Genomic DNA, 140018 nt, shown 5'->3' with positions numbered 1-140018 from the left:
TTCTGAATGACTACCACTGGGAATGTATATACCATTATATTTGCAAATCTAGTTGTGCAATTCTGCAATCTGGTTACAAATAATCAAGTACAAAAAAAAAACTGTGGAAAATTATAAGCCCTCTGCATAATGTCCTCCAGTGTATGTACCTTCTATGTACCAATTGCAGCAAATGTCATAGCCATCATAGGCATAGCCACTCACATACTACAGTCGTGCGAAAACTGATTAACAGTCATGCCCATTGCAGAACGTCCATTGTCCATACTGTGAACTCCAATAAGGGCTGAAGCTGAAACTAATGTCTCAGCAGTGCTGTATTCATTGGAATGAATTCACTGATCATGACTCAACAACAGTGTAAGTACCATCTGGCAGGCAGTATATTTTCTGACTTGAGAGGCGCGGGTTAACAACCATCAGCACACCTGCATCTTCATTCTTCACTATGTTTCTCACATATACAGTCAGGCAAGGGATTCGCAAAGAAAGACTCTTCTAGCTTTGGGAATTCTCCAGGCTCCCTAAAATATGGAGCACCTATTCTATCTTTGTGTAATCTTTTCACTTCTGAGCTGAATGTATCCCAGGGCACTCTTCCTTCATCAAATTCATCTATCAGGTTCACAAAACTCATCCTGCAGGACAAAGAATCAGATATTCAGAAAAAGAAAAGGAGGAACAAGTGGATGACCACATGTCTACAACACAAATCACAAGGCTTCATGTTCATTCGGCGGAAAATGAAATTGACCATAACAAGTTATCCATCTAACAGTTTAATACTTTAATGTATTACCTGTCTGGGTTAATAGTCTTTCTGAAGTTCTCAAAACGACGATGGCCTTGTACAGCTTTTGCCATATTTCCATCATAAGTGTACATAAAGACATCACTCTGAAGAGCCACGATGTAATCAAGACCAGCAAGCATATTCTGATGGTTTTTGAAGGGTGCAAGTTCCTCTTCTGTTGCCAGTGTAGAATGAGAATAAATGTTGGGAAAATCGTCCTTCAGAGCATTCATACTTCCATTGCCAAAAGTTTCACCAGCAACCAAGTAAATTCTGGTGTTACGAGTGAAACCCAATCCTTTGAGTAAAAATGAAGTTTCCCTTGGTGTCAAAGGACAGCCACCAAGGCTTCTTCTCTCAGTAGCATTGATTTCTTTCTCTTTCCAGTGACTGACTTCATAACGCATTTTACGCAGTTCCTCCTCTTCTTCTGATGTCAAGTTATGGCTGCAACCAGTAAAAGCTAACATATCCTTCTCGTACCTGAAAGACATCAAAACTGACACAAATTAATCAAATGAGCAAAGCCTGAAATGTGTCTGCAGATTACTTTGTGCAAGATTACAACAATATGTTAATGCATGATTTAGCTTAATGTACTAGAAGGTGCAGCTAGAGAGTTCAGTGATAAGATGTTAGTATGGTTACTTAAGGATTTCAAGTAAGAATTCTGCTTTGCTAGACTAGCTAAACAAACTTTGGATATTTGGTACCATAGTTTTGTAGATTTATTCCTGCTGTAGTTCCAAGAACTTATGGCTAAAATTTCAAAACAATTTTTTAGACTAATTTAATGATTCATGAAATTCAACTTTGCTTGAGAAGACGATTTCATAAAATATCTGTCGAGCATCAGGCCTGTTTAAGATCATCCATCATATACTCTATAGGCAATTCACTTTATCTATAAAAAGATTACAATGAGATCCACATCATCTTTTGATTCCAATTCCAACCTCAGTTGTCTTCTCTTTAAAGAGACAAGATAATAATTCTATTTGTGCTATCTTTGATATAGTAAAACGATTTATGTAGTCCTGTCCATGCAATGCAAGATTTATCGTTTAATATTTTGGAGATAGAGAAACTAATATTTCAATCCTCATATTGTTACAAATATAAAACAACAGCTAAATGGAGATTCACAATTAAGAAATAAAACAAACTGACTGCACTAATCAGGCACAAAAATAACCCAAAAAAAAAACAGACAGAAGCATCCTTAGATAAAGGATCTTGCCTTAGATGGAGAGCAAGATATGGGCTTCCATCCTGACGCATCCTTGAAACTAGGGTATTACCAAGATCTTCAATTGTATGAGAATATTTCAAAGATCTGTAGTTAACTCGGCATCTTAATTTCTGAATATAACTAGGAAGGCCATTGTTAGCAAGGCGAGAATCTGTATGTGTAAAGTAAATGACTTTGTGTTTCTTCAGAAGGGGGAGGATTTCATCTCTGTAATAATGCACCTGCCCATAAAAAAAATACTGAGTGCTTGCATCATATATCAATGTAAACTATTCACAGATATCGAGTTTCAGACTTCAACCTTGGACCAAGATATCGGAGCTTTAGCCAAAGGTTCAATGTCGCTGTATTCAGGGGGAAGTGTTTCAACAATATCAATGTCTTCTTTCAGTGACTCAATGAAGTGCCTCCAGTTGAAAAGGTCCTTAAATTCACTAGTGAAATGAAGAACCGAGAATGAGTGCAATGATTGCATTGATTGACAAGTCTATAGTGGATTTGAGATTTAGAGATAAGAAGGTTGCTGCTGAAGATCCCAACCTGTCATCTCCCCAGTAGGATGTATGATCGAGTGAAGGAAGAACCAGAGTTGCCTTCAGGATCTTAGCAACAGCAACCATATCACATATCTACAATGTGAAAAGCAGTGCCATCAGATATCAGCCATCAAATACAGATAGTAACCTAAAACTGATCTATACAATAGTAGTCGCACCCCAAATCTCATTTGATTCAAACCTCCATTTGCGTTTATGATAATGTAACCATTCGTATGAGAATCTTGCTCTACAAAATTAAGACCAAGAGACTAAATTATGTTAAGACTTAAGAAAGGCCAGAAGAAAGACTAGATATATTACTGACATACAAACTAACTTACTTTTATGAGAGTTTGAAACAATGCATTGTCTGAAATTTGTACTGTTTGGCTGAGACCAGACATCAGAGGCCTACATGAAGCACCAACCAAAAAAAAAAGTTAACTTCCATAAATCATGGCCAACGAAAGCATAGGTCTAGGAAGAGGTATACTACTAGCCTCAGCCACAGTGTCTTCTCTTCCATCGATGTTAGATTCCAGAGTCATCAAAGTCCTGTCACTTTCTTTTCCTCCCATGTATACGAAGTGATGATCAACTTGATGCACTTTCTCACCAGAGAAGGAGACAGAGAGATCCTAGAAACATGTACAGATGCAGCCAATTTGCATTATAATAGTATAGTATCAAACCTTCTGATTCTTAAATTCATTATCGAGACCATACAGTAGTTTTGGATTAACTATAAAAAAAAATCCAGGCTACATAAACTTCATGAAATGCTGAAACAATGTGATAAGCTCAGCCTGCTCAGGGCATACACAAAAATAAAACATGATTGGAAAGAAACTATTGCTAAAAAAGCTCAACCAAGGGGCAAAGACACCCTGAAGGCATTGCTTCAAAGGTCGAGACAGGAGAAAAGGCACCTGAAAGCTTGCTCTTACCAGTACTGGGACGTTGTTGCCACAAACACACGCTTTTGGGGAACATAGCAAAGAGCCTTTTTGTGTGAACCAGGGTTTGAGCCCAGGTTGGTAGCCTCACAATTGGAGGACTTGTCCTCATGCTACAAGCATGTTCTCTGCCTAGACCAAACAATCTTTGTATAACTTTAGCCATAACAGAGGCGACTCTAGAAAAACTCGGAAGAGAAATTTCTGAAAATGGTCATTGATCAAATCCTGTGTAGGGAAGTCAAGCCTCAGCTAATTGGTATATTAAATAAAGAGATAAGGGCACTGCTCTAGTCAATGGTGAGAAGCAATAAGAAGGTTGCAGTTTTGATATAGCAGTACACAGTAAGGAGTTCTTATGTATAAGCCCCAGCAATAAGCACAGAGATTAATCGTATTAACTAGGGGTGCAAATGGTACGGATATTTCCGACCATATCCAAGTTCAAATCCGTTTAGAGTTCAGATTCATCCATATCTGAGTTCTGATATTCAGTATCCGGTACCGTATCTGTATCCGGATACTCAAATCGCATATATGATATCGATATCAATTTGTATCCTATCCGACACAGCTGACACTATCCGTATTTGAATCCGAAGCCGAGAATCACGGTAGCTATCTTACGACAATTTGCACCCCTAGTATTAACTACCATATGCACACCTATGGCTAGTAAAGACAAAGACCATTGACATATAAAAGGTGTGTACATGAGACCATAGAAATATCCGGGAGAAGAAAGCGAAGGTGCACAAACAGCCTACAGAAACCAACTGCCAATAGCCAGTAACGTAACACCAGAGCTAGCGTCTCTTTGTAAGCCAACTGCCAAACCTGTCGTGTAAGTTTCTCATTGATACCTATCTAATGAAGTTCCATAGGACAGTATAAATAACTCAAACGGTCCAACCTAACAGATCCAAAACCGGATTATTTTTGCTAGGCCAGTCTCTTATATTTCTCAGCTAGCTCATACACTAATTTATTATAGTATCCAAACTAAAAGGATCAAAACAGAATGCAGGTCCCATCAGATATCTGTTAAACCGTAGCGGTTCTAATCCCACCAAGTCAAGTTACAGTTGGAAGTTACTAGGCTCGAAAAATGCATTGCTACAATTGGGAATGCCAATGATCATAAATTCTATGAAAAGTGGCATCTGATAAATGAATTCAGAAATCTTGACGCTTTCTGTAACGAGACCACCGAGCTTGCAAGGAAACAAGTAGGCTGAGACCTGAGAGCATGTTTATTCATCATGACAAGTTCGGATAAGACATTTAAGTGACTCTCCTACGCCTGGACTGGAGCTGTTGATCAGGACTCAGGAGGGTGGAAAACATGCCAAATAATAACAGCTACTATTGCAGAAAAAATTCATAAGTTTGTACCTTCAAATCGGCGTCTTTGTCATTGCCAGGGAGGGCGAACCAGCCGCCCGCCAAGATCTTGGCGACGCCGAGGAGCAAGCACACGCAGCAGAAGGCGAGGAACAGCATGTTCCCGAGCTTCCTCCTCTCCCGGATCCCCAGGCCGAGCCCGACCTCGACCGCGCTGCCGCCGGAGCCGACCGGCGGCTTGAAGAGCCGGAACCGGAGGTGCTGGTTCTGCTGGCCCTGGTGGTGGTGGTGGTGGAGGAGGCCGCCACCGGACGGCTCCACGGAGTCCGAGGGCGGGCTCCCCAGCCCGTCGCACCTCGGCGAGCGCGGGGAGCCGATCTGGAGCTCGATCTCGCCGCTCGCGCCGCGCTTGAACGAGCTGGCCCGGCGCGTCATGGAGCCCCCGCCGGCGGCCATGCGGGGGCTGTGCAGGCGCTGGTGGTGGTGGTGCAAGTGGTCTCCTCCTCCTCCGCCGCCGCCGCCTCCGGAGCCGGATGTCCCGGCACCGGCTGTCCCGCCGTTGCCGTGCATGGGCTGGTACCCCATGTGGATGCGGAGCAGGGATGCCTCCGAGGCCAACCCACCCCTGAAGTGGCAGTAGCTTTTCCTTCGTTCCCAGAGCCCACGTGGTCTCGGCACTTATGGCAAAATTAGGGGAGGCGCCATTAATGGAGCTCGGCTCGGTGGGGAAGTGAGGAGGAGGACTGGAGGACTAGCGAGGAGTGGAGACCGACGGGAGAGCCCGCGTAGTGGAAAACCGGGACGGGAGGAGGGAGGGAGGAGACGCACAAGGAAACAAACGGCCAGACGTGGCGCTGCAATTACGGCCTTGCCATTTGGACGCGTCGGCGGCGCTCGTTCTCGTTCGCATGCAGAAATCTCAGAAATTTCCATTTCCTTTTTGATGAGATCTGCTCATCTCTCAGCTGGTGGACATGGAACTGAGGCCCTGCTTATTTCGTGAACATTTTTAGATTTAGCTATTTTCGTTTTATTTGATAACTAATATTTAATTATAGACTAATTAATCTTAAAAAATTCGTCTAGTAAATTATTTATAAATTATCTAATTAGTTATTATATATATATTTAATGTTACGATAAAAACATTTTTAAAACTAAACAAGGCCTCAAACGCTGGCGGCGTAGGTTCGCCGCTGGGCCGCCGTCGTGTCGCACGAGAATTTTTCTCTTGTCGACCAACCAACGGCAGCAACCAGTTTTCATCCAAAAAAAAAAAGGCAGCCACCAGTAGCAACTGTTTGTCCGGACTCCGGAGAAAGGAAAAGATCAGCTCAGCTGCGCCCCCATGTAAATGTAACCGCTGCATGAGACGAGCACCCAGATTTGGGGCAGTTCTTACTAGCTGCCGTACAAAGGAGACGAGATCTAGCGGGCGTCACGTGGATCAGTGTTATGGATCCGAACTCGTGAACTGTGACTGATCAAGAGTCCGGCACGGCACTGCCCATTACTCCCTATGTTTTTTAAATATGGTTATATTAATTTTATTCTAAATCAAATATTACTATCTTTAATCATCTATCTCGAAAACTCTTTATAGTCTTACAAACAATCAATTATATTATATATATAAGATTTTTTTTAATAGAATCTAAAAATATAAGTTTTATGTCATAAACTTATATAATTTCTTTAAAATTGATGGCCAAACATATAAACAACGGAGGGAGGAAGTATGTATTATTGTTTGACGAAGCCCTTTTTTTTATCCATTTTGTACTATATAAACGAAAAAACCCCTTTCCCTTTAAACTCTTACGGCCTTGTTTAGTTCCAAAAAATTTTGCAAAATCGACACTGTAGCATTTTCGTTTGTATTTGACAAAAATTGTCCAATCATGGAGTAACTAGGCTCAAAAGATTCGTCTCGTCAATTTCGACCAAATTGTGCAATTAGTTTTTATTTTCATCTATATTTAATACTCCATGCATGCGTCTAAAGATTCGATGTGACGAGGAATCTGAAAAATTTTGCAAAATTTTTTGAACTCAACAAGGCCGCGACTCACGAGTCGCCACTGGGAGTAAGGATGAAAACGGTCGGAAACGGTCGAAAAACTTCTAAATTGTTTTCTAATTTTACATTTGAAATACGAAAACGAAAACGGTAAAGTCGGACACGAAAACGAACACGAACTTACGAAATATCGAGAATTTTGAAAACGACTAATTCGATTGGATTTATATCGAACACGGTCGATATACGAAAACTCAATACAAAATACCGATATATAGTACCAAGTGTATGACTAAAAGTATATATAGGATCAAGTTCAAGTGCATATAATAATTAAAAAGTGCATGCTCCTTAGTCTTAGGTATTTAATACAATAGCCCACACACAAATACAAAGTCTAGAATAAGCAATTAATAGCTAACATGAACACAACTAGCCACTAGTAGAAAGAACGCAAATGCATGGTAAGTAGTCTGTAATTGGGCTGTGTGACCCTACAGTTAACTAAATTCGGTTTAAACCAAATTTTGAATTCGAAATATTTCATATTAAAAGTAGAAAACGGTCGAAAAATGTCAAAACCGCTTTCTACTTCTATATTTGAAATACGAAACATCTAAAACACGAAAGCGAAAACGATAAAATCGGATAAAAAAATACGAATTCGATCGAATCAAATATAAAAAGCGGTTCGGTTCGGTTCGGGATATTTCCGTTCCGTTTTTATCCTAACCGGGAGACAATGTACTGGCGTTTGCGTACTTCAGGGAGAGAATGTGTAGGCGTCCACAGAAATCGTGTGCTGGTACGGCTGCGCACACGTTCCTGGCGCAAATCCATCGTGCGATCTGCTTCCCGCGTTTGACGAAGTCAGAGTTGGCTGCGACTCCTGCGAGGCAGACAGGCAGCGGCTCCGCGGCACGCGCTTGCCTGCACACTGCACCGGGACAGCCACGCCGTGCTCGCCGCCAGCGGCCAGCGGGAGGGCAGCAAGCCGCCAGGTCAACGCATGCCTGGCTGGCTGCCTCGACGACGTTCGGCGGTGGAGCCACAGAGGGAGGTTCCATGAACAGAGTAGTATGTAAATGCCCACGATTAATTGAAGGACGTCGACCAGACTTGAGTGAATGGGATCCGATGAAAATTCTTCAATAGAACTTGGCCTGTATTCCAGTTTTAACTCGACACATCTCTCTTCTAATTATCAAAGTCATACGACAACTCGCGACATGTTGACCCTAGGAATAATTAGGACTTGCTTAGGTCTTGTTTAGCTCATGAGAAATTTTGCAAAATATTTCGGATTCTTCGTCACATCAAATCTTACAGCACATGTATGGAGCATTAAATATAGATTAAAAAATAACTAATTGTACAGTTTACCTGTCAAATACAAACAAAATTGCTACCATGTCTATTTTGAAAAAAAAATTGCAACTAAACAACACCTTAGAACACCGCGGCAGCAAAACAAAAATGATAGAAAGCCCTCGCTGAACTGAACCGAGAAAACTACTTTGAACCAAGGTTATGATGTTGAGCTGTAAAATTCAGAACCATTTAACAACTGAAAGAACTAGCACTGAATATAATAGAAACCAAAGGAGTACTAGATATCAGCCAATTGGAATGCAGGAAGGAAGCCTTAATGATTGGGTACTCAATTAAACAGGAACAAGATGCTGCACCTAGTCTGAATGTGAATTGTCAACTTTGTTAGCTGACGGTCAGCTACTGTGCTCCAGTTGCTGTTGCCTGCTGAAATGAGTTGCTGAAAAAATTATCCTGCTGCAGCCTGCAGGGAACAGAACAACTGCTGCAAGACGAAAACATAAAGCTATATTGACACTGATGTTGATTTGATTTGTTGTGAGAGAAAAACACTGGGGTGAAGCAAGCTGCTATTTTGCTGTTTTTAAACTTAACGAAGGACTGAAAATCAATGCAGCTGAACAACAGTTGATCTGTATTCTGTAGCTGCTCTCAATCTGCAGGATTGAGTTCAGAACAGAGAAACAGCATCGCCGGTTCAACATACAACAGTGAGGAGCGCAACAAGCTGCTTCTAATGCTGACAATCTGAGTAGCTGCACAGAAAAGCAAATAGCAAGGTTGTTGTTGAAGAAGCACAAAAAACGAAAGGAACCTTTGCAAACTGGAATAGCAGTATGTGCCAGACTGCTACAGGACAAACAGAGCAGCTCGAACTACACAAAAATTTTCCAAAGGAGATTCAAATCAACACCGATTGCGAGGAAATTTGTACAGCATCCTCACCTTATCCAAGAGAGTGCATTCCCATGAGATCCACCAAAAAGACTCAAGATTAACCTCGACTTTCAGAAATTCGAGAAATCCGATGAATGAAAAATCTCAAAAAAAAAAAACCCTCCGAAAATCACAGAAAAAGAAAAACTTCAGATTTGGGGAGGAGATCAAGTGGAGCTCGAAATCGATCTTTGGATTAGCTCAATATGTAATATTACAAGTTACTCCTAGCAGATCTCAAAGCTTGGATTGAAAAATTCCACTAGCAAACATGTTTTGTTTTGCAAAATTTCTCATGACTGCACACGGTCCAACAGGACCTTACAGGGATACGTATACTCAAGATGTTTGCAATCACTAACTAACAATGAAGATACATATTCATGCAGGCTATGAACAACCACACTGAAATATTAGGTGAGGTTTTTTAGTAGAGTGTGATCACTGCATTACTGATTGGAGTAAGGTTCTATTCCACAGCATCTCTTCATGATTCCTAACTATGCGTAAGGAAAGCAGATGCTCTATGCCCAAAGTATTGTTAATCCAAAGAACATGAGAGCAGCAACTGCAAAGCACAACCCTACAATCACCGCAAAAGCCTGCATAGTAGCAAGAGTAAAGACAAATAAGAAGGTTTATACCCACTCTGGCTCAAATATGAACAGATACACATTAGGAAAAATAAACAAAGCTTTAGTATTTTACCTTCCCTTCTGACTTGAAGTTGAACTTGACTGTGAACCATCTCAGCCCTTTCTCAACAAAAGGAGCCAGAGCAAGGGCCCTGGCATCCACCATAACAGACAACGGTAACATTTCAGAATAGAAATCAATGGATTTGTACTGGTAATCCACAATTTTTTGAAATACGAATATATATACTTCAGGATGTTCCTCAATGTACCAGCAAAAGAAAAGTTGTTTCTAGCTAGACTTACTATGCTGATAAGAGAAACAAATTACAAACCAGCAAATGAGTTTATAGGTTGGGTACTTGGGTATTTGACTCACCCTCCAGCTCGAAAAATCTTAGTAACTTGACTGCCAGCCCAGACCATTGCCATTAGTTTAACGAATCTGCTCTAGTACATAAAAAGATGTTACAGTATAAACAGGTAATGTGCAAAAAGAAAAAATAACTTACAGCCATTACCTCTCAACAGCTGCACCATAACCCATCCTACCAGGAGCAGGCGCAAAATAAAACCTGAAAAGCCGATCATTGTGATATACATTATCCACCTAAATGTTCATAATGCTTGTTCAATTGTTTTGTTTAGTGGAACTTCACCACCTGAACAGCTGCTTAAGTGAATCCAGCAGCCTGTTTATCATTATCAAAGCACTAACCATTTTACAGTTTGAAGTTATAAACAGAAAATGTTTCTTCTGTAGATAAATATTACAGACAAGGTAGTATTAAGCCTAAGATTTCGCAGATACATACATTTCTTACCAGACTAATAAAAATGCAGTCACATAGTAGACAGTGTTAAGTAGTCCATATGACAGAACCCCAGCAACACCATATCTCTTTAGTTTTTCTAGCAACCTGGCAGTTGTAGAAATATATGATCAATAATGTCACTTGTAGTACAGAATTGAAAAGGCGAAGCTAATGTCATTCCAAGGACAAATGTAACTATTCATGAGAATGGCTTGCAAATTTCCTAGTGGTCAGTATAAACAAGATAGATCTAGAACCATACAGAGTGGTCATTTAACTAATAATTCTTATTTTCAGATTACAACTTTGATCTTAACTCCAACCTTCCATCTAAAGCAATAGCTCTCTCGGCCAACTTTATTTCAATATAATAAGTTGACAAAAACATCGATAATATTTATTTCAAACATGATAAATTAATAATTCCAAGAGGATTGACTTCTGTGAGGTCTTCTGCCTCTTCAAGCAAGATCTACTTCCACTCAACAAAATTTCCAATTCAAAAAATAAGCTTCTACATTCATGACCTTATTAAATTATACCATGACATCTAGATAGGATATGGCAGATTTCATCATTGGTGTTTGGGTTTACAGTTAGTGAATACTCTTTAGTTGAGAAACTTTTGGCCATCTCTTTTCCATCTTTTCTTGGACCTGTGCAGAACCAAAAGGAAATATCAAATCTGATCTATGAAGAAATACAAACTGATGAAGAAAGCTATCATGTCTCACAACAACTATACCAGTGGAGCCTCCAGGTGTCTGCTCAGTTCCTTCACCACTAACCACACCGATCTAGCCACAAAACGCAGAGCAGCTAAGTTTGAGATAACATCACTCAGATGTACAAAGACCAATATCTTATTGTCAAGTTTTTTTAATCGTTAATTAAGCTCTTACAGGTGAGATGGTTTACAGTTTATTAAACTCGCATACAGGTTTACACAAACACAAGCATGTACTCCATCAACTTTGCTTTTACCAAGGATGCCATAAATGTATAAAGAACAAAAGAAACACACATTCCAGACGTGCCTGCAAATATTTGGTTAGTGTCATGTTGCGACACACTTTTCCCTACATAGAATGATCCTTGGCAATCAAGCACCAGGGTGACTCAACTCCCGTCACACTGCAAAATCCTTTTATAGCTTCACTACATGCATGTCCATATTACTAGTAAGGGCGTGTTTAGATCCAAAAAACTTTTTGGATTTTGACACTGGCAAACAGTGTCCAATCATGGACTAACTAGGTTCAAAAGATTCGTCTCAGGATTTACAGGCAAACTGTGCAATTAGTTATTTTTTACTATATTTAATGCTCCATGCATGTGCCGCAAGATTTGATGTGATTGGAAATCTTGTAAAACCTTTGGAATTTTGAAGGGATCTAAACAGGCCCTAAGTCCACACCAACTATTAGCTACCACATTTTTAGTAGCACAACTCTAATGAGTAATGATCCCTATCTTTTCACACTATATGAGCGCAGGTATAGAACATAGGGCATACTGATAAATCTCGCATAAATCAGCTCCAATGATTAGCAAGTAGCAACCGGGAGTATTATGTGCTCATTGCTGTCTGAACCTAAAGGCATCAGCTGTCAATTCCTGAACTGACAAACAGGGGAGACCGTACTGTCCAAATCCACATCCCACAAAAGGCACAACCTATACTATGATTGTTCGCCACATCAATACTAACAGCTTCAGCCTAGAATGGATTCGCCACATCCAATCGAGTGAATCAACCTATCCTAGACACAGATACAAACGCACAGCACGTATGTTCTTCAGTTCATCGGGAAATTCAAAGAAGAGTTTGTGAACAATGTCCCCCAATCAAGGCAACCAAAAACAAAATCCGTAAACCCTCGTTGATTAAAATTCAGTGAAAGCAGAATATACCACTTCTCCAGGGTCTCCGGAGCTCCGCACAGCCGTCAGCAGGAGCGGCCTTCCAGCGAAGGTCGACGCCAGCGGCCGTTGATGCCGGAAGGAGACAGAGAGAACCCTAGAGGCGCTGGAGAGCGAGAGGAGGCCGCGCAGGGAGACAACCGGAAAGGAGCAGGACGCGGGGGAGGCCGGAGGACTCCGGAGCCTGGATGTGGGGCGCGGGGACGGTGACAACGCCATGTTTTCGCGCCCGGTCACAGAAGGTTGGCTCTGCCTCTGTTGGCTAAAGGCTAGGCTTGGTATGGCTGAGGGACTGCAGTTTGTTGGTCTGTTTGGTGGATGTCCGGATGCCGCTGCTGCTGCCTTTTCATTTTCCGTCGGTTGTCACCGACTCGTGTCGCTTTCGAGCATTCACATCTCGTTCCACCTCCGGTTCGTGTTCTTCATTTGTGTCAGTTCCTTGGCAAAAAAAATTTGATTGCAGGTCAATAGGCATTTTGTAGTTTGCCCTTTACAGTCTAAAAATGCTGCCAACAAATTCCTATCGTGGACATACACATGCAAGTACACAGTAAAGAGTAAACTGGTGCAAACCAAGAGTAAACGGGTGCAAACCAATAACATGGGTGTAAGGTGAATTGAAGTAGAACTGAACTAAATTCCAACCAATTCACCCAAAATATGTGGATTGAGGTGAATCCAATAACATCAAAAAAAAAAAAGGCCTAATGGAGGAAACAGTCATCGGCATTGGAGAACAAGTGCATTCTTGGCTCTGCAGACTATATATGGTGAAAATGTGAATAGAAATATCGCTTACGTCGCAAGCAGAACAGATCATAAATCTGCACTAAGCAATCTGGTATAAACCCAGAAAGTAACTGTGCTAATCAACATGATTTTCTCAATTAGATATAAGAAAAGACACACAAAAAAACGGCATATAATGTATTCCCTGTCACTGTTGTACTTCTGTCAATTCTAAATCCCCGATTCCACGACTCTCTATACAGATGTGAATGAGCATGTCCTGGCCTAAGCAAAATTCAGTACCTTACATACACTCTTTCTAGCCAAAGTAACAAGAAATTTGCTCTCATACAAACTGTCAGCTCAGCAATGGTTGGGATCTGGTGTTACACAAGAAAAACACGGTATATGTCACAAGGCATGCTGTTTCATTCTCAAAAATCACTGCAAAAAGAACTGGTTTTCCGATTCCATTCCAGTAAAAGATCATGCTTATCACATCAGTCATGTTTGCCAAGCAAGATACGGGTTAACAGAGACATACAATAGCATATGGTATACAAAGAAAGGGAGGAAAGGAAGAAACAGCTCTGATGTTAGTGAAGCGCAATATCTTTGCAACTATGAGTACCATAAAACAAAATAGAAAATGATCAACAATTCCAATACTATAGCCCCCAAGCAATTCAAACACTTATGGTTCAACAGTCGTCACTTGCTGCCACTCACCATCAACAGCTTCCTTCCACAAGGTCACATTGTTATTACCATCAGAAGCAGCCAGAATATTCCCAGTAAGCGACCATGACAGCCTCCACACGGGGGTTTTGAAGTCATGCAAAACCCTGCCTACCCATTGCTCACCTTCCTTCGCCTCAGTCCAGATCACAACAGTTCCATCCTGAGATGCACTAGCAATGGTAGACTTTGGAAGGCCGAGGTTTGGAGCCCAGGCCACATCCCTCACCCAGTCCTTGTGCATCTGAAGGGCAGGGAAGCAATCCATCCTCCAACTTCCATTCTGCAGCTTCCATACTTTAACAGTGTTGTCACAGCCACCAGATGCGAGTTTCTGGACATACTCAAACTGACCAGAAGGTCCAGCAGTGATCAGAGCGCCAGGGGCCATTGCTGGAGCCCAAGACACCGAAGTCACCCCCACTGGATGCGCCTGATCAATGCGTGTAGTGTCCCAAATTCCATCAGCACGCGCAGTAAACACCGAAATGTTCCCGTCAGAAGAACCACACGCCAAGCATAGCCCAAGCTCATGGGGCGCCCAAGCAATGGAGTTGACGGAGGACTTGTGCTCGGTGAATGTATGAGCCTGAACCCACTCGTCAGGCCTGCCCCCTTCCTTCCATATGATCACACAGCCATCGTAGCCGCAGGACGCGAGCATGGAGCCAAACTTGGGGTGTGCCCACACAACCTGCCAGACCGGCCCCTGGTGCCCGCTCAGGGTGGCCAGCTGCTGGTGCGAGGTGCCACTGACGCCGACGATCTTTATGGTGTTGTCCGAGGAGGCCGTCGCGATGCGCTTCCCGTAGTAATCCATGGCGACATCGTGCACCACGTCCTGGTGCCCGGTTTCAATGTTGTGGGGAGGCATCTAGCAAATGGGCTGAAACTGGGACGCCCAAATCTTACGACCTTAGGCTAGGCTCTCCTTCCTGCCTGGTAGGGGAAAAAACATAAGCAAAATATAAATTTCCATTCGTGTTTCCTGAAAAAACAGGAATCAGTAGAGAACAAATACGACTAGAATCCATCTCTACAAGAACTGAAATTGGCAAAAACTTCTAACGCAGTAATGCCAATAAGAAAAATGCTTAGCTATTTTTATGAGCGATGCTATGGTACCACGCCATTAGGTTTAAGCTGCAGACCCTAAATGTGGAAACTTTCTACTGTTACAGAAAAGTGAAAAGTAAGATGCCACTACCAAATCTCAGATCTGAATATCCGCATCTGGCGGGTCTGATTAGAGAATTTCGTAGAACCACAGGGAACAAATCAGATCTCGTACGAGAGAGATCGAGAGAGAGAGCAGAGCAGAGCAGAGGAGGTTCACCTCGAGGTCGCGCGGCGCCGCGGCTAGATGCAAGAGATGGGACGAGCACGAGGTGGAGCGGCTCAGGAATCAGGAGAGCGAAGTGGGAAGAGAGGATCACTTCTCCGGTGCGTAGACAGGGGGTTTGGGGAGGATCAAATATCGCCCAGTTCCAGTTCCAATTCCAAGGACTGGGCTCCGCCCGGCCCAGGCCTGGTTAGTTTTGGGACCATTGCACAGTCCCGAGGCTCAGCCCAAAATACTCAAGAGGGCTGCGACTATTTAGCCAGCTTAGTTCAGGCAGAGGTGCAGAGCCCATTTAGCTCACGTTCAATCAAATAATCTTCGTATTATTTTTATCTCACTAGCAATGTTTTGCTCAAGAAAAAAAGATAATAACAATAACAATGTCAGCACATTATGGGTTCTCAAAGCACCAAATTCTACAATCCAGCACCCGTAATCCAGAGATCCAAACAACCCAGGGTTAGTTAATCCATATTGTAGATTATTATAATTTCACTCACACTCTATATTAATTCATAGGTGATCCAAATAGGTCCAAGGTGACGAGTAGAAAATATTTCTATTGCTAATGTCCAAATACCACAAGTCTTAACTCCCAAGGCCCAGCTGACATCATTTCAATTTGCAGCTCCTTGCTCACTTTGTTGCAACTGCAACACGCAAGGAGTCATATTTCTTCTTTTTTTTTTCTTTTGTTTGCACTAGAAGAAGTACTTGAATTATGATACTGGGTCAGGATGCCTCCATTTCAGACTTGTACCTCCTTTTTTTTTCTCTGATATACGAGACCTTTAAGACACTAGGATACAGTTTTGAGTTCAAGAGTGGTAGGTTCAGCGTCCTACCCTGCACGTTCCCAGAAAAAAACTAGTAAAGTACATGTGTTGTGATAGTGCCTCCGCTGACCTTAACTTGAAAACCTTCCATGTACCCCTCTGGCTTTCTGCACCGTGTAGGAATAGGAAGGAGTACGGAGCCTTTTCCATCGGGGACATTCGGACTTGCAAAAGCGCAACAGCCGATCGAGACGGCGAGCTTGGCACTTGGCGGGCGCGGCACGCGACGAACCCGCGCAAATCCTTTTCGGCGTCCACGTCGCTCCAGCGCGGGCCGGCGAACGTGGCCACGATCGCGCGCCGAGTTCGCGATCCCGCCCTGTTGGCTGTTGCCCGTTCTCTGCACCCCCCCCCCCCCCCCCCACGTGGACGTGGAGGAGACGTAGGCGAGCGTACAAGCTAGACGTTCACGCTTCAACTGTAGCCTGTTTTTTGATCAATTCAAACTGTACGTAGGCGAGCGTAGAAGCTAGCCGGCATGGCAACTTGGCAAGCGGCCGACTGCTTCCGTTCTTATCCGCTGACTTGTAATTCATCTTCATACGGAGGATACTAGCTTTCGGAACAGGTTAAGGTCCCGTACATTGGGCATCACCGCACGACGGAAAAAGATTCAGAGAAAATCGGATCACTGAATCGCTGATGGAGTGCTTGATGTTCAGTTAGTGACGAGCTGGCTGAGAGTGATTACTTTAGCATAACACCACATAAAACGAGCGTAACCGTCACTTAAATTTCCAGAACGTCACGTGCCACGAGTCCACGCTGCCGGTAGGATTCGGCAGAGAGAGAGAGAGTCGTGAGCAACAGCGCGAGCGGCGCCATCGCCCGTTCAATGCAGGACCAGGACGTCGCTGCCGCCCGCCCGCCCGCCTGCCGCCACCAACCGTTCGCGGCAGACGGGCACAAACCACGCGTACAGTACAGCGGTGGCTCTGGCTCCAACGGCCGGAGATTCAGGCACTGGGACGGGACCGCCAAAAGCGAGAGATCCCAATCATACGGAGGATCCTCCTGCCTTCCTCTCCGTCCTCCCGCCCCGACTAGAAGATTCTTCAGAAACTTACACCGACGCGGACACCGGTAGATTCTGGTCCGCACAGCCCGTGCCTGGACGCCGTGGAGACACCACCGGCAAAGCCTGATGTCACGGCTTCGCTCAAACAAGCCACCCATTTGGCGTAGCATCAGTGTCACACCACAAGGTGTAATCATCCAACAAGGACAGCAGGTGATGCAGAATTGCAGATCCAGCTACAGCTCTTTCTTTCTCCAAAAATCTTGGGAGAAGCTGAAACGAACTTGAACAGCTTATTTACACCAGCGTTCTAATTTTACACATTGCATGCAGCCCAGCCTCTGGGGTTCAGGACAGGGTGCAGCAACACGCACCCAGGCCAACAACAGATTTCGCCAGAACCCACCCGGCTGCAAGACCTAACTGCTATATATATTTACAACGAATTGAATGGTAGTACAATGGTAGAAAAAAAGGGTTAACATCGTCTTGCTACTACTGTCAGCAGCGTCTCGAGCCGCCACCCCGGGTTGAGAGCGCAAAGCCACCACGGTCATACATGCGCTGGATCTCTTCCCGGTACCCGCTGAGGGACTTGCGAGGAAGGGCCGGCGTCAGCTCCACCACGTCCCCCATGCTGAGCTTCCGGTTTGGGTCGCATATGGGCTCGTGGTTCACCCTCGGCCGCAGATCTTCCTTCACGGGAATGCTGTAGGGGCTCCATCTTGAGCTGTTGGCGCCCACACGGTCCATGAGATCCATTACAGTTGAGTTTGCCGGGAATTCTTGGACAGACATCTGAAGTGACACCACAAGCTTTATCAGATAACTGAATCGAACAAATAGCATCGTCATTGCAATGAGCCATGCGTGTAATTAATCAGAACTGGGCTAACCTTGTCATGCTCCAGGAGGATGACAAATAGTGGTCCATCATGGTTGCATTGGCGGGTATACGAGTAAGGGCACTCCTCTGAATGCAAGGGAAACGGGCATGGTGGCCTCACAGTGTCGTCATTGCCTAGGGAGGCAGTCCGTTCTTTGTTCATCGCTTCGCATTGCCATGTAAGGACCCATCTTGCCCATTCCACCATTTGGAGCACGAATGAGTGCCTACAAGTGCCTTCCTTGTACCTCCAGTGTGCAGCAAATCCATACTCAGCCTGAAGATGCATCTCCTTTGTGCGGATCTGAACTTCGAATGGGTGGACGCCTTCACTCATGACAACAGTGTGCAGTGATCGATACCTACAGCAAGCAAATAGAAATAAGTGCAAGGTCTTACAGGAGCAACGAATGGGTGTACTGAATTGCATCTTCGCTTACCCATTTAGTTTTGGACGTGATATGTAATCCTTGAATCGACCAGTAACTCGAGGCCACAATTTATGAACCACACAAAGGGCTTCATAACAATCTTCTACGGTGTCAACCACGAGACGCAGGCCATGTATATCATGGATCTCCTCCATTGTCAAGTTCTTCCTGATGATTTTACCAAATTGAGTTAGCAGAGATGCATAAAAAAATGTTTTACTATCAGTCATTGCAAAAAGGATGGTTATGACATACTTTAGCATCTTGGAATGGATACTGTATAGGCTCTTGTGCCTCCCAGAAAGATTGTGATATGAGACACCAGCATCCCTCAGACCTTTATCTAGTTTACCCACAGCAGATGTAATTAGCTCTTCATCAAAGGATTCTGTCAGTTTGGATGACAACTCCTTGTACTCTTCTGGATTCAAATACTTGAAACAAAGATTCTCCAGCTGGTCTTTCCAGCTAGCAATCCCTAGTCGGTTAGCTAAAGGCACAAAAATCTCCTTTGTCTCCTTAGCGAATCTTTGTTGTTTGACCAAAGACAAAGCTTCTAAGGTCTTCATGTTATGCAGGCGATCTGCAAGCTTTATTAGAACAGCGCGTGCATCTGCCATTGCAAGAAGCATCGTATGCAAGCGATCTGCTTCAACTGTCCTGCTTGCTGTGTTGTTATCACGAGCAAGTTTGCTAAGGTGGCTCAACTTGGATACCTGAACAGATCAGACAAAAAAACTTAAGGACAATGGAGCTAGCAACAGAATGGAGCAACTTTAGAACCATGATGATGGATACCATCAAATAAAAGTGAATTTTCAAAGTAGACATGTCAAACAGAAGAATGCAGGCAACTCAGAACATATTGGCAAAATGGTTGCAAGTTGTGGTTGTGGAAACAAATAAAGAACTATTAAGAAAGAGACTAAACAATGTGATACAATTGTCAGCTAAACAACTCATACAATATCGCAGAAGTCACACATTGGGTTGATCCAAATGGACAATTTTTCATTAGGTGATTATAAGATAGTACAAGTCAAATGAAAGCGCCACATGATTATTGACTTGAAGATAAAGGGAGTAGATCATCATAATTGGATCAAATAATTGCAACTGATTCAACCAACAACTTGATGATACACAGAGGAAATATCAATATTTTCCAACTGCAACAAATAATCAAGATCCAAGGGAAAAGGAACACATACCCCTTCCACGAGATCAGCAACCCCAGCACCAAACATATGGAAGATGTGATCATAGTCAATGAATGAATCATCAATGGTGTCATGCAGAAGCCCAGCCGAGACAACTGTTGCATTTGCGCCGATCTTGGCGAGTAGCACAGCAGTCTCCACACAATGTTGCAAGTATGGTTCACCACTCGCCCGTGTCTAATCACAGAACAAAAGCAGAGACAAGGTTCAGTAACTAATGCACAGATTCAGGAACGGACAATTCAGCTAGAGGTTGCAATTTGTAATATTACCTGGCCACGGTGAGCCTTCTCGGCCTCCAAGAAGGCCTTCACGACCAGCTCCTCGTGGAAGATGCGGTGGCGATCCTGGGCACTGGCGAGCAGCTCCCGGGCGTACGGCTCGCAGGCAGGGCCAGCCTCCGCGAGGTTCTCGTCGAGCTCGAACGCGAGCTCGCCGGCGCCGACCTCCGGGCGAGGGCTGGAGGGCGGCGCGTAGTCAACGCAGGAGCCGAGCGCGTTGCGCACGAAGCCAGCGAAGAGGCGGTCGCGGTCGCGGGCGGCGAGCCAAGAAGCCGGCGGGCTCCGGGAGGGTGAAGAGGAGGACGGCCCCTGGAACACCGACACGGGGCTGTGGTGGTTGTGGTGCAGGTCCCGCCGCTTGAGCGGTGAAGACGAGTGGGAGTGCGAGTAGGAGTACCCGCCGCCGACGACGCTCAGGTCGTCGGATCTGTCGTGCCACAGCGCGCCGAGGTCGTCGTGAGCCGGGGCGCGGGGCGGCGCGGCCGCAGCTGCCGGCGAGGAGAAGAGGCAAGACAGGCCGCCGCCGCCGCCGCCAGAGGGCAAGCGGTGCGAGGCTGCGGGCGGCGGGGGCGCAGCGGTAGTGGACGGCGACGAGCCACGGGAGGTTGGGTCGAACTCCGAAGAGTAGACCGCGCCCGGCGGACTGGTGTACAGGGAAATCGCGGGCAACGACATCGCCGGAATCGGGGATGCTGCCTCTGATGCGCTCGAACTGAAAGCCGCCGCTTAGAGCTACAACAACGAATCTGCTGACGGTTCGGCGTTGGAACTGGATTCCGCGCCGGAAACAGACGGGGATTGACGTCGAAGGCAGCACGGAATCCGATGCCAAGATTTGATGATCTCAGTGAGGTGGGAGTCGGCGAATGAAATCGGGCAAAAAGAAGCGTACTGACTCGGCGGTGCAAACAGCTGAAATCGGGTGAAATCAAAGCTGCAGAGTACTACACGAATTCAACGCGGAAAATGAGCTCGGCGCGATCAAGCAGGGGAATTTGGTGGGCGCGGTCTCGTGGGGAGAGCGAGAGGAGAAGGCAGGGAAATGGGGAAATCTCTTCTCCTCGCGTATTAAATTGGGTTGTTGCTGCGTGTGCGTGAAGCGAAGAATCTGGGACCCTCTTCGCTAATTATAGGAAGGCGGCTGGCTTCAGTTATGCCGAAACTGCCCCTCCTCAGGAATCTTCTATCGTGTTGCCGGAGTTTTGGCCGTTAACCAGTTTTGGTTTTGCTGGTTCTATGCCTCAGCCATGTTTGGATTCCCTCCATTCAGTTTGACCATCTGTCTTATTTAAAAAGTTTGTATAAATATAGTTAAATTTAAATCATTTTTGAAGAACTTTTATTAATAAACCAATACACAACAAAAAAGTGATATTTTATACAAAACTTTGAATAAGACGAGTAATCAAACTTGATATTAAAAAAGTCAAATGACTTACAATTTGGGATGAATTGAGTACTAGTTAGGCCCTGTTTAGATTGGAGATGAAAAATTTTTGGGTGTCACATCGGATATGTCGGAAGGATGTCGGGAGAGTTTTTAGAAACTAATAAAAAAACAAATTACATAACTCGTCTGGAAACTGCAAGACAAATCTATTAAGCATAATTAATCTATCATTAGCACATGTGGGTTATTGTAGCACTTAAGGCTAATCATGGACTAATTATGCTTAAAAGATTCGTCTCGCGATTTTTAACCAAGCTGTGTAATTAGTTTATTTTTTTTATCTACATTTAATGTTCCATTTATGTGTTCAAAGATTCGATGCGATGGATGAAAATTTTTTGGGTGGGAAACTAAACAGGACCTTAGTATCTGTTAATAATTATTTTTATCTAAACAGATATAGATAATAAATTAGCTTTGTTAGCTAGATCTATAGATAGCAAATATCTCACTATCTAGATCAAATCAGATAAAAGTATTAGCCAACTAATTATTATCTGATAGTGAATACATGTGGGCCGATTCAAGTATTTGGGTTGAGAGAAGTATAAACTTAATTTTGCTCGAGTAGACATTGCAATATAAAATTCATTCTGCAGTCTGCTGGCTGTTCTAAGCCTTTGCTTTCCTCTGCTGTGCTTGAGCTAGCTCTTTTTTGTCTCTTTTGTACTTTGTTTTACTTTGTATTTTTTTTTCTGATCTTTTAATATATTCAATACGGGCCTCAAACCCTTCCTATTCCTTCAAGAAAATATATAAAACTAACTCTATAAATAAATGTATTATTATAAACTCAAAACATAAAGTACGTGTAAGCTCGAGTTCACAAAAGTGCTTTAGTTGGACGAGCTTTGGTCCTGGCTCATCTGTAAATTAACATTGAATCATTGCAATTGAAGTTTTGCCACCTGCTAATATTTCGCTGATTTTGTGACCTATATGTGTACTCACGAGTGGACGTCATATATAGCAGTATTTTTTTCTCATTATAAATCAGCAAACAGTATTTTTAATTATGATTTTTCTGTCAAACGGACAAGATTAAACCTTACCGGTGGTGAAATTGCAAGGTATGGTAGTAGGATTGTCAGCTAGACATCTAGTCGGCTAAACGGCCATTTTTATCCAAACGAACTGGGTAAGGACGACATCCATGGTGGTGTTACTGTGACTGCTTTACGCCTAAAGTCATTGGACAAACCGAGACATGTCTTTTCTTAAATAAAGTTTGCCCTATCCAAAACCTTCTTCATTCACGTCCCCTGGCCAGAGGCCACAGCTAATGACACTCGATGTGATGCTAATACGCCATTATCGTACCGACAAAAGCAATGCAAAAGCGAATTAGAATAAAAAGACTTTCTAGAAGGTGCTATAGCTCCTCCACTAGCTCTAGCAAAACCCCTAGGATAGTGTGGAGTGGCGTGGCGGCCATTTCCTAATCCGCTGCTGTTCCCGCACTCCGGAAAGCTCCTATAGGCAGTTGCAGAAGCCCTGGAGATTCGGCCGGCAAAATTCTCCATCACGTAGGGATTAGGTTCTGTTTTACACATTGATAGTGGCCACACCAACCTGTTGTGGTCGACTCAATTGTCAATTATATGTGTCCCTCTTTTTTTTTAAAAAAAAATGTCCTGTTTGTCCTGTTTATCTGAAAAACAGAAGGTCAAATAACGAATGATTGTCACCTACCGATCCCAATCATCACAAACCACGGTTTTAAATTACTCTATGCTAATTAATTGTTGGTGGATATTGCTGTCTGACGTGTGAATAGAAGGTTCCTGCAAGATTTTTTTCTATGACGAGGACGGAGACCTAAATCTCAAAGCAAAGAGTATAGTACTTCCTTTGCTCTAAAAAGGATAAATGCAGATTTAGTCAAAGTGAAACTATTATAATTTCAATAAGCTATATATAAAAAACACTATTTGTGATTCTTCATAGTCACGGATGAAGCCATTTTTTTTCGATTTTCACCATTTTTAGCGTGAGTCGTGAGCCGATATTTTTCATGTAAATGTGTTTTTTCATTTAAAAATCTGGAAGTGTATACAAAATAAATTTGAAACCTAGAGGAGTATCAACGTAGGAACGGGGAAGCGTATGTTTTTCTTTTCTTTTTTTTTTTAACTCAAAACCTGGAGGAGTCCAGGAGGACAGGAGCAGCTCAGCAGCAACGAAATCCTCAGGACCACACTGCCTGGAGCAATGGAAACATTGCGTCGCGTGCGCGGCCGTTGCCCTCCGCGCTCGAGGGCTCCGCCCCTTCGCTAGGACACGCGTCGCGCGCGCTCCAGGAGCGGCCGCGCCCGGCGGCACCACGTGGCCAGGGGTCTGGGGGGCTGGGGGACGGGGGACCAGGCGCGAGGTGGCGGCCGCCGACTGGCGAGGGGCGAGCAGCTGCCCGTGCCGTCTCGTCCACGTCTCCCGCCAGCAAGGCAGCAACGCGAGACGTGCACGTATACGTACGTACTGATAAAGGTGGTATACGGGGAAAACGTGTGGGAAATACCAGCGTACGATGGGGGAGTAGTGTGATGGCTCAGTGCCTCAGTTCTTCAGTTCAGCTTTGCAGTTGGTGTGTGTGTGGGTCAGCTTTTTTGACCAGTTAAGTTGAATTTTTCAGTCGGCAACAGCAGCGGTAACTTTGTTTCTGTTTTACTCGATTACAATGGCAAAGACGGCTTTGTTTAGTTGCGCAAACTTTTTGGATTTTGATACTGTAGCAGTTTCGTTTGTTTGTGGTAAATATTGTCTAATCATGGACTGATTAGGATTAAAAGATTCGTCTCGCAATTTATAGGTAAACTGTTCAATTAGTTTTTGTTTTCATCTAAGTGCTTTATGCATGTGTCGCAAGATTCGATGTGATGGAGAATCTTAAAAACTTTTTGGTTTTTGGGTAAACTAAGGCCGTAGTATATACTACTCAATTACTCGTACTTGTACTCTATATTTTTTTTAAAGACTAGTGTACTAAGTAGGCCGCTCTAGGGGAAAAAAACTAGCAAACAGGCCCAGATGAATGGACCGCCCCTTCGGGGCCTTTTCACTTTCCGGCCATTCCAACAAGCTGGGCTTCATCAGGTACCCGAAAAGATATTGGTCCGGGCCTTTCTTGGGCGTATATTTTCCATTCTGAGAAGGAATTTGCAGCGACGGGGAATGAAGATGGACACAATGTGTTGCCCATGGCGAAGATTAGATGAAGATGGCGAGCACTTGTTTCTGGGCCTTCCAAATTTTTTTTTGCAAAATATGAATAGTGACACTTTTGTTTGTATTTGACAAATATTATCCAATCACGAGTAACTAGGGTCAAAAGATTCGTCTCGTCAATTTCGACCAAACTGCGCAATTAGTTTTTATTTTCGTCTATATTTAATATTCTATACATGCGTCTAAAGATTTGATGTGACGGAGAATCTAAAAATTTTACAAAATTTTTTGGGAACTAAACAAGGCCCAAGATGCAAGGAGGTGACGAGAGTATGGAGGGAGTTAAATTTGAAAGACGTGCGCTGCAAAATGGCTGACTGTGTGCATCAGCAAAAGACATGATGGAACAGGAGATCGGCAGTGGAAGACTGTGACTGCTGCACTGGCGGACAGGTTCCAGGAAAGGTGTGCCCAACCCCTATTGTCGGAATCTCGTCAGACAATGAGATGTGTCAAGCCACAGTATATATGGATAATTCAAAGTTAATTCAGATGGAGCCTTTGATTACAAAACTGGATCAGGCGGCTGGGGCTATTTCATCCGCGATGATCAGGGCTCAATGGTGAAGGCGGCGGGGGCAGGCAGAGAACCGTTTCTACAAAATCCATTCCATGCCGAACTGCTCTGTTGTCTTGCTGGACTGAAGGCAGCAGTAAATTTTGGAATACAGAGGGTAGCTCTGGAGACGGGTGCTGTTCTGGTCAAAACTGCTTTGGAGGATGATGCTTATCGTCTCAGCTATGAGCGGGATTGCCACTGAACTTCGATTACTACTAATGATGGATTTTGGAAGCTATAAAGTGGGTCTGCGTCCTAGAACCTGTAATAAGATTGTGAATGCTTTTGCACCATTTGGGTGTAAGTTGTCCAGTGATAAAAGATATTCCTATCACTTGGGAGTCTGTATCTCAGTTTGGTTGAGGAATTGATGACCAGCGATCCTGCATTTCTACTGTGTGATAAGTAATGAATTTCTCTTTTTCGGCCCGAAACCTTTGGTTCACGGCGTTGAGGCTTCTTTGTATTTGGTTGGTTGTTATCTACTTCTCTCTTAATGAAATACGTGTTTATGCACGTTCGCGAAAAAAAGTAATGAATTTCTGAGTTTCGAAATAAAAATAAAAATAAAAAAGAGAATTACTGAAGCCCTTGGATAGAACAGGAAAATTTGCAAAATGCTGAACATCATACAAGATTTCTGAAGCGTAATTTTATTTCACAACCGTAGCTTCCATGAAAATGTGCTAGAACATCGTGTAAATAAAATTTTCATCAACATTGATGCGACACACAATTAAAATAGCTGCTTCCTCCGAACTAAAAAACCAGACCGCTGTGCCTATTTCCGTGGCCGCAGATTGTACTTCCGGGAGACCGACGTCGTGATGGAGTTCTCGCCGATCTCCTCCGCCATGACGACCTGGTTGCGCCTTCGAATCAGAGGCGATCTCTCCGGCGGCAGCACGTATGTTGGGTCCATCTCGCTGTCCGCCTCGTCCGCCAACTCGTCGAAGACCCACGAGTAGTCTCTCAAGCTCTCCTCCTCCGACTCCGAGCCATACGACAGCGCCCTCCCGCCGGCGTTTTCCTCCAGCGCCTGGACCTTCTCGACCAGCGTCTGGAGCAGCCCATGGTTCAGCACCTCGTAGTCCCTGAAGGATGAACAAAGTTAAAATTGCAGCGAAGGCCAATAACTGAGCGTGTAGATGTGCATTGTGTAATACTAGTAATGTAGCAGAGGCCTTTGTTTACTACCTACCTGTAGGTGTATATGGAGTGCAGGATCTGAACAGTGGAAGCGCCGAGGAACACCATTCGGACCAAGAACACCTTGGACATGACCCAGAACTGCTTGTCGAAGTCGTCGGCACCGATTTTTATCAACCCAATCTCCAACAGAAGCGTAATGCACAGACCTGCCAGGGCAAAAATGTAAGCCAAATGGGCATTCAAATTTAATTGATGATAAGTTTCAGTTTCTGTAGTGAAATAATACCAAAGTAGAGCTGGCCCCTGATGCCGAACGTTTGCTTTGCGCTGGTGAGCATGTAGATGAGGAACACAATGCAGCAATAGAAGAAGAAGGCCTTGATGAAGCGAGACTCGGCTAGAATGGCATTGTGCAGGATGTACAGCTTGTCCAGAGCAGCAAAAATGTTAGCCTGCTTTGCTCTGAACTCTTCCTGTGTATATGAAAAAAAACCCAGTAAATATAAAAGAACATGTTAATTTAGTCATATTTTCAATATGACATATAAGAACGAACCTGTGCTTCTAGTATGGAGTGAGAATTTAGGATGAGATGCTCATGAGCTTTCCGGATTTCTTCTTGCCGGGATAGTAGCTCTTCCTGCTGACGCTGGCCAAACTGTGCAAGTTTCTGAATTGTTTCCCTGCCAGTGATAACTTAGTCAATATCTTTTTTTTTTCTATTATACGTGCAGCAAGCATTTGTCAATATTCAAGAACGATACAAAATAAACTGTACATATGAATATAACAATACCTGCTTTCTTCAAGAGCTTTTGCTTGAGAGCTGTGGAGCTTATTCAGTCCATCCATGGCGCGAGTCTGTCCATGCAGTAGCTGCTTTTGGTTCTCCACTGACTTGCTAGCAACACTCCCAATGTCATCAGCAGTCCTCTGCAAATCCAGCATCTTGGAAGACATAGACTCACCAACACTTTTAATTTCCCTTTGCATATGTCCGGTCTCTTCTTTTATCTTTTCCATCCCGTTTCCCAGTCTTTCATATGATTCCTCAACGCGCGTCATACCGGCCTCAATCTTCTCCCTGAGCTCCGTTTGCCCTTTACTCAGTTCTTTCTGAGTGGTAGCAATCTCCTTGGACTGCTCAAAGATGGTCTTCGAGTGAATCAGCACATCGTTGATCTGCTCATCGACGTGCTTTGACGTCTCTGACAGTTTGTCGGCTTGCATCTCGATCGATGACAGTGTGTCCTTAACTTGACTAGACTCTTTGATGATTTGATCCGACCTTTCCTCGATCACCTCGAGCTTCTCCTCAGCCAACTTGGAAGACCTTGTGAGGTCATTGACAAGTCTCTCAGTGTTGTGCTTGAAAGCTTCAGCCCTGACGAATAAAAAAAAGGTACGAAGTTCAGTATAGAAAATTGCGTCAAACAAAGTTCAGTACAGAAAACATATCTGCAATTGAATGCCAGGTGAGAAAACCAAACTTACTGCAATTGGTGGCACAGGGTGTTGGTCTCCAAAAAGAACTCGAGGAAGACCTTGCCTTCGGATTCGCTGAGCCGCTTGCGGCAGTGCACCATCTTGGATCCCTCTGCGCAGGACGCGAATGGCGGCCGCCCTGAGTCCTCTTGGAAGCAGCTGCTGAGGTGCCACGCCAGGCGCGACTGCCTCTCCTTGTCGGCCATGATCTCGCTGCAGCTGGCGAACAGCTTCCGGTACGCCTCCTGCCAGCAGTTCCTCGGCCCGGCGAGCTTGTTCCGCGCGTTCTCCAGCAGCTTCAGCCCTCTAGGGTCGTTGGTTCCATCCAGGGCGAAGTCAGCCACCGCGCCCTCGAGCTCCATCACCAGAGCGCCGTCGCCGTCCTTGGGCGCAGACGAGGAGGAGAAGATGTTCCATGAGAATCCATGGATCCTCACAGGACAAAACAAGAAGCAGATCGAAATCAGCAGCACGGGCCACAGGTTTCTTGACATGATTCTACTGGTAACTGATCCTGGCGCCAGCAATAAGTGATCTTTATATCTTGGCAGCTTAAAATCAGGAGGTCAGCAACCCCTGCCAGGAAAACAGAGAAGGGTATCATCAAAAACCGTCGATTTCATACAGATTGTTATGTTCATATTGTTCTGGATTAAAACACCCAATCGGGTCATCAAGAGAGTTCTCTTGATATCGGTTTATTTGTGATGTTCCTCAAAGAACAAGTCAATTCAAACAAAAAAGTATGATGAAACGAGTGACAACCTAAACTGAGCCGTCGTTGCTGCAAAATTCAGACAAGAATGGACAAGAACTAGACGAAATTCTCCAATCAAGATTCAAGAACGAAAGGTAATTGCGTTGCGGCGCAAGCAATAAGTTGTTGCTAACTTTGGAGGGCCTGCGGCGTGAATCGCTTCCTCTTAAGTAGTCGCGGTCACAGCTTTGTTTCTTCGCCGGCAAGGCAGAGGGAGATCAAGAGGTGGCTGTCACATCACATGTTCACATTCATTGGGGGAGAGCCAATCAAATGTTTCCAAGAAAACAGAGTCGGTCGGTTTGGACCCTTTTGAATTTGACGCCGCAGGTGAAAGAGACCCACTCTCACTGACGACACGCACAAATGAACAACGAAGCGATTAGCAGCAAGGTAGTAATGGGAATTATGGGATGGATGCCATGCCGATCAGGCTTTGTAGATCTCCTGCCGTCGTCTTTGTTAGGTGCCGTTCCCGGCAAGGAAGCTACAGTTAAGCAACCGGTTAATTGCAGTTAAGTCGGCGCGAGCGTGAGGCGGTGGCGCTGGCTTCCGCCGCAAGCCCCGGGGGATCGACAGCCTAGCAACGGACTGGGACCAAACTGCCGCAATTCCTATTCTCGATTCTTTCCTACGGGCTCATATGTCAGTCAGGCACATGGTGGGCATCGAGGATACTGTGATCGGATTAATCCGACCAAGCACGCATAAACCAACCAACATTTCAAGATTTACAAATGCTAATGGAATTTATATGGAAAAAAACTGAATGAATGTGGATGAGCGAATGTTTCAAGAACTTGATTGGCAGAATCTAGTTTCGTTTTCTAATCCTAATTGTTTAAACAGGGCTCCACAGAATGCAGTTTCAGAGCAAGGGAACTTCTTAGGACTTTTAAACAAACAAACAAAAAAAGTGAAAGAAGCTCAGAGATTTACCGCGGGTAAGTTCGTCTGCGTCGTCGATGTTGATGTTAGGCCGCTGCCACTGCGGTGCCAAGACGAAGAAATGATGCAGCGCAGAATGGGGTTTGAGGGATTGTCGTATATATATAGAAGACGCTGGAGTGGTTCAGTGGGGAAAAAATCGCAGTGAAAAAAAAATGCGATGGTTCACACGCGAAGAGGCACCTTAGCAATGAGAACGAGAACCTATCGAACAGCCGGAGACGAAGAGGCACCCGTTCTTGGGGCTTGCTACGTGTGACGCGTCTACACAGTGGGCTGCAAAATTTGGTCACTCGTAATGCTCGTTAGGTGGACACACGTAAATAAATAATGTATTGCCAAAATAGTTCAAGGCTACTCGTATGTGCAAACCCGTCAATTTTACAACTCAATGCAAAAAGTCACCGTGGTAGTTGGTTCACATTCCTGCTTGTTTTTTTTTAAGTTCTTACCTTCTGTCTTTGAGAGAAGACACTGAAAAGAGTGTCTCAATTCTGATATAGATCAAGTAAAACAAATGATAGTATAAAAGATGAATAATATGACACAAAAATACTTCTAAAAATATTAAATAATGGCAATATCATTATAAATAGAAATATAAAAAGTAAATAGTTTGATTTCCAATGAATGCAGAGTAGAATACCAAAATAATTAGTCTATACGAAATATAAATATTAAATAGAAAATTATTTTTATAGAAAATTCTTTTAAAGTAATTAATTTTTTTTGTGCGTTTGATTGAAGAAGCGTTCAAATAAAAAATTATGAATAAATAAAAAGTCAGTACATATCAATATACTAGTAATTACTCTCTATCTCAAAAATACCTTTAGCTATAAGTCCTTATTTAGTTCACCCTGAAAACCAAAAAGTTTTCAAGATTCTCTGTCACATCGAATCTTGCGGCACATGCATGAAGTATTAAATATAAACAAAATAAAAACTAATCACACAGTTTGCCTGTAAATCGCGAGACGAATCTTCTGACCCTAGTTAGTCTATGATTGGACAATATTTACCACAAACAAACAAAAGTGCTACAGTAGTGAAATCCAAAAAATTTTCACATCTAAACGAGGCCTAAATCCGGATAAACATTTATGTAGATTCATAACTAAACGACATTTTTTTTGAAACGGAAGGCGTATGAGTTAAAGAAAACTTATTTTCTTTCACTTTGTGTATGACTAGGGTCTTGTTTAGTTTACTCCAAAAACAAAAAACTTTTCAAGATTTTCTGTCACATCAAATCTTGCGGCACATGCATAAAACACTAAATATAGATGAAAGTTATAAATCGCGAGATGGATCTTTTGAGTCTAGTTAGTCCATGTTTGGATAATAACTCTCAAATAAAAACGAAAGTGCTACAATCCTAGAACTAAACAAGGCCTAGGAACTACTACATTGAACCTATATATCTAGCTAGGCTGTAATGGTTTAGACCTATCAAATGACATAGTAATGTCCGCTCGCCGAGTTGCTCTTTCCTCATATTTCTACATAAGGAGTTTTGTATCACCATTGACATTGATAAAGAGGAAAAGCCCAAACAGAAAGTGTTAATTCCCATAATTTTAGTTTAAATCCGATGCCTTTCCGCCTGGTAGTGACCTGGAAAGGAATTCGGCAGCCAGTATTATGACCAAATCACGAAAGCATGTTGTGCTTTGGTTTAAACATTTGTTTCTTCGCAACAATATCTTTCCCTTGACACTCGAATATAAACTCTAGAATTGTGAAATTTGTTTCGAAACATCGTGGGCTAGTAGAGACTTGATCAAAATCGGTCAGGCCCTTTCTTTGGATTTTTCTATGTTAATTTTTTTTTTGTTGGTCAAATTATGGATCGAAAATTATAGCCAAATCCACACAATGCACTGATCGGGTCAGGTTAGTTTTGAATAGGACGTGTCCTATGATTAGATCTACAAACTGCTCCCTCCATTCTAAATTATAAATCATTCAGAGAATCTTGAAGATTCAGAGGATGTCAAATTTGACCCAAAAAAAAAAGAAAAGAAGTTTAAAACCAAAACAAGATTGTGTTCAGTGTTCTTGAGCCTCCGATCATCAACGGATGGCACGCTGAGTCGCAACGAGGAGGAGCCAGAGGACGAGCATGTTGCCGCGCACGCAGCCTGCAGCAGGAGGCCAAGCTCGACGCGCACATCACCGCCGCAGGCCAAGCTCACCGTGTGCGTCGTCGACGGATGCCGAGCTCACCGCTTGGTTCGTCGCCGGAGGCCGAGCTCGCACGCCGTGGCACGCACAACTGACCAGCGTCGTCGTCGAGAGCTCAGCTCGCCACTGCGCCGATCATCGCCGATCTCCAGCTGTGCTGGTGCGGGTCCGCAGGTGACGCTGACGCATACAGGAGGTGAAGGGATTCAATTCCGCGTGTGGCCTGAGCTCCACTGGGGCGTGGGCTGGCAAATTTGAGTGCCCGGGTTGATTTCAGACTTTCAGGGAGACCCATTGGAGAAAGCTGCACATCTAATCACTACATAAACCAACTAAGGGCTCGTTCGGTTAGCCATTCCTGGCCTAGAACAGTCCAGAACATTTCCACATCTAATCACTATATGAACCAACTAAGAGCCCGTTCGGTTAGCCATTCCTGGCCTGGAACGGCTCAGAACATTTCTAGCCCAATACAAAATATTAAATGATTCCAGATCTGAAATAGTTCCAAGCCCAGAAACGAACGGGTCCTAAAGGCTTGTTCGTTTCACCTTGATTCTACTAGGAATCATTCCAGGTGATCAAAGATAGTTTAAATTAGCACTACATCCTTGTTGGAATGGTTGCAGGGATGCATTCCTTGCCAACCGAACAGCCCCTAAAGCAATGGCGGATCTAGGGGTATTCCCCAGTATTCCCGGGAATACCCAACTATTTTGGTACACTTTTATGTAAATATGTGTATATACTTGTATATATAAATGTATAATGCTATAATATATAGTATTTTGCACATTTGAGCTCAAAACATGTAAAAAAACTAGCATTTCAATTAGAAGTCTATATTCTACAAAGCAAATATTAGTTTAAATGCAGTACAATTGACTATATTTTCAACCTATAGATTAACTTTGTGGAAGTAGGAATACCCAAATTTAAAATTCTGGCTCCGCCACTACCCTAAAGATAACTTTGAGACATGAACATGAGAACACTAGCCATTTCTGGGCTACATTAACATATCTACTAGGTGGGAACACTACATAATAATGTGCAATCTGCAAATGGTACATTATTTTATTATAAAATGTCCCAAGCTGCACCATCATGATTAATGGGTATTTTGTTTCACAAATAAAATGTCATACACACGTATGACTAATTTGGAACCCCAACTGACAATCTACCTACACAACCATACGGGGGAGACGTACAAGCAGGGGCGAATTCCCTTCCCTTCACGATTTTCTATTCACAGCAGACTTTCCGTTCTGTATAACCCATCACCGAGCTCAGGTTAAACATGCATTATTGATGCCAGACTGTAACATTTCGTAGGGGCCTCATGCGACAATAGGGTATGATGCACACGTAGCAACACCTGCATCGTTGAGAGTCCAAGTCAGTCGCCAAAAGTTTGGCTAGTGCACCATATCCTGAAACACAAGATCTATTCTCGTTCTTTTGTAGCGAGGAAATGTATGGAATACTCACCGCACATGTTCTTGCCCATTTCCATCTTGAAGTAACCCTTATCACCCCAGTCGGCGCCCCATGAGTTCTTGATGAGCCAGTAGGGGACACCATTTTCGACGCCATAGCCAACAGCCAGAACAGCATGGTTCACATCCTAGTAGCGAAAGAATTCATAATTTAACAACAGGATAACAATAAGTCCTAGCATGATAGGGTTAGGGTCGGAGCAATTCATAGATAAACGACTCTACATCAGCAGACTATAGATAAATTGTAGGTTGATACAAGGCTGCTGTAACTGACCATGGGAGTATTTCCACAGCTGTCACTAGTGTAAACTCCGCTCTTGTACTGCCTGAAACCATTGACCACCTGAAAGGCAACACTAACTGGGCGAACCAAAGCAACAGCATCCTTCAGTTCATCCTCAGCACCCTAACCACCACAACAGAAATAATATAAACTATTAACTCAGACTAGTTAAAATGTAGATAACACACTGTCCAAATTTAGGATGAGGTTCTCCTCACCAGGGTGATGTTAACCGAGTCCAAAACCTTGACTCCAACATTCTCAGCCTTGAAGTCGCAGATTCCATTGACACCTTTGTATGGGTAAGATTCCTCAGTGTCAAGGCCACCATTGTATTTGATGTATTCAAAGGCCTGGGATGGAAGGCCTCCGTTACATCCGAAATTGTTGAATGGTTTTCCGCAGTCAACAAGCTGTTGCTCAGAAAGAGAGATGGGCTTGCCAGTTGCCTGGGTATATGCAGCCTCAAGTGCACCAGTAGTGCTGTCATAATAAGCATCAAAGGAATTTAATTATTTTGTCTGCATGACCCCCTTTTCCTACTTTCAGAACATGCTATGATGGTCATTTCTATGCACAGCAGATAAGAAAAGAGTGAAAAGAGCATGTAAAAGGATACTTATAAGAACGACTAATAATTGGCTGCTAAAAAAGTATTTGTGTACGAATATTCAAATGCTTAACTTCTCAAGTCCTGTAACATGACCATATAATGTCACCAAAAGCTACCAATATAACTTTGTGGTATCTCCCTGAAATATTGATTTAAGTTTTTTTTGTAGTTTAGGAGAAGTTAGCACTAGAGTGCCTCAATATTCCATGAAAGTTTTCCTACATAGGTTTGCCCTTTGCCTCTTTATTTGTGAGGCATATATGATAATACAAATGTGTGCTACTTCAGAATTGATGTAGAAGTGCTAACTAACGCCTTCTTAGGATCATTTTCTTTTCACCACGAAGCTGTTGCCCAATCTCATTTTGGCTACAGCCTACAATTTGGAACTGGATACCAGTGAAAGAATCCAATGACAGAAATGATATTTATTCAGATTCACTGATTCAGGAAGAGCAGAAGGGAAATACAGCCAAAACTGCATGCAAACCCTCCGAATAAAACTTTATTAGCCCTGCAGCCTGAATTTGTTGTCATATAGATTGACATGAATAAAAGGAAGTAACCGTGAAGTTTGCAATGCTCTGACAATTAAGAATGGCTTCTTATCTCTGGAGTAACTTGTAGTGACTTCTGTTTATCTATGTATCAAATCTGCTTCTCCCATATTTGCATTGTGATTTTTTTAAAAAAAAATGTTGGGCTCAAAAGCATAGTAGACACAAAATGTTTAAAATCACAAAATTGGATGGATATTAGCTTAACTTTTCACTATGAATAAACACTGTCTCAAGGATATCATCTAATAACCAACTTTTACAAGGGATCAGAGTGACACCTTTATTAGAGGTTCTGGTCACTATCACGGCTCTCACTGATTTGCTAATTTGTTACTTGGACCAACTGGGCAATTAGACTTGCATTGCTTTACATATTAATTGATTTTTTTAAAATTCATGATGAAGTTTTCCACAGACATCTGCATTTACACTATTGAATAGTAATGTGTGTCATATGACATAGTAGTTCGTGTGCATATAAAAGCATAGCCCACGGTTGGTTGGTTGATCGTGATCCAATTATTTAATTGCTTGCATGTCTCACGAGTGCAGTAGGATCTGAACATGATCCCATTATTTAATTGCTTGCATGTCTCACGAGTGCAGTAGTTTTATCCCTCGCTGAACATTTTTAAAATCTCTTTCATTCAAAAAACCTTTCTGCGATGAAAGATCTGAACTACTACTTCTGCTAGCAAAAATTAGCTTCACCAACAGATATATATATAATAACCCATCTTGGACCACACCTAAAGTAGTTTTAAATTATTTACCAGCATGGTTCGAAAGTGCGCGACCCTGATTACTTTCAAGACCATGATTGAATTAAAGGCCATGAAGCCCATGCAAGTAATTTGGATGCAGACTCAATCCGTACTTCCTGTCGGATGCCATATGCACTTTTTACTGATAAAGTAAGCATGCCGCAAACACAACTATCATTGACATGATTCCTATATATTATTACTTTTTAGTACATAGGTGGTAAACCAGTAAGAGTGATATATATAAGAAATGAGAGAACAAGAAAGAGGATGCTGATTTTTCAGTAGTTACCTGAAGGTCCAGCATGATCCACAGTGACCCTGGTTTTTAACTGGGCTCACGATCCCATCCTCCCTCCAGTCTTTCTGCAGTAGCCGCAACATCACATACACATTTCACGGCATAAAGTCCAAAACAATTTTATAGCATCCAAAACTAGTTGAAATTGTTAAATTCGTAACCACCTCATATGGCTCAGAACTAATAACACGACACCGCCGTGCTAAACCGTGAGAACAACTACTGGGCATGTTAAAAATATACAATTGCCAATGAGGTACCAATTAGTTAGAGCCTCTTTAGATGCACTCAAAAACCCAAAAGTTTACAAAATTCTCCATCACAATATAGATAAAAAAAATAACCTGTAAATCGCGAGACGAATCTTTTAAGACTAGTTAGCCCATGATTAGACAATGTTTGTCAAATACAAACGGAAGTGCTACAGTGTAAAAATCCAAAAAAACATCTAAACAAGACCTAATTAACCACTAAACAGTTCTGCAGTTTTGTTGGAAACATGAACCAGTTGTTGGAAGTTCCACTGGTACTGCATAGAAAGAGGGGTCATCTGAGCAGTAACTGCATCATGTGCTGGGGCCAAGGAAGAAAGTGGCTGAAAAACATTGCTTGTGGTGGTGGAGCCGGATGCGCAAATTGGCAAAAAAGCTAGAGACCACATAGCATGAAAAACAATGAGAAAATACTGCAGCCACACGCAAGCTGCATACCAGAAACTCCCTTGTAAAGCCTAAATAAAACTGAACCCACACAGGGCCTGTCTCATGTGACTGATGCTGTTACAAATGAAATCACATTACCAACATGGCTGCAACCTACTCGCCTCCCCGCTTGGGAGTCAAAACGTTACGTTGCCCACAATTACAAGACATAGAGGATTATCTGTGACGACCAACGAGCAGCTTTGGTAACTCACCGTCTTCGGCAGCGCGACGGCGGCGGCGCGCATCCGGTGGTTGCCGGCGAGCGTGGCGGAGCAGTTCTGCGCCGCGCCGAGCCGGGTCGCACGGAACTCCTCCCAGCTCATGTCGGAGAAGCCTGTACACCAGCCACACATATCAGACACAGATATGTGAATCCGACTTTCAAAAAAAAAAAAGTCAATCCGGGACGCGCTGATGAGCACGTTGCATGTTGGGACGAGGACTGAGAAGATCATGGTCATACGGTTGATGCCGAGGCGGTAGGAGAGGCCTTTCCGGTTGGTGGAGCGGACGAGCTGGAGGCTCTCGGAGAAGATCCTGAACCGCTTCTGGACCTCCGCCGCGCTCTCGTAGCTCTTGCCGTACCTGCATCGCGCGCCGGCGGGCGGCCCATCAGGGAAAACAGAAACGGGAGGGAGCGAGGGGCGAGGGCGGACGGAAAGGCGGGGTTTCAGGTTTGGACCGCTGGTCGCTGGATTCGTTGACCGGCGGGTGCTCACCTGACGGCGAAGCGTGCGAAGCGGAGCGCGTCGCGGGTGCGGCCGAGCGCGCCGAAGACGGTGGACTCGAGCGCGGAGGCCGCGCGGTCGGTGACGGAGCGGATCGTGTTGGAGTCGGCGAAGTCGGAGTTGTCCGCGGCGGCGGTGCCCGCGAGGGCGAGGGCGAGGACGGCGGCGAGGGCGAGCAGGCGGCGTTGGGCCATCTCGTCGGCCGGACTGGCAATATTTTACTGGGTCTGTTGAGGGAGTGAGGCGAGAATGGGATGTCCGGCACTCTGGCCGCTATATACTGCTTTGGGCCCCTCACTTCTTCTTTTTTTTATTTTTTACTAGTATAAATTTGTCTACTTATGCAAGTTTTAGAATGATTAGAAAAATATGCACCGTTCGTTGGTTCAAATCAGACAGTATAAAATAAAAATATTATATTAAAAAAAGTATCGGCAAGTGAACATGCGGGATCATGTCAATATTTAAATACTCTTTTTTGAAAATATCTGTATAAATTATTATTCGCTAATTTGTGCCAAAATCTAAATAAGTAAATGATGGTCAACCGTTAAAAAGTCGTCGGAAACGAGTTGAATTTCAACTTTGAGAAACAAATCAGCGGGTTTGGAACGAAACCAAAGGTCTTGGTTCCAAAATTTTTTGGGAAATCGATATTGTAGCACTTTTATTTGTATTTGATAAATATTGTCTAATCATAGACTAACTAGGCTCAAAAGATTCGTCTCGTCAATTCCGACAAAACTGTGCAATTACTTTTTATTTTCGTCTATATTTAATACTTCATGCATACGTCTAAAGATTCGATGTGACGGAGAATCTGAAAAATTTTGCAAATTTTTTTGGGAACTAAAAAGGACTTAGTTGGGAAAATTTTTTGTCTTTAGCTACTATATCATTTTCGTTTGTACTCCGTATTTGGCAATTATTGTCCAATCATAGACTAACTAGGCTCAAAACATTCGTCTCGTAAATTACAGATAAACTGTGTAATTAGTTATTTCTTTTATCTATATTTAATGCTCTATACATGCGTTTAAAGATTCGATGTGATGAGATTCTTAAAATTTTTGGAAACTGACCTTGGTCGTGTTTAGTTGGTGAGGAGAAAAATTTTGCGACATTGTAACACTTTCGTTTATTTGTGGTAATTATTGTCCAACCATGGACTAACTAGGCTCAAAAGATTCGTCTCGTACATTTCGACCAAACTGTGCAATTAGTTTTTATTTTCGTCTACATTTAATACTTCATGCATGCGTCTAAAGATTCGATGTGACAGGGAATCTTGATAAAATTTTGGGTTTTTGGGTGGAAGTAAACAAGGCCCTTGTTTAGGCCTTGTTTAGTTCCCACCGAAATCCAAAAAGTTTTCAAGATTTCCCGTCACATCGAATCTTACGGCACATGCATGAAGCATTAAACATAGACAAAAACAAAAACTAATTATACAGTTTGCTATGAGACGAATCTTTTGCCCTTGTTTACCTTGTTTACTTCCATTTTTTTTTTGCAAAATATGAATAGTGATACTTTCGTTTGTATTTGACAAATATTGTCCAATCATGGAATAACTAGGGTCAAAAGATTAGTCTTGTCAATTTCGACCAAACTGTGCAATCAGTTTTTATTTTCGTCTATATTTAATACTCCATGCATGCGTCTAAAGATTTAATGTGACGGAGAATCGGAAAAATTTTGCAAAATTTGTTGGGAAGGCCTTGTTTAGTCCCATGCAAAATTTTTTGATATTTTGCATTTTGGAAGTAAACATGCCCAAAATATTTTGGCTCTAAACTTTTTGCAAAATTAAATAGGGACATTAAGACCTTGTTTAGTTCCATTTTTTTTGCAAAATGAACATTGTATCACTTTCGTTTGTATTGACAAATATTGTCTAATAATGGAATAATTAGACTCAAAAGATTCGTCTCATAAAATACATATAAACTGTGCAATTAGTTTTTTATCTATATTTAATGCTTTATACATGTGCCGTAAGATTCAATGTGGCAGGGAATCTGAAAAATTTTACAAAATTTTTTGAGAAGTAAACGCCAAAACTAAAAAATTTTGGTGTTAGAATTTTAATGGGCTACTCAAAGTTTTAGGTTTTTGGGGTTTTTTGTAAAATAGTTCAGAAACTATATTCGGTTTCCATAACTGCTGGTGCATTTTTGGTTTTTGGGAAAACTCGACCTACCCTTGCAGTGAACGGATCCCTTGCAGTGAACAAGACCAACGGTACTGACGCCATTGGTGACGCCTGGAGTGAGAAGGGACCTCCTACATGATTGGGCCAGTGAGGAAGAGGAAGCAGACAATATGACGCGGCAGTGAATCTAGAGAATCTATTCCAATTTCCAAGGCATGGGAAGATATTTTTGGTGCTGGGACTGGGAGGCCAGGAGGAGGGGCCGCTTGCGATTGAGCCACTGGTTGCGGTTGCGGATGGCGTCGCCAGATTGAATGGGAGCGGACGGACACAAGCAAGACGACGGCGACGGCGACGGCGACGGCGATGGAGCAAGAGCAACGTCTCGGACACTTCAACTGTATAAGTATGCTGGTGTGCCTTTTTTTTTTGTTCAAGTGCAGGAACGTGACGAACGTCCTGCTCATGACAATTGACAGCATCGAAATCGATTGCGTCCCAAAAATATGTGGGAAAAAACAGGGTATTTCAGAGCCTATTCGTGGCCTTTTTTCTAGACTACTACTAGTAGAGAGTACTTTATATATAGCCTGATTTCGTTCATCCGTTGCACCTTGTCATGAACAGAACAGTTTTAGGCTGGATGTGAGAGATAAGATAAGATACCTCGCGTGAGGGTGCTCGCTCAAAACACGGCATAGTTCGTTCTTGAAAAAGTCAGTAGGATATGTTCGGAAATTTTGCACCCTGAGATCGGCGGTATCGGCGAGTTACTCGAGCGCTACGGTAAATTCCGTAGCCATGACATAGATATTTTTGTTAACGGATGACAATTGTATGTATCTCTTAGAGTTACAAGATCATCATCCAAGTGTCGGCATCTCGTGCCATTTGTTTGGATAGCTATTTTAAAAAAAATCTTTTGAAAAGGAAAAGAAGGTACCTAAAAATCATATCTGGGCCCACCGATAATGCTTTCTCTACTCACGCCCAAGATTGGCTGATGCTACGTAGAAGCTATCATTTTTCCAAGGCTGGTGGTTCTATCATTGTTCATCTTTTTTTTTCAAGAGATAGTCTATAAAAAAAATCATCTCTAAAACAGTGGCGGATCTCTTCTAATTTCACGTCCAAGGTCACTATCGGTTCTCAAAGTGTGAATACTATTCGCACCAGGTTTAATACAAATAGATAACAAACCTAGTTCATGAATATAAGTTTATGTGACACCTCAACTCCATATTTAAATCCACGTTATAACTAATGGAAACATGAAAGTGGTGAAATACCTAACGAATGGTGGTTTGGTTCGCCGTCGTCACTTGTGTCTTCATCAATAATAGCATGTGTGGGTCTGTTTGGTAGAGCTCTATCTAATTATAATTCTGTATGGAAGTTGATTCCCTAATAGAAGTGATTTTATGGCTAAAAGTTATTCTCTTTGATTTTTTAGCATAAACTCTTAAAATCATGATAGAGAATCACTTCAAAGAACCAGAAAAAAGCTATTTTTTTCAGCTCCCACCCTCTTAGTTCATTTTACAGAATCAGTTCACAAAAACAACAGAGAATCACTTCTCTATGAAGAACTGTTGATAGAGCTCCTGCTCAACAGAGAATCAACTCTAGGAGCTCTGCAAAACAAGACTTAAACCTATACATAAGTTTGGTATTTAAAAGTATTAGTAATGTAGTCCATAAAATACAACTTATTAATCGATAAAAATGGTAGAAACACTTCAGTGTAACATATTGCTTGCTCTAGTTTGAGATAATGGAGGTAACTTGTTTACCCGGAGAAGCCAATACTTCATTTTTTGAAAATGGTGTAAAATATCTTAATTTATATGCTTACAAGGATATCTATCAAATATAAAAAATCATCCTATGAGGCTATGATACAACAAATCACCCCCATACTATTCTTGGACTCAATCTTGATAAAGTTCATAGCTGAGAAGGCTCTCTCAACCATAGTGGTTGCAACTGACAAAGCCAAGGCTAGCACAACGATGTGATAAACCAATTGGAAACTATGTATCTTTTAGTTTGAACCATCTTAATGTAAGATCTCCAAGGTCGTGACAACCAACAAAACTAGGATCATTTCTCACTTTTCCTTGTATTTCTAAAGTACTCATAAGCCCTTCTAGACTTATTTTTATCTATACCATTAGAACCAACATCAATCAATTCACGCCCATCCTTCCATCCATGAAACCCATTATTAATTTAGATAGGACATTACTAAGGGCACATGATCATGTGAGGAACTAAGGGCACATTGTGGTTGCTCTCTTGTATTGAGTAGGCCATTTATAACAGAGAAGTTGAGTGGTTAAATGGACCTTGATGTCGCCTAGAGAGGGTTAAATAGGCGTATCTGAGAACTTAAAACAAACTAAAATAGTGGATTAGTACATTGCTAGAAGTTCTGGCACTAGAAACAAGTAGAGAGCAATACAAATAGCAAGAACACAAAAGACAAGATGTTTATCCCATGGTTCAGCTCACCACCAAGGCTTTCCTACATTCATGTTGTTGAGAAAGCCACAAAGGCTTAGATCTCTTTCAATCTTATCCTTGTTCTGAAGTCAAGAGAGCAAATCTCTTGAGATGAGGGGTTCTTACTAGATGTAGAGGGTGCTAACACGCATCCCAGAGGTGCCACAAAGAGTTGGAAGCTTCCGGGAGATGCCTAGCTAGCTAGAAGCCTTGCTCCAAGAGTAACAAACACAAATCTAACTGGCTTGACAAAGAAATCAAGTGCTCAAGCTTGCTCTGATGTTTCTCTCACCAAATCTCTTTTCTCAACTCAATCTCTTCCAAGATTTGAAGCTAGGAGCAAAGAGGAGAAGAGAGAGAAGCTTTTGAGAGCAAGAAGGGGCTTCTCTAAGGTTTGGGGTGTGAGAGAGTGAGTAGGTTAACGGTTGGAAATGAGGAGAGCGATAGTTTTACCCAAGGTAAAAATGACCATTCATATCTATGCTAGAACTTTTAATACGGATCGTCAGAACTTTTGACACCCAAAACTTCTCACACAGATTGTTGAAACTTCTGACACCTGAAATTTCTAACAATCGTTGGAACTTCTGATAGTTTGAACTTTCGATAGCTGTTGGAACTTCTGACAGTTAAAGATCAGGAAACTAACCCTAAGTGATTGCGTCATGCTATAGTGTCTCTCAATTGATTTTAGTTAAATACTTAAGCACTCTATCTTCTTCAGACCATCTAGATTTGTATCCCTCTTTATAGTGTATATCTTAAACTCAAGATTAAAAGAATGTAACCATTTATTTTTAACCACTTGAGTCTTCATACGTCACTTCGTCTCTATATCACTTCATAAGGGGTTGTAATTAACTTTATCTCCCCTCTTGGAGTGAACATAGCTTGAGAATGTGACTTGAACCATTTCAATACATATGAGTTCAATCTATGGCTTTAAGTCACTTTGAGTAATGATTTGATCCTTAATACAATATGACTCCTCATGGCTCAACTAGTACCTAGACTCAATGTAAGTACTCTCTTCTTCACCTTAGCCATGATATCTTGATCTATAAGCCATTGCTTGCCCTTTAACTTTAGTTAGTCCCTCAAAGCTCTTTCCTCTCTGAAAGCCCTAGTTTGGTTTTGGATAATTGATGAAACCCTAGTACTAACCTCTATACTAAGTGTGTGTAGACTTAATGAGGTTGGTACATACCATGTGATGGAGCAAGTAATGATCATGGTGATGATGGTGATGACCACAAGATGATCAAGTGCTCTACTTGGAAAAGAAGAAAGAGAAAAACAAAACCCTTTGGAGATCAAGGCAAAGGTATTGCTTAGGGTTTTGGTTTTGGTGATCAAGACACCATAGAGGGTGTGATCACATTTAGGATAGATAGCCGTACTATAAAGAGGGGAATTCTTTGGCTAAGCGGTTATCAAGTGCCACTAGGTGTCATTGTTCATGTGCATGCATTTGGAACCTAGTGAGCTAACTTAACTCCTTCAAAGAAAATGATTGTGAAAATGCTAACACACGTGCACGCTCGTTTCGTACACACGTTGTGGTGTTGGCACAATTTGATAAGGAGGTGGAGTTTCAAGAGTAGAGAGGGGATGGGTTCCTCTCTCCCTCCCGCCGAGCTTGCGAGGCGGGATTCGGCGCTTTTCGAGAAAATGAAGTGCATATTTTCTATTGCGCCGGTGGGAAATTTGGAGAAGTCGCGGGAGTGTTTCTCGCTGAGAAAACACTCACCGGACGCTGGCTCAGAGGCACCGGACGCTGTGTCTGAGCGTCCGGTGTGCAGGCTGCCTGACTCGGTTAGGGTTAGGCACCGGACGATAGGCACCGGACGCTGGCTTGAGCGTCCGGTGGTTAGCGTCCGGTGTGCGGGCGTTTTGCGACCCTCTCTGCGCATGGGTCCGGTGAGCACCGGACGCTGAGGGTGCGTCCGGTGGCTCGCGTCCGGTGAACATGCAAGTTTGCGGAGCTCTCTGCGCATGAGTCCGGTGTGCACCGGACCGTCCGGTGCTCACTTGCTCAGCGTCCGGTGCACTGCAGGTGACCGTTAGATTCTGACACGAGCATGACACGTGGCTGACGTTGGAGCACCGGACGCTGGTGTTGAGCGTCCGGTGCCCCTTTAAGATCGTCCGGTGACCCCGTATTTCGCCCAGTGAAAGAGCCAACGGCTCTATTTGTTTGAGGGGCTATAAATACGTGTTTGGCTGGCTTGGGGCTCAGACTCTTGGCATTCTAGCATACATAACATCCTTGTGAGCCTAAGCAAACACCTCCCACTCATCTCCTTCATAGATTAAACATCTTTGTGAGATTGGGAGTGATTCCAAGTGCATTTGCTTGAGTGATTGCATCTAGTGGCACTTGGGGATCGATTTGGCTGCGGTTTTCTTGTTACTCTTGGTGGTTGCCGCCACCTAGACGGCTTGGAGCAGCGGAGGAGGATTGGCACGAGTTGGTGATTGTTCGTGGCCATCTCCCGTGATTGTGAGGGGTCTTGTACCTTCCCCGGCGGAGAGCCGAAAGGTAACTCTAGTGGATTGCTCGTGTCATTGAGTTACCTCACTTGTGGGTAGGTTCTTGTGGTGTCCTAGTGAGGACGAGGTTCGTGCTACACCTCTTAGCCACCGAACCACCAAGTGTTGGTCGACACAACGGGGACGTAGCGTGCCGGCAAGCACGTGAACCTCGGGAGAAAAATTGTGTGTCTCCATTGTGATTGTTCATTGGATTTCTCCCGGTGATTGGACTTCATATTATTGATTGGTTCATCCCCCCTGCGCGGCGGTATAAAGTTCAAACCATCTCTTTTACATTCCCGCAAACTAGAGTAGCTTACTTACTTGTATAGAAACTTTAGGTAGCTTTCTAGTGTAAGTAGTGACATAGCTCTTAGTGACATAGCTCTTGTGTGCCTAGTGATTATATCAACTAGAATTGTTGGATAGGTGGCTTGCAAACACCCCATTAGAGCTAGAGCAAAAAGCTTCGCTTTGTTATTTACTAACCTCTTGCTCTAGTGGGTTTGTAGAATTTTTAAATAGGCTATTCACCCCCCCTCTAGCCATATTAGGACCTTTCAAGTGGTATCGGAGCCGTGGTCACCGTTTGTGAAGGCTTAACAACCTCGGTGCTCAAATTATGGCTCAAATAGTGTTCAACCATGTTGGGGGCAAACCACCGTTCTTTGATGGCACAAGCTCTTTTGACTATTGGAAGAGAAAGATGAAAATGTATCTTGGATCAATAAATGATAGAGTGTGGGAAGTCACCGAAAATGACTTTGTGATTCTTGATCCGGCTAACCCCACCGACAATGAGAGAGCAAACAAGCAATGCAATACTATGGCTCTCAACACAATATACAATGGCATTGATTCAAAGGTATTTGAACAAGTCAAAGATCTTGAGAAGGCTAGTGAAGTGTGGACAAGGCTTGAAGAAACATATGAGGGCACTACAACGGTAAAAAGTGCCAAGTTGTATATGCTCAAGGACAAGCTTTCAAACTTTAAGATGAAGGATGATGAGTCCATACCGGAGATGTTCTATAGGCTCCAAGTCATCATAAATGATCTCAAGGGCCTTGGTGAGAAAGTGAAGGATGAGGACTTCATTCACAAGTTCTTGATGTGCTTGCCCAAGAGGTTCAAGACATTGAGAACAATCATCTTTAGAGGTGGATTGACCGGTGTATCTCGAAATGAGGTACTTGGAGATGTCATGACCGAATATCAATACAATGACAATGATGATGATGAGGTCATGAAGAAGGATGATGATGACAAGAAGAAGAAGAGTGTAGCATTCAAAGCTAGCTCTTCATCCAAGAGCAAGAACAAGGGCAAGGCCAAGAAGGAAGAATCAAGTGATGAGGAGTGCTCTAATGATGATAGTGATGATGAAGCACTAGCACTCTTCGTCCGCAAGTTTGGCAAGATGATGAAGAAGAAGGGCTACCATACAAGAAAGAGAAGGGACAACTCCAAGAACAAGGAATATGTGAGGCTATGCTACAAGTGCAAGAGTCCCGATCATATTGTGGCGGATTGTCCATACAATAGTGATCATGATGAGCATGAGAAGAAGAACAAGAAGGAGAAGAAAGAAAAGAAAGAAAAGAAGATGGTCTTCAAGAAGAAGAAGAAGGGTGGATCCTATGTTGTGACATGGGATAGTGATGCTTCTTCGGATGATGATTTTAGTGATGATGACAAGGCATCCAAGAAGAAGGCGCTTGCAAGCATTGCTATCAACAACAAGCCATCACTCTTCGACACTCCTTCATGCTTCATGGCCAAGGGCCACAAGGTACAATATGATGAGAGTGAAAGTGAAAGTGAACATGAACATGATAGTGATAGTGATGATGAAAATGAATTCACTAATGAACAACTCATGGACATGTTAGAACAAGCAAATTCTCTCATTCAATCTAAAAACAAGAAGTGCAAAGAATTGGCCAAGAAGTTAAAAGCTCTTGAGCAATCCTTTGATGAGCTCAATGCTAATCATGAGAGGCTAGTGGAAGCCCATGAGAAGCTTGGCAAGGCTCACACCAAGCTTGAAAAAGCTCACTCCTTGTTGTTAGAAGAGAACAAGGAAAAGGTTGTTGTATCATGTGATGTGGGCACAACATGTGACTTAATTAAAGAATCACCCAACCTACCTATTGTTGTTGCCACTAACTCTTCTTGTAGGTCTTCATCCACCACCACCAACTCTATCTCTACTTCTAGTGTTAGTGTCATTTGTGATACCTCACTAAAGGTTGAGAATGAGACTCTCAAGAGAGAGGTGGATGAGCTCACTCACGCCCTAGGCAAAGCCTATGGTGGTGAGGCCCGCTTGCTAAAGTGCTTGGGTAGCCAAAGGTTTTCTCTCAACAAAGAGGGATTAGGCTATACCCCCAAGAAGGGCAAGAAAGCCTTTGCAACTCACAAGCCTAGCTTTGTGAAGAGCAATGGTCGGTATTGCAACAAATGCAAGCTAGTTGGGCACCTAGAGCATAATTGCAACAAAATTAACAAGAACAAGAAAAATGCTAATGTGTCTTACATTCCTTTTGATTCTTGTTATGTGCTTACCAAGGGTGAGAAGGGTGTGCATGCTAAGTTTATTGGTACACCAATTGTGGGTCCAAAGAAGAAGGCCATTTGGGTACCAAAGAGCTTAGTCACTAACCTCCAAGGACCCAAACAAGTATGGGTACCTAAGAAACATTGATTTGTTTTGTAGGTAAACTATAAAGCCGGAGGAAGGCATTGGGTGCTTGATAGTGGGTGCACACAACATATGACCGGTGATTCAAGAATGTTCAATTCAATCAATCCAAATGATGACAATGGTGTTGATAGTATCACATTTGGTGACAATGGCAAAGGCAAGGTCAAAGGGCTTGGTAAAATTGCTATATCCAATGACTTGAGCATTTCCAGTGTGCTACTAGTAGAGAGCTTGAACTTCAACTTGCTATCCGTAGCTCAACTTTGTGATCTTGGTTTCAAATGCATATTTGGAGTTGATGATGTAGAGATCATAAGTGTAGATGGCTCCAACTTGATATTCAAAGGCTTTAGATATGAGAATCTATACTTGGTTGATTTCAATGCTAGTGAAGCTCAATTGTCAACATGCTTGCTCACTAAATCTAGCATGGGTTGGTTATGGCATAGAAGGCTTGGTCATGTTGGAATGAAACAATTAAACAAGTTAGTCAAGCATGATCTTGTTAGAGGATTGAAAGATGTCACATTTGAGAAAGACAAGCTCTGTAGTGCATGTCAAGCCGGAAAACAAGTTGGCAACACTCATCCAAAGAAGAGCATCATGAGTACATGCAAGGCATTTGAGTTGTTGCACATGGACTTATTTGGACCAACCACTTACACAAGCATTGGTGGAAATAAATATGGATTTGTGATAGTGGATGATTTCACAAGATATACATGGGTATTCTTTCTTAGTGACAAGAGTGATGCTTTTGCAACCTTCAAATCATTTGTCAAGAGAATACACAATGAGTTTGAAACAACCATCAAGAAAGTAAGAAGTGACAATGGGAGTGAATTCAAGAATACTAGAGTTGATGAGCTTTGTGATGAATTTGGCATTAGGCATCAATTCTCGGCCAAGTACACTCCACAATCAAATGGTCTTGTTGAGAGGAAGAATAGAACCTTGATTGACATGGCAAGATCAATGTTGAGTGAATACAATGTGAGTCATTCTTTTTGGGCCGAAGCAATCAACACGGCTTGCTACTATAGCAACCGACTCTATTGTCACCCAATGATGGAGAAGACACCATATGAGCTCTTGAATGGAAGAAAGCCCAACATTGCATACTTTCGGGTTTTTGGTTGCAAATGCTACATATTGAAGAAAGGCACTAGATTAAGCAAATTTGAAAAGAAATGTGATGAAGGCTTCCTGCTTGGTTACTCCACTACTAGCAAAGCTTATAGAGTGTGGAATTTGGCTAGTGGTACTCTTGAGGAGGTGCATGATGTTGAGTTTGATGAAACCAATGGCTCTCAAGAGGAAGAAGAAAATCTAGATGATGTGAGAGGCACTCAATTGGCCGATGCAATGAAGAATATGGACATTGGTGATTTAAGGCCTAGAGAGGTGATTGATGTTGAAGATGATAAAGATCAAGTGCTTCCTACCTATAATGTGCAAGCTAGTGGTTCTCATGATCAAAATCAAGCTAGTACAAGTGGTACTCAAGTGCAAGATCAACAAGCCAGTACATCATCTCATGATCAACCAAGTGCAAGCAATCAAGTGCAAATACTCCAACCAACAAATATTGCAAGAGATCATCCATTGGACCATATCATAGGTGATATTCAAAGAGGAGTGCAAACTAGATCAAGACTAGCATCATTTTGTGAGCATTTCTCCTTTGTGTCTCACATTGAGCCAAAGAAGATTGATGAAGCATTGAGAGATGTTGATTGGGTTAATGCTATGCATGAAGAGCTTAACAACTTCAAGAGAAATCAAGTATGGGAATTAGTTGAGAGGCCTAGTGATCATAATGTCATTGGTACTAGATGGGTCTTTCGCAACAAACAAGATCAAGATGGGATAGTTGTAAGGAACAAAGCAAGATTGGTAGCACAAGGCTATACTCAAGTTGAAGGTCTTGACTTTGGTGAAACATATGCCCCGGTTGCAAGATTGGAAGCAATTAGGATCTTGTTGGCCTATGCTTGTGCTCATAACATCAAGCTATATCAAATGGATGTGAAAAGTGCATTTCTCAATGGATATATCAATGAAGAAGTTTATGTTGAGCAACCTCCCGGTTTTGAAGATGACAAGAAACCCAACCATGTTTACAAGCTAAGAAAGGCATTGTATGGTTTGAAGCAAGCACCTAGAGCATGGTATGAGAGATTGAGAGATTTCTTACTCTCTAAAGGTTTCAAGATGGGCAAGGTTGACACCACTCTCTTCACCAAGAAGATTGGCAAGGACTTGTTTGTGTTGCAAATCTATGTTGATGATATTATATTTGGATCAACCAATCAAGAATTTTGTGAGGAGTTTGGCAACATGATGGCTAATGAATTTGAGATGTCAATGATTGGAGAGCTTAGTTACTTCCTTGGTCTTCAAATCAAGCAATTGAAGAATGGCACATTTGTTAGTCAAGGCAAGTATATAAAAGACATGCTCAAGAAGTTTGGTATGGATGATGCAAAATCAATTAGCACTCCAATGGGAACAAATGGAAGCCTAGATAATGATACAAGTGGAAATATGGTGGATCAAAAGTTGTATCGGTCTATGATTGGAAGCCTACTCTATGTGACCGCATCAAGACCGGATGTCATGTTTAGTGTATGCATGTGTGCAAGATTCCAAGCCTCACCAAGAGAAAGTCATTTGAAAGCAACAAAGAGAATATTGAGGTACTTGAAGCATACACAAAATGTTGGTTTGTGGTATCCTAAAGGTGCAAAGTTTGAACTTGTTGGATATTCCGATTCGGACTATGCGGGATGCAAAGTTGAAAGAAGAAGCACATCGGGCACATGTCAACTATTGGGAAGATCACTTGTCTCATGGTCATCCAAGAAGCAAAATAGTGTTGCATTATCAACCGCCGAAGCGGAGTACATTGCGGCCGGTAGTTGTTGTGCACAAATCTTATGGATGAAGGCAACATTGAAGGACTTTGGAATCAACTTCAAACAAGTGCCCTTGCTATGTGACAATGAAAGTGCCGTGAAGCTCACTAACAATCCGGTTCAACACTCAAGAACAAAGCACATAGATGTCCGCCATCACTTCATAAGAGATCACCAACAAAAAGGGGACATTTGCATTGAGAGTATAGGCACCGATGATCAACTTGCCGACATCTTCACCAAGCCACTTGATGAGAAGAGGTTTTGCAAGCTAAGGAATGAATTGAACATACTTGACTTCTCAAATATGTGTTGATGCACCCCCATTACATGACATGCCTCTCCTTCGAGCAAAGCAAGGTAAAATTGATTGACATGTCATCCATCTTTGCTAAGGGCTTGGTTAGTGCATTTAGTCATTCCTTACATGTCTTAGGATCATTCATGAAAATCAAATGAATTTTATGCTTGTATGGTACCACTATTGCTTTTTTGCTTGACTTGATCTAGTGGTAGCATATGACATGTTTGTGGGCTTGCAATCCTAGTGTTTGATCTAGAATATGAGCTATAAGTGTTTAACTCAACATGGTACAAGATAACCCTTATTTGGAGGTGTGAAGAAGCTTGTCCTTGGATCAAACCGAGTTAAATATCTTAGGCAAGTAATCTAGATTGGACCAATTTGGTAAAATGATCTCACTTCACATGGTTTCACACTAACCTTTCTAAAATTTGAGCTCACCTTTTGTGGTCTTTGATGACAAAGGGGGAGAAAATTTCCCAAAGATTTAAGATAGGGGAGTAACATGATAAAAGAAGGGGGAGTAACATGATAAAAGAAGGGGATCAATTAAAATTTTGAAGCACACAAGTAGGGGGAGCAAGCTCATAAACTTGTATGTTGCATTTGTATGTGCATCACATATGGTTGCTTGCATTTGCATTTAGCTTTAGAAGCTTTCTCTCTGATACCTTGCTTGTGTGGTGTATGCTAGTTATAGGTTTGCTTGATAAAATGAAGAACTAGCATACATAGGTAGTGTAACTAGACCTTTATTTGCTTCACAAGTAGTATTAGAACCTTGTTTATAATGTTGATCTCACGGGGTGTTCTAGTTTCGTGAATGTCTAGTTACTAATGGTGCTAAGGATGGTGTAAATTGGCAACTCCGATTGGTATCACGCTTCAAAGGTCCATTCTCTACACCTTAGCATCATTTGGTAGAAATTGACTCCTATATTTCCTATTCAAGCATATGTGCAAGCTTTCAAATCCAAACTCTTAGCACATATGTAGGGGGAGCAATTGCTACCAATTTGGGTTTATGAAACTTGTCCATAACCTTTGCACATGGTAAAATGCTTGGGCAAGCAACATGAATCCTAGAAAATTTTATTGAAAAACTTTGTAAAAAGGGTTGTCATCAATTACCAAAAAGGGGGAGATTGAAAGCCCTAGTTTGGTTTTGGATAATTGATGAAACCCTAGTACTAACCTCTATACTAAGTGTGTGTAGACTTAATGAGGTTGGTACATACCATGTGATGGAGCAAGTAATGATCATGGTGATGATGGTGATGACCACAAGATGATCAAGTGCTCTACTTGGAAAAGAAGAAAGAGAAAAACAAAACCCTTTGGAGATCAAGGCAAAGGTATTGCTTAGGGTTTTGGTTTTGGTGATCAAGACACCATAGAGGGTGTGATCACATTTAGGATAGATAGCCGTACTATAAAGAGGGGAATTCTTTGGCTAAGCGGTTATCAAGTGCCACTAGGTGTCATTGTTCATGTGCATGCATTTGGAACCTAGTGAGCTAACTTAACTCCTTCAAAGAAAATGATTGTGAAAATGCTAACACACGTGCACGCTCGTTTCGTACACACGTTGTGGTGTTGGCACAATTTGATAAGGAGGTGGAGTTTCAAGAGTAGAGAGGGGATGGGTTCCTCTCTCCCTCCCGCCGAGCTTGCGAGGCGGGATTCGGCGCTTTTCGAGAAAATGAAGTGCATATTTTCTATTGCGCCGGTGGGAAATTTGGAGAAGTCGCGGGAGTGTTTCTCGCTGAGAAAACACTCACCGGACGCTGGCTCAGAGGCACCGGACGCTGTGTCTGAGCGTCCGGTGTGCAGGCTGCCTGACTCGGTTAGGGTTAGGCACCGGACGATAGGCACCGGACGCTGGCTTGAGCGTCCGGTGGTTAGCGTCCGGTGTGCGGGCGTTTTGCGACCCTCTCTGCGCATGGGTCCGGTGAGCACCGGACGCTGAGGGTGCGTCCGGTGGCTCGCGTCCGGTGAACATGCAAGTTTGCGGAGCTCTCTGCGCATGAGTCCGGTGTGCACCGGACCGTCCGGTGCTCACTTGCTCAGCGTCCGGTGCACTGCAGGTGACCGTTAGATTCTGACACGAGCATGACACGTGGCTGACGTTGGAGCACCGGACGCTGGTGTTGAGCGTCCGGTGCCCCTTTAAGATCGTCCGGTGACCCCGTATTTCGCCCAGTGAAAGAGCCAACGGCTCTATTTGTTTGAGGGGCTATAAATACGTGTTTGGCTGGCTTGGGGCTCAGACTCTTGGCATTCTAGCATACATAACATCCTTGTGAGCCTAAGCAAACACCTCCCACTCATCTCCTTCATAGATTAAACATCTTTGTGAGATTGGGAGTGATTCCAAGTGCATTTGCTTGAGTGATTGCATCTAGTGGCACTTGGGGATCGATTTGGCTGCGGTTTTCTTGTTACTCTTGGTGGTTGCCGCCACCTAGACGGCTTGGAGCAGCGGAGGAGGATTGGCACGAGTTGGTGATTGTTCGTGGCCATCTCCCGTGATTGTGAGGGGTCTTGTACCTTCCCCGGCGGAGAGCCGAAAGGTAACTCTAGTGGATTGCTCGTGTCATTGAGTTACCTCACTTGTGGGTAGGTTCTTGTGGTGTCCTAGTGAGGACGAGGTTCGTGCTACACCTCTTAGCCACCGAACCACCAAGTGTTGGTCGACACAACGGGGACGTAGCGTGCCGGCAAGCACGTGAACCTCGGGAGAAAAATTGTGTGTCTCCATTGTGATTGTTCATTGGATTTCTCCCGGTGATTGGACTTCATATTATTGATTGGTTCATCCCCCCTGCGCGGCGGTATAAAGTTCAAACCATCTCTTTTACATTCCCGCAAACTAGAGTAGCTTACTTACTTGTATAGAAACTTTAGGTAGCTTTCTAGTGTAAGTAGTGACATAGCTCTTAGTGACATAGCTCTTGTGTGCCTAGTGATTATATCAACTAGAATTGTTGGATAGGTGGCTTGCAAACACCCCATTAGAGCTAGAGCAAAAAGCTTCGCTTTGTTATTTACTAACCTCTTGCTCTAGTGGGTTTGTAGAATTTTTAAATAGGCTATTCACCCCCCCTCTAGCCATATTAGGACCTTTCACTCTCTTTACTCTATCGAGCCATACTCAAATCATATTGTATTAAGAATCCATTGAAAAAATATTTCTTCAATATTATGATCCTTGCTTGAATATCTTATTGATATGAGTGTTGATATCAGTTAAGTTTCAGTTTATAACAATACATAGCTTTGGCATTCATTTGAACATTATGGGGAATGTCACCAAGTTTGTCTTCTTGTTGAACCTTTATACACTTCTTATTCCATAATCCACAGGTGTATGCAATAAACTCAATTCCTATTCAACACTTAACAAACTTATTAGACCTTTAATTATGTTAACATTTAATTCACCAAAACCCAGTAAAGGGCTAGATGCACTTACAATGGTTGAAGTTTTTATGATTTGGAATCCAAGCAACATACTTATTGGTGGATAGAGAAGCTGAATGATCCAACAATTAGATCGGATAAACGTCTGATAATATTGGATTGTATGAATGACATAGTATAGTGTACGAGCATTAGTGGAGGGATTGTGGGTTAGGGAAGTGGAAGGGATAGTAGGGAGGAGATTAGATGGAAGCAGGAAAGCAGAAGGCAGTGATGCACAAGACTTCTTGCATTCATGAGAGGACCACGAGAGTTACTGCATTCGTGCGGGAAGAACCATGAGAGCTGCTGTGAGAAGGAGATAAGATTGACCTTTGGTGTTTTGTTGGTGTGAACCAATGTTGACGGTGACTTCTTGACAACACATGAAAAATATTCTAACGGGTATATTCTATTTAGGTATAGGAGATAGGAGGCACTTGGAAAGGTGCAATGATGCATGATTGTGTGAGAAATTAAGGGTAGGTTATGGTTGCTCTCTTGTACTAAGCAAGCTATTTGTAGCAGAGAAGTTGAGTGGTTGAATTTTCCATGGTGGGAATCCAAGCAATAGGCTTATTTGTGGACGGGGAAGGTGAATGATCCAACGATTGGATTAGATAAATGCTGGCATGATGAGATTGGATTGTATGAATGTGGAGCAGTACGGTGTAGGAGCATTACTGAACTGATTGTGGGTCAGGGAAGTGGAAGGGATACTGGGGAGGAGATTAGATGGAGCAGGAAAGCAAAAGGGGGAGAGGCATGGTACTTCTTGCCTTCTTATGGGGAGGACCACGAGAATTACTGCATTCATGCAGGAAGGACCATGAGAGCTCCTACGAGAATGAGATAAGGTTGGTGTGGACCAATGATGATGTGGCTTCCTAACAACATAGGAAAATATGTTAATGGGGATATTCTATTTAGGTATAGGAGATAGAAAATGAGTGAGGAAAGGATGTCTGAAACGTTTCCCTTATGCACAAATGGAATTGCTGAAATTGCATGTATGAGACTCTCCAGATTCCCCAACGTGGTGATGTGCTGTCTGTGAATGTGCATGTGAGATTGTGTACAACTCACTATTTGTGACTGGTTTGCAATGTTGATGTATCTCTATATGTGATGCATGTGTCTTGTTCGGGTGAAACCATGAGACTGAAAACCGAGAGATCGAACTGTTTATCTATGCTAAACCGAGCACAAGTTTGGTTTGTGATCTTCGAAGACCAAAGTAAAAAACATAATAATTGACATGATATTTTGGTTAAAGCTGAGCAAGAGAACACCCACCCCTAATGGTGGGAAGCACAAAGTTTGGAGATCTACTTGTCCCAGTTAAAAGTATATTTTAAGTTGGTCACCCTTTTTAAAAAATCTGATAGACATGTGACAAGGGTTTTAAATCACCAAACATATCTCTAAGCTTCTAATTTTTTTTTGAAAAAGAACCTAAAGATAGATTCAGACATGAGAAGCCCAAACAAAATTTTAGAGCTCGTGAAAGTATATTTAGAAGCTTCCTGAAGTTAGACGTAGCTTAAACTAGAAAAATATAAAAACCTAAAAATTCTAAAAATGTTGCAATCAATGTCTAAGTGTATTTTAAATACTATCCATAACAAAAATATGAGATGCATCATGAGTGAATTCTACATTGATGTGTTGTGTTCACGGAACAAAATCTCATGTTTTGTAGTACAAAATCTTTAAAATGATTTTATACATTGAAAATGTTTTAGGATTTTTCCATATTGTTTTGTATATTTTTACCTTTTCCCAAGATCTAAATATGATTTCTAAAAGCCCCCTGATATAGTTCCATGACATATAAATATTTTATTTGAATTTCTCATGTCTCATTCTCATAATTTTTATAAGCTTAGAAATTTATTTCTTAGTTTAAAACATTATTAGTTTTTTTTACCATTTTTTTTAAAAAAAAAACCAATTCCAACTGGGGCAAAGATGAATTTAAACAGTTTAGAGCAACTCTAAGAGAATCTATGTCCTTTTTACTTGTTAGAAATAGAGATTTTAATAGAAAAAATACTCTCTAACTACAATAGCTTCTTTAAGTGGCTATTCAAATATAGCCATCATCGATTCTAGATTTCTCGTTAGCCAAAGATAGATAGCCCAAATAGCTTTCTAGAATGTGCACATGATATAGAAAAGCTGCTGGAAAGAGTAAGATATAGAAAATAATTTTGATATAAATGACTCTCCAAATAATGGTTTGGAAATGAGTTTTAGAATGCTCTATTACAGGGAGATAGTTCGATTTTGTTGTTCGTGGAGGAAATCTGGACTGCAGTGATAGTTCAGAGGGAAAAAAAAGTTCTTTTTTTCTTTCTTTTTTTTTTGCAAGCAAAGTTCTTTTTTTCTTTTCAAACAGATATTACGTTGTCTATAATATAACAACAAAAGGCCATGAAATGAAACTGAAAGGTCCCGTTGCCTAGGCATATGCTGAGTGGACCATCAGCGTGTCACTTGTGCTGCGCGCGATTTGCTTAGAGCTCAGTCCGATTTATTGCTGTGTCCCAATTATTTCATCAGGTAACGCCCGTGGCGCCGTGGCCCAGCCCAGCCAAGTACGAGGTTTCAACAGCACAGAACCTGAGCCGAACGTGTTATCCTAATTCCTATGGGCCTAAATCGTCTGATGCTATATAATCGGACAGTTGTGAAAATAACGTGTTATGGGCCCAACGCCCTAACGCCACAAGGCTTACTATGGGTCTAATTGGAAAAAGTCTATATAACCCTCCAAACTATCGGTGGACTACTTAACCCCCGAACTATTAAACCGGATATTCTACCCTCTAAACTTTCAAAACCGGTCAAATAACCCCCTCGAGTGGTTTTGGAGAGTGGTTTTGTCTTTTTCTTTTTTATTTATTTTTGCTGAAACTTTGAAAAATCATAATAAATCAAAAAAAATCATAAAATGAAAATTTTAATTTTGTTGGACTCCTGATGAGTTGATCTACACAATGAATATATAATATGATATACTTTAGTATAAAATTTTTGCTGTACCTTTAAATCTATGTTTTTCTATAATTAATTTGAATAATTCATATATGCAGTTCCTGTGGTCCAATTGTGGTAAAATTTTTATGGTGGACTCATTATTATATGCTTGAACTATGGTAAAAATTTCATACTCATTGGATCAAGTATAACTTAGTTATAGATAAAGCATAGATTTAACAAGAATAAAACTAAATTATTTGATAACTAAGTTATACGTGATCCACTAGGTACGAAACTTTTACCATAGTTCAAGCATACAATAATGAGCTCACCATAAAAATTTCACCACAATTGGATCATAGGAACTGCATATATCAATTATTCGATTTAATTACAGAAAAACATAGATTTAAAGCTACAACAAAAACTTTATACTAAAATATAACATATTATATATTCACTGTGTAGATCTACTCATCAGAAGTCCAACAAAATTGAAAATTTCATTTTTATAATTTTTCTATGATTTATTATGATTTTTCTAAGATTTAGCGGAAATAAATAAAAAAGAAAAAGACAAAACCACCATCCAAAACCACTCTAGGGGGTTATTTGACCGATTTTGAAAGTTCAGGGGGTAGAATACCCGGTTTTATAGTTTGGAGGGTGAAGTAGTCCACCCTTAATAGTTCGGGGGGTTATGTAGACTTTTTCCGGGTCTAATTCTATGGGTTCGCTCGTTCAAGTAACCACGTTCGGACATATTGCCTTGTTCGCTTGAGCTTATCATTAACGAATCTGTCAGCTATCCAGCAGTGTTTTTGTCTCATAATAAATCAGCTAATAGTATTTTCTGTCATAACTTATCAGCCAAACATTGTTTTGATCTTATATATGATCTAAACTTTAGTTGTTTAAAATTAAAGATTAAAGTTTAGACCACTTTAATCCACATGTGTGGTCTAATAAACTAATAGCCTTTTGTAAGATTGGCTAAATTTTAGACATCACTTTAAACTACTTGTTTAAAGACTTAGGAGCTAAAGTGGTCTAAAGTTTAGAGATCAAATAGGACCTTACTGCACAATCGTTCATTATTACAAAATCAACCTAGACTAAAAAATAGCTTGCTCTCAAAGAGTCAAAAAGCCACGAACTAAACATCAAGTTTATTAGAAGACACACCAATTCTTGACAAAAAAAAATCCATTGTCACTGTCTCTACCATATGATATACCCATCTCGAAATCAAAATGTTGCACTCTTTTCGCGTAAGTGTTCAAATTGTTTCATTGTTGTTAAGAAAACAACAATTAACATCATCACTCCAATTTGGCTTTAGTAAGTTATATCTATTGTTAAATTGACCTTTTGAGCAAGAACCAAACGAATATGTTGATCCCCTCAAGTTACCACATTGGGTAATTATCTACAAAGTATGCAAATTTGAGCTTGAACACAAATTTATACAAAAGGAAAAGAGGAGACAATCATCATGCGAATTGTGATGTTTTCAAGCTACACTGTTCATGTGTGATCCGGCCATAGGTTGCAATATTTCACATCCTCATTCCTTCGTGTTGCTTTTCCTTGCACAGGTTTCTATTTATGCTTAATTTTTGTATGTACGTGGATGATTGCATTTCTATCTATAATCTTTTTTTTCTCGAGTGGGCAAATATAGCCTGTTTTTTCATTAAGAGGAAAATGAATGGCCATACGGCCTAACACAGGAGTTTATCCATACTTTGGATGGAAGTCCTCGTACACAAATAGATACATATATTGGCAAACAGGATCACCATAGCACCGCCTTTATCTGTTTGGACAGCTCTCTCGCTCGCTCGCGGCGCACGCTCCTCTCTCTCTAAAAAGGAAAAAAATGGTCCTCTAAACTCAGCCTTGTGAACCGAGAGATGACTAGATGATCGCCTACCTCAATCACATGTCCTTTTAGGCTTTACACTAAAATGCGGCAGTGTTTGATCTTGAAAGAGTACAAATGTCGATCATTCTTGTTACTACAGCCAAAAATTTTGCAAGAGAACTGCAGGAACTCTAATGGATGCTCGATCATCCTAAAACAATTCTCTTTGGAATTCCATTTTCGTCAGACGCGTGGAGAAACAATGCAGAGGGACCAGCTACAGCCAGCATGAACTCGCATGGGAAACGCAAGAAAGTTCACAGCAATGGGTTTTAAACAGACAAATTAAAGCTGCAAAAGCAGATAGGTCACACATCAAAACATTCAGACTGATGAAACTTTTAAAAAGAACTTACCAAATTATGGTCGCGGCTTGCGTTTTGCATGTGCCACCACATTGTCTCTCTCTCCGGTTGTCGTCAGCCGCATGCGGGCAGATGCAAGAATGGCCCCTAATCAATGCTTTGATCCTGATACAGCTCTTGAAGGTGATATATATGAAGGAAAAGAACAAAAGTTTCACTGGTCCATAACCTGCTGATGTACTAGCCCAATCCCAGTTTTGAACAAGGCAACGACTAAGGAGCCATCGATTTCATGAACTTCTGTAAACCCCACTTTTATATGCCATGTGGTAGACTTCAGAAGTTCCAATCGTTTTCTCCTCAGCAGCCTCTCATACGGCTCCGGACTAGTCTATCAGAAGTTTCCATTAAAAAAAAAACTAGTCTATCAGAAGATATTTTCCCCGAACAATTAATTAATAATTTTTATATCACAAGACAATGACCACAATACAACTAGTCCAGTTCATATTTATCAGAAAACGTTGACCACAGGACGATTAATACAATTCTACGTAGATGATTGCATTGTATCAAATGAGGTTGGCGTCATTCTGTCCGTAATAACACTTCTTCAGATTGCAGTTCTCGAAGTAGTTGTTCAGCTAGCACACTTACTTCATATTGATCAGGATCACCAGGTCGCCAGTCACAAAATCTGCTTAAAAAAAGATCGCACGACCTTGCTGATGAGTGCATCGTCCTCAACCCACGTGCATAGAATTCGTCAGAGAAGCCTTAATTATTAGTTCTGACTTAGACGCCTAATCTTCGTAATCGGCTTCGCCTTCCAGTTCCAGCTCTCCACAAGAAACCACAGATCGCAAGGACAACAAACACAGAAAGCAACCGGTGATCGCATTCCCTATCTGCACAGCTGGACAGTAACACATCGTCGAGCTCCTGCTCCTGTACGATGACTCGGGGATCAACTCAGCATGGTGTCACCGCCCCAGGCGCCCGCTCACACAACACTAAGGCCTTGTTCAAGATTTCCCGCCACACTGAATCTTTAGACACATACTTGAAGCATTAAATATAGATTAAAAATAACTAATTGCACAATTTATATATAATTTGCGAGACAAATTTTTTGAGTCTAGTTAGTCTTGGACAATAATTATCAAATACAAACAAAATGCTACAGTAGATAAACCCCAAAAAATTCACTAACTAAGGCCTTGTTTAGTTCACCCCAAAAACCAAAAAGTTTTCAAGATTCTCCGTCACATCAAATTTTGCAGCACATGCATGAAGCATTAAATATAAACGAAAACAAAAACTAATTACACGTTTGCCTGTAAATCACGAGACGAATCTTTTGACTCTAGTTAGTCCATGATTGGATAATATTTGCCACAAACAAATGAAAGTGCTACAGCGGCTGAAAACTTTTCATTTCGGAAAGAGCACAACCAACGGCGGCGCATGCATGTAGATCGCGTGGCGAAACTGCTTAAGAAATTGACGAATTTCATTCGCGCCGGGGCGATTTGGTCTGACTCTCGCCTCATCCGCCGGCCCAGTTGGACTACGTTGCGTCCTTGCGGCTGATGCTGACCTGCTTAAACTATCTCTCGGCGTGCAGCCACAAGCATGAGCCATTATGTATGTATCCTGATCTTTCCAGTAACTCTAGTCCTTGATTTTTTTTTTTAGAATAGAACTAGCCACAAGTCCTCCTTGAATGATCTAAGATCATAGTTACTGTTCGGTTTTCAACGGAAAAATGACACAAGATTGGTGGACACTGTTCTTCAGAAATCCTGCCCCAGAAAAGAAAGAACAACTGTTTCCTGATGACACAAGTTCGATAGCTAGGAAAGAGATAGTACATTTACGTTTTTTTGAGAGAACTGGAGGAGCCTTGGCCCCTGCAGGAATTTTATTAATTAAGACGTAAACAACAGTAATAGTGCATCTACGTTACATCCATGATCATTCTTTTCCTGACTCACCAAATTCATATCTTTGTTCCCATCAAATTAAAATGCTTATCCGGGTTTTCGCGAAACAAGGAAACAATCTGATATAGCTATTTCGAGAACAGATGGCAGTACCAATGTACCATAAGGGTACGTACGTGAGAGTATGAGACTGATGACGAGTTTACGGCAGCGTGATTTATGCATTAGCGTCAGCCTGCAGGTCGATCTTTTTTTTTCTTTACCAGTCTATTCTCGGCCTCCTCGCACTCACAGGTCATCTCCGTGCCAGGCGTGCAAAATTATGGGACAGTAACCTGACAGTAACGTAACTTGTTTATCTTATCGAGCTAGAAATCTCTGCAAGTTACCCCAGTTCATCACAAATTAATGACAGTTGACAGATAAAGTTGTTGCAAAGAAAAATATAATTAAATCATCGGTGCTCTTACGTGTTACTGACTTCAAGACGATGGATGCAAAGAACACTATGCATACACCAGATGACCCGATCGATGTGGTGTTCGTGTGGAATAACTTGATGGTTTTTCTAGTCGAAGTCAACATGTAGACGTCAGAGGTTTTACAATGAAGATTTTTTACACGTACGCTAGAGGAAGTAGCTGGTACAAAATATCTGTATATCCACAATGTCAGTCAAGCAAGGCAAAGGCATCCAGCTGGTCGGTCGACATTGAGACATGAGATGCTGAGAGCCTAAAACCACCAATTCCACAATGTGCAGAAGAATTCATTAATTAACTAAAACCGGGACTACTCCCGTAACGGACTGATTCTGGACGGGGTCGGCGAGTTTATATATGAATTGTTTTTCTTCATCCATATCTTCAGAAAAGAAAAGATCATATAGGATTTTGGGTACCAATTAGAACGATTCAGATTGATTCTATGGGTATAATGTATGTTTCAGAAGTCTTAAGTCAACTCTGTTCTTACAAAAAAAATGTAAGAGGTGAGGAAGAAATCATTAGTCAACTTATCAGTAGCTAAAGGCTATGTACAATGTATATCGGCATAAGTACATAAGGCCGTTCAAACATGGCAATAAGAATCTTCAATTTCTGAAATTAGGATGCATGTATATTTCAGGGGTCTAGGCATATGCATGCATCTTTTCATCTGGTTATGTTTTGAGATTTTTTTTCTACTCGAAAGAAAAAGGGAATCATTCTGATCTCTCGTGTCTCTCAATCTGGTGCAGCTAATAAATACTTCCCTGCTCCATTTTATCTGATGCACACGTATATTTAGTTTCAAACTTTAAAAACTTTGATAATTAATTAGACTAATAATTATTAACTATTATAACACAAACTTTATAAAAGGAATTATACTATCTAATGAGTATAAGTTTGTAAGCATAAATAATATAATATAAATTAAATAAATGGTCAAAATATAATTTAGAAGACCGTGTAATTCTAAAGTGCGCCAGATAAAATGGACCGGAAGGAGTACTATACTAGTAAGACTCTGTTTCGATCCACTCAACTAATTAATGGCTATGTTAGCTTGAAGAAACCAACTAATATCTAATTGTTAGTTGTGTGGTAGGTAAGACATTAGCTAATTTGTTATTGAGTATCCAAAGAGATTTACAATTAATCTTTAGCAGCTAACTATTAGCTCAGGAAATTAGGCCTTTGTTTGGTTGGAGGTGGTAAACTTTATCGCCCATTACATCGAATGTTTGGATATATACATAAAGTTTTAAATATAGACTATTTACGAAACTAAAAACATAGCTAGAAATAATTTACGAGATTAATTTTTAAGTTCACAATTGGACACTAATTATCAAATAAAACGAAAATGCTATAATACCTTTTAGACTTTAACCTCCAACCAAACACCTTCTATTTGCTACGAATGCATGATGTGAGTAGTCCGTACCCTTTCGTGTTCTGCTTCACTCGATCATCTACATAATCCTTATCGATAGATGAATAATTGCTGACGCCATCGTTTCAAAATCTGCAACACTCTTTCACTTTTTTTAATTCCTTAAAAAACGCCCAAGTTCCACACCCGACGGAGATGGACGATCTCCACGCTGGCCACCCGATACAGAGATTGTTGGAGAACAGCTGCATCCTTCCTCCTGGCAGCGTCGGAGGTTATCCTTCACCTGGGGAACCTCCGACGCCTGAAGCGTCGGAGGATATCCTTCATCGGGAAATGCTAATGTTGACGACTCGTCTGGTCGTGCTAAGTGTGTGCAGGGACTGAGACACCGGCGGAGGTCCACGAGCGAGGAAAGGTGGGAACCTCCGACCCTCCCGGATCCGAGGATGACGGGAGAACGCAGCCAGGCCGAGGAACCTCCGACTGGACCAGGCTAAGGAGGAGCTCCCGGGGTGGCCGGGTCGAGCAACCTCCGGCCCAGCCGGGCTGAGGAACCTCCGACACCAAAGCGTCGAAGGATCCGCAACTGGGCGGAGGATCCAAGCCTCCGAACAGCTGAGGCCCCAGTCAGAGGATGAACGAAGGGCTTGCAATGTGAAATTACGCAGGTGTATTAGGGTCAGTAGACTGCGATGAAAGAATATACTGGAATATTCCCCCACCGTCACGGGGCATTTATGTAAATGTCATTAGGTCGGTTTCCGGGCCCTATATAAGGGGCGCGATACCGCCATTAATAAGAGGAGAGAGCATTCACTGTTTTCACCTACTATTGAGCCTGCTGTCCGTTGGAGCTCAGACCTCTCACGGCACCGAGTGAGAAGGTTCTCTATTCACCGTACCGCTGGGGAGTGCGGAGAGCATCTTCCCAACAGAGATATTTCCGGCGCCGGCGCCGCGTCCAATCCCATCTGACGGCGACGCCTGCGGCCGGCTGGCCCCGGCCACACGTACTATCGGCGGCCGGCGGGGCAGGGGCCGCTTGCGAAGGCAGAATGCCACTGTGCCGTGCTGCCACTCCGGGAAAGGTTTCGTCATGCACGTAAACGTAACGCTTGAGATCGGGCTCGTAATACTGAAAGATTGATTTTGGTGATTCGTGACGGTCTCCACACCCGCGCGCATGTTATGGCCACGGAGAGGCTAGAGGACTTGCAGTATAGACAAGAGTATTATTAGCTAATCTATACCTATCTATAAAGAGCCAAAATTTCAGTTTGCCAAAAATTTTCTTCTGCCTGATCCTGTCCGTGTTGGTGTTCGGTGTCCGTGTTGGTGTTTGGTTTACCGATCACCTTCTCCCTCCAATGTTTCTAAAAAGGCAAAAACAAAATAAAAAACATTCTAGGGTTTCTAATGCAAAATCTCATATTACCTCCGGTAGCTGGTAGGCTCAATCAGCCCAACCGGAATCGAATCAGCCCAACCGAAATCGGTAGGAGAGAAAAAAAATAAAAACTTTGCTAGGGTTTCCAATATAAAATCTCCAATTTACTTTTTTCTATTTTTTAAATCGATTGAAAATTAATAAATGCATAGTAATTCATAGAAAAATCTAAAAATTATAAAACAAATTTTGTTCAACTCCACATATGTAGATCCATACAGTAAACAAAAAATATCACAAATTTTAGTACACTTTTTTTTAAATACTTGCCTATGCTTTTTACTGTAAAATTAAAATTGTAGTTATCTTGCTCCAATTATTGGAAGAGAGAAAAAAGAATAAAATTTTTTCTAGGGTTTCGCTTTTTATTGTAAAATTAAAATTATAGTTATCTTGCTCCAATTATTATAAAAATTTAATGGTAGCCTATTTAATGTGTTGCTTGATTCATATTTCATAGCAATCCTAATCTAAATTAAAAAAATAATGCTAGCATCAAACTTCTCATGTTTTAATATAATACTGAGGCATATTAAGAGGTAATATTAGAGTGAGATAAGATTTAACTATTTTCTATTTTTATTATTAAATAAATATGTCTTTAAGCTACATATTATTGTAAATATTAACTATCTGATACCATAGATGTTATGGTTATCAATAAAATAAATTATGGACTTTAAATTTTATAAAAAGGATAAATATAAATAAATATGTAACATTATGTCATCACTTTCTAGGGTTATTTGATGTTTTTCTTCCGTTGCAATATTACCAAATTAAGAAAAAGCAATTTTTTTAAAAAAATTGTGACCCCCGGCCCCCACTCCTCCCATGGCTCCGCTCCCCGTCCCCGTCCACCCGCCAATCGCTCCCATCCCCGTCCCGCCGCCGCCACTTCCTCCGCCGGGGGCGGAGGCGAGGTTGACTACGAGGTCTCCGACGACCACCGCGCCACGTGGGAGCGTCACGAGCAATCGGTGCAGGAGCTCCTCTAGCGGCGGCGCACCTACGCCATGGCCGTGCGGGCCTGCCTCCGCCGCCTCGGCGAGCGCGAAATAGAGCGCCACAACCGCCTCCGAGCCCTCATGGTCCAGCTCGAGGCCAATGGCCAGGTCGACCGTATCCTCCGCGCGCAGGAGGACGACCACGCTGCACGCACCGGCGAGGAGGAGCAGATCCAACACCCCTTCTTCACCAAGGGCACGCAGGAGCTTCTCAAGGCGCGTGTCGATATTGCACGGTACTCGCTGCCCCGTGCCAAGGCCAGGATTGAGATGGCCAAGCGCTGCCACGAGGATTCCGATGAGGACCTAGAGGCGGAGGCCGAACTCGTCGTGAAGCAGGCTGTGGAGTTTGTCCTAGAGTGTAGCGAGATTGGAGATGATCGCCCTCTCATTGGTTGTTCCTTCTCTCGTGATGCATCAACGCTGGCCACAAGGTACTTCCTCTTAATCATACAGAATTACATGTGCTTTGTTCATGTATGTCTCAAACAAATGTTGTGATGAAAAGATGTTGAGAACTGTTACCTATTAATTGTATTATTATGTGGCGGCTGTGGTTGTGGCCTTTTGCCACTAACTGCGTCGCTGGTTTTGCTTTGGATTGCACTGAACGACAATAAAAGTGGACTGATCTGACGTGCTGTTTGATGGAATTGTTCCCTCACGTGATGCTTTTATGCTTTCTTTACGTAATATTTTTCCTCTTAATTTCTATACATGTTTTTATATTATTTTTTACTCTTTTTCCTCCACTGTACATGAAGATTTCTGATTTTTTTATGGGACATGATTTTTTTCTATTTCTTCTTGAGGTGATTTCTGATATTTGTTTGGTAGTTTTGTTTGTTTTGGTGGGGTTATATTTATTTGATTCAAGGTTGGACTAAACTCATTTAAATATTACAAAAAGTGTACAATTATCAAATAATAAATTCTATACCCCGTTGCAACGCACGGGCATGTTTTGCTAGTTTATTATAAGAAAGAAACACTGCTATATAACTAATAGATTTGTAGATTAGAGGCGTAAGTACCCCGTCGGCAGTAACATTAGGCACGCGCACACCGTAAGATGGGTTGATCAGCAAGGCCGCAACCGCACGTACAGTACGTGTTGCCGTCCCGCGACAGCCACACTTGTACATCTCTCGAACACCTCGGACCTCACCGTCACCGGCTGCCTAGCGTTCTCCGCGACCCACCTTGCGAGCCCAGGAGAAACGAACGAGCCGTCGTGTGCGCTGGGAACTCCTGTGTGCTACTATAGACAAAACAACGACGAGGCGAGAGGCCGTGTCAAATCACATCGCGGCGGCGTCAGCGTAACCCGAACGTTTTCCCGGCGGTGGGGCTGTCAAGTCCGCTTCGCCTGGACGGCGTGAAAAACCTGGCCGTGTCCCGACGCGCGCACGCGGAACGGACAAAACCCACCAGCACTCCAGCAGCCCTGCCTGACAACAGCCTGAGTGCCCCTGCCAGGCTCCCACGTGCAGCGAGGCGACCGCTCCACGTCCACGCGCTGCAGCCGCCGCACGCACGCATCCGTCCGTCCACGCCCGTTCGACGCGACCCACGATACGCGCACCGCGCCCCGGCCGAAAAGTGGGAAAAAGAAACGCGTGGGGGATCCGATGGCCCTGTACTGCCTTTGCCGTCGGCCGCGCGGTGCCGGTTCGTGTCGGGGACTCGGGGGGTGGGGCACGGCACGGGAAAGGCCACGGTGCCGAGCGCGGGCAAACGAACGGCGGAAAACGGAAACCCCACGCGGGCCGAGCGCGTGGTGCGCCTCGCCGCCTCAAAGCGGATCCCCGCCGCGCGCGGGCCGGCGCGGTCGGCCACGTATCGGGCGTGGCAGCGACGGGGGAACCGACGCGACGCCCCCTCCCGCGCTCGGACGCAGACAGACGCACGTAGTAGTACTACTGTAGCATGGATTCGTTCGGCTTCGCGTTTGACTCGTCGCCTCGGCGGTGTCGCTGAGTTTGCCCTGTCCCGCACCGCACCGCACCGCACCGCGCCGCGCCGGACGACAGCCCTCGGTTGGTTCCTCGTGCGTGCGCTCGGTGGTTGCGCGCAGCGGCGTTGGGTGGACGTGGCGTCCGAGGATTGGCCTGGCCCCGGCCACCCCGGTCCGTCCTAGGACGCGGTCGTCGACGCAGCAGGTGCATGCAGGAGCAGAGGGTTGAATTGCCATTGGTCCACGATTCTTCTGCCTGGTGGGGTGGACGTGGACACCAGAGTGTACAGGTTGTTGAAGCAATCGGCCGGCGACCGGCGTACGTACGTGTGTGCTCCCAGTCAGGCCGTCGCCGTCAGCTGATCGCCTAGCGGGTGTTGGTCGGCGGGTCCGTTCAGTTCACCGGGGGATTCAAAGAGGGCCTTTTTCCTAATGTGACAAGAGGCCCATCGACCATCGTCATATACTCATTTGTTACGGATGATGCTTGTAATAAAAACTCCTCGTCATCATTACCATCATGTTTTGAAAAAAAACAGCGAATTTTCAAATCATTACCTATTTACTTGTAGATGGAAGCTATACATGTCGGGCGCGCGGGCTTCCAGTATAGCCGTGCAAAAATATTTCGTGAAAACAGCGATGGTGGGACTGAACCTTGACAGAGTAGCACGTAACGACCGTGTGCTATCATGCATATGAACGATTTCGTTTCCGCTGTTTCTCTTCTAGATCATCCTCGATGCTTCGACTCATGGCTAGTTTTCAAATCAAGCGCGCCTGTATAATAACTTATACAGTACACGCTGTGAAGAATTCCACGCATGCGCTACAAATAAAATTTGTGAAAAAGCCTGACGAGATAACGATGTGCCATGTATAACTTTCATTTTACCTGAAACTTCAATGAGAATGCAACCCCTGCCTGTCAGTCATTCATCAGAATATTAATAAATTTCCGTCGTCCAAAATCCAAGAACTCACACGACCGTCGTTAACCTTCTTCTTTGTTTGGAAGTAAACATGGAAGAAGTTGCGAGAACTGGAGGCAGAGAACAAGGTAGAAGAGTAAACACGTCGTCGTCCAAGCTCCGAGTAACAAAGATCGTATTGCTGAAGACCGGGACGTTTCTTTCCTCACCCGAGCACGAAAAACACTCGTGGCTCCTGTTCCGTTTCCTGCCATTTTCGTCGACGAAGTTTCATGACAGGAAATCATTGACCCCCCTGGCCTGTACCAGAAGGCTTAGAATAATCGAGTCCCAAATCCTCCTCATGCAACTGCAAACGTGTCAGGCTCAGGCCGGCGGCTCCTAATCCTTCGAACATGTGTTTGAAAACACGAGTGGTCGTGCTCGACTCTCAGACAGACAGGGCAGGTGCAACACCAGAGCATGTAGGCTTCTCGCAGGCTCAACTGTCAAGTGTTGGCCTCATCATTATTCTGCTGTCTCTGCAGCAGTGGACAGAATGTTATCCTCCCCCAATTCTATAAACTGAAGATAGATCTCGTGTGTAGGGTGGTTCAGATACTGGAATATTGCAATGCTTCTCTACCTTATAGCTAGGGCTTGTGTTTGATCATTTTAAAAACATGCATGCATCTATCTAATCTACTCCTAGCATTTTAGCCTGTGGCAAGAAATAGGATGGGATAGTTTTCCCTCGTCTTTTGCTCGGACAGGGACAGAAAGACCCTCTCAAAGAAAAAAAAGAAAAGACACCGTTTTGCAGAACACACACACACACAGGGGAATACAATACAGCACGTGACTACGTCATTGTTGCCATTGCCATAGACTTTCCGGCCGTAGCAGCTCCTTGTTCGAGCACACGGAGAGTGAGCGAGGTAAAGATCGATCCATATGCTGATATGCAGGAATCTCGTTAGCAGGCAAGTTGGTACTAGGATTAGGCGGCACACGAACTAGCCTCTATTAATCTAGCTAGCTCATGTTCTTTAGCGTTTGGACCAGTACTCCATCATCGTACGTACCGGCGGTCGATGAGGAACAAATGATTGAGGTTGCTTACTTACTAGTAAAACTGTGTTGTGACGTGAACACTTGGCCATCCGGCTAAACAACGGCGGCGACGCCCAATTTCGTTACACGCCCCAGCCCGGTGTGGTGGCTAGGCCATATCCCTTCCATGGTGGAGTATTTTTACTTCACCTTCCACACAAGTTGCAAAGCATCGCCTGCGACTGCAAACCTTTTTTTTTTGTTTCTTTTACTGGACGGACGTACGTTACAAAGCCGCAAACTGCTTGCCCCGGACGAGCACACAAATCCACGGCTGTCATCGAACCAAACCGCTCTATAACTACTACTAATACTACTTCTTCTAACCGGACGAAACACCTTTGGACTATGGAGTCGCTAAAACTATTCGTAGGTGTGACGCTGCACTCCAGGGACCAGGCACAGTCACTCACCTCACCGCTTTGCTGTTTTCCGTTTCAGCTTTGGGAGGCTGGTGCGAGTAGACGAGCACAAGACGCCGTGCGCCCCCGGTAGTCCCCACCCAGCTACCACCATGCAGCGTTGTCTACTCGTGTTTTCTCCCCTGTTTGCGGCCGTCCGTCACATCACCCGCGGTTTTGGTCTTGCCGCGCTGCTCTGTTTCTGCGTTTCAAGGGCCTTGTTTAGTTTCCTAAAAATTTTGCAAAATTTTTTAGATTCTCCGTCACATCAAATCTTTAGACGTATGCATGGAGTATTAAATATAGATGAAAATAAAAACTAATTGTACAGTTTGGTCGGAATTGACGAGATGAATCTTTTGAGCCTAATTAGTCCATAATTAGACAATATTTGTAAAATACAAACGAAAGTGCTACTATTCCTATTTTGCAAAAAAATTTGAAAGTAAACAAGAAACAAGCCCCAAGTCCTAGCCTCGTAGCCAGGAGAGCGGGGCGCGGGAGGGGTCCAGGACCATCCGTGCGGGCGCGCCTGCTCACCGGGTTGGTCCCGCGGCCGCGAGCGCGCGCTTATAAAAAAGGCCTGCCCACCTGCGCTTCTCCCAAATCAACACGGCCACACCCCTCCCTCCGGCCTCTTTTCTTCCACTGCCCCCCCCTGAGCTCCGCTGCACACGCGGGTCGACGACGGCCGAACTGACATGGCCGGCCACGCCCAGTCGTGGAGGACGTACCTGTGCTGCGGCGCGGGCGGCAGCGCGGCGGTCGAGGACGACAGCGGGTCGACGACGCGGCGGCGGAGGATCACACGGCGGAGGGGCAAGGACAGCCCTCGCTCGTCGTCGTCGCGGATGTCGTTCACGAGCCTCAGCTCGTCGGAGATGCTGTCCCCTGAGGACCTGTCGCTCACGCTGTCCGGGTCCAACCTGCACGCCTTCACCTACGCCGAGCTCCGCTCCGCCACGGCCGGCTTCTCCCGCGCCAACTACCTCGGCTGCGGCGGGTTCGGCCCGGTCTACAGGGGCGCCGTCGGCGAGGCGCTCCGCCCGGGCCTCCGCGCGCAGGACGTCGCCGTCAAGTACCTCGACCTGGAAGGCGGCACGCAGGGGCACAAGGAGTGGCTGGTGAGTGAGCGCCGAGCAGAGTGTTCTTGGCAAATGCAACCAGCTCCATCGACGACTGCTCCTGGCTACTGAGAGATTGAACAGAGCGCTAATCGAATATGGGATTGTTCGTTCTCGCAGGCTGAGGTGTTCTTCCTTGGGCAACTGAGGCACAAGAACCTGGTGAAGCTCATCGGCTACTGCTACGAGGCCAAGCACCGGATGCTGGTGTACGAGTTCATGAGCTTCGGGAGCCTCGAGAACCACCTCTTCAAAAGTGAGCTCCTTTCTCTGCTTTCACGCTGCCTGCTAATTTGGTCGCCTCGGGTGCTAATTCGGTCGTTTTCTTTTGAGCCCAACAAGCAAAGATAATTTGTCCCCTGAATTTCTGTTGCTTCTGTTTAAAGTCGTAGGACTAGGTGAGCTGTAATGTGCCTTCTTGAGGAGCAAAATATATTTTTTAATAAGATTAGATGCTGTATATGCTGCCGGGTCTCATGCTTACAACACTTGGTCAATGCCGGGGAGGAACTGAAAACTCACATGGAACGTCCTTGTCGCTGCAGGTGTTAACGGCGCCCTCCCATGGATGACAAGGATGAAGATCGCCGTCGGCGCGGCCAAGGGCCTCGCCTTCCTCCACAACGCCGACCCGCCGGTGATCTACCGCGACTTCAAGGCCTCCAACATCCTGCTCGACTCGGTAAGCAAAGCTCCCACCTGTTCCCCTCAGAGAGTAGAGTTCAGTTCAAGCAAATACTTCCCGTCCAAGCACTAGACACACGTCAAAAGAGGATATGTTGACACATGTCACTCTGGTGACCGTAAGAATACTTGTACTAGTGCTCAACAGAAGGGGGAAATGACAAGCCTGGGACCCAGGCCCCACCATAGCACAAATAAATTTTACCTGCAGAAATGTTTTAAATATTAATTTTGAACCTTTTGACCATGCGAGTTCCCCCAGTGACCATTCAGTAGTATCCTGCAGCGCCACACGTTTCTGAACTCCACACACCTTGCTGGCCTGGCACGTTATGGGCAGCCTTGACCTGATTGGAACTTGGAAGATTCTTGGACACACGCCAAACTTGAGAAATCCCCGGTTATCTATCCTACATTCACATCATCCACCAAACCAAAATATCCTAACCATCACTGTCAGCCTATCCACACACACAGAGTACCCCCACGCACGATTAAACGTCAACAGTTCTCACTAAACCACTAATATCACGACGCATTGTACGAGCATATATTGTAGCTGAATCTTCCAAACATGCATGCCTGATCTTTCACCGTAGCTGTACTAATCATGTGATTATTATGCATATACAGGACTACAACACCAAGCTGTCCGACTTCGGTCTGGCCAAGGACGGGCCTCAGGGGGACGAGACGCACGTGACGACGCGTGTGATGGGGACGCACGGGTACGCGGCGCCCGAGTACATCCTGACGGGCCACCTGACCGCCAAGAGCGACGTGTACAGCTTCGGCGTGGTGCTGCTGGAGCTGCTCGCCGGCCGGCAGTCGGTGGACCGCTCGCGGCGGCCGCGCGAGCAGAACCTCGTGGACTGGGCCAGGCCGTACCTGAAGCACCCCGACAGGCTGTACCGGGTCATGGACCCGGCCCTGGAGTGCCAGTACTCGTGCAGGGGCGCCGAGGTGGCCGCCGTCGTGGCGTACAAGTGCCTGAGCCAGAACCCCAAGTCCAGGCCCACGATGAGGGAGGTGGTCAGGGCCCTGGAGCCCGTGCTCGGCATGGACGACTTCTTCCCCGCCGGCCCGTTCGTGTTCACCATCAGCGTGGAGGAGGACAAGGTGGTGGGCGTCAAGGTGGAGGTGGAGGAGAAGCTGCCGCAGCAGCACCAGAGCCACCAGGACAGGCACCGGCAGAAGTACCCCAACTCGTCGATCCACGCCGGCGGCATTGTGCTGCACGGCCGGGAAGGGATGGTCGGCGGCGATGACTACACCGCCACGCTCCGGCGGCAGCGGAGGGCGGCGGCGGCGAGCTACCACAAGGAGAGGGGGGCTTAATTAAGAGCAGGAGCGGGGATATGTGTGTGCGTGTACATAACTACATACTAGAGAGGTGACACAATGTCACTTTGGCTTGGATTAGTATTTGAGATTGTGTGATTCTTGTTTCTTTTCTTCTAGATAGTGATAGCGATGTTACTAGGTGTTAGGTGATGATACAGGTATGCAAAAATAGTGTGATGAAAAGTCCGGCTCGGACTTGCAAGGTTTGTTGCACTTGCACAAAGGTGTTGTGTAAAAGGAAATGGCTTGGTAAAATGGTCATCTAAATTCTAAAATGCTTCTTTGCGTTCTGCATGTTTTGTTTTTCAGTTAGGTATTTGGAAATCAACTAAGGATTTATAGCCTTAGAGGTGAGATGACAGAATGGAACATAATGTAAACTGAAACCAGCACTACATTATCAGCCCGTCAGGGTTACACATCTGAAGCACTGATGATAGCAAGCATCGACTGCAAACCTGTCGAGACAGTTTCAGAGGCTACACGAACAAACAAAAGAGAACTCAATCGTCAACGACTGTAGTTAGTAGTGACATAACATGCTCCAGTAGGGTACTCAAAACTAAAGAGCCAAACCAAACCAACTGAGACCGAAACCGAATACTTCGGTCATCCTAAGTTCTAACTGACCCAATTTATTTTGGATAATTCGGTCAATATTTTGCAATGTATTTTGGCTATTTTTTTGGTTGACCCAAATCTTGAAAACCCGAAAACTGAACTGAATTCCTCAGTCAGACGCCCACCCCTACAATCCAAATATGAATGCAACCTACTACCTACATACAGAGTGCCTCCATATCCAGTTCCGCTGTTACCCGAAATTCAGGGTTTCCAGCAGTATGTTTTTTTATAGAACATGCATTCATTAAGGAGAAGATAAGAGAAAATAAGTATTGGCAAGAAAATATTCAGAAAACTGTGAGGCAGATGTTTCAGGTTTTCACGTTGGTCTCCTCCATTCTCTCATCCATGCCAACATATCATCTCACAGTATTCCCGCTGGCCGCATGGGCTAAGAAGAAAATTGACAAAATCAGGAGATCTTTTCTTTGAAAAGGGGAGGAAAATGCAAATGGCGGGCAATGCCTAGTCAATTGGCCAACAGTGGCTAGGCCAAAAGACTTAGGTGGCCTAGGAGTCCCTGACTTACAGAAATTTGGAAGGGCTCTTCATCTGCGGTGGCTTTGGCAGGAATGGACCGATGAGTCCAAACCGTGGGTAGGCTCAGAACTCCCTGTAGTGAAGAAGACCGCCTCCTCTTTAGAGCCTCAACCACGATCACAATTGGAGACGGGGCCAAGGCCCGTTTCTGGCATGATAACTGGCTTGATGGTGAGGCCCCCAAAAATCTTGCCCCACACCTGTTTGAGCTGGCTGCAAGAAAAAACATATCAGTGCAGCAAGAGCTGGACAATGACAGATGGATACACTTCCTAAGTAATCGTATCAACACCACAGAACACTTGGAGGAATTTGTTTCATTTTGGATAAGAATCCAAGCCGTCCACCTACAGCCAGGTGTAAGGGGCTCCATCATTTGGCGATGGACTGCAGATGGTTGCTATTCCACCCGCTCTGCGTACAGGATTCAGTTCAAAGGTTCTTATGCCATTTTCAAAGGTGACCTCATTTGGAAAGCTCGAGTGGAAAACAAGTGCAAAGTCTTCGCTTGGATCCTAGTGCAAGGCAAGATATTAATGGCGGATAACCTTCAGAGAAGAGGTTGGCCCCATCAGGATCGCTGCGTACTGTGCAACGGCCCCTTAGAAACATGCTTACACCTTTCCCTACTATGTCCGTACGCCAAGGCGGTGTGGAATCATATCCTAAACTGGGAGCATTTTGACACCCAGTTAACCCAGTTCCACCAAGGCTCATCTAGCTTGAGTTCATGGTGGGAGGAGACCGTACCAAAAATCACAAGAGAAGAAAGAAGGCGCTTCAACGGCTTGGTCATTTACACTTGCTAGAATCTTTGGAAGGAGAGAAATCGTAGAATTTTCAACAATGCACATGAGTCGGCGCTGCAGGTTGCTTCAAAAGTCAAAGAAGACATAGCGCAAAGAGAAATGGCTGTTCAGAGAGTAGGCTAGTTTTTGTTTTTTCTCCAAGTGCTCTGCTATTCAGCAGCTGTTTCCTTAAACTGTACATAAAAACTTTCTCTTTACTCCCTTAATTGAGAGGCAGAGCTCTGCCATTCCTTTCAAAAAAAAGATGTTTCAGGTTTACTGTCTAGGTGTGCGCAGGCTACCTCACAACTTTTGCTGCTATATGACACTACTTTTTTCACAAATGGTCTTGTCTGTCTCTAGGTCAAATGTGCTTTATTACTTTTGACCATTCTGCCGTAAAATATTCTGCAGGTATTTCTATTTTGATCGGCCACCTTGGCAAAAAAAAAAGAACTTTGTGAATAAAAAAGGCTTTCTGCCTATCAAAACAGTAGATGTTCCATAAATAAATTATGTCTCACATTGCTAATCATGTAGCACTAACTATAAACAAAATAGTAACCAGAACATTTCTTTTCATACTTTTTTTTTCTAAGCAATTTTTTCCTACCCAGGACTGAATTTGCAACATCTTTATCTTAAAGATGTTGTATAGGGTTCGGCAAAAAAGAAGAAGAAGATGGTTTGGTAAAAAAAAATTTCGAGAACATGCAACGGCATGTGTTTCATTAAGCAGAGAACCCAGAGTTTACACAAAGTAATCCGCTGATTACCCCACACAAGAACCCAACACAGAAGACAAGAGAAAAACGCGCCACAGAGGCGCGAAACTAATCAACCAGCGCGCCTGGCGTCTAGAGCTCCCAAAGGTCTGTAACCCGCCGCGATCCAAAGAGAGGCCTCTTCCACAATAACCTGTGCGAGCTGCTGAGGCTGCCGGCCGGCCCTATCAAAGGTCCTGCCGTTCCTCTCCTTCCACAGATTCCAGCCCACCAAGAAGAACAGGGAGTCGAAACCGCGCCTTAGCACCTTCGGTAGACGCTTACGAGACGTCGTCCACCAGTCCATGATTCGTTCCTCATGCGTTGGAATCAGCTCAAGCAGGTGAAACGCCCTGAGGCACGCGGCCCAAACCTCTCTGCTGAAAACACAACCCAGGATGATGTGATCCAGCGTCTCAGATTGGTCACAAGTGATGCACGAGTTGTCGTCCTGCAGCCCGTGGCGCCAGCGCCTGTCAGCCGTCCAGCACTTGCCATGGAGGGCAAGCCAGAAGAAAAACTTTATACGGGGTGGCGTCGGGGTCTTCCAGATTAGAGCAGCCCCCAGCAGCTTGGAGCAGCCAAAGAACATGGCACTGTAGGCGGACGCCGCCGAGTAGCTCTGGCAAGAAGTTAGGTTCCAGGTGAACATGTCCGGCACCATAGATGGCAATGGGGAATTCCCCGTCGGGGATTGACCCACCATCCCCGTCCCCGCGGGGGAAAATTTTCCCCGTCCCCGTCCCCGCGAAGAACGTCGGGTGAATTTTTTCTCCCATCCCCGTTCCCCGCGGGGATTTGGTCCCCGACGGGGATCCCCATACCCGATAGTAAACAAGATAAAAGCAATAGAACAATAAACATGACTAGCACAGGATTATCAATTATCAGCTAAAGTTCATACACACATTATAATCCATGTCGCTGTCGGAGCTCATGGTCATAGTCATAGGCGAAGAAGAAGCATTGGGGCGAATCCATGTTCAAGAAGAGGAAGCAGGGGACCGTACCACTAACCACTGTAGGTCTGGAGCTCGAGCTCGATCTACGCTGGGTCAGCAATGGACCCGCGCGGCCGCACCCACACCTAGAGCCACGTCTAGACCTACGCCTGCCATGGACCTGGCGACCCGCAACACGGCCGCACCTGGACCTGCACCTGTCGCCTGCGCGGTGGAGGCGTGGTCTCGCACGTCACACAGCTCGCGCCGGCCGCCGGCCGAGTCGCGGACTCACGGTCGCAGGGGCCGAGTCACGGTCGTTGCCTCGCTAGGTGGTGGTGGCCGCGTGGCCGCCTAGGAGCCTGGGACTCTGGGAGCTGCTGGGCGCTGGCTCCAGAGCGCTGGTGGCCTGGCGGGTGGGTGGCGGCGGCTGGGACTGGGAGCTAGAGTTGGATCCCTGTGAACTTACCGAGTTAGGGTTAGTTTGCAATATATACTCCCTGCTAGTTGGGCTGGATATTGGACTTGGACCAAGCGTCTTGGGCTGAGTGGGATATGCATTCTCATATATCTATTAGTGGGGCGGGTTTGCGGGTTTCGGGTACGGGGACAAGGGGAACGTCCCCGAACCCGCCAGACCCGATGGGGAGGGAATTTTCCCCGTCAGTCTCCCCGTGGGGAGCAAATCTTTACCATCCCCGATCCCCAGTAGAGGAATTCCCCACGGGGAATCGGGTTTCGGGTCCCCATTGCCATCTGGATCCGGCACCCCGGGCGTCAGATGAACCCGCTCGATTTCCCTACACAGCTGCACAAACTCTGCAACCAATCTAAGGGAGCGAGGCCCAACAATGTGACTTACCCAGGCGAAGCCAAGAAGGGCTTCCGCCACGGTCGTCCCCCAGCGCTGCCTCGGAACAGCAGCAAACACGACGGGTGCAAGTTGACGCACACAGGCGCCATGCAGCCAGCTATCAATCCAGAAAAATGTTGATTCACCGCTTCCAACGGAGGACGTCGTTGCGGCCTTGAACAAGTCCATCACCGCCTTCTCCTCCTAGTTCGGCAGCGAAGCCCAGGAGCGCGCATGGCCCACTCTGTGCATCCATGGCCAACGCACCCTCAAGGCAATCCCTGTTCGCCAGAGGTCAGCCATCCCAAGGCCGCCTAGCTCACGCGGTCTACAGCAGATGGACCATGCCACCTTGCACTTCCCTCCAGAAACCGTAGCCGCCCCGGCCCAAATGAATCCTCGGCGAAGCTTGTCAATGGATTCAATTGCCCACGAAGAAAGGTAGAGGGCGATGGACGTGTGGACCGGGATCATTGAAAGCGTGCTACGCACCAACGTCGTCCTGCCAGCAACGTTCAACAGATTGCCCTTCCAAAGCGGCAGCCTGGCCGCCACCACGTCAATGAGTGGCTGTTCATGACACTGCCGCAGCTTGAAGATGGACAAGGGGATACCCAAGTAGCGGCAGGGGAAGTCTTGAACCCGACAATCCAGCATGTGACGCACCAGAGCGATCTGCTCATCCGAACAGTGGATGGGGGTGGCAACACTCTTTTCCAGATTGGCATAAAGCCCCGAAGCATGACCAAAAATCTGTAGGCATGTCTTCGGTGCCTGAATGTCTCGTTCCACCGGTTTAAGGAACATGACCAGATCATCAGCGTAAAGGCTGACACGCTGCACCTGGCCAGCCTGCCCCAAAACTGTTAGCAAGTCCGCCGAGTCCAGCCAAGACAAAACATGGTTGAAGACCTCCATGGCGAGCACGAACAGCATGGGAGAAAGGGGATCCCCCTGTCGCAGGCCTCTGGCATGGCAGATCATTCGGCCCGGGATCCCATTGGTGATCACCTTCGTGCTTGCCGTGCATAGAATTGCAGAGATCCAGTTGCGCCATCTTCTGCCGAACCCCAAGTGCTCTAAGACTTCCAGCAGGAAAGTCCAGGACACCGAATCAAAGGCTTTTGCAATATCGATCTTCAACAGGATGCTTGGAATTTGGCGGCTATGCAAAGCCTTGCAGGACAGGCGCACTGTTCTGAAATTATCATGTATGCAGCGGCCTTTTATGAATGCACTTTGGTTGTGGCGTACAAGTCTGTCCAACACAGCAGCTAGCCTATTTGCCAAGCACTTAGTGACCAGTTTGCTGAAACTGTGGATAAGACTTATTGGTCTATAATCTGTGAGCTGAACCGGCTGCGGCTTCTTCTTTAAAAGAATGAGATAAGCATCATTCAGCAAATACAGACTCGTGGAGTCCTGAGCCCAGAATGCGTTGAATGCATGCATGATGTCGAATTTGATGACGTCCCATGCTAGCTTGTAGAACAGACCGGTAAAACCGACCGGTAAAACCGTCCGGACCGGGAGCCCTGTCATTAGGAAGATCAGCAACCACCGCCCGAACCTCGGCTTCAGTGAAGAGAACCTCCAGATTCTGCAAGTCCATAGTGGACAGCCCAATAAGGGCGAGATCAATGCGTTGCGTCCTCTCAAAGTTTGAGCCAAGGATGGAGTTGTAGTGGTCATAAGTTGCCTGTGCCAGAAGGCTCGGGTCGGAAACCTCGGCGCCCTGAACAAGCAGTGATTGAATCCTGCTGTTGCGTTTCCTATGACAGGCTTGCAGATTGAAAAATTTTGTGTTCACATCCCCTTCGGCCAGAAAATGCAACCTGGACCTTTGCCTGGCAATGGTCCGCACCAAAGAAGCGAGGTCCAGAGTCCTGAGCTTGAAGGCCTTGCGCAGCTCTACCTCCCTGGTCGAGAGATCTCTTGACTCCTGGGCCTCATCAAGCCTCAGGACCACCTCACGCGCAACAATGCTTCTTGCATTGCTGAGGCCCTAGCTGAAAAGGCTTGGGTAAATCATATTGCAGTTCGGCCATCTCTGCAACCTCCTCGAGCATGTTCAGCTATTGCAAGAACCAGACTGAGAGCCAAAACTACACTGCAGTGTCGGCCTATGGGGCCATGTTCCCAGGATCTTCACCAATCCTGGGGGCCAAGCAGCTTTGGAAGACTTCTGCCCCCCCCCCCCCCTTCCCCCCTCGTGTACGATTCTTGCATGGAAAGTGCTGGACGGGGGATCGGCGGTTCCGTCATGGCTTGCAACAATCTAATACTTGTATCATGTGCGATCAAGCGGCGGAGACTCTGGATCACATTATGTTGGGTTGTGCTTTAGTCGTGAAGTTTGCTGAAAAGGGTCAGGGTTACATCAGCAGCAGTGACGATATAGCAAGCATCGACTGCAAACCTGGCAAGAGAAATTTCACAGGCTACGTGAACAAACAAGAGATAACTGAAATCTCATTATCTGAACAATAGCAGTGACATCACATGCCCCAGTAAGAATGCAACCTACATATAAAATGCCTCCATGTACAGTTCCACCACTGCAAATTTAGGGCCTCCAGTTGTGTGCAGGGTACCTCTTTTTTCCCTATAACGTGCATGAGAAGATAGGAAAAAACAAGCACTGACAAGAAAATATTGAGAGAACTTGTGATTTTTTTAAAAGGACAGCAAAAGCTTTTCTATTGTTTTTATTAGAAGAGAATTTGTGAGTTAGATGTTTCATGTTGATTGTTCAGGACTCCAGGTGCGCGCAGGCTACCTGTTCAACTGTAAAATTCTGCCAATAAAGTATTCTATAGGTTTTCAATTTTGAACAGTCATCTTGACGAAAACAATAACTTTAAAGAACGAATAAAAAAGGTTTCTGCCGATCAAAACAGTAGAGGTTCCCTAAATAAATTAGATGTCTCATATTGCTTATCTTGTAACACTAGCAAGTATATTCAAAATAGTAACAGTGTGTACTGTGCGACATCGGTAGCAGATGGACTGCTCTGCATCCTCCATATTCAGCTGCAGCAACACCTGTCTAGCATGCTTTCATTTGAGGAGATGGTCATCGAGTTACTTCATACTTGATCAAGAGGCTATCTCTAAAGATCAGTTGACATACAAATGCTACGATCCTTTCAGAACTTTGGAGTTTGGACTCCCAACAAGGCAACAACAGCAGGGTGAAAACTACAGTTTACAGTCCACGGCTTAAAAACCAAAGAACCTTTCCTGGCACCGGTTCTTACCAGTCGAGCGAACAAAGGGAATGCAGCGAAACAAAAAGAACATGGCCAGGGCATGGTAGCAAGTGAAAACCCAGATCGCCCAATAAAAAAACACAGCTTAGTATCACAGTTATATGACTGCATACTGAACCACACCTGCAGAAAGTTGTGGCTTGTCCAGCAAACACCATCTAACCAGAATTAGTAGGTTCAAATAGATAAATAGATAGATGGATATATTTTTGTTTTCACAACCAAATAATGCACGCTGCAGCTTGAGAACTCGCAAAAGCAACAACACAATGGTATCCAAAAATTTAAAAACAGTGCTAAACACCAGTCACAACTCGCGAGGGTGATGGCTGTTCTTTCCAGTCACATGCTTGCTTCCTTATTCAAAAGTTGATACCCAACAAGGATGCAGCATCAGGGGTTGTGTGGAGATATGCTGCTCTCCTAGTCTTCCCTTGCCTTCTGCTGAAGCTGAGATAACATGTTGCATGCCGCTGAGTCTCGTGCCTCATGAGGTGTGACCTTCATATCACCATCTGCACTCAAGTTGAAATCTGGACCCATAAGGTGGACACTGGCCTGGTACATATCTGCCGATATAGGAGTACAAACTGTAAAAGATCGAACATGTGGAAATTAAAAGCTATAAGGAAAAATTGCCCAAGGTCGACCTAGATCAAAAAGAGATTCCTATTATATTTACCAGCGAACATTTGACTAATTCAAATTGTGATTAGGATGTATAAGTTCTAAGATCATGCATATATTATGCTAGCTTTATATGATAACTGTCTCCCCCTATATATGTGTCAGCTCAGTGCAAGAGTAGACTGCGAAGCCTAAATCTGACTGCATTATTCTGATGCCTATATGGTCCAAGGACGCCATGCTACGACATGCAGGAACTTGAAAAATCAGTGGTTATCAACCACATACCACCGGTAACTGAAGGAAGTACTGTGTATCTTGGAAGAATCCAGTTGCTCTCACGGCATATGTCATCCAGTTCCTGCAATGACTACTGTCAGACAGAGGATTGTAGAGAGGCAGCCATGATAATAATTTACATCAGATGATGTTTCTTGCCTGACATTTGTTGCGTAGAAGTATGGCTTCTTTCAGTTTCTTCCTCTTTATGTTCATGGTTTGTCGTCCTTCTCTAGATCTAATTGGATCGGCAACTTCCATCATCTTCCCACTATTCTCATATTTCTTTAGGATTGACGTTATTTTAGGTGTCATCTCTGTTTCTGCAATGGTTTGAAAATGATACGCACTGGTTTAATATAACTTGAAGGTAAAGGTTTGAGGTTGATTAGCAACAATCACACAGTTGAAAAGATATGTTGATATATATAGGTCTACAATTATTCTACCAGAATTGAAGTTATATTGCTAGTTCTCCTTGAGAGGCTAAATAATGTTCATGCACTTGTATTTTGCAACCTTGTTTGGATGGGATGCTGACGCCCAACTCCATCGACCAAGGTTCACATATACAAATCGAAGCCTAAGAGTACAAGGCCCTCGTGCTATGTTTAGTAATGTTGTGGAATGGAAAGACAAGTTGTTTGCCACAAGATCTTTGGTTTCACACTATTTTTGTCCATTTTATCTAGATTTAGTTGTGAAAAGCTAAAATACCTGTCAAGATTGTTTGAATGTCCATTTCATACTCAGCACTTCGATCTCCAAGCACAAAATGCTCACGGAGCTGAAACGTAGATAGACTAAGATTGGTACACATTAGGTTATCAAGGAAAAGAAGAATTATGATCAACAAGCATCACTGTAACTTCATAAATGAAATTGAATTGCAATATGTAACATACTGTATCATCTCGCATCTTCTGAAGTAATTGCAGTGTAGCATACTTCTGAACATTCATGTTACCTATGATGCCACCTGAAATGCAATTTGAAGTATACAGATTAAGATTTGGGAGCATCAATATGGAAGTAATAAATAATAGGACAAGGAAATTTCTTTTTTCCTAGATAGGATTGTCCTTACAAGACTGTTCAGTGACTTTCTCCTTTTGGCTTTTCAAGGCATGGTGATTAATTATAGGATCAACATCTGGTTTCTGAAAGATAATTAATTCTTTAAGTTGAAGTTTAACACATAAACATGCATATATTAAACAAACATCACGCCTGATTTCAATGCATCTTTTTGTCAAGCTCATATAGAGTTCTTTACCAGAATGACATCTTGGGGCACATTTCTAGTTTTAGAGTTCTTCTCTGTTCTGTTCTTGTCCATTTGGACACCTGAAATTAAGTGACTTTATCATAATGATAAGGAGAAACAACAATGGATCAGAAAATCGAAGTAGTGAAATACTATGAGATTGATAAACTCACTGGCTTGTAAGTCTTTTGTGGTGCTCTGACCATCCCCGTGTTCTGCGTAGGTAGCAAGTTTAGTCTTGAAGGCTTCAGAATTTCTTTTGTTGTTCGAGTTGTTGTCTTTTCTGTTTTTACTGGTGCTGTAGTTGTTGGTGCCACTATCACCAATTGCTTTTACTACCTGCTTATTTTTCTTTGGAGTTGAAACATCTGTGGTTATTTTTTTCCTTTTAGAATTGCTATTACTATTAGCTTCTTGTTCCTTCAAACATTCATCTATTTCAAAGAGGGATAAAGATTTCCCATTTTGAAATACTCGCTCCTTTGGCGCGCTCAGTGAAGAACTCAAAGGCCAGTCCCTGCAACATGTCAAAAGTAATCTTTAGTCATTAACCTAAAAGAGTTATGAGAAGACACATTTTGATATCAAAGGTTTCATGCATAATAATCAGCTGAAATAAATCTTTATGTATACCTGTTCAAGACGTTTAACAAGACCTCCTTATATGGTAGTAAATGATAGCATTCAACAACAGATGTCGTTGTTGGATACAAGCCACTTTCAAATATAGGACCACTCATCCTATATGAGGAAAGGAAGAAATTCAATAGGGACAACTTTTATAAATTACTACAATTGAAATTTTGCGTATTAACACTAAGCAAAGCAACTAATTTAGGAGGGCCAATCAGCAAGCATTAGATCATAAACACTAAAACACATGAAACAGAGTATATTGAAAAGGGTGGAAAGTGCTTTAGCAAAGTAACCATTGACATTTATTGTGGTGGATGTTATGCATATGGTTGAAAGGGAGAGGGGGCGGCCGAGGGCCGCGCCCATTGCCGAGCAAGAGAGAAGGCTTTTTCCTTCTAATTCTTGCCTGATTAAATTGATACATCTTCTCTCCTTGTATAGAGAGGCTTACTTGACCCCAAAGCAAGCAATCCTTATTAATAGGTCCATGACATAGCCTAATCACCCCTAAATTCTTTCCCAATCACTCTTGCTAACCTTCTATATTAGCACATGCTAATGGTGTGCCTAGGTTTACCCTCAATTGGGCGCCAATCTAGCCACTTTTCCAGATTTGATGCCTCTAACAACATTAATCTAAGATATGGTATGCAGTATATAGTGTACTTATTTTACTAGGTTTGCAACGTGCAATGGTAAAAAGTAGGCAGAGTGGAAAAGCAAACCTTTGGATCAGGACATCTAAAGGCATTTCCTTAAGCTTGTCATCGACAGTCTGATCATAGTGTAGAAGGAACAGTATGGTAGTTGTCCCTTTCTTACTTAGTGAGTACACTATATGTTCTTCGATAAAACGCAAATTTGTACGCTTCATACCTGTTAAAACAAAAGTGTGTGAGAGTGTGAGACATACCTATTAAGACATACAAAAGATAGGTCCACAAGCATAGATTTGCAAAATAAATAAAATCAAGCACACAATTCCAATTCCAAAGCAACTTTGTCTCGAGCACACAATAGGTGTAATTTCAAAATGATTTGTCTTACAACACGCAAGTGTTTTATCGGCCTGGAGCACTCGATATTTCTTCACACTATCTTCCTCCTCCCGACGTGCCACTACCGCCCACCGCCCTGCCATAGCGTGGTAGGGTCTCACTAAAGCTTCACGACCATGGTCATGGAGCTCCGGTGAGACCATACTGCGCCCACGGCGACCTCCGTATTCCTCTTCCCCCACCCCGTCATGTCCATGGTCACCCCCGCCTTGGCTTGGTTTCCTCACCGCCGCTGATGTCTCTTCCGTCCCCATTGCTGCCTCCTATTTGGTTTGATGCATGTACAATCAAATGCATGGCAAGTGCATCCTAGCCTTTAAGGAAACACTCTCTCCGTGTCGCCCATGCGTGTGGCCATCAAAACATGGAATTTTTCCACATGGGGTGAGCTAGGCAAGGGGGTGGCTTTTGCCCAGAGCAAGCTTGGCTGATACCCTAGACTAGGAAACCAATCACGTGTATATTACAACTAGCAAGCCTGGTTGAACCTTATACATGCAACCAGTCACGCCTCTATTGTGTTGATGGATGAAAAACTATATTAAATCATGTTTTAGTAGCAAACAACTTGTATAGAATCCAATTAAATGAGAGGATCCAAATCACGCCAGCTAGCCTAACTTCACAAAGTGACCATATTTGTGCCCCTGTGCTTGTGGGTGAACTTTTCTTTAAAGTCAACTAGGTGGAGAGATTCTCGCCTGATTGTGGGTGAACTACAATTCCACTATAAATTAAGGCATGGACCTATAGCCACTAGCCACAAACTGCATCCATTTGCTCTAGTTATTGAAAAAGAATAAGGGTGCATACATACAATGCAAGTTCAAGAAGAAAAACCATAGAAGTGTATAACACCAACCTGTTTTAAGTTCCACCTCTGAATATGCAATCTGCTGAAGCACATATGGTTCAAAAGGAAGTGAGATAGATTTATTAGTCGACCCCTGCATTGACATGTCACTGCTGAGCAAACCACCTAATGACGTCTTGATATCATTCTCAAACAATGTCGTCTTGATATCTTTCTCAAATATCGACCAGACTCCCTTGGTTTTGGATCCACGCTCGAGCAAGCACACTTTCTTTGTCGGATTGAGAAGCAAAACTGCGACCTTGGAGATTGGCCACAAGATCATCTCGGGGGAGTCCTTCATAGGGTCAAGTGCCTCGGCAATGTCACAAGCATCGATGATTGCCTTGTCAGTAACCGAGAGCCCAGCCCCCACTTTGTTGCCAAGGCGGTTCTGCGCATGGTTCATGTACATGAGTAGATTTTTGTTCCTGACATTGAGGAAAGTGGACCGGCTGAACCGATCGAGGTTGGCAAACTCGACTTGTGGAAATTGCTTCCGGTGGTAGTAGTTGTACAGGAGAACCGTCGCGTGGACCTACGCAACAACAAAACCACATTCATGGTGGCATAGTGAGGTAAGTCATTGATGAGTTATTAGAAAAAACAAAAGCAAATCCCAAAAGCCTTAAGCACAAAACAAATAAGCCACAATGAGTTCCATGATGGCGCCATGAGGAAAATCGTAGCTTGATCGACAATTGCAAAAAAAATTGAAGAGAGAGAGAGAGTGTGTGTGATCAGACTGTAGAAGCCATGAATTTCGAGTGCACGCTGTGTGACCCAAATCCACCACCAAAATGAGTCGCACGGGGAGGAGGCACAAGCCCCATGCTCCGTTCCTCAACCCCGATCGATCCTCTACACCGCAAGCGGATCACAACTAACGAAAAGAAGCAATGGGTGAAGCACAAGCTTCCTCACCTGACGTGCCACAGCCTCCTGGGTTTTAGGCGACAGAGCCTCCTCCCGATCGACCTGGCCACGTGGTAGCACCGGCGCCACGAGGTGCTCCACAAGCAGCTCCAGTGCGTCCTCTAGCTGCACCACCTCCTCGTTGTCACTGGCACCACCTTCCTCCTCCATCACCGGAACCCAAGATTTGTCCCACGCTACCTCTACTTGGGTTTTGCGCCACGGGGGTTGGGTTTTTTGGGTGGCCGCCGTTTCGACGAGAGTTGGAACTTGGATGGCAAGAAATGAAAGGCAAGTTGCGATCGCGCAGGGTGCTGCCGTGGGGCAGAAAAGGAAAGCAGTGGGTGTGCAAAGAGTGTGGGGGGGAAGATCCCCCGTCCAACACAGGACCCAGTGATCAGGCCGTCCCAGGTGACGTCACGAGGAGTTATTCGCGGTGAAAGGTTGGCTGGCTAGCTAGCCTTGTGCTTGCGACTAAATTCTAGTAGGATTAGGCTTTTTGTCTGTGTTGCCACCCTCCACGCTCTATGCCACAACTAGTGGATGACGCATCGACCTGCACAAAGAGATGGGGGAGGAACAGAACAGATCAGGGACAGATCAAGATAGAATGATAGGTTTAGGAGGGTTAGGGTTCATACCTGCACAAGTGGAGTTTGGTGCCGAAGAAGATGAAGGCCACCTAGAGGAATCACAACGACACACGAATTAGCAAGGATGACGAGCAGTGGAGGAGGGACGAACGGGGACACAAACTCACATAGTCGCCGAGAGCGAGAGGAGAGAGAAGAAGGGAGAGGGAGGGGATAAGGGGACTGACTTGAGATGGGAGAGCGGCGGGCCGGCGGCACAGATCGAGGTCACCGGAGTCGAAGACGGACCCCCACCAAAGGCCACTCAGATCAGAGAGCGGCGCGGCGGGTGGGCGGGGATGGGAGGGAAATGATTTAGGGTTTCGAGGGGTGTGGGAGAGGGCGCCGCAACTGAGGTATATATATGAGGGAAGAGGCGAGGAGTTGTTAGGCCGTGGGGAGTTTGGCTAGGCCACTACCAGGCCTATCGTTGCAGGCCGGGCCGTACGGGCTAGCACGACATGCCTAGGGTAAGGCCCACTCATGGCGTGCTACATCGGGCTAGGCTGTGCTTATGCCGGGCCAAAAATACAAACTTCGTGCTGAGGTATCGTAATGCAGGCTGGATGGCGATCTATAGGTTCCATAGATCATCATTGGTCAAGCTCAGATTGTCAGGTAGATGGGCTGCAACGCCCTGGCTGGGTTTAAAGCTGTTTCGCATGGAAATTAATTGCGACTTCTTCTGGGAAGCAACGCTTAATACTTTACTATACCTTATCTTGAGGGCACGGGGGCTCTTGGATTTCAGCCAGCGGCCTAGCTTCAAAGGTCACTTCGTCTCAAAATATACTCATCTAGTATTTCAAAAAATTAAATACTAGTCTCAAATGTAATCATTGTAATATATAAATTAGTAATATTTATAATACCAAACAAATATCATTCGACTAATTATGTAATCTATCTATGTTCTAAATTCTATCTCTCTTATAAAGCAAAGCTCACTAAATTATATCTTGCACCATAGCGCTCCACGGCATTACTTTGTTTCAGCCGTCTGATGTTAAACGACAACCTAGATCTTAGCTTCTTCAGTTTAGGAGTGATTGGCTGACTGCTCATTGCCAATCCCCCTATCATGGCAATAGAGCACACGCAAGTAGAATCACTGCATCGAGGAATTATCCTCGAGGCAATAGAACACACAAGTAGGCAACAGAAGACTGATTTCCACCAAGCCACCTCCTATTCGTTTTAATAATCTGCAATTATCATTCGACAAATGCTTGACCATTCACCTCATGCCTATTTAAACCACCCCTTATATAATATGCACACACCAAGACCATCACGTACGTAATTCAGGTTGCCCATTCCCTTCGTTCAGCATCATGCCTGACCTAGCGCCTCCCTATTTTCCATGTCTCGCATCATCTGTCCATTTAGACAGAGACGTCGATCTATAGCTCATATCGGCCATAAAATTCAGCAAAGGAAATTGTTTATGTTTTTCGAAATACATAATGTGCTAATTTGTCATTTTACTTGATGGATTAACATCATATATGTCGTGATTTTTTTTGTAGAAATCTATTCACCATGGTTTATGTTTTCTGTCTAATTTCTCGACAGTCATCATTCTTGGATACTTCATGGAAATTTGCCTCCAACCAAGTTCTCCAAATTCATGTTGTGTTGATTTCTCATTTTACTTGATGGATTAATAACTTTATAGGTTGTAATTTTCTTTGTAGAAATCTAGTTTGGCTTATGTTGGTGCTTATTATACTGAAATACAAGAAAACACTGTTTGTTCGCTGAAAAGCACTGCTGGAGTAGTGCAACATCCCTATGTTTTTTGTATTTTTTTTTTCAGTTTTAGGTTCACTATTTTAAGAACTAGAAAATTATAAGTGTGAAAGAATTGACATATCAAATGATGCTGATAGCGTCAGATATAATTACCTGGAAGAACAGATGTTGCCTAAGAAAATAGAAATGCTGGGTCAAAGGGGCAATCATAATTCACCTGACAACAAAAACTGCCGCAAAAGGGTGTAGGTTACATCAGCAACTTTGTGGATGGTAAGGCTCAAGACCTCAAGTACAAAATCTGTAGACAGAAGGAAGTTCCTTGGCAGCTGAATGAACATACAGGAGACAGTTGAAATGTCAAATAGATATCATCCCTATAGCAATAACATAATGATGCCCCAATATGACTGCAAGCTACTCATACTCAAGGTGCCTCCACGTCCAGTTTCACCACCAGAGCTCAAGGTTTTCTATCCAGGTATGGACACTGTGCCTCTTCCGTCCACTGCACAGCTCTCCAACAAAGTTTTCTGCAGGTCTTTCTATTTTGATTGAACATATTTTCAAAAGGATATCACTCAGAAACCAGTGAACCGAAAAGAGCTTTCCAATGAAATTAGAAGATCTTCCACAAGTAACTCACGAAGTGCTACCATGTCACAGTTCCACTTCCACCACTAAAATCAAGGTTTGCAACTTTGCATCCAAATATGCCCAGGGATGCTGGACCACAGGAGGCAAACAACTATATAACTGATCTGACAAGATCGACAATAAAAGGTCAATTCAAAGTTACAACAGTAGCTTTGCAGATATTGTATACATGAGGTAACTGAAATGTCAATGGACAGATATCATGCATTCAGCACTGGAATATCATGCGTGTAAGAATGAAAGCTACATATGGGGTTGAAAGTGGTGTAGATAATTCTCCGGACCAATCCGATCCGAATTCGAATTTTGAGGATATGGAGAAGAATTTTTAATATTATGTGCGGATACGGGGTAGGATATGGAATAGGTAAAATCCAACGGATATGGATTATCCGCAAATTCTATGTGGATTATCCGATGTTCAAAATAAAGTTTCTCTCCCTAGACTAAAGAATTCAGGATTTTAAAAAGTTTGTTAGTTGAGAACTCTTATTTTGTGATGTAATTGTTTGATGTTCTAATTTTTAAATTAAGAAATCTGCTAGATGCTATTATTTATTGGCTAATAACTTATTATTTTTTAGTGAAGATATTATGTTAAGTGTTAATTATCAGTGTGAGAGCCGTAACATAGAATGCAATGCAAGATTATTATCTATTGCCTATTCTTGTTCTCTACTAAATCAATTTTTAACAAGCATATAATTCTCTATGTATGCACATGTTACTCGACTATTAAAATCCATCTTCGATCTGGTTCCGCTCCATATCCGTACCAATTCCAACTAACAAAAATATCTGCATCCACATCCGCATCCATGTATTATCCGCTCTGCACCAAATCCGACAAAGAAAAGCGAATTAGGATATACTTATCCGATCCGTTTTCATCCCTAGCTACATACAGCCAGACTTATGTCTAGGTGTTCCCAGGGCACCTCTTCAATTTTGCTCTGAACTTTGTTTCCCTTTGTAACCTTCCTGGTTACTTTCTAATAAATTTCCAGTAGAGGCTCCTGAGCCTCTCCTGTTCCCTAAAGAAAAGGTAAATACAAGAGCTTCCACAAGTAAGTTAGATGTACTACTATCATCCAACACTAGCTGTACACAATAGTAATCACAACTCCTTTTTCTCCTGAGATCTGTAACTTCCAGATTTCTAAGGCTTTTGACTCAAAGGTGTATACAAACAAATGGTCTGATTAGGCTACACAACGCTTCCAGTAATTTTCTCATTTTTTGTTAAATATTTCAAAACTCCAGATGTTATATACTTATAGGTGAAAGGACGTAAAATGAGCTGACACTATAAAAAACAGTTCAGGATGTCAGAATAATCGCAACCTGGACTGATTACATGTTGCATCACTAAATAAAAGTGTTGGGTCACAGAGGCAAGAATCATGTCACATGATTAAACGAAGGCTGAAGCAAAAAGATCAATGCTATATCAAAATCTGTGCAGATAGTAAGCTTCAACTGCTAATCCCTTGAGAGACATCGTGCGAAGAAGAGTTACTTTCCTAGCATTAGTGTCTTAGTGACTGGCACTACAGGATTCTGGTATTTTGCCGAGAGCCTGAGCGCTCGGCAAAGGGCCCTTAAGCGCTCGGCAAAGCCTTTGCCGAGTGCCCACTCGGCAAAGACCGCTCGGCAAAGCCTTAATCGGCAAAGGCAGTCTTTGCCGAGTGCCATGTGGCAGGCTTTCGGCAAAGGCTTTGCCGAGAGCCACGTCAGCACTCGGCAAAGGCTGACGGCCGTCTCACGGGAGGCGTTACTTGACGGCTCTTTGCCAAGCGCCACCCTGGCCGGCGCTCGGCAAAGATTATTTATTTTTTTTTTGAAAAATTCTTTGCCGAGCGTCTTCCTAGCGGGCTCTCGGCAAAGATTATTTATTTGTTTTTTTTTGAAAAAAAAACTTTGCCGAGTGCCTTCCAGGCTGGCTCTCAGCAAAGAATATTTATTTATTTTTTTGAAAATTTCTTTGTCGAGTGCCTGGTGGCTGGCACTCGGCAAAGCTGGGAACCACAGCCACGCAGTGCCCAGCTTTGCCGAGTGCCAGCACTTGGCAAAGCTGAGATTTTTGCTGTTTTTCACTCAATTCAAAGTAGACAACATACATAACATATGTAATAGAACCTGCATAACATATATATAGTCACAAATCGACACATGCATCCATCAATGGTCACAAATCCGCATACACAAAGTTCACAAATCCACCTAACATATCTGGTCACAAATCCTTTGTCGAGTGCCTAACATTTGGATCTCGGCAAAGGGGACGGCAGCCGCCGCCGTTAGCCGGCTAGGGACTTTGCCGAGAGCTCACCTTTGCTGAGCGCGTGGCTCTCCGCAAAGGAGATCTTTGCCGACAGCCTGCTTTTGGCACTCGACAAATAGCCCTTTGCCGAGCGTCTGACGTGGCACTCGGCAAAGGGCCGTCTTTGTCGAGTGCCTCTTTCACGGCTCTTGGCAAAGAAGTTGGCGCTCGGCAAAGTAGGATTTTCCTGTAGTGTGGCTAGATAGCTTCTTGTAATCTTTTTCACTGTGTTTTTTTTTTCTCTTTTGGACTGGCTGTTTTAAAGTTTTTTTTTATCTATTTATATATTTATATATATCCAGTAGGGGCTCTCTGTTTCCTCAAAAAAGAAAAAACTTTGACAGAAGGTAGCTAAACAAAAATACAGGAGATAAACCAAAATTTCAATAACTGATGTCACACGTCCAGCAATGACATATTACGACTGCAAGCTACTCACAAGGTCCCTCCATGGTTAGTTCCACCGCCAGAGTTACAAGGTTTATTATCCAGGTGTGCACAAGGTACCTCTTCCACCCCATAGTTCTGTCAAAAATATTATAGGGACCTTCTGAGGTCAATTATATTTGGAAATTAAAATATAATTTAGAATCATGTGAGTTGAAAACAAAGCTTCTGCCAATAAAAATAGAAGAGCTCCTACAAGTAAGTTAAATGTCTTCATATCCCAAGTCCCAACACCTATATAACGATCATGCTATCATGCAATACATAGCAACCAGAGACTCCTATTTCTCCCTCTAGCTGAGAAAGATGAGAAAGAAAGTACTATGAAACTTCAGATATTCACTGGTGTATATGGCATTGCACTCAAAAGAATGAAGTTCTGCACATAACTGGATTCTGCCCAGATAACACATACTAGCAAAGGGATAACCGAATGAAGTTATTAGACATGGAACTAAATGATCTCATTAGACGACCAAATCAGTCAAGAACACATAGATATACAGGCCAATAGCAAATTACTAAAAACTAAAAAGCATTGAAACACAAGGAAGATTCTACAGGTTACACAAGAGAGATTGTGATCACAACACCCAAGATAATTTGAAAAAGAAAAAGAAAGAAATAAAAGGAAATCACAAATGAAAATAATCAGAACACAGGGTTGCATACCAGATGTAGGAAACAAAACAGTATACTATTCTGCAAAAACACTGCAGAGCTTTATATAGCTAAATTGTGCCGGTCATAAAAACTTATAAAATGCAATAAGAAAGCCAACATAATATCATAACACAAAGCAGTAATAATATTGATACTTCATATTCCTTCTGCCAAATCTTTCCCCTTCCCATCTGGGTGAATCGGCGAGCGTCGGATGAGATTCATCGACGAACTGAAAGTCTGGAAGTGTGGAACGCGAAACGGTGACCGAGCGGCCTCCGTTCCCGTCCGGCCGTCCCGTGACCGCGCGGTAAGCCAGCACCCTCTCCAGATGTGGACGTGCAGAACAGACAGACCGAGAGCCCCGTCTCCCTGCAGAATTTGGTTCGGCGGGACCGGTTGACCGTCCCACTGCCTTGTGCCCTTGTGGCGCCCGCGGAACCGCGAGAGAGACTGTAGACAATTCCTTGTGGTGTAAAAGAGCACGCGTTGGTTCCGAGCAGCATGTGCAAAGGTATTTATTTCCGTTCAAAAATAATAGCACACCTAGATTTTTGTAGAAATATTATTAACTACTCCCTCCGTTCCAAATTATAAGTCATTCCAAGAATTTTAGAGAGTCAAAGCATTTTCAAATTTGACCAAAAATATAGAGAGAAATATAAAGATTTATGTCATAAAATAAGTACACTACGAAAATATAACTAACAAAGAATCTAACGATACTTGGTTGGTACCAAAAATGTTATTATTTTGCTATATAAATTTGGTCAAACTTGAAAAACTTTGACTCTTCAAGATTCTTGAAATGACTTGTAATTTGGGACGGAGGGAGTACCACAATTTAGCATCAGGATATGAACACAGTGGAAACCCAACACAACAACAACTACTACTGCTACTAGCATCAGGATATGAACACAGTGGAACCCAACACAACAACTACTACCGGTAATGGTGCTGCTTCGACTTCAGCTAATAGAAGAACAAGTTGCAATCCATACGCACCCAATTCAACTGCGAGCTGCAATGGCCCCTGATGCACCCCCACAGGCAAGGAGCATGAACGATACTATACCAGCGGCGGTGATGCAGGAAACTATAGCACCGGCTGATTTAGTCCGTGACCACGGCTCCACAGTGGCGGCAGTAGGCGGCGGAGGTCCATCGATGATGAAGCAGTAGAGCGAGCCAATAGCAATGTCGAATGACACGGCGAGGGCAAGTGCGGCCCAAACGGAGGCGTCCTGAGGGAGATCCGCCATCACGGTCTCCACGGACGACGCCGCGGAGATGGCGAGCGGGAGGACGACGAACGGGAGCAGAGGGAGTCTTCGCGAGCGCGGCAGCTGTTTGGGCTCGCCCTCGGCCCGATGGCTCGCCAGGGTCTTCTGAATGGAGAGGACCGCCAAGTGGAACAGCGCGACGCCGGCGAGTGCAACGCATACGACGACGGCCGGGTCAATTTGGTACTCGGTGGCGGCGGCGGCGAGCGATTTGGCGTGCAGCGCCGCTCCCATGGCGAGGCAGAGCCCGAAGAAAGGGGCAAGTAGAGATTTCGATGCAGAGACAGCAGGCGCTGCTCCGGATCTCGCGGTTGGGCGGAGCAGCAGTCTTGGTCCCCCGGCACCGGCAGCTCGCCCGCGCGCGACCAGGAAGTTGAGCGAGAAGATGGACAGGTTGAAGAGCGCCGTGACGGAGATGACAACGCAGACGACGACAATCGGACAGAGATGTTCAGCGGCGGCGGCGGCGGCGGCGGCGGCGAGCTGCTCCGCGTGCAGCAGCATGCCAGAGCCGATGCAGAGCGCGAGGAACAGGACGGGGAGCGGAGATCTCGGCCCGGAGCCGACCGGCGCTTCTCCAGCAGCATCAGTTCGGGCGGTTATGAGAACTTCTCCGACTGGCTGCGCCTCCATCTCGATCGGGAACTCCTCCGGCTGGCTGCGGCTGAAAGGAGGAGAGCACACACACTGCTGGAGAGGAGCTCTCTGCTCAGCGACTTCGAGGACGGCGAGAGATGCAGGGTGGGGGAAAGGGGACAGTCGGACGCATATATATACTATACGATTGGCTACGGGAGGAGGAGGAGGAGGAGGAGGAGGAGACAGGAGGACGAGGACGAGGACATTGCAATGGGGGCCAAAGCGAAACCGCCAAATGTGAAAAGGATGAAGGCCTTGTTTACTTCCGGTCTTCCACTCCAAAACACTAAATTTTTCAGGATTTTCGGTCACATCGAATCTTTAAACATATGTATGAAATATTAAATATAGATAAAAATAAAAACTAATTACACAGTTTAGTCGAAATTGATGAGACGATTCTTTTGAGTCTAGTTAAGAGCATCTCCAATGGTTTGTCATTTGCACTTGCTATCCTTGTTTATTTGGCAAAAACTACAAATTTGATTCTCCAATGGTTTGCTAAAGGACTTGCCAAATTTTGAGGAGTTGCTATCCAGAGGCGCTTCACGCGCAAATTTGAGGAGTTGCTATCTAGAGTTGCTATCTGTGGTGGTCATTGCCGCCCCGTCCTCTTGCCTCCGTCGTCCGCGCGGCCGTCCTCTGTCGTCGTCCGTGCGGTCTCCGTCCGTCGTCGTCCGCGCGGTCTCCATCCATCATCATACGTGCGGCCATCGTCCGTCATCGTCTGCGCGGCCTCCATCTATCGTCGTCTGCGTGGCTGTTCTCCGTCCCTCGTCCGCGCGGCCTCCATCCGTCGTCGTACGCGCGGCCGTCCTTCGTCGTCGTCCGCGCGGCCTCCGTTTAATGACAACGGTGGCCAGCAGATGGAGATCGCCACGATGAAGCAGCGACGCACGGCGGCCACGAGAGTCACGACAGTTGAACGGTTGGAGGATGTGGGCCTTCTTTTCTATTTTACCAAGTCCAAATGACAAACCATTGGAGATACAAGATTATTTCACTTGCCATTTGTTTTAGCCACTTGCCAAAACACAAGATTTGACAAATGCAATTTGACAAACCATTGGAGATGCTCTTAGTCTATGGTTAAATAATAATTACCATAAACAAACGAAAGTGCTATAATGTAACAAAAAATTTTAGTGAAGGAATAAACACGGCCGAAATGGAGGCAGAAGCGCAACAGACAAAAAAAAAAAGGCTTCTGAACCATGTCTGGAGAGGAGTCGCCATCTTTTTCTAAGGCCTTGTTTAAATTTTGCAAAATTTTTCAGCCGTCACATCGAATTTTTAGACGCATGCATAGAGTATTAAATAAAAATAAAAATAAAAATTAATTGCACAGTTTGGTCGGAATGGATGAGACGAATCTTTTAAGCCTAGTTAGTTAATGATTGAACAATATTTGTCAAATACAAACGAAAAGTGCTACAGTGTCGATTTCTCCAAATATTTTAAAACTAAACAAGGCCTAAAGAAAAATCAAAGAAGAAGGAGGTGGTTCCAAAGAAAAACTCATCGACGACGCTTGGGCTCTTGGACAATAGTAAGGGTGATGCGAAGAAGATGTGGGAGGATATCCAGCGTGTGTGGGTGGAGATGCTCTGCTTCTCCGCCTGCAGATGCAGAGGCCATCACCGAGCTCTTCAAATGGCATTGTGCCGGCTATGATTGACGAAACTTGTTGCTGGGGCGTGAGGGCGGAGGTGCCGTACAGGAGGCGAACGGAGCGATCACTGCCTGGGTGAGTTAAAAAAATAAATAAGATTAGATTGGTGGGAGGATTTAAGTGGTTAATTGGCCCACCTTCACCGGAAGCCATCGGATTAGAATCTTGTGTGATTAATTAGAGTTTGCATAGTTTGCATAGCTAGTTGGTTTTCATCTGTTGCAAGATTGGTTACGGTAGGCCGCAGCCGCCGGCCCGACGGGACCGTGCAAACGCGCACCGAACCGAACCGTGTTTCCGTGTGAAATGGCGCGCGCCATTTCGGTTCGGAGGACAATGGGCGGCCGTAGGGCTGGATATCAAACCAGCTCGGCTCGTTAGTGGCTCGGCTCGTTATAGCTCGGCTCGTTATGGCTCGACTCGTTATAGCTCGTTATACAAACGAGCTAGAAGGATGGCTCGGCTCGGCTCGTTAATGAGCTCGAGCAGCTTGTTTTGCTCGCGAGCCAAATCATAAAAACATAGTACAAAGAGACTATAAATTTATAAAAGTAATTGAGCAACAAATACATCACATGAACAAAGTACTTATAGCTTTAACAATTCAACAAACAAACTAGAGTTTTGTCCAGCCAGCCTATTACATTCACGACCGTGGCTATATGATAGCCATACTCATACAGTTTAAGCATCATCCATTGACGGATAAAGTTAGGGATTTATGAATGGGCTAGGTCGAGCTACTGAGAAATATTTAGGCATGTAGCCGAGACAATTTTAGTTGCTAGTATGATAATTGACTGGCTCGTTATGGCTCAAGAGCAGCTCACGAGCTGGCTCGAGCTGGCTCGTTATAAAACGAGCTGGCTCATTATAAAACGAGCTGGCTCGTTATAAAACGAGTCGAGCTCAAACCGAGCTATTAACGAGCGAGTCGAGCGAGCTAGCGAGTTACGATTTTTTTGTCCGGCATTAGGCGGCCGGGCGGCCAGGGGTGCGAGGAACGGGAGCAGGAAGCCGGCGGGCGCGTGGACATCCGAGCGCTTTGGAAAACACTGGAATAGAAAAAAAAAAACACAACAGGAATGACTATGAAGATAGATAAAAAACAGAGGCTTGACACGGGAATAAATAAAGAGGTAGCGTTTGGAACATAGGAATTGACATAGAAACGATAAAAGGAAAATAGCACTTTCATTAACTAATAAAAAAGACAATGTATCATATGCAACCTAGCTTCGTGTGCAACCTATGCAATCACTAATTAAGGCCACAGGATCTAGATCCAACGTCTGATTTTTTTTCACTTAAACCCTTCCACCTGTGGATTTAAATCTATCTGAGCTGGTACAACTCTCTTGTCTGGTTAACAAGTCTACGGTTCGTGGTCTAATCTATGAAGAATTCACCGCATTCTTATCCTTTTGTTTAGTTTTTATCTAGTTATCCTCGTCTCATTGCTCTCTCTGTCTCTTGTATCTCGCTCATTTTTTGCTAGATCAGTATGAGAAAGGATTGAAGCAACGCAATGAGCGGAGTGAGATGGTGGCTGCGTGCTTGCGAGCAGCCGTCAAGCTCAGCCGTCGATTCAGCGACCTCCGTTGACAGTCAATGGAGGAAAGCGAGATTGGGGCAGCCTATTCATTGGCAACGTACGCCGGTGATGACGGCACCAAAACATAGATTCTCTGGTTCTATCTCTACCCTAATTGGATTTTAATCGCCCAATAATTTCTCGTTTGCCTGTATTTTTTATTTCCTGCGTTTTGTGGAGGCGAAGGTTCCTTTCCAGAGAAAAGGGTAGGAGCGTTCCTTTGTTCCAAACGGTGACTGACGTAAGCAAACCATGGGAACTTGTTTCCTTTGAAATTTCAATGAAAACACTACGATCCAAACAGGGCCTCAGAAGACTACTGAAGGCAAGGCTGAAGCACTTTTTTCATGTGTTGCTAGTCGGACTCAGGAGACCACAATATAACATAAACAATAAAAGGAAAGAAAAACAAAGAAGCAAACCAGAAATTGTCTGAATACACTAGGACATCACAGAAGAATGAAGATTTATGAGAAGATAATTAAGAAAGTCTCAATATGAGAAGATTTATATAAAGAATGGAAGGCATAATCAGGAAATCGAGCCCAGACCTAGATAAACCTTGAACGAAGCGAACGTATACAGACTAACAAGTTAGTGACTAACTGGCACAACAGCCTTTTCAATTTTAAATTCAAACAGTAGATAACATTTGACCTTGTTTGAGAGGACTGTTTGCTGCTCAATTTTCATTAGCACGCTACTTATCAAATTTGAGATGATTTTTTTCCTTATGCCAAATTTGACCGCTTATATCGCAATATTATAATCTGGTTACAATATGGACTTACAATGCTATTACACTCTAGTACCAAGCAGTAAATGATGCAAAGTCGCATACATGTTACATGCACAAGCACCGAATTGCACAGATATCATCATATGTTCTTTTTTTCTGAGAGCATACATCAAAATTGATGTACATGCAAACACACCGCTTCAGAAGTAGTTATCTATTTTTTGGAGGAAATCACGGAGAACAATCCCCCCCCCCCCCCCCATATTTGTATTATCTTTGTTGTATTGAAACTCAAACATGCTTTGAATTTTTCATTTCATAGAAACAAATGTTACTTTTTTAGCAAATAGTAGTGGAAGTCTTTTTTTTTTTTTGAAAACCACGGCAGTTGATTGCCAGCCTGAAGTTTTCTAAATATGTCATGTTCTGGGACATACAGGGTATTTTGAGGGTGAGGCAATGAGTACATAAAAGTAAGTTAAGTTACATCATCAAATTTCTGAGCCCAAGAAAGGATAGCAGCAGAAGATTCAGGGTATTCCAACATAGAAGTGGAATTGAACATGGATTAATGCAGCAATATATTTGTATGGGAGTTTGGGAGTCCGAGTCCACTACGTATCTCTTGTGTGCATGTATGAATAATTCATTGTATTCTGTTTGGACACTCACAATGCAAGACTCTATCATAGAGTCTAAGACAATTAATTACATAGTATTTATGGTATTTTGCTGATGTGGCAGCATATTTATTGAAGAAAGAGATAGAAAAAATAAGACTTCAAGTCTTATTTAGACTCTAAGTCCACATTGTTCGAGGTAATAAATAACTTTAGACTCTATGATAAAGTCTGCATTGTGAGCGCCCTTAGAAATTGGACAACCCCGTTTCCATTTAGCATGGAGAAAAAATATCTTCAGAACAAGCTGGAAATGAGCTCAGTGAGAAATACTACAAACAGTCTCTGAACCTTGGAGCATTACCAAATCAGCGACAAACCAAAAGAGAAACGTTGCTACTACAGTCTACAGTACCACATCAGAACTGACACATAAAGCCCAAAAATAGCTTTAGCTGGCTACATCATCAACAATCTTCAGGCCCCACTATCATTTTGCAGCCACTTGATCAATGACGTTACTTCCGCATGATGTTGCAGCTAAATTAATGTTGTATGCAAATGATCTTGACTAAGAAATCCTTAAATCAAGGCCAGGGCTAAGACGACTGCCCATTTTGCCCTTGGATTTCTGTTTTCTACTCCGAGTGCGAAGGGGTAGCAAACTATAGACAGGTAATTTATGAAGAATTAGCAGGGAACCTGATTACCTGCTTATAATATGCATGAAAACACATCCTCAGGCCACTTGTGAGAGTGATTAGGTGGACCCAAATAAACTTGGAAAGCTGCTTCCCTTGGTCTCACACAGTCACACTTCTAAATCTAGCCAGCAGACTCAAGCTGTTCGGCTGGATGAAAATTTGGCTTATGCTGATGCTGATTTATTGTGAGAGAAAACACTATTCCATAGCTAAGAGTATTCACCAACCCCTAAACCACATAAACGCCAGTTTCACGCAATTGACTGGTGAAAGTGAAACACATATGGTAAATCTGGAGAGCATCGAGATTACACTGACCGGTAAAAATGGAAAAAAAAAATTACTAAAATACTAATCACCCACACCAACAGCTGTGCATGACACCCACAACCGTAGAACGCAGGTTAAACTAAATAAACGTACGTAATTCGAATCCGCGCCCAATCAAACGGCGGTGCAGCGCTCGCGCGCGAAGCCGACGCGTCCGTTGGGCACGTCGAAGAGGACGCGGTGGTTCTGCTGCTGCATGCTGGCGATGACGTTGAGCACGGTGTTGACGCCGTCGGGCGCCGCGGCCATGGCCAGGCAGCTGATGGTCCCGTACGTGCTGTGGATCACCACGTTCTCCTCCGGCAGCGTCACCTGCATGCCGTCGAACAGCAGCGTCACGGGCGGCCATGCGACGGCGGTGGTGTTGAAGCACGTGTCGAAGCCTCCCAGCGAGGACACGGGCGCGCCGACGCGGCGCCGGACCTCGTCCCGCACGGCCACGTATGCCGGCGCCACCAGCCGGGTGAACATGGTGCCGGAGTCGAGCACGGTACCCGCCCCCGTCGCCGGGTCGAACGCCAGCGCCGGCGGCGGGATGGGCACCACCTTCCTGCCCACGCGGATGCCGGTCATGTTCACGTAGTAGAGCGACGACCGGTGCGGGTTGGCCAGCAGCGGCGTCGTCTTGATGCGCTGCGGCTGGCCGTTGCGCCCGAGCCGGAGCGTCCCGGACCCGGAGAAGTTGAGCGACTTGAAGCTAGGGAGGCAGACGAGAAGGTGCCCTGGTACATGTCCCTGGTCTGCGACAGGAACGACAGCGGGTCGCGGCCGAGCCCCAGCAGCCCCTGCGGCGGCGCGGCCGTGCCGGTGGACTTCTGCAGGCACCCGAAGGTGTAGGTCTTCACGGCGTCCCCGGCGACGGCGAGGGAGTCCTGCGACAGCGCCGCCTGCAGAGAGGAGTCGGCGTACGTGAGGCCTTGCCGCCGGGCGGGCACGCGGCGTTGGGCGCCTGCACGCACAGCGGCGAGCCGCAGGGCAAGGAGCGGTACGAGGTGGACGCGGCCGGGTCGAATGGCGGCGCGGACGACGTGGGGCAGCCGACGCAGCCGGCGCAGGGGATCCACGCGGCGTCGTTGCTAGTGTCGACGGCCAGGAGCAGCTGCTGCGGCAGCGTGCCGAGGCGGGCCCGCACCACGTACGTGGGCGTCTGCAGCAGCTGCCCGCCCCGACGCGCGGGCTTTGCCACGCGCCGCCAGCGAGTCCAGGTACAGCAGCCGCGACGCGTCAGGCGACGCCTGGTTCGCTAGGAACCCCGCCCACGACGGCAGGACCGAACATAATTTTTCTTAAAAAAAAGATTAAATTATAAAAAATTGGACATCCCTCCGTCTCGATAAAAGATTAAATTAAATTATAAAAAATTGGACATCCCTCCGTCTCGACTGCTATTTCTTTTTCCCTTTCCTGCCCGGACTGGAGGAGAGTCGAAGCCCGGTGTGCATCTCTTGCCAAATACCCCGTCCCCTTCCTCGCCGAACCCAAATCCAAATTCCAATCTCCCCAGGCTTCGGATCGAATCGAATCGCAGAGGAGTCGTCTAGCAGGCGCATAGGGTTAGGGTTCCGCGGATTATGGTCTGCGGCGCTCGACGGCAGATGGAGAGTAATCCCGCACTCGATGGCGACACTAGCAGAGAGCCCAGAGAAGCCTCTGCTGCCCCATATGTGTGGGAGGGAAAGAGCCAGGAGACGGCAAACAGTATGATGAAGCAGATGAGGAGAAAGAAGAAGAACCGCTCGCCCTCTCCAGATTTGGTGATCGATGGACAAAGTTGTGATGCAGTGGCGGTCCGGACACCAAAGAAGCAGCATTCACAGACACAATCCCCCCCACTTGCCTGTGATGCAAGTGGCTGTGCACAAGCGGCCTCAGGAGAGGCATCTGTCATGCTCCATGGTCTTTCTAAAAGTGAGACGAATTTGATACATGATAGAATGGGGCAATCCTCCTGTGATACCGAAACGTCTGTTGCTACAGATAAAATCTCAGAGTTTGCTGCACAGGTTGAGCTGCAGAATGACCTTAACCAAGCTGTCCTGCCCACCTGCCTGGACAGTGGCAGGTCTGAAGAAGCCCACAGAACCTCTCCTGTGGTGACAACAAGCGAACCGACCCTTGAAAAGGAGGCAAAGATCCAGAGCTCGCTTGCTTCCACAGATCCCGTTGGTGTTACATCGGACCATGGGGAACAACCTGACAAGATTGTCCATGTCTTCAATGAGGAAGAAATCGAAGGCCTCGATTGGAGTGATGCTAAGCTCAGAGAACAGATCCACGTTTATTTGGACAAGTTAAACTTTAGTCTCCCTGATGAAGATGACGAATTTTGGTCTCTCTATGATGATCAAGAACTTAAGAAGCTCAATGAACGGCTCGCCCTGCACCGCGTCAGAGCTCACAAGGTATCTATTCATACTTATGGGATGTGGGAAGACAATGCAAATGTTACTCTCTGCATATTTGAGTTGATGCCTCCACCCTGGTTTGTTTTAATTTACTTTCTGCACCTTCCATAGATATCAGAGGGAGCACTGCTTGAGGAACTGGACGATGAAAAGTTGATTCAGGAGTACCCTCCAGCCATTCTTGAGGACGAGGAATACTTTCAGTGGTATGAGAAAGATTTTGAATGGTACTTTGATCCCAATTGCTGCAGATTTGTTGGCTTCCAGGACTACCAGCGCCTAGTCCTTCGTGATGATGTACGCAATTTTACTCCTTGCAACTATGTCAGTGTTCATTATTTATCTTGTACAACCGTATTTTGTGGCCATACCACTTTAATTTGGGATTATAGAGCTTTTGGAAGGCTATAGTACGTCTCCTGTAGAGTGTAGACTGAGACTCCTAGATTAGTTTATCCCCAATAGTGGTGACTTTGCAAAGGCTGTTCCTCAGTGTTCACCACTGAGCTGATAACAAGAGCAAGTCACTTAGTGGTGTATCTAGAAATTTAAGTGTGCTAGGGTATAGTCATGTACTCTCTCCATTCCAAAATAAAAAGGTACTTTGACTTTTCTATATTCGTAGTTGTTGCTATGCAACTAGATGTGCACTATGTCTAGATGCATAATAAATTAAAAGCAATGTATCTAGAAAAGTCAAACGTCTTATAATTTGGAATAGAGGGAGTATCATATAAGTTAGTAATGGATGCACTTCATTTCTGGACCTGCGTTTTATTCCACTTGCGCTGTTACTAGCAAGCCGTTTCTTACTAGCAATCTTTTCTGTGTGCAGAGACAGTATCTACGCTGGGGCGAGTATCATAAAACTTACATGACATACCAAGGTGACCAAGAATACGTCAAGTTCTATGAAACGGTATCACGTGAAACTAAGGTATGAATTTGGTGACCAGCTGCAATTAACAGGTTATGTGTCATCTTTGTTTGATGCCTTTTTTTGTTACATGCAGTGGCTTGAAAATTTCGTGGATGCCAGCATGGATGAGGTAGGCATGCCCCAATAAGTATCATGTGGTTAATGTGCTAACTGAAATGTATATTGTTGCCAGAGTAAAATCCACTGTAGGTCCTTGAACTTGTCCTGCTGTCTCATCTAGGTCCATGTACTTAGGAAACCAGGTTTACGGGTCCTTCAAGTTGCCAAATGTATCATCTACATCCAAAACCAGATTTCCAAGCCTGTTTTGTCCAGCCTGGACAGCCACGTTGGCATGCAGGTGGAAAGGGCAGGAAATCTCCCGCCACTTTCTAGGCTGTTTCGCAGTCTGCCCCTGGCCATATTTCTATGCACCTCCTTTATGTATGTGGTCCTCATTTGGTCAGCACCCAGCTCTTTACCCCATTCTCATTCTTCTCCACCAGCACGCCATGGCAGCCCCTTCGAGCTGTGTTTTGGCTGTGTTGTGCATTATCTTTGTTCTGTTCAAGAAATGAACATTACGGTGTAGGCTGACAGCCTTAGTGGCCGTGAAATGAATGTACTTATTCCTAATGCTATGTATGACTAAGGCCTTGTTTAGATGTGAAAATTTTTTTGGATTTCACTACTGTAGCACTTTCGTTTGTTTGTGGTAAATATTGTCCAATCATAGACTAACTAGGGTTAAAAGATTCGTCTCACGATTTACAGCTGTGTGATTAGTTTTTGTTTTCGTCTATATTTAATGCTTCATGCATGTGCCGCAAGATTCGATGTGACAGGGAATCTTGAAAACGTTTTGGATTTCGGGGTAAACTAAACAAGGCCTAAAGTTTTCTGCAATTAATATGTATGGTTTGCTGCACAGATCAGACAAATAACATGCATAATACAATTCTACAAATCAGACAAGCAAAAAGAGTGAAATGTCACTGATCATCATTTCCAGATGACAGTTAGCATCCATACAAAGTTTTGGTGCTACCATAGCATATAAGGCTAGATCATTTGACTTAACAAGAGTTATGGACCCATTACATAATACACACCAGGCCCCATCTCAGAAAGTCACACTAACATTCTGACTTCAGTAAATTAACACAGCCACACATCAGTTCACAGCAAGTCTGTAACTGTGTGGGTGCGCCATCTATCTGTCCCAAAAGCTATACCAAGAGCTGTACCCAAAAGATGTACCCAAAAGCTATTCACAAAATGATTCATGACTGCACCATGTCCATCAGATTAGATTTGGTGCACCACCAGAACCAGGATCTTTCTTCTTGTTCGGTGGATTTTTCCTCTTCTTTGCAGAAGTGGCATTGTTCTTTTTAGGTCCATTTTTGCGCTTGGACCTTCCTTGTTTTGTTGCTGTGGTGAGGGCAACTGGTCTTGAAGTGGGCTGGTTGTTGTCGATGAAAGATGAAGAAGGGAGAGGCCCATGATCAAGTGACAGATTAACAGGATCTGTTACCTGCAACAAGATGAAGAAGACAATGGTGGGATACATTTCTCAAAATGCAGCCTTGAAGTGTGCTGCATTATTCACAATGCAAGATGAAGAAGACAATGGTCAGCTACAAGTTACTCACTGTGATAACATCTGGGACAGCATAGTTTGTTGGACTGCCAATGATTGCACTGTGGGCTGCAGGTGTTGTGTCATCACCTCTACAGCATGCTGTGTACTGAGTTAATTCGCTTCTTCCTCAACTCCTGTTGTTGCTGCAAAAGGTGGTGGCCTTCACTTGTTGTTTCAGCCTGATGCCTGCCTTCTTGAGTGGACTGTTGGCACAGAAACCCTGCACCGAGGTGAGCAGCACCTGCTCTCCTCCCCTCTCCCTCTCCCCTGCTCCAAGGTAGAAGAAAAGCCCTGAGCTACCACAGCACACACACACAGCACACACAGTTTCAGACTTGAACTGAAACTGCAACTGAATGAGTGGCAAGTGAACTGCCTTCTTCCATTGCATTGGGCTGGTTTATATACACCAATACATGTACCTTCTAAGGTACAATTCTACCTACTACATACTCCTAAGGTACAAGGCTGAAATCAGCCAACAACTACTCTAGTACCAGCCATACTGCTGGTGTACCTCTACTAGTACATAGTATGGCCTATTGCCTTATACTCTACAGGACCAAGGACTTGGACAGCCATGACATGAGCTGATCCAACTACTGCCCTCTGTCCTGGACAGGAAGAAGAGAGAAAGGGGGCAGCAGATTATGTCTTACATGGACAGCCCTTGGAATTGTGATGAGGCTCATGGCACCAGGAACAGTGAATGATGATGCCATGTCTAGACATTGAAGGTTCATTTTTTCCCTGAATCTCATGGGGTTGCTTCCTCCTATATTTTGATGGCCTTCCTATGTGCTTCTCATATATAGAAGGCTGGATATTAGGACCATTCATCTTCATCCAACAAGTTTTGTCAGAACATGGCATCACATTGAATCCATAGACAGCCTTATAAGTTTCAGTAGTGTAGCATGGAGGTATGACATCTTTCAGCAGGGATCCTTTCATGTTCGGGCAGGAGATGGCATGGCTACACGGAATGCCAGTCAAGTTCCACCTCCTGCAGTCACGATGCTTGTCATTGATGTTAACTGTGAACTGGTAGTCTCTGTCCTTCACTTCGAAAACACCTATGCCAGCAGGAGAAGCATAACAAGTGTTGGCCCACTCGGAGTTTTTCAGCATTTTCTTCCTAATCTTGGGACATATAGGACCTGGCCACTTCTCATGAACATCCTTCTGCTTGTTGTACACCCTGCCCATTAGTTGGTCTTTGATCTTCATAATCATGCTGAGGATGGGCATTTCTCTTGCATCCAGTATGTACTTGTTGAATACCTCACATGAATTGTTGAGCAACAAATCACACTTAGGAAACTCACGGAAAAAAACTCTAACCCAAGTGTTGGGCGCCATCTGTTCTAACCATCTATGTGCATCTGCATCTAATGTCCTCATTTTCTCCATGTTCCTATTCCAATCTACCACAGTTGTGGACCTAGCACAAGCCCAGAGTTGGTTTTTTAGGTACTCACCTTTGAAGTGGCCTTGAAAGTTGGATTACAAGTGTCTGACACAGAACCTGTGTTCTGACTCTGGAAAAATATCTTGGACAGCAGGTATAAGCCCCTGCAGAAGCATCGAAACAGTTAGTCTGCAATCCAGAAAGTGTAAAAAATTGCTAATGTTTTAGTAGTATACAACCTTTTGCTTATCAGTCATTATATTCCATGGATAAGTATTTTCAATCCCAAGGTCTTGCTTCAAAGTCTCAATGAACCATTTCTGTGTACTCTTTGACTCCACCTCCACATAGGCCATTGCTACAGGAAATATGCAATTGTTTGGGTCTACACCAACTGCAGTCAGCAGACACCCTCCAAACTTGGTCTTAATGTGACATCCATCCTAGCAAATGACATGCCTGCTGCAGCCAGCTAGGAACCCCCTCTTGCATGCATCAAGTGAGAAATACATGTGACTGAAATGACCATCATTGGGACCAACATAGAAAGTGCTCCCTGGGTTTGACCTTCTTAATTCATTGCCAAAATCCCACAAAAAGTTGAACTGCTCAAGCTCATCACCATATATCCTATCCATAGTCAGTCTCTTTGCCCTAGCTAACTTGCTCCTGGAGGGTGTCAGGTTCCAGTCCTTCTGCACAATCCTTGCAAAATTGCCAAGTGTCATCTTGCTATCAGCTATGAAGGTCTCAGTGTACTTCTCTGATGGCCACTTGGCTGTGTAGCTCTTGAGAATCCATTCCTTCATGCAATTGTGCTCTCCCACGTAAGTTCTCACCATGAATGCCTTAGTTCTGCTGTCATTTGAAGCATACAATGTCCAGGGGCATCCAGCAGCACAATGAGCCCCAACCCTCGTCCTGTCATTCCTGGGCATCCTAATGTCAAATCTGTGCTTGAGGCTATACTCCCTGATGTTTTTTCTCAGGACCTCCACAGTAGAGAATACCATGCCTACCTTAAAGGTTGGATTGACTAGATCATCAGGGTTGAATGACTTGAACTTCAGCTTCACTTGGCCTTCACCATCTGAGTCATCAGGCAAATTAAGGTCACCATCTAATCCACTAGAGTCCTCATGTTGGGGACTAGAGGATTCTCCATGTGATGTACCAGCTGGTGGCTTGCCCTTCTTTGCCTTCTTCCCCTTTGCTGAACCCACATCTACCACCTCTTCATCTACATTGTCCACAAATAAGTCATCATCACCATCTTTAAAGTCGTAATCACTGTCAGCATACTCTGAGTCTTCTGTGTCCACAGACGTGCTGTCAGCATTACAAGGAGAAGTGGCTCCCTGATCTAGTTCCTTCTTCGGCAAGTTGCTGTAAAACTCAGACAACTTAACAGGGCTCACAACCTTGGGTAACTCAGCAAGTGGATTCAGTACAACATCATCCCAACTGATAGAATCACTTATCTGGCTGTAGTGATCAATATACAATACGAAATTGTTCACCCTACCAACAACTTGTTTCATGACTAAGGTGTCTTCGTCAGATTCAATGATTCTAAGTCCATCACATAAGTTTTTGCCTGGCAAAAGCCAATGCACCTTAAGTATCCCAATCGGCCATAATCAAGCTTCAATATGAGGTCTTCTATCCAACAATAGCACCAGAATTCAGCTTCTATGTCATCCTCCCAAGTGACTTTACCATCTACACAGCTTTTGTTCAGACCCTGACCGCAGACCCCCCATGATGGACTTCTAGAGAGAATCTGTTCGAACCGGGACCTACATTACACACTCCTTCAGTCTCCAAGAGATTTGAAGCCAACCACCAAATTCCAATTCCATCAAAAAACCTAACAATCACTGATTTACCAAACAATCCAACTACATGAAACTAACCCTAGACCAAGACATTGAGAACGAAACCTATTAACCACCGAATTGGGCAATTAGGGTTCCGACAAACTCATAGTATTCCGGAGGCGGCTCACCGTCAAGGCGAAACCTGGCGCGCATTGCTCCTACGGCGGCGAATGTAGCCCCCTGCGGGGGTCGTGGTATTCACTGGCTCCGGCCTGCAGTGCCTACGTCTGCGCGTCGGCCTTCTCCCTCCCGCGCGTCGCCGTTCTCCTCCCGTGCGGCGCTCTGTGCCACGAGACCGTGACTCATAGAGTCCGTCGCCGCCCAGAACGGAGACCGCGGCTGTACTGAAGCAGGCCCACCAAATTAAACGGAGCACCCAATGGGGGCCTTTTTGCATCTGCTTGAGTTCGCTTTGGTCATATCGGGTGAACTAGGCCAACGTGGCAGTGCAGGCTGGACAAAACAGGCTTGCAAATCCGGTTTTTGACGTAAATGATACATTTAGCGAGTTAAAGGACCTGTAAACCTGGTTTCCTAAGTACATGGACCTAGATGAGATTTTGGGACAAGTTCAAGGACCTACAGAGGATTTTACTCTTGTTGATATAATCTCATGCATCACATTATATAACTACTTTGTTTTTTAGTGGCTAAGGTACGAGACGTTGGCAATGTATAAAGCAATGAAAATCGCAGCAGGCTGTAACAATATTCTTCCAACTTTGATTCACACTGGCTTCAATGTAATTCCCTTACCTCACATATTAATAGTGATTGCTGCAAGTGTATGGTATTTGACAATTCTATATTCTTATATGCAGGAATATTTGTGGGATGTTAAGTGTAATGGTACATATGATGATTATGCTAGTCTCTATTTAGAGATTTGGAAACGGGTTGCTAAGGAAAAGGTTTGATACTCGGCTCAAATGCCGAACTAAACAACTTATGGTTCCCTTGTTTAATATTTTCTCCACTGTACGTGTTTATGACAAAAGTTTCCTTTCTTCAACATTTCCTAGATGAGTTTTCTAAGCGCTGTGAAAGAAATACATGATCAAGACATGTGTTCCCCATGCCTTATCCAAATGAAAATTGAGCTTGGTTGTGCCCCAACATCTGGTGGGCTGAGAACAAACGTAGGTTGCTCTTCGCAGATGTGATTCATTTTTCACTTCATCTTGCTAAAATTCCATTGAATATTCTCCGTTTAGTCATTTATGTGGACTAATTCTTTCATATGCTCTAATTTTCAGTATGATAGATATCTGGCTGATCTTGATGGAGAGGTAAGCTTTGCTTTGCCTAAAGTCGAAGTCCAAGTCAAATATTTTTCTCCATACAGTGATGCAATTCATGTCTGTAGGTTGAACAAAATGAAGCCCATTCAATTATCCTGGAGGCTGTTAAAAAATTTGTTAGTTTTCCCTCTCTCTCAAGATTGATATATATCCTTAGATTCTTCCTTTAATGCATGTCCTAACTGGCTCTATCTTGCTTATATGAAAAACTACTAATGGATTTTCAGGTTCCAAAACAAAAGTCATATTATGATTATGTCATAAAGAAGTTGGATATTGCAAGAAAAAACGGTGTGATACCCCTGTAAAGTATGCACAATTTTTTTTTTACACACAGATACCATGCCTCTTATATAAAAAACTAGATCCTTACCTTTCTATTGTTTCCTGTATAACTTTTCTGCAGGCTGCAAGTTAGCAAACAGTTCAAATGCCATCACAGGTGGTGGGGGGGGGGGGGGTGTTAGACGGAGAGCAGTGCAAGAAGCAAACCAGGCCATGGATGTCGATAAGCCCAGATGCCTGCTTGACTATCCTATATGCCCATTGTTGATTTGGCTGTTAAGAGGGTGGTTTTTGACTCCCTTGACCTTTAAGGGTTAAGTAGGTTATTGATCTGGTGCAGCAAACTATTTGAATTGGTCTGTTTGTTGCAGCATATTTGTAGGCAGCAAATATCCTTTAAGTGACTTTAGTTAACCTTGCATCCCAACTGTGCAGACCTGCCACGTTGCTTGCTGTGATTTGTGTTCCCATTTTGTTCACCAGGTCGCTTGTGATATGTGTCTAATGACGCCACCAGCATTGGAAGCTTTAAGAATTGCGCAGGTGGAAAAACAACTTGCCCACTTGTCGAAGCTTGGCGTTCTGCGGACAGAGACGCCGAGTGCGGTTTCTCCTGTCCCCTCCCAACAGCTCCCGGCCCCCTGTCCTCGGCGTCCTCGCCGGCGGCAGGACAGGTAGGCCGGCCCCCTCCCTTCATCTCCTATTCCCCTCTTCTTTCTTTTGTAAGATCCTCTAGCCAAATAAAGTTTGTATAGAAGAAGTTTTGGAGAAAGATGAGAAGAAGCCAGGCGACACTGTCTGCGCCGCCTTCGACGGAACCCACCCCTCACACGCCTACGCCGTCCCCCGCAGCGCCGCCAACCACCGCCGAGTCTCGGACCGTGACGTTCGCCATCTCCATGGAGGAGAGGAAGGGCTTCCTCCATGTGCTCAGAGCGCTGCGGGACGTACGAGGGCCGGCGCCGCAGGCGCTTCTCGTGCTCGCCGGCGACCCAGATCTCGCCTCCCTGTGTTGCCTGCTCTTCAACCTGTGCAGCGCGGGGGCAGCTGCCTCAGGCTCCCTATCCCTTCGCACGCGAAGCAGCCGGTGCGCCACGCGGAGTCCAACGTCTACCTCCGCGCCCACCACGCCGTCACCGCCATCGGACTCCCCGTCACCACCGTCGACGCCTGCAAGCTCCATTCCAAGACGGTGCTCTCCATCTCGAGATCCAGATCTCGTCTGCCGTCCTCAGCTTGCTGCGGGGCCCGCGTTCGTCGTAGTGGGACCCACTGCCTGTGAGATGGGATCCCCGCCCGCATCCTTATCTGTGCAACTCCATCTCTTCTTCTTCCTAGTTTATTTTCTTCTTTTTCTTTATTTATTACTTTCGTACCACTCTTGTATGGCTACAGGTCTTTATTCGGATAGAGACGCCCGGCTCCCTTGTCCCCTTCCTTTTAGTGCCTGCATAGTGTCTGTGGTCCTTGTTTCCTATGTTCCTTTTAGACAGCTACTTCTTCGCCGTTGGATCGACGATGCTGCCTTTATCTGGGATATCGGTTCAAGCTTCTCCTATCTCTGGCAACGTCATCAACATCATCTTTCAGTTGCCGGAATATGTCTTCTTCGATGGCTTATTCGATTCCCCTTCAACTGTGCGCGGTCAATCCATCTGGGTGCAAGCGTCCTGGACGCCTCTGTGTATTCCCCTCGCTGGCACGCTAGTTTATCTCGAAGCCTTAGTCGACGCTGTTGTCTTTATTTCTGGTCATAGGACCTCGATGTATCAAGGTATTCCTTTGGAAACCTCCTTGTATTACGCCTATTTTAATATATATGATATGTTGTTGTCAAAAAAAAAACTTGCCCACTTGTCTTGCCCCATTTGCACTGCTGGTGCTGTTGTCCTTCACCCATACTTTTTATCGTTGATCCATTCCGTGCCCCCTAATTTCAATGACGGTAGCTCAAAATTTGCCATATTGATATAACAACCGTCACGTTTCGAAGATATATATCCCACCCACCAAAATTTTATCTATTTGTAAGCATTTTATTATTCTTATTATTACATTAGAGGTCCTTAAAGTTGTCTACATGTGTCTTAAAGTTGTCCGTCGGTGTTAGACCATCTCTAAAGGTTTTGTATTTGGACTTTGCATTCTTGTAATTTGCCAAAAATCTTAAAAAAAAAAGGTATCCAATGGTTTTGTATTTTGGAGTTTGCATTCTGGACAACTTGGCAAATGAGATAGCAAACTTGGCATATATGTCAAGCCGTGCACGGCTTGGCAAAAGGCCGATCCCTCGCGTGTCTGTTGCAGAACTCGCGAGAGGGACTCCACGCGACATAAAACCGCCGCCTCACGCCATGAGTTCAAGGACGCCCTTCGTCCCTCCCACGACGGCCTTCAGGCAGATCAATGATGAAGCAGCCGGGTATGTCTCTCGATCCCTCTGCTGGTGGCGCGCCATGAGTTCAATGGCGAGCGGTAGGGAGCACGAAGAACTGGCGGCGCACGAGAAAGAAAGTCATGCGGGAAGACGATCGCGAGCGCGCGCGAAGGAAAAAAGAACGCGGCCGGGTCCACTTTGGCTAATTGTCAACTCAATTATGCAAAATCTTCGGAGATGACCTATTTTTAGACTTTGCATTTTTTTTGGGAGTTTACAAACAACAACAAATGTCAACTCAATTATGCAAAACTCTTGGAGATGCTCTTATGAAAATTCTCAGTTTTAAAATGTATTTTTGGGTCCATGAAACGGGTATTTATTTGAATTGGAGGCGACACAGTGCCCCGGTCGTTGACGGGACATGCTGTCTCAATGCTTATATGAATTTGACAGATGTGAATGATAGCGATAGATTCAATCTTTTAAAAAAATAACTTTTGATAAAGATAATTCTTATATAAAAGTTATAGCCCTTGATGAGATCTAAAATTTTCTAGTTTTAAGTTTCATTTGAAATTGTTAACATGCTAAAAAAATTTTCAAGTATAGAAACTCCCAAGAGGTTGGAGCTTGTATGTCTCGTTTTCATGCCTCCATCTGTGTTCCCCCACATGACTCAACGACAGACACTTTTAGGAGACGGACAAACTCCACCAATTTATATATATATATAAATTCCTTTGTACACGTACGTGTAGTTACTCTCATCTTCAATAAACTACATTGTGTATGTATTCATACTTGTTTATCAGTTTGAGTATGTTTATATACTCATATTAAGATACTCTAGATCTTACCACGCGAAAATTTGTCAAAAAAACTTATATTTTAAATATATTACTAAAATGCCACTACTATATTATATACAATAAGTATAACCATATACTCTATGTATGTATGCATACTTAACATACATATCACTCTAGATGGTCTAGTATGATCATATACTTTGTCTATATACATTTCGTCCGGTCATATACACATTAAACCTAGAGATACATAGATGAGAGTAACTACACGCGCGTGTAAAAGAAACGCGTCATATATATATATATATATATATATATATATATATAGTTTTCTATACTCCCGGGAGTAATTACTCCTAACTCTAGATACGGCCAATTAGGAGAAGCTAACGGGTTGAGTAGCTAGCGGGTGAGAAAAAAAAACCGGTGATGCATGCTGACCATAGAAAGCGGATCAGGCAGGTTGATCGGTTGGGTATATTTTTTTAAAAAAAAGGGCCGTACGTTTATGTAGTATGTATATATGCGCACAAGTATGTAGACATACCTTTTTTTTGTTCACATACACATTTCAGGAGTATGTTCACATACGCACACTCACAGTATGCTCACATACGCATATTTTAGGAGTATGCCCGCTAATTAGAGTATGTATTCATACTATTAATTAGAAGCACGTATGTATTTATACTCAGAGTATATGCATATATTTTTTTATAGGGGAGTATGTGTACATACTATATTTCATTAGGAAGTATGTCCATATACCTAAATGTATACTAGTATGCATGCATACCTGTACAATTATTTTACATACGTCCATCGGTCCATGTAGGAGTATGTGTATGGCCATCTTTCTTTATACGTACTAGTAGACAATGAGCGTGCTTGCATACACATCAACTCCCAGTACGTGTATGGATATGTACTAGTAGACAATCTTCTGAACGGAGTATATACAATCTTAAATTAAATATCTATACTTTAGAGAGTATGCGTACATACACGCATTCACCCGTGGATGAAAGAGGCAAGTCAAGGGCCATGTCACCAGATGAGAGGAACGCCATCACTGGAGTAAAGGATTTGATGAAGCGGAAGTGAGATAATAAGATGATGGAATCAACCATCTCCCGATCTGCTACGAGGAGAAGGATAATCAAATTGATCATATTAGGAACAACTATATGAGTTTTAATCTGCTATACCTGAACTGTATCAATGAACCGTGTTGCCAAAATCTCAGATCGAAGCACAGCACATCGTAGCCGGTGGGCGGCGGCAGCGTCTTGGAACGAGAAAAGCGACGCCACCGCACGGGCTGTGGCAGCTGCCTCTAGACGCCCGCAAATGACGATTGTATCTTGGTCCTTATATTCATTATATATTAACGGGTCCGCTTAATTAATCCGCTAATGGACTCCGGGCACCACGTTGGGAGACTCTTTTGGTGTGAAACTAGGTGGGAGTAGTTACTCCTAGGAAATAGAGAAAATTTACCATATATATATATATATATATAACTAATACTTTATAGCTAGCTACAAAATAACATATTCTGTAGCCATGTAGCCAGACCCAAATGACAACATCCGACACAGACTCACGGATGGTCTGGTCAATCCGTTGCATGCGGACATCCGGCTTGGCAGGGAAAATTAATGAAATAATGAGGCAAATTTCATTTAGTGCTCCTCGGTACACGCCATAGCTAGCGACCTCTCTCCCACTTTTCTAATTTCTTTCTCTCTCCTCGCATGTAGATCTCTTCAGAAGCGGTGGCATGGCAATGGCATCCGGTACCTCCGACGAGCGTTTGGGGCTGTGGCGTCGTCCCATGCGGCCTTGCTTGCCCCTGCATATGCCTAGAGCATCGACCACCCATGGGGAGGCCGGTGCTTTCAGCAGATCGCCCCCGACTTTCTACCTATGGTGGTGGATCTCGCACGAACGGCGCCCACAGCTGCGAGGATGCCCGCACGGACAGCACCCAGGCAGCGGCAGCCTCCTTGTCGCCACTCCCTGGCCTATCGCGATGGCGGCGGTGCGCTCGCCCTCCCAGCTCATGTGGTGCCTGGTGGTGGCAGCTACCGGCTATCCATCTCGGCAACAACGCGGCGCAGCTCCCCGCCCCACTCGCACGGCGCTCCCCGTCGGCGCAGCTCATGTGGTGGTGGCGGCTACCGCTCGCCGGTCTCGCTTGTATGGCGACCTCGACGACAGAGCTGCAAAAGCCTTGCATGGAGCTGTAGAAGAAGGCCAGCTACACGGACAAGAAAGGTTACGATGTTCGTAGTGGCCGCCACCGAATACTGACGGGTGGTACAGGCGGCGCGCTGTTACGTCGCCCTAGCCATGTCCGGCGGAGGCGACATGGTTCTGGGTCGGCGGCGGACCCTGCTGGCCTGATGCGTCTCCTCATGCGGTCAGGCGCTGGCGTACGTGCTGCTGACCGCCGTCACCGCCATGCTACCGGCCTCCGTCGTCGCCAGGCCTCCAACATTGTTATTGTTTAGTCACTATGAATTATAGTAATTCATACCATATAATTGACATATATTGTCGTAACCCTGTGAGGAAATATCAAATTCCGATGACTCATCACACTCAAATTATCGTAATTATATTTGTTAAAATTATAGTAACTCATCTTATTTGTTACGGTAACTAGTTCATCGTATCATGATGATAACAAAATGTGGTAACTCTCGGTGCTAACTATGGTAACCGTATATTCACATTATCATAAGTAGTATTTTGTTTATGGTAAATTAATTACGGTAAATAACTTCCACAAATTACGGTTCTGCAGCTCGACTTACCTGGTCCGCTCAGCTGCATGCAAATGCAACGAACGCCTGGTCCACACCACGCGCGCGGTTCTCAGGGAGTATTTAATTACTAGTATCTTATTAATCCGGCCGGCTCGCTCGCTGCATTAATCTAGGATCGGTAAATTAAATCACGGGAATTCACGAGCGTGCGCGCCAGTAGATGGCTCGGTCGGTTCGGCCTGGCTACAAAATAACATATTTTGTAGCTAGCTATAGAGTATTCTCTCTCTCTTTCTCTCTCTCTCTCTCTCTATATATATATATATATATATATATATATATATATATATATATATATATATATATATATATATATATATATATATATATATATATGCAACCTAATTCAGTCATTTTCTATTTTTTCACGAGAATTTGTCGATGAAGCATCCAATTCAAAAAAAACACCATTAAAATTATGTCCTTTTGCACAAGTTAAATATATTATGAATACATTTTAGAACTATTTCATCGCACATCTTCGTCTTGGGCTGCATGTCACCACATGGCTCATCTCCACGGCCATGTATCCATGGGTGCTGCTCTTTATGGATTTGCGTGCCATTGCTACTTACCATTTATGAGGCCTTGCAGCGTGAGGAGGGAAACAAAGGTACTCCACCTTGCTAGGGCTTCAACACCGTCGAGAAGGAAGGTGGCCGCCAGTAGCAACCAAGCACCTAAGCTCCTAGCCATTGCTCTGACTCATCATTCAATGTAGCATTGTCATGTGCGAGACTGGCTTCATGTACCACCTCCTCCCCTCCAACCGCGACGTGCCCAATGCACGCGGGAGCTTGAGCAATAAATGGAGCACAACATATGCTAGAGGAGCGTGGGGTAGCGAATGGACAGTGCGGCGGACAACTGCATATGGACGGCTTATCCACTAGCCACTAAAACATGAGGGGAAGAGAGGGGCAGAACGGGACCCTTGGATAGGAGAGGAGGGATTGCCTCCTATCTTTAAGAGAGAGATGAGGAAATTAGGAGGTCCCTCATAAAATAGGAAAATAGGGATAGGATAGGAGAATGGTGGAGCTATTGTGTCTGCTATATTGTACGAGTAGTGTTTTAAAGATAAGGGAATGGATAGGATATATGATGGAGTTGCATAGTAAAATGAATGAAAAAAATAAAGCGACTTATAATTTGAAACAGATAGAGTAATAACGAGGCTTTTGAAAGTCACCTAGCATCGGTTCAAGCAACAGTAGAGTTAATATCTATCGGTGGGTCGTGGTCGTGGACCGTGGATGCCTTTCTACAAAGAAAAATCACAGACATGATCCAATCTGCTGAGATCTGAACATGGCCGCGGCCACACAAGACACAAGGGTGGCAAACCAGGCAGACAGACAAGCAAGGAGAAGGATGGGCCGCACCGCCCCTCTTCCATGCCGGGCCGGCATCGCCAACACTAAGCACTACACTTGAATTGGTTCTCATCAGGATATTTATTTAGTCAAGACATAATATTGAGATATATAACCTCTAATTGCATCTCTTTCTTTGACTTTATGAATCATAGTTTAGATTTTGACTTTTAATCGAGTTATGTACTCAAAACATGCTTTATTAACATGGAAGCATCTGCAGAACCTTTGAATTGTACTGCAAACCTTTTTGCCGCAATTCATGTTGTAATTGACGATGGTGTCAAATGAAATCATCATTAAAATTTCGCAAACCAATAACTTCCCGTTCATTCCTATCCACCAGACCACCACCACCACACACACTGCCTACATAACATTAGTAGTGTGTTTGGTTTAAAGAATCAAACTATTCTAAGTAAGGTGATGCATCATAAGTCAATTCATCAAATGAAAAAACTTAATATAAGAAGTGATATGATTGTCTATACAGATTGAAGTGGCCAAAAGGACATTCACTAAATCCTCCGAGAGTGGTGAAGATGTACCATGTCATGAAGGTCAAAAGGCATCTAAATTTTGTAGTACTTCATGACTACTATTGACGCTTCAATTTCTTCTGGTGACATGGGATTTCTTTACAGACAAGGACGCCACACCATATATCAAAGCACGACGGAAACCAACGGCCATCTAAAATGGCACACGCAAAAAATAACAACCAAAGAAAACGTCTAGTTCAACCTCAACACAAGCATCCAGTGGCACAGCACGGATTGCGGCACCCAGAACATCGACACCCATCTGTACACTTCTTGCAGGACCAAACGCACCCGCACGAGCACCCAGGGCAAGCCGGCTTCGGAACACTGCAGCATGACCTCCGGCAGCAGCTGCTGCCGTCTTCACCCTCACAGCACGACGACTGGCACTTGCAGCAGGATGGCGCACCCTTGCAGCACGACGACTGGCACTTGAAGCACTGCTTGCAGGAGCAGCACCCGAACAGGTTGGAGCACTTGAAGGACTTGAAGCAACCGAAGCAACTGAAGCAGCTTAAGCACGAGGAGCAGCATGCCGCACAGCTGCAACATTGCGCGCTGAAACAGCCGCAGCTTGGCTTGCAGTTGCAGCAGTCGGTGGGGCATGAGCAACACTGCTTGCAACTGCCGCAGGGGTTGCAGCCGGAGCAGCGCGGGAGGCTGCAAGTGCAGCAGTTGGGGCTGCACTGGAGTTTGCAGCACGAGGGGGCCTTGAAGCAGCTGCAGCTCGGTTTCCACCATGAGCCGCAGTTAGGTTTGCAGCATGACGGATTGCAGCACGAGCTACAGTTTGGTCTGCAGCACGAGTTGCAGTTTGGTTTACAGCATGATGGATTGCAGGTGCAGCACGAGCTACAGTTCGGGTTGCAACACGACAGATTGCAGCACGAGCTGCAGCTCGAACTACAGGATGGGCAATCTGGCTTGCAGCATGGTGTGTCACAACATGAACAGCTGTTGGGCCAAGAGCAGGGCTTGTTGCATGATTTGCAGCTGGGCTTGCAGCATGACAGATCTGGGCATGAGCAGCAGGAGCAATCCAAGCAGCATGGTCTTTTGCAGTTGGGCAAGCAATGGCAGGAGCAGCAGAACCATGACACGCATATGCACAATTTTGATCTGCATGGAGGGAAAAACAGTAATATCAGCATCTTCAAATTGCAGAAACTCAAATATGAGGCCTTGTTTCCAACCCAAAAATTTCCACCAAAAAATTTTCACCCGTCTATGGACACATACATGGAGTATTAAATATAGATAAAAAAAATAAACTAATTACACAGTTTAGTTAGAAATCACGAGACGAATCTTTTAAGCCTAGTTAATCCATGATTAGCCTTAAGTGCTACAGTAACCTACATGTGGTAACAATAGATTCATTAGGCTTAATAAATTCGTCTCGCAGTTTTCAGCCGAGTTATGTAATTAGTTTTTTGTTTAGTATCTAAACACTCCTTCCGACATCCTATGAAACATCCTAAGTGCTACAGTAACCTACATGTGCTAACGATAGATTAATTAGGCTTAATAAATTCGTCTCGCAGTTTCCAGCCTGAGTTATGTAGTTAGTTTTTTTATTAGTATCCAAACACCCCTTCCAACATCCTACAAAACATCCGATGTGACACCCAAATTTTTTTCTCCCCAACGGGCCTTGTTTAGTTGGCAAAATTTTGGGGTTTCGGGTACTGTAGCACTTTCGTTTTTATTTGACAAATATTGTCCAACCATAGACTAACTAGGCTCAAAAGATTCGTCTCACAAATTACAGGTAACTGTGTAATTAGTTTTTATTTTTGTCTATATTTAATACTTCATGCATGTGCTGCAAGATTCGATGTGACGGGAAATCTAAAATTTTTGGCAAAACTTTTTGAGAACTAAACAAGGCGGCCTGAAATGAACAAATGTGTGTTGCATAGTACCAATGCGAGGAACAAATCAAACTATAAGCTCATATACATAGAAGAAAATATAGTGGTATTAGATTTAGATCGCAGTAAAAAATGTGATATGGTCTTCGCACATTAACAAACAATTAAGAAAATGGTAAGTTATGTGCCAACAAGCACTATGCCACAAAGTTCAGTAAGAGTAATCCCACAATGGCTCAGTGTGTTTCTAGTCCAAGAGAAGGTTTGTACAATACCATGCAGACATCACTATTTCTGGAATAAAAATTGACAGCCATTTTGCTTCAGTGTGACATTGTTTTAGTTAGGGGCCTTGCTACAGTACTTCAATCACAGGCATTGGCTTTTGAAACCAGAAAAAGAAAAAAGAAATCTCAGGAAAAGAATAATTCTCGTTTATCATTTACCATGTATGTCTACATGTTATACAGTATATTTCCTGGGTGTGAACAGACAGGTGCCGGTGTTGTACCAATTAACACGTGTTCCACACACACACAAAAAAAACCTAACGCTTCCAACTAATCACAATTACATATGTTACATCCAATAAGTCATGCATGTAATTATTAGATCTAAAAGAAAGATTCTTAATCTAAAACAAAAAAAAATCCCAATTCACCTTGTTTTATTTTACAAAATAAAAAATAAAAAAATATATATTTCACCTATTACCTAGATCTAGTTAAATTGATGGCCCACAATTATTTAGGAGTACAAAGCAGCGATGATAGGTTACATGAAGATTTTTTTTTAAAAAAAAAACTCCAGTACCAAGAAAATGAGACTAAAACAGGTGTGTGTGTGTGTGTTGGGGGATTTGCCACTTCTGGACCAACAAAGTTCAAATTTGCTCATTGAGATGCAAGAGTAATTAACTCGCATTGTCCAAGAAGAAATACAGGAGAAAATTTGCTAATTCATCTAATGTATAACTTTCTGAGGTGAATATTACGAAGATTTTAATGCACCAGCTATACAATCACTGACAAGAATAAGTAATGGAATGCATACCTGATCCACCAAAAAAGGCGGCAAGATCTGTGCGTCTTCTTCTTTCTGAAAAATCAAAGGAAGTCAATTCATAATAGCCTTTGTAGATGCTTCAATGTAATTATAACATCAAGCCTATGGATCATACATCGGTAGTAGTGGGTCTTGTTTTGTACCAACAAACTCATTTACCCTGGAAGGTTTTAAATGAGATGATGTTAGAAAAAATATAAACAGAATGTGCTCCAAACTGTGAAGAAAACTATGCAATATAGCTGAAGTTTGGCAAAAAAAAACAGAGAATTATCGTAACAGTGACTATGAAATAATTCAGTAGGCAATAGTTTAATAACCTTCCCAACTGCATATGCATATGCACACTCCACCGAGAAAACAATTTCAATACAAGTGACGAATTCAGAACTTGGAGAGCTAAATACAGCATTAAGAAAATTTTGACTAACAATTATTAATAGTATTTGACCAAATGTAGAAAACATGGTAACCAAAATATTATCAGTTAATACTTGAGGCCTCCAGGAAGTAGGAAGAAAAATGCTGGAATGGATCACTAACTGGGCCACAAGCTAAAAGAAAGTGGACATTCAAAACCAAACCATGTACCGAACACTGTGATCTGTGTGGGGTTAAACAATAGCCTCCATAGACCATACTGACACTGACTTGGGTTAAAGTACAATTAACCAATAACATTTTTGTGCGGCAAGATATAAGAAACAGAAAAGTGAAAATTAGTGCCAAAAAAAAAACAATGTCATTTGACGTGAAACCAGGATTTCATCCTAAGGCCTTGTTTAGTTCGCAAAAATTTTCAAGATTCCCCGTCACATCGAATCTTTAGTCGCATGCATGGAGCATTAAATATAGACGAAAATAAAAACTAACTGCATAGTTTACCTGTAATTTGTGAGATGAATCTTTTGAGCCTAGTTACTCCGTGATTGGACAATGTTTGTCAAATACAAACGAAATGCTACAGTACCCAAAAACAAAAAAATTTGCGAACTAAACAAGGCCTACATGACATTAGCAACAGATGCCAAGGAAAGAGTAATATGCAATGCAGGAAGGGCAGCAGTGCATACTCTTTACAACTTCTAGAAACTGGTGGAACTCCTTCTAGTGATTGTAGCTCGTCCTGCAAAATCAGATTGCTGTCAAACAAAAGCAATTGTTACTTTGTATGCTACTCATGAAAGTGGTCCCAAAGAAACATGGTTGCCAACTGTAAGCCTGATTACCCATGAGAAATAATATAAAGGGAACACTAAACATTTCAAATATGCATAGCTATTTGTTATTTGCCCCAAACAAACAATATCTTATGTGTAGATTCGTTGTGCAGAACATTTTCAAAAGAGAATGAGGACAGTTTAACTAAAAATTCTCTGTCGGAAAAATAAATTATGTGGTGGCAAACACTGAATCCATCAAGCCACTAGACAAACATCACTTCACTAGCCACTCCCAATGCCACCTTGGCAATCCTATTTGGGTGGCAGACACAGGTTGCCATAACTAAGCTTAGGCATATGCCAAACTTGTGGCACACCTAAATTGTGGCAGAATATAACCATTTGGTTGGTTAAACTTAGTCCCACTGTGGCAACCGTTTGGATCTCAGCCACATGAGCTGCCAAAAGGTTGGCAAACTTTTCTGGCAACCGTTTGGATTCTCAGCCACATGAGCTGCCAAAAGCTTGGCAAACTTCTCTAGCAACCGTTTGGTTTATGAGCATTGCTGCTGAGCGTAAGTAAAATAACCGTTCGCTTACCACCTCGTACATGCACACACATGTTCTCTGGCAAACATGTTTTCTTTTGTACAGAGAGGGGACCTGAATCCATCTCTGAGCCCTCTCTCTTCATTCCCTTCTCTCCGGTTCCCTTCTCTAATTCACCATCAACGAAACACAAACTAGCCAGATCAGCTGCCTTCTCTCATCCTCCCTGCCGCGTGACAGTCTCCACCCCATAGATTCATGGCATTCATTGACTGCCGCTGGCAACTACGTATACCTTTGGACATCCTATATTAGGTGTGGCCTTGGCATGTTTCGATGCTGTAGTCACCGCTCCTCGCCAAAGCAGTCCTAAGCTGCATCGGACAAAAATGAACTAGCTGGTTGTGGCATCTCTGCGACGTGTCTAAGCTGCGGCGCTAATCAAACACCACACTTGCAGCACGGCGAGCTGTTGCGTGGTGAGTGGCGACGGAAATAGGGCCTACGTGAACCCGAGACATCCGACAGACCGATTTAAAAAGGTGGATTCTAGTCTCAAACACGGTGAGATAAGTAATTGACTAATAATAAGTCCCCTGCTTTGCTGAGCTTGGAAAAGCAACTGAAGTTGCAAGAAGAGATAAAAAGAAGACCAAAGCACACTTGACCAGTAAAGAAGTGCTTTAATCACCTGGACAGCATCCCAAACCTGCACCTTAAAGCAGAGCACGGGCGTCAAAAAGACACTCGTTTCCCTTGATTAAAAAAAATATACACAAAATCTAATAGTCCGGAGCATGGAAAGGCAGCCCAGCCCATAAACACCAGTAGTAGTACATGTACAGTACGGTACGGCGCGCCGTGCGCCGCGCATCACCTTTGCCTCTCTGCTGCACGAACCCTCATCATGATAGTGCCTGACGAGCCATGCCGTGTGCCGTGTGCGTGTCCGCGAAGCAAGAACGAGAAGGGGACACGCCCACTCGCTGCTCCACGCGCAGCACTGACACGGGCAGTCGGGCAGCGCGCCAGTGCCAGTGCCAGTGCCAGTGCCAGTGCCACTGGCCACTGCGGCGCGGCACTGCCCATGCCGTCCCCCGTCTCTCTTTTCTCCCAAGGAACCGAACCGCACGGCCCAAGAGGTACAGCCCGCGGCACGCCCCAAGACGGCAACTGGGCAAACCCTGTCGCGCCTCGGGTTTAACTGCGCTGCCGCGATCCGCCGCCCTCCCTCCCCTCCCCTCCCCTCCCCGCCTCCGCATTAGGCTCTCATCCCCAAAAACGAAGACGAAATAAATGGCGTGGCGTGCTCCAACGATCAGATTTTCGCACCAATCTGCCATTAAACAACTACTCATCCCCCCACCCCCCCGCGCGCTAGTACCAGTAGTGGCCGCTTGTACACACCGCACGGCCCAAAGAAAACGAGATCGCGCGACGAATCGGATCCTACTGCTACTAGTGCTGGTGGTGATTTTTTTGAAGGTTTTTTAATTGGGGCAAGTCAAAGGGGGAAGTCGAAGAGAGAGCATGGCAACCGGTTGACCGAAGGGGGACGACGAGACAGACAGGAAGGAACGGTAGTAGTGCCGGCGATGATGTATGCCTCACCTTGAGGAAGTCGATCTCGCGGTTGAGGATCTGGAGCTCCAGCTGCAGCCGCCGGCGGCCGCACAGGTCCGGGTACCTCGGCGGCGACTTGGGCCGTGGCGGCTCCAGCACCACCGCCGCCGCCGCCGCTACCTCCTCCCCCATGGACCGACCTCACATGTACTACTGGCCGGATAGGCCTAGCTAGCTAGGCGGCGGCTAGCAGTAGAGTAGAGTAGCTCCCACGCACGCCTAACGAGCTAGCCCCCGCCGGTGTTGTTGTTGGGGACTAGACTAGAGTAGAGAAGCGGAATGCTGAGGAGGAGGGAGTGGTGGCTGGCTGGCTGGTTCCTGGTGGTGGTATAAATCGCGGCGATGAGATGAGATGAGATGAGCAGGGGGACAGCGGGCTGAGGCGGTGGGGGATAGCGCACGTACGAGGCGGGAGTGGCGGACAACAAGCTCGTGTCTGCGCGCGCGCGAACGGGAAGCAGGGTGAGAGCAAGGAAGCAGAGGAGGAGGCGGGAGGACTGGATGAGGAAGCGAGGAGGAGCAGGACGTCCCCATATACTGATGAACGGGGGCGATGGGGAGAGAGAGAGGGGATGGCTGCGCGGGCAATAATGGCAGAGAGGGGAGGGAGGCCTCGCGTGGCCGTGGCGTGGGGTTGAGAGAGAGAAACGGGAGAGTACAGAGCAGGGCGAGTGGGGTTAATGTGTGTGTGTGTGTGAGAGAGAGAGAGAGAGGAGAGAGAGGCAAGGAAGGACGCTGTTGGGGTTTAATGGGTGGGCCTTGTTTGACTGCGGGGTGGGCTCCAGGCCCACAGGGCTCGGGGTTTAAGCTGGGGACGCCGTGGGGGACGACGGGTCAGTACTCAGTAGGATAGGATCACGGACGGCGTTTTGGTTTTTTTGCCGTTGCCGCTGGATCCGCGTTCGTTCGTTCTCACCTCCTTGGCGATCGGCGGGGATGGGTCCGGCGGTTGGCGTTGCGCGGCTACCACCTCCCGCTCATGAGCACAACAGTGCAAAACCATGATGCGGCTTGCGGCGTCGGTGAAATGAAATCATGCCGAGCGCCGACCGCGGCGAGGATTCTGTTTACGAACTCCTCACTTTTCTCAGAGGATTTCTGAACTAAAAACAGGCCAGGATGGGTCACTCGTATCATCCGGCAGAGGAAGCAATGACCCTACTACCTGATGCAACAGCCCAACGTATGGCAGGTGGCAGGCTGGCAGCTATGAAAATACCATTTCTTTTCACCAAATACCATTTCTTTTCACCAAACGGGCATACGTTATTATATATAAATATCCTAAGTTTCATTATCTCTCGAAAAATAATTACTCCCTCTATTCCGAAAAGATCATAATTCTACTTACGAATCTAGGAAAAACACTTGCCCAGATTCACATCTAGAATTGCAGTTTTTGGACAAAGTGAGTACTCTAACGGTGTCATCAGGATATGGTACAGTATCATGTTTTCTCGTCCTGAAAAAACATGAACAATCCGGTTCCAAAAAGTTACGAATCTATAAAAAAAACACTTGCCCAGGTTCACATCTAGAATTGTAGTTTTTTGGACAAATTAAGTGAGTACTCTAATAAGTTATGAGCAGTGTCATCGGAACGTGGTATCATGTTTCTCATCTAAAAAAGGGGAACAATCGCATCTCAGAAGTGAAAACAAAATCTTAATAAAAATACAACGTTCCTCGATCATTGTACAACGATTTATGCAAACTTTGTGATTATGGCCGTGAGTCGTACATGAGATATTAGATCAGCAATATTATGTTGGAGACCAAATCCAAAAAAACCTCTTCTTGTTTTAACATGGAGAGAGATTCACATCATTTTGAATAAAAAAACAGAATACGGCTTCAATTGATAAAAATGGAACCGTGGACCTATTTAATACCATAACAAATTATTATCATCTAAAATTTAGTTCTAGATCATCCAAATAGATGGACAATGAATAGACTTTTTTTCATATCCTAACTAGGAACTATTCCACTAGTTGATAAAGAGGTGAACTATAAATAATCTAATAACAACTACGTATTCAGCACCTAAACAACATACAATTTTGGTGTAAAATGTCATTGTTTTTGTGAAATGCTCTGGTTTTAGAGTATCATGAAACGTTTAGGTGTAACGAACGTTATGGTTTTCAATACCATGGTATGGCTGAAATTATAATCTTTTTGGAGTTCTAAAAACTCCACTCTAGACCTCTTTTTTCTAAACCATGGTTTTACACATCAATGATTCTAAAACTACAATTTCTTGATACTAAGATTTTTTTAATATTACAACATTCAAATGAGGCCTAAACTTCAAGCACCTGGTAATAATTAGGATTAAACTATCAGATTTATCTAGGTGATACATACACAGGCTCTATGCATGCCTACGTGACGTACACTTCTCTATCTCACACGCAACACAGTGAACTTGCTTCACTTGGCCACGATAATGCACAGTTTTTTATACATACCAGAGACTTGGATCACACTTTTTTTATACAACTTAAAGAAGTTTTGATAGGGTTACTGGCTTACAAAGTCAATAAACTCAAGACCAACTCAAAGGCTGTCACTCTACTGTAACATCCACAAAAGGAAGCTAAGAGACAAGAAACATTAGTCTTACTTCCCAAAAAAAGCAATTGGAAACATTAGTCTTATTGCACAACGATGCTAAGCCAATACATGTTTGTCTAAACATGTCTAAATGACCGTCTACACATATTTCAAATGCTAAATGGGCATAAATGATTATTATTTAGCATTTAGCGTCTAGGATAACACTGCGCTAAGCCACCCATCACACGCATCTCACCATAGGCATCGCCATTGTGGCAATCCTTGCTATATTTCCTCGGTAAGATTCTCCATTTTTCTATCCTCCTTCCTTAGTATCCTCTTCTATCACCAAATAAAAGCTAACAACCTTGTGAGGTACTCTCTTCATCCTAAAATAGATAATCTTATAGCATTTAAATTTTATCCCAAAAATACTTGACCTTCTTACTTCCTAATACACCATCCTTTTTTAATAATACACCTTTCTAATTTTCCAATACATCTTTATCTATACTCCTTGAAGAATATATTATTTTTTGTCTTTTAGCTTCAACATGGTTTCCATTAGAGTTTCTAAAACGTTATCTAATATGGGAAAGGGGAAAGCCCCGTTTTTGAGACTTGACCACAATGTTAGAGAAACTCAATTGTTTATAGTTTCCCGTAACCCATAAACCACCCGAAAAGCTTTCGGCCATTGTTTGTTGGGCACTCGTAGAACTACCTCATCTATAAATCTCTTTAGAATGCAAGAAATCTTAGGACGTGTTTGGAAAGTAGGAATATCACAATAAAATTGCATGAACACAAAAAAGTTTTTCACATTCCAAACAAGCTAGAGAAGTTGGAAAAGTCATCCACGGAGTAAGAGCACCTCCAGCAGTGCTACCTAAAATAGGCTACCTAAATATCTATTTAGGTACCCAGCTATTTTTTTACTACCTAAATTTTGTTTTTAACTCCAGTAGTACTAACTAAATCGTGGCTCCCAAATTGAGTTTAACAGCCAATGACATGTGGGCTCCACATGTCATCTCCTTTCTTGTTTTTCCATTGACAAACTCGGGCAAAAGCTATATTGCAGAGAGGATGGAGCCGACCGGACAGCCATCTACTGGTTGGAGCATCAGATTGATGGTCCGCTGGTGGGAGCACCGGATGTCCCACTGCCGGCCGGTGAGGAGAAGACACGCTGGAGGTTAGCCGCGTGGGGATGGCCGAGGGGCGCCGCCTGGAGATTCGCTAGCTAGGGCACCATCTCTTAAGCTGGCTGGCTAGAGGTTTGACGGGAGGTGGGGGAAGCGGAGGTCGCGCCTGGTGGAGCAGGTGCCTCTCGCCGATGTCCAGGGAGCGCCGCTGCTACCGTTTTTTGGATCACAGGTCACAGTGGTGTTCACGTAGGGGAGCTCCAGCCACAGGAGTCCAGTCACGATGGTGTTTGCATAGGGGAGGGTGTGGCCCACATCTAGCGACGGGGCACCGGCATCGGGGAGGGAGGCCTGCATCCGGCTGCCAGGTACCGGTGTCGGGGAGGGAGCGGTGTTGGGAAAGGAACAGCGGCGGGGAAGGAGATGCGTGCGGTCATGGGAGGGCGAGCGCGTGGGTGAAAAAATAGGTAACAACATTTGTTGGCCCTACAAATATAGGTTGTGGAGGGAAGAATTGTGGGGCTAACAAAAGTAGGTAGCCTATTGGAGTAGAATTTTTAGCCTCCACTACCCAAATATAGGATAGGTAGTGGGTTTAGATAGCCTGCTGGAGATGCTTACAAACCTATTTTGTCTCTCAATCCAACAACAATTCACTATCTCAAAGATTTTAAGAATCCGGGTACAAAGAATCCCAACAGTTTTATTGGATTTTGAGATTCTAAAATTCTGTGAGTTAAAATCTCTAAAATTTGGACCTTTTGAATGAAAATCTAGGATTCTAATATTTCTTCTATGGGTTCTCAAAATTTAGAGGATCTAAATGGAACCTTAGTAGTAGTAGGACAAAGAAAAGATGTCCGGAGTTTCAAACGAGCGAATTTACAGTCGTTTGATCACATTTCCTAAACTTGCTAATGCACACTGACAGATCTACTCCTCTGTCTCTATTTAATTGTTATTGTTGACGTGCGTACTATAAGTTCTAATAATACTAATTATGTATTATAAATAGTAATAATTTTTAATATATATATATAATTAAAGTTATTTTTCGAGAAACGTAAACGACAGTTATTTAGGGACAGAGCGAGTACGTTAGTTGTTAGAGCAAGATCAATAATAAAACTAAATGATTAGAGCTAAGTTGTATAATAAGTTGTCTCATACTTGTCTCTAAAATATCTTTTCTTCCATATTATTCCATCACTATCTATTCATTTGTACCTAGCTTATATTTATATGAGAGTTAAACTATCATCTTTCTTTATCCTTTTTCCTTCACATGAGCATTAGTGATAAATCTATTATTGTACGACCTCTAAGACCCCGCCGCCCGCACCGCACCGCAGCACCCAACACCATGAGTGCGCTGGTGCCGACGTCAGAGCGGTACTCCCCACAGACCTGGCAACGGGAAGAAAGCAGAGCAGCACGGGGCCCACTGTCAGCAGCGCCCGTACCGCGGGCCGTACGGAATGTCTCCTCCCCGGGCCCACGGCGCACGTCGGGCGCTAGGCCCCACTGACTCAGTTACTGTGGCGTGGGCCGCAGGAATTGAACAGCGCTCGAGAGCCCGATCCGGCGATCGCAACCGCGGGCGGGGCCGCCACAGCCTCTCCTCGGGGTTTTTTTTTTCGAAAAAAAAACAAAAGAAAAAAGGGGCGAAATTTCAATGCGCTCTCGTGCAGCGCGCTTCAACCCCCGTTGCAGGAGTGGCAGGGGCTGCTGGCTGCGAGTGTGTTCGGAGGAGCGCGGTGCAGCGCAGTAGTACTAGCAGTTGTGGTTGCTGCAGCTGCAGCTGCACCTGCGTCCCGTTTCAATGCTCGTCACGCGCCGGATCTGCTTCCCCTGGCGCCGAGCCGGGGGCCGCCGGCGAGGAGTCCCTGGCTCCTGCGGCGCGCCATGGAATGGAACCCGAGAGCTTGCCGCGTTCAGTGCGCTCACTTTTTTTTTCTTTCTTTCGAATTTTGTATCGTGTTGTGAGAAAATACCAGTGGCATTTATATCAGGACCCAACGGCTCGCACAGCCTTCTGCACGACTGCACCGTGGTCCTGCGGCACGCCGTAACGTGGCCTTGGACACCTCTGGCCGGGGTTAGGCCGACCGACAGCAACCCGGCTCGCAGCGCGGGGCCAGCACACACACACACACTGCCGCCATGGGGTCGCCGACGTGGACAGGAGCGTGCGCGCGCGGGGCCCCGGCTCGCACGCCCATCCACGGGCCGAAAACGGCTCGCTGACGTGCGCGGCTGGCAGCAGCAACAGGCAGCAGCTGCGACCTGCGCTGCGAGCAGGAAGGGACCAGAGGCGGGCGGGCGCGACGCGGCAGCGCTTTGTCCCCCGTCACGGTATCCGCGGCGGATCGGATACAGATCAGCAGATGGGCCTGCCTCTGCCTGCGGGCCTGCAAGGCTGCAACTGCAATGCCTTCGGCTCTCGAGCGCCCGAATGGCGAGTGCCGACTACTCCTACTGGAGTACTAGGTAGACAGTAGAGTAGTTCTTGCAAAGGCAGAACCCAGAAAGAAAGAACTCCCTCGTGTTTTCAATACATACAGGCCTGAACCAGAGACAAGAGCGAGGACGGAGCAGTTCAGCTAGTTCACCAGACTGATACTACTCCTCCTGTAACCACTGATCGAGCGAGTGAAAGCTTACCGTTACCGGTGAGCCAGTGCAGTGGAGTGCAGTGCAGGCCTGAGAGCTTTCACCAAAGCTACTCCATCATCAGGGCCAAGCAAGCAAAGGGGCCCTCGGCGCTACAGTATGCTTCGCCTCGCCTGCGTCCCCAGATCTCTTCACGCTGGAACCGCTATTCCGCTGGACCGCCCCCGAGACGTAGGCCTTGTTAGTTCCCTAAAAATTTTGTAAAATTTTTCAGATTCCCTGTCACATCAAATTTTTAGACGTATGCATGGAGTATTAAATATAGATAAAAATAAAAACTAATTGCACAATTTGGTCGAAATTAACGAGACGAATCTTTTGAGCCTAGTTAGTCTATAATTAGACAATATTTATCAAATACAAACGAAAGTGCTATTATTTTTATTTTGCAAAAAATTTTGTAAGTAAACAAGGCCGTAGCATACGAGGTTTGGCCAGCCGTGCGATGCGATGGGACATGGTAAGGTTTCGCCTTTGCCTGCACGGGGCGGCCGCGGCGGCGGCGGCAGTGCGCCTGGCCGCCTGCTGCACTGGCCGACCCTACCGCGGACGCACAGCGCCAGCCGCCAGCGCCCAGCGCGCTGCGATCTGTAGCGGCACGGAACGGCGGATCAAACGCGCGGATCCGTTTGCGTACCTATACTTCGGTATACGAGTACTTGACAGCTTTGTGTTGCACCGACTCACCGATGCACCGTGCCGTCTACCCGTGCGAGACATCACCGCATGCCTCTGCGTGGCCGTTTGGTTACTGTTTGGAATTCCCAAATCTGGGGCTGTGCTGTGCAAGGGAGAATTTTGGGATTGGATGCCTACTAGTAGTTTTTTTTAAGCAGAATAGACCTTTATTATTTTTTTCATAAAAAGTATGGTATGATCATACGGAGATACAAACCAAACACGTGCCCCTAAATTAGCATAGGTACAAGTATATAACTCCTAGCAAGATTATGAGCATCCATTTGATCGTCTCCCCTTATGGATCAACAAATCTGAAATCTAGCTTTAGCTTATTCTCTTTTCTTTTCAGCCATACTTTTTCTGCCAGAGAGCAGTGTTTTTCTTTCACATTAAATAGCCAACAATAATTTCAGCCTTAACTTTTTAAAGCAGCAAACAGCCTTGACTTTTTTTTTACAAAGCCCATACTATCTTCGTGTATGCTTGCAACAACTCCAACATTGTCACATGCCACTCTAAAGTCCTCAAGTACTCCTTCTGTCCCCGAAGAGGAGAACATGTTCCTGTAGAGGAGAACACGTATTGCTATTAGACATGTTCCTGTGGAGGAGAACATCTATTGATGGGAGAGAACAACTGACAAGTCTCCACAAAAATACCCATACTTTGGAGGAAACTTTGATTCCCCGCAACATAGATCACTTCTTTCGCACAGCCTATCTGTCCGAGGCACCTGTTGATCCAGCTATAGACTTAGGCCTTGTTTAGTTGGCAAAAACTTTGGTTTTTGACTACTGTAGCACTTTTGTTTTTATTTGACAAACATTATCCAATCATGAAGTAACTAGGCTCAAAAGATTTATCTCACAAATTACAGGTAAACTGTGCAATTAGTTTTTATTTTTATTTATATTTAATGCTCTATGTATGCGACCAAAGATTCGATGTGACGGAGAATGTTGAAAATTTTTGCGAAGCCTTACGGTGTGCAAGCATTTTATATGCCGAATTGACTGAGGCCTGGTTTAGATGCAAAGTGCCAGGCCCAGAAATCTTGTTGTCGCCTTGTACTGAGTGGGATACTTGTGATCACAACCACATCCGCGGGTGTAAAGAATTCCATCAGCTTCATTGGAGGCCTACTGGTGACCGAAGAAAAAAATTAGGTGCTGGGCCAAATGAGCGAGTGAGAGTATTGTAGGCTGAAAATCTAGATGGGCTTAGCTGTAAGACTTATGACATGGTGTGCTATGTTGAACGGCTCGTTACTGTTGTCACGAAGTGTTTTTTTTTTTTTTTCGAACACGAAGTGTTTTTTTTTTTAATTTTGTCCGGAAGCCTCTTGCACAACTGCATGTCTGATGTCTCTATCCTCCTGAGACTGACGGATTCCTCTCACCCACTCCCACTCGTTCATCCCAAGTCAGACCATGTTTGGAAGAGGTTCAAAAGTAGCTTGCAGGCTGAATCTAGAAGCTCTACTAAACCGTTTTTTTTTTTTACTGAGAAACGATTATACGCTTTGTGAAGTGAACTAGGAGGCTCGAAACCGAAAAAATAATTTCTCCTAATTCTCCCCACGCACAAAGGCACTATTTGCATAGAAAAATCATAGAAAATATTTCTAATTAGAGGATTAGCCTCCACAGAGAATCTATACTAGTAGAAGCTCAACCAAGTAAGCCTTAATAAAGTAATAAGAATCGTCGATGCCACAGAGGCGAATCACTAAGTCTACGTTTTTTTTTAAAAAAAACAACTCCTAGAATCACCCAAAGTAAAATTATCTCGGAGTTTGACCAACTTTACAATAAAAAATAATAATATTTATGACACCAAACAAATAAATTATGAAAAACATATTTCATGGTGTATTTAATAATAAGAATGTGATGTCATATCTTGGTGACTTTTTTCTATAAATTTAATCAAACTTAATATAATTTAATGGGGCTTATTAAGCGTTTATGTCCCTGCTTTGAAGCAAAATGGTATTTTTCTATATTTATTTTGGAATTTAACAATGTTACCCTTTCCGTGGTAGGTGACATATCCATCAATAGCGAACTGTTTGTGATGACTTTTTCAATCTCGAGATTTGACAATTCAACTCAAGTCCTCAAAGGCGTTAATTAATTAAGATGTGTGTGTACGTTTGTGAGTGTGCATGTGTAGTGGTGTCATGGCGTGTAAAATGACGGAAGGTCCCTCTCAAAAGATTCAAAAAGTAAAAAAAAATATTGAAAGTCTAAGTCTTAGCAACTCCAATTATAATCCTCAAGAGTCAAAACATGGTCCGTACTTTAATTGAGAGCTCCCTTACTTTAAGGGTCTTGTTCTTTTAGTCTGCACTCCACACATGGGACCAACTCATCATACTCTTTCTTATTTTCTTCGACATTGAGGAACACACCAAGTTAGTACCACAAGGGAGGGACACACCAAGAGGGCTTAGGAGTAGCCTCGCCCCCATTGCTGCGAGTGAAAGACTCACGAGTAGCTTCGTCAAATCTTCTTCCCCGTTGCCGTGAGGGAGGGGTGTCGCGTGGGGTCTCGAAGAGGATCTTCTTCCTCGTTGCCGCGAGGGGTCGAAGGAGGAGAAGCCAAAATTGAGGGAGGAAGGCACTCCTATGCCTATGTGCTGATGAGCTATCGCCGATTGGGGCGCGAGAAGACAGCGGGGATGTGAGGCGGCGCTCGCGGATGTCTGGGCAGGCTCTGTGTGCAGGTGAAGGAAGAAATGAGACGTGCGTGTGAGATGCAAACCGGTGGTAGGCGGCACGCGTCGGTAGGTAGATAGAAGCGCACGCAGAAAACAATTGTAACTGTGATTTGAGGGCTCGAATGAGATTCCATGAACGAGGGCCAAAGGAGGGATTTGAAAGGCTCCTCAAATTTAAGAGTTGTAGTAGAAGCCCTACTAGATCTTTGTTTTTTTAGCCCTTACATTTAATTTTGATGGCTCAAGTAGGAGCTTCCCTTTAGATGCAAGGCGAACTTGCACTTGGCTTTAATTTTCCAATGCAATATGATTTTTGTCTTTTTTTTTTGTTCGCTAGCATAAGAATCCAACAAAACAGCATCAAGGGCGACAACCGCTTAAAGCAACTTGCAAACACATCGTTGTCGCCAAAGCATGCTCCTGATCGTGACATGAGCGGAAGTCGCTTTTCAGCTCTATGGTCAGTCCCTGGTCAGTCAGCCGTTTCAAATGGTTGGTCCGTCTAGAAGTCCTCTTATCACCAGTAGTAGTAGGTGGTTTCCCTATGATGTTCTGGAAATTCCCCTCCCAATTATGGCTTTGTTTTTAGTTTTAAAATTTTTTGCAAAACAGACAATGTAACATTTTTATTTGTATTTGACAAATATTATCCAATCATGGATTAACTAAGTTTAAAAGATTCGTCTCGTAAATTACAGATAAACTGTAAAATTAGTTATTATTTTTATCTATATTTAATTCTTTATGTATGCGCTACAATATTCGATTTTCTGCAAAATTTTCTTTTGAAGTAAACAAGGCCTATATGTGAACCTACATCCAATTTTTGACACATCCAACTCAAAAGTTCGTGAAGCCCACGCCGCCACGCGGACCCGACAGGTAAATGAATATCCCTGATCATGCAACTATCATCTGACAACAGATATTGCAACATGCCGGTTGAGGCCCAATGCACCTAAAATTTCAAAAAATTATAAGATTTGTCATCACATCAGATATTTAAATATATATAGAATATTAAATATAGATAAAAATAAATAATTATACAATTTACCTATAATTTGCAAGACTAATCTTTTGAACCTAGTTAGTCTATAGCTGAACAATAATTATTAAATACAAACGAAAGTGGTATAGTGTCAAACTTCAAAAACTTTTAGTATCTAAACAAGGCATAAATTGCATCAGACTTATGAGAAGCTGTATGTTAGGCCTTGTTTAGTTCAAGAAAATTTTTGACTTTGGCTACTGTAATACTTTCGTTTGTATTTGGTAATTATTATCCAACCATAGATTAACTAGAATTAAAATATTTGTCTTATAAATTATAGACAAACTGTATAATTAGTTTTATTTTTATCTATATTTAATGCTCCATGCTTGCGTCTAAAGTCAATGTAACAAGAAGTCTTGAAAATTTTGAGAAGGCCTTACCCAATCTTTCTGTAGATATTTTGGATCAGAGCATGTTACCTGCTCCTGGGTCCCTTTTCGGACTTGACTTGCTACAGAGTCTCAGTGCTGACTGTAGTTGAACGCAATTTCGAGTGAAATGTTGCTCGCAAAAAAAAAATCGAGTAAAATGTCAAATCTCGAGGGTTAGAACGCAAATTTCGTGTGAAATGTCAAATCTCAAGGGTTAGGGCATTTCTTTCACATTTCGGAGAAGGTGTCTTGTCGTTTGATGTAAATTTCAATTGCACGTACTCACTCCGTCCAATTGAATGTGTCGCGCCTCTTGTTTGACCATTTATTTTTTTAAAAAAATTATATAAAAATATTATTTACTCCGTCTGTTCATAAATAAATGCACATTTCATTTATTGAGAAATCAATTTTTTTAAATTTAACTAAAAATATATCAAATAATATCAATAATTGTATATTCGAATAAGTATAATATAAAAATATATTTAATGCTTAATCTAATGATACATATTACATATAATAAATATGAGTATGTTTTTATATATATTTGGTCAAACTTAAAAAAATTTGACTCTCCGGAAAAACGAGATGTGCATTTATTTATGAACGGAGGGTGTATTTCATTATGCTTTATATTAATATTAGAGATACTTTAACAATTAATTAATTATTTTAGTATTTGTATAAAAAATTGAATAAAATAAATGGTCAAAGGAAGAAGTCTAAGAGTAAAGCAAGGCTTTTATTAGGACAGAGCGAGTACGTATGTTCAAAAGCTTAACTCCTCGAGGTAAAAAACCATACTAAAAAAATCAGCCTTTATTTTTTTAAACAAATGCATAAAGCAAGTAAGCAACGAAAGTTAGATTTAATAGGATGATTCTACCTATTTTTTTAAAAAAAATATATAAAAATGTATATTTTCCTAAAAACTTAAGAGCAACTCCAACAAATATGCTATCCATGTTATCTAGGCTATTTTTATATTTTTAAAGCAAACATTAAAGTCCAACAGGTGTGCTATTTGGTTTGCTAAAATAGCAAGTTTGTTATTCCTAAACTTTCGCTTGTCATATATAGCATGTCGTCCTCACTAGCTATCATAGGAACTTTATGCTTTAAGTGAGTTTTTTTTTACACAATGGCTAAATCTTGTATTTTAGAATATAATTTTGCCTAGTCTCTTGGAGATACTTATCTAGGAGGTACATGATAACACCTACTAGATTGGTGTACTTTCTCCGTCTATAAAAGAATATAATTCTTAAATTTTGAAGAGTCAAATGGTGTAGATTTTGACTGGAATATTTGACTAACACTCATGAATTCATATTCATGAGACAAAATAAATACAATTGATGAGTTATAGAATATTCTTTCTTAATAAATTTACTCTGAAATCATCTTAAAATCCAAGCAACTAAAATATAGGAGAACCGGTAAAAAACAACAACCTATTGTTAGAAAAAAAATCTTCATCCTAGTCTGTGGTGAAATGCAAAAGTTGAATATCTGATCAGCCGGAATCTGAATAAACGGAGTGTCGGAGTGAGTAGTAATGGCACCAACGAACCATCCGCATGTGCTAACTTGTACATTGTACTACAATTGTATTTTTCGGCAAGTGGTTCCCCGGTGACCAGCGTCGTCGTCGTCGTTGTCGTCGTTCACTCGTCAAGTTTCATTTCCGGTGAAGTCGTCTCCAATTTCCCTGTCCTTTCCCACACAGCATCTTCCACACGCGGTTCATGACATCGCGGCGCTCCTATATAAGAAGGCACGGTGAAGGCACGTTCCGGCACCACCTCACCAGCTCAACTCCACAATCGTCTCTGCCTCGACTGTACCAATGGAGCTTCCAACATGGGCGTCCTTCCTCGGTGTGGTGCTCGCCACTGTGATGCTTCTGAAGGCCATCCTCGGCCGCCGCAGCCGCCGCGTGTACAACCTCCCGCCCGGCCCCAAGCCGTGGCCGATCATCGGCAACCTCAACCTGATGGGCGCGCTCCCACACCGCTCCATCCACGAGCTGTCCAGGAAGTACGGCCCGCTGATGCAGCTCCAGTTCGGGTCGTTCCCCGTGGTGGTCGGCTCGTCGGTGGACATGGCCAAGTTCTTCCTCAAGACCCACGACGTGGTGTTCACGGACCGCCCAAAGACCGCCGCCGGCAAGTACACCACCTACAACTACCGCGACATCACCTGGTCCCCCTACGGCGCCTACTGGCGGCAGGCGCGCAAGATGTGCCTCACCGAGCTCTTCAGCGCCAAGCGGCTCGAGTCGTACGAGTACATCCGCGCCGCCGAGGTGCGCGCGCTGCTGCGGGACCTGCACTCGGCGTCCGGCTCCGGCCGCGCCGTCATGCTCAAGGACTACCTGTCCACGGTGAGCCTGAACGTGATCACGCGCATGGTGCTCGGCAAGAAGTACCTGGACAAGGAGGAGGCGGCCGCCGGGTCGGTGACCACCCCAGAGGAGTTCAAGTGGATGCTGGACGAGCTGTTCCTGCTCAACGGCGTGCTCAACATCGGCGATTCCATCCCGTGGCTCGACTGGATGGACCTGCAGGGGTACATCAAGCGGATGAAGAAGCTCGGCAAGATGTTCGATCGGTTCCTGGAGCACGTCGTGGAGGAGCACAACCAGCGGCGGCTGCGCGAGGGCAAGGGCTTCGTCGCCAAGGACATGGTCGACGTGCTGCTGCAGATCGCCGACGACCCTACGCTTGAGGTTGAGCTCAACCGGGAAAGCGTCAAAGCTTTTACTCAGGTGAGTCTAAACAGATTCTCCCCAGCTGCAGTAGGATTCCGTTTCCGTTGCACAGAGCAGATCACATGTTGTCGGATTCTGCATCTATTTGCGCTCTTACTTTTGTACAGCTACTCTGACCTGCAAACATCACGTTGCCAACAGCTAATCAGCTAGTCAAACAACTTTTAAAAGGTCAATTGAAAAAAAACAACTATCTCGAATGGAACGTGCAGGACCTCATCGCCGGTGGCACAGAGAGCTCGGCGGTCACGGTGGAGTGGGCCATCTCGGAGCTCCTCAAGAAGCCCGAGGTGATCGCCAAGGCCACGGAGGAGCTGGACCGCGTCATCGGCCGCGGCCGCTGGGTGACAGAGAAGGACATGCCCAGCCTCCCCTACGTCGACGCCGTCGTCAAGGAGACCATGCGTCTGCACCCGGTGGCGCCGCTGCTGGTGCCCCGCCTGTCACGCGAGGACACGACCGTGGCCGGCTACGATATCCCCGCCGGCACGCGCGTGCTCGTCAGCGTGTGGTCCATCGGCCGCGACCCCGCGCTGTGGGACGCGCCGGAGGAATTCATGCCGGAGCGGTTCCTCGGCAGCAAGCTCGACGTGAAGGGGCAGGACTACGAGCTGCTGCCGTTCGGGTCCGGCCGGCGGATGTGCCCCGGGTACAGCCTCGGCCTCAAGGTCATCCAGGTGAGCCTCGCTAACCTGCTGCACGGCTTCGCGTGGAGCCTCCCCGACGGCGTGACCAAGGAGGAGCTCAGCATGGAGGAGATCTTCGGCCTGTCCACGCCGCGCAAGTTCCCGCTCGAGGCCGTCGTCGAGCCTAAGCTGCCGGCGCACCTCTACGCCGAGCCATGATCGATGCGTGCGTGATTCTGCAGCATATAGTGGCCTCTTTTGCGTTGATGTCTCGTGTGTGCGTCCACTTGCTGCTCCTGTTGTTGCTATTACTTCTGTAATAGTGTAAGTAGGTATTTCTCCTAGCTTGCGTCGTGCGCTGCGTTGTGAGTTGTGACACTACAGTGGAATAATGGTGTAACCAACCTTATATTTATTTATACCAGTATACTTTTACCCAACAAAGATAAGTATTCCTGCTGGCTTGTCTCAGATGGAGCATATACTATATTGAATTGTCAAAACATTCTCTTGATTGATAAGCTGAGCTGGTAAACTACTTCTAACCCAAAATAAAATCAATTTTTAGAGTTGTTCTAAATTAAATTAGCAAATTTGGTGTTCCTGGCCCTACTCTAGACTTCAATGGTGATTCTACCCTCATTTTTTTTTAACTTTGTGAGTTTGCCCTCATGATTTTCAAATGGAGCTACCGTTTACCCCAACGTATCACACCATTTAGTTTGAGTGGATTAAATTGCAAAAATAAAAGATAGCCACACGAAAATTCTGAAAGACCTAGTTTGGTTTTAAATAATTAATGAGACATAGGGACAAATCCTAATGCTAAGTATATAGATATGTAAGGATGGCCCCATGCCAAGTGGTGGAGCTAGAGATTATAATGGATGACGGTGATGATCACAAGATGAACAAGTGCTCAACTTTTTAAAAAAGAAAGAGAAAAACAAAACCCGGTTGATCAAGCCAAAGGTATAAAATAAGGTCTTTGGTTTTGC

The 140018-nt window shown here is 44.2% G+C and overlaps 12 protein-coding genes, 1 long non-coding RNA gene and 1 pseudogene across 16 annotated transcripts; 3 read left to right on the top strand and 11 right to left on the bottom strand.

The window, feature by feature from the left end:
• On the bottom strand, nucleotides 4–5739 carry LOC8081006 (uncharacterized protein At1g04910). The gene is made up of 9 exons (XM_002460239.2): nucleotides 4936–5739; nucleotides 3085–3222; nucleotides 2926–2995; nucleotides 2761–2831; nucleotides 2586–2674; nucleotides 2347–2479; nucleotides 2034–2266; nucleotides 800–1276; nucleotides 4–638 (listed from the first exon to the last, which is right to left on the bottom strand). The coding sequence occupies exons 1-9, from the start codon at nucleotides 5467–5469 to the stop codon at nucleotides 437–439; spliced, it is 1947 nt and encodes a 648-aa protein (XP_002460284.1). The 5' UTR covers nucleotides 5470–5739; the 3' UTR covers nucleotides 4–436.
• On the bottom strand, nucleotides 9345–12821 carry LOC8081005. Its single transcript, XM_021454196.1, has 8 exons — nucleotides 12537–12821; nucleotides 11368–11419; nucleotides 11230–11278; nucleotides 10632–10727; nucleotides 10329–10382; nucleotides 10187–10252; nucleotides 9881–9959; nucleotides 9345–9774 (listed from the first exon to the last, which is right to left on the bottom strand). Exons 1-8 carry the CDS (start codon nucleotides 12762–12764, stop codon nucleotides 9697–9699), a joined length of 702 nt encoding a protein of 233 aa, XP_021309871.1. The 5' UTR covers nucleotides 12765–12821; the 3' UTR covers nucleotides 9345–9696.
• LOC8081004 (protein transport protein SEC13 homolog B) lies at nucleotides 13718–15489 on the bottom strand. Its single transcript, XM_002460237.2, has 2 exons — nucleotides 15349–15489; nucleotides 13718–14951 (listed from the first exon to the last, which is right to left on the bottom strand). Exon 2 carries the CDS (start codon nucleotides 14884–14886, stop codon nucleotides 13969–13971), a length of 918 nt encoding a protein of 305 aa, XP_002460282.2. The 5' UTR covers nucleotides 14887–14951; nucleotides 15349–15489; the 3' UTR covers nucleotides 13718–13968.
• On the bottom strand, nucleotides 17423–21132 carry LOC8081003 (probable GTP diphosphokinase RSH3, chloroplastic). Its single transcript, XM_002460236.2, has 6 exons — nucleotides 20018–21132; nucleotides 19737–19922; nucleotides 18781–19241; nucleotides 18535–18693; nucleotides 18105–18456; nucleotides 17423–18006 (listed from the first exon to the last, which is right to left on the bottom strand). Exons 1-6 carry the CDS (start codon nucleotides 20699–20701, stop codon nucleotides 17710–17712), a joined length of 2139 nt encoding a protein of 712 aa, XP_002460281.1. The 5' UTR covers nucleotides 20702–21132; the 3' UTR covers nucleotides 17423–17709.
• LOC110432365 (protein GAMETE EXPRESSED 1) lies at nucleotides 25892–29872 on the bottom strand. 2 transcript variants are annotated; one of them, XM_021452608.1, is made up of 7 exons: nucleotides 29591–29872; nucleotides 27904–28470; nucleotides 27206–27793; nucleotides 26966–27092; nucleotides 26696–26882; nucleotides 26459–26615; nucleotides 25892–26351 (listed from the first exon to the last, which is right to left on the bottom strand). In XM_021452608.1, the coding sequence occupies exons 2-7, from the start codon at nucleotides 28386–28388 to the stop codon at nucleotides 26039–26041; spliced, it is 1857 nt and encodes a 618-aa protein (XP_021308283.1). In that variant the 5' UTR covers nucleotides 28389–28470; nucleotides 29591–29872; the 3' UTR covers nucleotides 25892–26038. The 2 variants fall into 2 exon arrangements, with proteins under 2 accessions (XP_021308283.1, XP_021308282.1); XM_021452607.1 differs by lacking the exon at nucleotides 29591–29872 and adding an exon at nucleotides 28660–29028.
• On the bottom strand, nucleotides 32773–37518 carry LOC8062751 (cysteine proteinase 2). The gene is made up of 8 exons (XM_002460235.2): nucleotides 37236–37518; nucleotides 36980–37101; nucleotides 36729–36850; nucleotides 35804–35877; nucleotides 33793–34057; nucleotides 33566–33697; nucleotides 33281–33416; nucleotides 32773–33167 (listed from the first exon to the last, which is right to left on the bottom strand). Exons 1-8 carry the CDS (start codon nucleotides 37436–37438, stop codon nucleotides 33130–33132), a joined length of 1092 nt encoding a protein of 363 aa, XP_002460280.1. The 5' UTR covers nucleotides 37439–37518; the 3' UTR covers nucleotides 32773–33129.
• Nucleotides 58524–59322, bottom strand: LOC110433155. Its single transcript, XR_002450551.1, has 2 exons — nucleotides 59099–59322; nucleotides 58524–59033 (listed from the first exon to the last, which is right to left on the bottom strand). It is a non-coding gene; the product is annotated as an uncharacterized LOC110433155 (long non-coding RNA).
• LOC8081002 (serine/threonine-protein kinase RIPK) lies at nucleotides 70415–73159 on the top strand. The gene is made up of 4 exons (XM_002462412.2): nucleotides 70415–70837; nucleotides 70958–71093; nucleotides 71383–71519; nucleotides 72155–73159. The coding sequence occupies exons 1-4, from the start codon at nucleotides 70415–70417 to the stop codon at nucleotides 72857–72859; spliced, it is 1401 nt and encodes a 466-aa protein (XP_002462457.1). The 3' UTR covers nucleotides 72860–73159.
• Nucleotides 80905–87227, bottom strand: LOC8081000. 2 transcript variants are annotated; one of them, XM_021454633.1, is made up of 14 exons: nucleotides 87103–87227; nucleotides 86924–86964; nucleotides 86292–86838; nucleotides 85377–85905; nucleotides 84182–84332; nucleotides 83454–83561; nucleotides 82994–83337; nucleotides 82830–82900; nucleotides 82641–82713; nucleotides 82459–82532; nucleotides 82271–82340; nucleotides 81713–81876; nucleotides 81563–81635; nucleotides 80905–81237 (listed from the first exon to the last, which is right to left on the bottom strand). In XM_021454633.1, exons 3-14 carry the CDS (start codon nucleotides 86451–86453, stop codon nucleotides 81071–81073), a joined length of 1986 nt encoding a protein of 661 aa, XP_021310308.1. In that variant the 5' UTR covers nucleotides 86454–86838; nucleotides 86924–86964; nucleotides 87103–87227; the 3' UTR covers nucleotides 80905–81070. The 2 variants fall into 2 exon arrangements, with proteins under 2 accessions (XP_021310308.1, XP_021310309.1); XM_021454634.1 differs by having other exon boundaries at nucleotides 80905–81216.
• On the bottom strand, nucleotides 100181–101785 carry LOC8062749 (annotated as a pseudogene).
• Nucleotides 101794–111632, top strand: LOC8080999. Its single transcript, XM_002462411.2, has 11 exons — nucleotides 101794–102745; nucleotides 102860–103045; nucleotides 103584–103685; nucleotides 103762–103797; nucleotides 109251–109346; nucleotides 109425–109514; nucleotides 109626–109742; nucleotides 109860–109892; nucleotides 109970–110020; nucleotides 110132–110213; nucleotides 110311–111632. The coding sequence occupies exons 1-10, from the start codon at nucleotides 101915–101917 to the stop codon at nucleotides 110210–110212; spliced, it is 1623 nt and encodes a 540-aa protein (XP_002462456.2). The 5' UTR covers nucleotides 101794–101914; the 3' UTR covers nucleotide 110213; nucleotides 110311–111632.
• LOC8080998 lies at nucleotides 104665–108843 on the bottom strand. 2 transcript variants are annotated; one of them, XM_021452389.1, is made up of 4 exons: nucleotides 108732–108843; nucleotides 106963–108522; nucleotides 105323–106887; nucleotides 104665–105204 (listed from the first exon to the last, which is right to left on the bottom strand). In XM_021452389.1, exon 2 carries the CDS (start codon nucleotides 108262–108264, stop codon nucleotides 107167–107169), a length of 1098 nt encoding a protein of 365 aa, XP_021308064.1. In that variant the 5' UTR covers nucleotides 108265–108522; nucleotides 108732–108843; the 3' UTR covers nucleotides 104665–105204; nucleotides 105323–106887; nucleotides 106963–107166. The 2 variants fall into 2 exon arrangements, with proteins under 2 accessions (XP_021308064.1, XP_021308065.1); XM_021452390.1 differs by having other exon boundaries at nucleotides 106963–108843.
• LOC8062748 (keratin-associated protein 5-1) lies at nucleotides 118034–125007 on the bottom strand. The gene is made up of 5 exons (XM_002460230.2): nucleotides 124393–125007; nucleotides 122143–122195; nucleotides 121185–121229; nucleotides 121058–121102; nucleotides 118034–119249 (listed from the first exon to the last, which is right to left on the bottom strand). The coding sequence occupies exons 1-5, from the start codon at nucleotides 124534–124536 to the stop codon at nucleotides 118334–118336; spliced, it is 1203 nt and encodes a 400-aa protein (XP_002460275.1). The 5' UTR covers nucleotides 124537–125007; the 3' UTR covers nucleotides 118034–118333.
• On the top strand, nucleotides 137408–139472 carry LOC8080997 (cytochrome P450 71A1). Its single transcript, XM_002462410.2, has 2 exons — nucleotides 137408–138391; nucleotides 138607–139472. The coding sequence occupies exons 1-2, from the start codon at nucleotides 137471–137473 to the stop codon at nucleotides 139237–139239; spliced, it is 1554 nt and encodes a 517-aa protein (XP_002462455.1). The 5' UTR covers nucleotides 137408–137470; the 3' UTR covers nucleotides 139240–139472.

The sequence above is a fragment of the Sorghum bicolor genome, chromosome 2 (assembly GCF_000003195.3).
Source record: "Sorghum bicolor cultivar BTx623 chromosome 2, Sorghum_bicolor_NCBIv3, whole genome shotgun sequence".
Lineage (NCBI taxonomy): Eukaryota > Viridiplantae > Streptophyta > Magnoliopsida > Poales > Poaceae > Sorghum > Sorghum bicolor.
The sequence above is the reverse complement of the archived record's forward strand: the minus strand, read 5'-3'. Positions and strand labels throughout refer to the sequence as shown.

What these genes read in the sequence shown, in the direction of transcription:
- LOC8081006 (XM_002460239.2), bottom strand. Translation starts at nt 5,469, where the DNA reads ATGGGGTACCAGCCCATGCACGGCAACGGCGGGACAGCCGGTGCCGGG. An exon ending in TCCTACTGGGGAGATGACAG is followed by an intron (nt 2,480 to 2,585) that starts GTTGGGATCTTC and finishes TCATTTCACTAG; the next exon opens with TGAATTTAAGGACCTTTTCA. An exon ending in TATCTTGCTCTCCATCTAAG is followed by an intron (nt 1,277 to 2,033) that starts GCAAGATCCTTT and finishes GATGTCTTTCAG; the next exon opens with GTACGAGAAGGATATGTTAG.
- LOC8081005 (XM_021454196.1), bottom strand. Translation starts at nt 12,764, where the DNA reads ATGGCGTTGTCACCGTCCCCGCGCCCCACATCCAGGCTCCGGAGTCCT. An exon ending in ACTGCATTTTTATTAGTCTG is followed by an intron (nt 10,383 to 10,631) that starts GTAAGAAATGTA and finishes TCGGCTTTTCAG; the next exon opens with GTTTTATTTTGCGCCTGCTC. An exon ending in TATGGTGCAGCTGTTGAGAG is followed by an intron (nt 10,253 to 10,328) that starts GTAATGGCTGTA and finishes GTACTAGAGCAG; the next exon opens with ATTCGTTAAACTAATGGCAA.
- LOC8081004 (XM_002460237.2), bottom strand. Translation starts at nt 14,886, where the DNA reads ATGCCTCCCCACAACATTGAAACCGGGCACCAGGACGTGGTGCACGAT.
- LOC8081003 (XM_002460236.2), bottom strand. Translation starts at nt 20,701, where the DNA reads ATGTCGTTGCCCGCGATTTCCCTGTACACCAGTCCGCCGGGCGCGGTC. An exon ending in TTGCTGATCTCGTGGAAGGG is followed by an intron (nt 19,242 to 19,736) that starts GTATGTGTTCCT and finishes TGATCTGTTCAG; the next exon opens with GTATCCAAGTTGAGCCACCT. An exon ending in TCCTCCTGGAGCATGACAAG is followed by an intron (nt 18,007 to 18,104) that starts GTTAGCCCAGTT and finishes GTGTCACTTCAG; the next exon opens with ATGTCTGTCCAAGAATTCCC.
- LOC110432365 (XM_021452608.1), bottom strand. Translation starts at nt 28,388, where the DNA reads ATGTCAAGAAACCTGTGGCCCGTGCTGCTGATTTCGATCTGCTTCTTG. An exon ending in CAGGGGCCAGCTCTACTTTG is followed by an intron (nt 26,616 to 26,695) that starts GTATTATTTCAC and finishes TTGCCCTGGCAG; the next exon opens with GTCTGTGCATTACGCTTCTG. An exon ending in CACTCCATATACACCTACAG is followed by an intron (nt 26,352 to 26,458) that starts GTAGGTAGTAAA and finishes TTCATCCTTCAG; the next exon opens with GGACTACGAGGTGCTGAACC.
- LOC8062751 (XM_002460235.2), bottom strand. Translation starts at nt 37,438, where the DNA reads ATGGCCCAACGCCGCCTGCTCGCCCTCGCCGCCGTCCTCGCCCTCGCC. An exon ending in CTACCGCCTCGGCATCAACC is followed by an intron (nt 36,851 to 36,979) that starts GTATGACCATGA and finishes GCTGGTGTACAG; the next exon opens with GCTTCTCCGACATGAGCTGG. An exon ending in GGATCATGCTGGACCTTCAG is followed by an intron (nt 34,058 to 35,803) that starts GTAACTACTGAA and finishes TTATTATGACAG; the next exon opens with CACTACTGGTGCACTTGAGG.
- LOC8081002 (XM_002462412.2), top strand. Translation starts at nt 70,415, where the DNA reads ATGGCCGGCCACGCCCAGTCGTGGAGGACGTACCTGTGCTGCGGCGCG. An exon ending in AGGGGCACAAGGAGTGGCTG is followed by an intron (nt 70,838 to 70,957) that starts GTGAGTGAGCGC and finishes TCGTTCTCGCAG; the next exon opens with GCTGAGGTGTTCTTCCTTGG. An exon ending in CGAGAACCACCTCTTCAAAA is followed by an intron (nt 71,094 to 71,382) that starts GTGAGCTCCTTT and finishes TTGTCGCTGCAG; the next exon opens with GTGTTAACGGCGCCCTCCCA.
- LOC8081000 (XM_021454633.1), bottom strand. Translation starts at nt 86,453, where the DNA reads ATGGAGGAGGAAGGTGGTGCCAGTGACAACGAGGAGGTGGTGCAGCTA. An exon ending in CACAAAAGACTTACAAGCCA is followed by an intron (nt 82,901 to 82,993) that starts GTGAGTTTATCA and finishes ACTTAATTTCAG; the next exon opens with GTGTCCAAATGGACAAGAAC. An exon ending in CATTCAAACAATCTTGACAG is followed by an intron (nt 81,877 to 82,270) that starts GTATTTTAGCTT and finishes AAACCATTGCAG; the next exon opens with AAACAGAGATGACACCTAAA.
- LOC8080999 (XM_002462411.2), top strand. Translation starts at nt 101,915, where the DNA reads ATGGTCTGCGGCGCTCGACGGCAGATGGAGAGTAATCCCGCACTCGAT. An exon ending in CGGTATCACGTGAAACTAAG is followed by an intron (nt 103,686 to 103,761) that starts GTATGAATTTGG and finishes TGTTACATGCAG; the next exon opens with TGGCTTGAAAATTTCGTGGA. An exon ending in TGGAGGCTGTTAAAAAATTT is followed by an intron (nt 110,021 to 110,131) that starts GTTAGTTTTCCC and finishes ATGGATTTTCAG; the next exon opens with GTTCCAAAACAAAAGTCATA.
- LOC8080998 (XM_021452390.1), bottom strand. Translation starts at nt 108,264, where the DNA reads ATGAAACAAGTTGTTGGTAGGGTGAACAATTTCGTATTGTATATTGAT.
- LOC8062748 (XM_002460230.2), bottom strand. Translation starts at nt 124,536, where the DNA reads ATGGGGGAGGAGGTAGCGGCGGCGGCGGCGGTGGTGCTGGAGCCGCCA. An exon ending in GTTTCTAGAAGTTGTAAAGA is followed by an intron (nt 121,230 to 122,142) that starts GTATGCACTGCT and finishes AAAACCTTCCAG; the next exon opens with GGTAAATGAGTTTGTTGGTA. An exon ending in CGCCTTTTTTGGTGGATCAG is followed by an intron (nt 119,250 to 121,057) that starts GTATGCATTCCA and finishes CCCTCCATGCAG; the next exon opens with ATCAAAATTGTGCATATGCG.
- LOC8080997 (XM_002462410.2), top strand. Translation starts at nt 137,471, where the DNA reads ATGGAGCTTCCAACATGGGCGTCCTTCCTCGGTGTGGTGCTCGCCACT. An exon ending in GCGTCAAAGCTTTTACTCAG is followed by an intron (nt 138,392 to 138,606) that starts GTGAGTCTAAAC and finishes TGGAACGTGCAG; the next exon opens with GACCTCATCGCCGGTGGCAC.